General features: G+C 46.4%; 13 protein-coding genes, 1 long non-coding RNA gene and 2 pseudogenes across 14 annotated transcripts; 8 read left to right on the forward strand and 8 right to left on the reverse strand.

Moving 5' to 3' along the window:
- Window positions 1-18,783: 18,783 nt before the first annotated feature.
- Window positions 18,784-19,519, forward strand: LOC143927320 (histone H4). The gene has a single exon (XM_077451326.1). The coding sequence runs from the start codon at window positions 19,021-19,023 to the stop codon at window positions 19,330-19,332; it is 312 nt and encodes a 103-aa protein (XP_077307452.1). The 5' UTR covers window positions 18,784-19,020; the 3' UTR covers window positions 19,333-19,519.
- A 928-nt stretch (window positions 19,520-20,447) lies between these two features.
- LOC143926904 (histone H2A type 1-like) lies at window positions 20,448-20,966 on the reverse strand (annotated as a pseudogene).
- A 269-nt stretch (window positions 20,967-21,235) lies between these two features.
- On the forward strand, window positions 21,236-21,906 carry LOC143927321 (histone H2B 1.1). Its single transcript, XM_077451327.1, has one exon. It carries the CDS (start codon window positions 21,260-21,262, stop codon window positions 21,638-21,640), a length of 381 nt encoding a protein of 126 aa, XP_077307453.1. The 5' UTR covers window positions 21,236-21,259; the 3' UTR covers window positions 21,641-21,906.
- A 17,187-nt stretch (window positions 21,907-39,093) lies between these two features.
- On the forward strand, window positions 39,094-52,910 carry LOC143927326 (histone H2A type 1-like). The gene is made up of 2 exons (XM_077451331.1): window positions 39,094-39,514; window positions 52,085-52,910. The coding sequence occupies exons 1-2, from the start codon at window positions 39,126-39,128 to the stop codon at window positions 52,158-52,160; spliced, it is 465 nt and encodes a 154-aa protein (XP_077307457.1). The 5' UTR covers window positions 39,094-39,125; the 3' UTR covers window positions 52,161-52,910.
- Window positions 41,036-41,585, reverse strand: LOC143926905 (histone H4). Its single transcript, XM_077450942.1, has one exon. It carries the CDS (start codon window positions 41,437-41,439, stop codon window positions 41,128-41,130), a length of 312 nt encoding a protein of 103 aa, XP_077307068.1. The 5' UTR covers window positions 41,440-41,585; the 3' UTR covers window positions 41,036-41,127.
- On the forward strand, window positions 44,719-45,204 carry LOC143927322 (histone H3). Its single transcript, XM_077451328.1, has one exon. It carries the CDS (start codon window positions 44,732-44,734, stop codon window positions 45,140-45,142), a length of 411 nt encoding a protein of 136 aa, XP_077307454.1. The 5' UTR covers window positions 44,719-44,731; the 3' UTR covers window positions 45,143-45,204.
- LOC143927323 (histone H4) lies at window positions 46,514-46,913 on the reverse strand. Its single transcript, XM_077451329.1, has one exon. The coding sequence runs from the start codon at window positions 46,880-46,882 to the stop codon at window positions 46,571-46,573; it is 312 nt and encodes a 103-aa protein (XP_077307455.1). The 5' UTR covers window positions 46,883-46,913; the 3' UTR covers window positions 46,514-46,570.
- On the reverse strand, window positions 48,261-49,368 carry LOC143927324 (uncharacterized). The gene has a single exon (XM_077451330.1). The coding sequence runs from the start codon at window positions 49,353-49,355 to the stop codon at window positions 48,693-48,695; it is 663 nt and encodes a 220-aa protein (XP_077307456.1). The 5' UTR covers window positions 49,356-49,368; the 3' UTR covers window positions 48,261-48,692.
- A 22,461-nt stretch (window positions 52,911-75,371) lies between the features above and the next one.
- On the reverse strand, window positions 75,372-76,063 carry LOC143927328 (histone H2B 1.1). The gene has a single exon (XM_077451333.1). The coding sequence runs from the start codon at window positions 76,017-76,019 to the stop codon at window positions 75,639-75,641; it is 381 nt and encodes a 126-aa protein (XP_077307459.1). The 5' UTR covers window positions 76,020-76,063; the 3' UTR covers window positions 75,372-75,638.
- Window positions 76,064-76,327: 264 nt separating this feature from the next.
- On the forward strand, window positions 76,328-78,283 carry LOC143927327 (histone H2A type 1). The gene has a single exon (XM_077451332.1). The coding sequence runs from the start codon at window positions 76,345-76,347 to the stop codon at window positions 76,735-76,737; it is 393 nt and encodes a 130-aa protein (XP_077307458.1). The 5' UTR covers window positions 76,328-76,344; the 3' UTR covers window positions 76,738-78,283.
- Window positions 77,584-78,602, reverse strand: LOC143927329 (histone H4-like; annotated as a pseudogene).
- A 5,118-nt stretch (window positions 78,603-83,720) lies between these two features.
- LOC143927330 (histone H3) lies at window positions 83,721-84,193 on the forward strand. Its single transcript, XM_077451335.1, has one exon. The coding sequence runs from the start codon at window positions 83,721-83,723 to the stop codon at window positions 84,129-84,131; it is 411 nt and encodes a 136-aa protein (XP_077307461.1). The 3' UTR covers window positions 84,132-84,193.
- A 1,115-nt stretch (window positions 84,194-85,308) lies between these two features.
- Window positions 85,309-86,472, reverse strand: LOC143927331 (histone H4). The gene has a single exon (XM_077451336.1). The coding sequence runs from the start codon at window positions 85,898-85,900 to the stop codon at window positions 85,589-85,591; it is 312 nt and encodes a 103-aa protein (XP_077307462.1). The 5' UTR covers window positions 85,901-86,472; the 3' UTR covers window positions 85,309-85,588.
- A 2,740-nt stretch (window positions 86,473-89,212) lies between these two features.
- Window positions 89,213-90,236, reverse strand: LOC143927332 (uncharacterized). Its single transcript, XM_077451337.1, has one exon. It carries the CDS (start codon window positions 90,196-90,198, stop codon window positions 89,524-89,526), a length of 675 nt encoding a protein of 224 aa, XP_077307463.1. The 5' UTR covers window positions 90,199-90,236; the 3' UTR covers window positions 89,213-89,523.
- A 127-nt stretch (window positions 90,237-90,363) lies between these two features.
- Window positions 90,364-93,360, forward strand: LOC143926906 (uncharacterized). Its single transcript, XR_013262153.1, has 2 exons — window positions 90,364-90,886; window positions 92,476-93,360. It is a non-coding gene; the product is annotated as an uncharacterized LOC143926906 (long non-coding RNA).
- Window positions 93,361-113,176: 19,816 nt separating this feature from the next.
- LOC143927333 (histone H4) lies at window positions 113,177-113,912 on the forward strand. The gene has a single exon (XM_077451338.1). The coding sequence runs from the start codon at window positions 113,414-113,416 to the stop codon at window positions 113,723-113,725; it is 312 nt and encodes a 103-aa protein (XP_077307464.1). The 5' UTR covers window positions 113,177-113,413; the 3' UTR covers window positions 113,726-113,912.
- Window positions 113,913-114,898: the final 986 nt, after the last annotated feature.

Genomic DNA, 114,898 nt, shown 5'->3' on the forward strand with positions numbered 1-114,898 from the left:
AAACTTCACGTAAACTTTAGAACCCTATTAAAGACTTTGGGACTCGAGCATTCAAAATCTAAAGTGCTAATTTTAAAGGCTAATATTCAAGTTATTGTCCTAAAAAGTGTTTTAAAAACTGACTTTTTTTGGGAGGAGTGATTTTAATAATGCTTAAAGTGAAACAATAAAAGTGTAATATTCCTTTAAATTTCGTACCTGTGGTGTGTGTATAGTATGTCTGTGAAGGGGCGCATGTTTCCTGTGCTTAGAACTGTCCCTGCACAAAGTGTCATTTCTGCAGGGAAAAAAAGTCATTTATAATTACTCGCGGCTATAATGAATTGTTGGCTCCCCATAGTACAGAGAAGTCATTGAAGGTCATTGATTAAAAAAAAAAAAAAAAAGCGTGGGGTTCTCCCAAATTCAATTGCCAGGCCCTTCAAGTTTCACTCACCCAGGTCACCCAATGCCTGTAATAATACCGCTAACAGCACGCTGCTCCCTGCTGGCCCCTCTCCTCTTCTCGTCCATCCTAGGAGATGTCCCGTAAAGTGCAAGCACCTGCGACGGACGGGAGGGAAGGAGGGGCCAGCGGGGAGCAGCACGCCATTAGCAGTATTATTACAGCCGCTTCAAGGGGCCTCTCGTTAGGCCAGGCACGGGCCCCTAATGGCTCCGGGCCCTCGGACAGTGACCGAATGACCGATGGGTAAGTCCGCCCCTGGGTAGACACGACCTGTTGTCAGCGCTCCACAGGCCCTGCTGATTTTAGGTAGCATTACATTTGATCCATTTATCCTTCTCTTCATCAGGGGCTCAGTTCTGCAACTGAATTAAACTTTCTATATCCCACTGCTCTTGAGGAGGGGAATTTGTCCCCTCTACTTGGACGACCCCTACAGTGGGTGTGACTCCAAATGCCAGAAGGGCAGCATCCTTTGCAGTTTGGCTAAAGTATTTCCTCTGGCTGTCATGTCATTTCCCTTTGAATGTCCTTTTACCTTAAAGATGGCAACTTCTGCTGGTTTCTGAAAGGCCTCAAATAGCCACTCTATGAGTTTTACATGTCTCACTGGCTTCCCTGCACTAGTCAGAAAGTTCCATGCTTTCCAAATGGGCCCAAAATTGTGAGCTATTGATGATGTCCAGCAGCAGGAATAGAGGGGGAGGGGATCCAATCGTGGGGCTGCCAGTGCCTTCAAGGCTAGGGTAACCAGACATCCCTGGTTTCCGGGGACAGTCCCCGGATTGAGGACACTGTCCCCGGACCAAGTCTGTCCCCGGTTTGGATTTGAACAGAGGCTGGGGCAATTTTAAAGACAGTCAGTGCAAAATAAAATACAAAATCTGAATTACACACCCCTGCTCCACCGCACCTACTAGCATTGGGGGGGGGGGGGTGTATTTTTTCCATTATCTGTGCCCATTTCTGATGATCATAGCCGTCTGCCTGTTTATCTCCTTGCCTTCCCTGATGGAATGATCTTCCTCCGCTCCCCACCCAGTAGTAGTCAGGGCCAGAGAGTGAGTCCTGAGAGGCTGTGAGGCGGACAGTGGCGACGATGGGCAGAGAGAGGCAGCTGAGCTCAGCTCACGTGTGTCCAGTAGCAGGAACAGAGGGTAAGCGGATCTAATCGTGGGGCTGACAGTGCCTTCAAGGCTTCAACACAGGTGTGCTGTGAGGGGGGTCTGTGAAAAGACTACATTGCACTTTGTCTGTCTCTCTGGAATAATGGACGGTATCAGAATGCTCTGTCACAGTGTGTCACATAATATGGCTGCTGGGTGCTGATTTTGTTAACTTATTGGTCAAGTTAAGTGTCAGCATTCATGTTATGTGACACACTGTGACAGAGCCATGATTGAGTACCTGCTGCCTGGGAGTTATTATCATAATGCTGATGATGTTAACCAGTTGCCGATCGCCTGATAGCAGATTTACTGCTACAGGGCGGTCGCAATGCGCACGATCACGTATACACATAATCCTGCATTTCTGGGTATGGGAGCCAATCAGCGATGTCCAGCGGTACCCACTGATCGTTATGTACATAGGCAGAACGGTGGCCTGCCTATGTAAACAAGGCAAATTGCCGTTCTGTCAGTATGGAAGACATTGATCCTGTTTTCCTACAAAGCAGGTACAGGGATATATGCCTTTCCTTAATAAAAGCACCTCCCACACAGTAAGAAACACTTGTTAGGCACACATTTAACCCTTTTATTGCCCTAGATGTTATCCCCTTCCCAGCCAGTGTCATTAGTATAGTGACAGTGTGTATTTTTAGCACTGATCACTGTATCTGTGTCACTAATGCCACGTACACACGACCGGACTTTTCGACAGCAAAGGTCCGACGGAACGAGTCCGTCGGACAATTTGATCGTGTGTGGGCTCCATCGGACTTTTGCTTGCCAAAAATCTGGCGGACTTTAGAAATAGAACATGTTTTAAATTTTCCCACCGGAACTTCGCCGGACCGAGAAATCCATTTGTGTGTATGCTAGTCCGACGGACAAAAACGGACGCTAGGGCAGCTATTGGCTACTGGCTATGAACTTCCTTATTCTAGTCCGTACGTCATCACGTTCGAATCCGTTGGACTTTGGTGTACTTGTGTGTGGTCAAGTCCATTCTTTCGGAAAATCTGACGGAACTCCGCCGAAAGTCCGTCGGAAAGACCATCGGACCTAGTCCCTCGAAAAGTCCAGTCGTGTGTATGCGGCATTAGTGTCCAATTTGTCCACCGCAATATCACAGTCCAGTTATGAGTCGCTGATTGCCCCCATTACTAGTAAAAAATAAATAAATAATTGTCCCCGGATTTCATTTGAAAAATCTGGTCACCTTATTCAAGGCTTCCACACAGGTGTGCTTTGGGGGTGTCTGTGAATAGACTACATTGCACTGTGTCTGTCTCTCTGGCATAATGGATGGTATCAGAACTCACAGGCAGCAGCACTTATTGTTCAGAAGTTCACAAAATCAGCACCCAGCAGCCATGTTATGCGACACACTGTGACAGAGCAAGCCAGAGCCATGATAGAGCGCCCGCTGCCTGCGAGTTATCATAATGCTGATGATCTTATCCAGTTTCTGATTGCCTGATAGCATATTTACTGCTACAGGGGAGTCGCTCTGCGCAGGATCACTTATATATACGTAATCCTGCATTTCTGGTAATCAGAGCCAATCAGCGGATCCTGCGGACTCGCCTAGTGGTCTGCCTATGTAAACAAGGCAGTTCACCATTCTGTCGGTATGGAAGACATTGATCTTGTGTTCCTGCAAAGCAAGTACAGGGATCTATGTCTTCCCTTAGTAAAATCACCTCCCCCACAGTGATAAAACACTTGTTAGGCACACATTGATTGCCCTAGATGTTATCCCCTTCCCAGCCAGTGTCATTAGTACAGTGACAGTACATATTGTTAGCACTGATCACTGCATTAGTGTCACTGGTTCCTACAAAGTGTCAAAAGTGTCACTAATGCCGCATACACACGAGCGGAATGTCTGACAGAAAAAGTTAGACGGAATCTTTTCATCGGATATTCCGATTGTGTGTGTGCCTCATCTGACTTCTTTTTTTCAAAAATTCTGACGGACCTAGAAATAGAACATGTTTTAAATATTTCCGGCGGAACCAATTTCTATTGGTAAAACCAACGCATGCTCTGAAGTAAGTATGGGACGGCAGCCATTGGCTACTGGCTATTGAACTTCCTTTTTCTAGTCCCGTTGTATGTGTTGTACGTCACCACGTTCTAGACGTTTGGACTTTGGTGTGATCGTGTGTAGGTAAGGCAGTTTCAGCGGAACTCCGCCGGAAAAACTTTCGGAGTTTATTCTGATGGGAAAACCAGTCGTGTGTATGCGGCATTAGTGTCCGATTTGTCCACCGCAATATCGCAGTCCCACTATGAGTCACTGATTGCGGCCATTACTAGTAAAAAAAAAAAAAAGATGTCCCCGGAATTCATTTTAAAAATCTGGTCACCTTACTAATAGATATCTTAGTACTATGTGAAAAGGGCCTCTGGCTCTGTAGGGGTAAGAACCATAGGTCTGGAGCTCGTCTGTATAAGTACCTGGTACTCAGGTCGCGTACCCATGCAGAGATCGTGAGAAGGGACCAGCCGCCAAGCTCCAGAGTCTTCAAGCACTCCACCCCTTTGGGAACTCTCCGTGTAAGTGTCCGGACTCCCCTGGCTGGCATTTCGCCCCCCTCCCACGCTCACCCCATGGTCCGTTAGCAGCCTCAGGCTTGTGAGAACAGTCCTCTTTGACAATATATCATTTGTCAATAAGGTGGACTAGAAGGACCAATGCTTTATCACCTGCTACATGTTAGCGCAAGTACTATCTCTCCTGCTCCACTGAGGGGGGGGGGGGGGGGGGGAGTGTAGAAACCCCCTGTAGCTAAGTCAGAAGGTGGGATCAGAGTGTCCCAAAAAGTGAAATAAAGGAAAGAGAAGGAAAGGCAAGGGGAGAAGTCCAGGTTGATCCAGGATTCAAAGTTATGTGCCCGGGCACAGAGAAATGTTACGGTAAGAGGCCCAAGGCTCCCAGACAGTGTTAAATCTATTCATTCTATCACATAGTTTTGCTACAATATTTTCCTGTGCCATTATCCATGAAACTTTCCTCTTGAATCCCCTAAATGGTTACAGTAGGGGTTTTTCATGCTTTTGCGATCGTCATCTTGGCTCCTAAAGCCGCGTACACACGGGCGGACTGTCTGGCCAACTAAGTCCGTCAGACAATCCGACAGACAGTCTGTCCTACTTTTGAATGAACTGACTTGACCACACACGATGAACAGACAGTCCGCTGAAAGCGTGCGCGATGACGTGTACAGCACGTACGACGGGACTAGAAATACGACGTCCAATACACTGCAATGCAACCTTCGGCCGTGTAAATCCTTTCTGAGCATGCGCCATACTTAGTCCGTCCAACTTGCCTACTCACGAGCGGACTGTCCGCTGAAACCAAAGTTGGACGGACAATATTACGGAAATTCCGAAAGACTTAGTCCGCCAGACTGTCCGCTGAAAAAGTCCGCTGAAGCCCACACACGAGCGGACTGTCCGCTGAAACACGTTTCAGCGGACTAAGTTGGACAGACAGTCCGCCCGTGTGTACGCGGCCTAAGAGAATATAGAATGTGATATCCTGTGTTTGGGTAACTCAGAGATAGGCCGGTTTAGAAGGGCAGCGGTAGGATCCGGGGGTCATAGAGGAGTTTGTTATTCCCCTTAGAGTGTGAAAGACCTTGTTCCAAAAGGATCTAATTCGGGGACATGACCACCAAATGTGGAACATGGTGACATCCAGGTCGCACCCGCTGTAACATAAAGGCGATATCCCTGGGTAGATCATTGCTAGCCTGGAGGGGACATAGTACCACTTAGTTAGAATCTTGGGATTAGCTTCTATCAGGGAGATATTTAAAATACCTTTAAAGGAGCGTTGACTCACGCAATACCATTCTGTCGACTCCCAGGAGCAACCGGTGTCCACCTCCCAGGCTCGAGCGTACGCCGGAATATCATCCCTGCTCGCCAGAGCAGAATATATCAGGGATATTCCCCCCCTCCAATCCATGCCATAACCCACCTTATAAACCGATCATTCCACGAAGGGATTGTTCCCAGCATCCTCAAACAAGGCATCGCCTGATTATAGCTACCAGATGTAACTACCCCTTTCTGTCATTTCTTCTCACCCCCCCCCCCCCCTCATATTTATCTCTTCTTTATGTACCAATCCTGGTGAACTACCCCCGCCCCCCATGAGAATTACCATGATGACCATGTAAATGTTATGTTTCTATGCCTCCGTTTGGCCTACGGCCTTTTGTCAAACAACATTTTGGTTTTAGTAAACTGTTTATTGATCTTTCTACATGATTTGGTTATGCAGTTCACCCTTGTGCCTGCATATATGGATGCTATTCTCTGTCTTTTGTAGCCACTGTTTGTGCTATATTCTACTTTCATACCTGTCTATTGTTTACTTTAATGCTCGAATACTTTGTATTTGATTTGAAAACTAATAAAAATACAATTTAAAAAAAAAAAAAAAAAAACAAGGCATCGTCAAACCTCTACTCAAGAAACCAAACAACCGTAGGCCAATTACAAGCCTCAACACCATTTTGAAGATCATGGAGAAAGCTGTAGTACATCAGCTACAACTTCACCTGGATACTCACAAACTCCTGGACCCACTGCAATCAGGCTTCCGCCCGGGTCATGGAACAGAAACAGCTCTCCTCAAGATTTGGGATGACGTCCTTGAAGCAGCAGATGACGGAGAGCCGTGTCTCCTCGTACTGCTAGACCTAAGTGCAGCGTTTGATACAGTAGATCACAATACTCTACTCGTCCGCCTCACAGAAGTAGCCGGAGTCCAAGACATAGATCTCCAATGGTTCGCGTCCTTCCTAGGAAATCGGTCACAGACAGTGAAACTAGGAAAATTCCTCTCCAAAACTCAGGCAGTCGCCTGCGGAGTCCCTCAAGGCTCTCCGTTGTCACCCGTTCTCTTCAACATTTACATTCGCCCACTCCTTCAAATCATCAGATGCTCAGATCTCTGCTTCCACTCTTACGCTGATGACACGCAACTTTATTTCCGGATCAATGGAAAAAAAGATCACCAACAACTTGAAAACTGCCTCAAATCAATAGAGGACTGGATGACCACTAACTCCCTCCAGCTGAACGAATCAAAGACAGAGCTTCTTATCTTACACCCAAATCATAAGCCCGCAACCAAAACCTCCTGGTCTCCACCAACCGTCTTTGGGCAGACTATCTCCCCAAAGACCAAAGCGAAGAGTCTCTGGGTTATTTTAGATGCACAAATGTCAATGGATGTGCAAATAGGATCTGTAGTCAGTGGATCTCACCATCTGCTGCGCATGCTTCGCAGACTCATTCCTTTTATCCCAAAGAATGACAAAGCAGTGGTAATTGGAACAATCATTAATTCACAACTGGACTACGCAAACTCGCTTTACATAGGATTACCACAATATCAACTTGCGCGATTACAACTGATCCAAAACACGGCGGCAAGGCTGATAACAGAAAAAAAACCCTGGGAATCCATCTCCCCTTTGCTGAGGAGCTTACATTGGCTAACCGTAAAAAATCGGATCATGTTCAAGACCCTTTGCCTCACCCACAAATGCGTGCATAGAGAAGCTCCGCAATACCTAATGGAGAAAATAAATCATTACACACCAAACCGCAGTCTTCGATCAGCCAACAAAAACCTCCTCCTCGTGCCCAAAGCCCGGTATAAATCCAAGGGGGATCGGAGATTCGCTGTCCAAGGGCCTCGGCTATGGAATGCTCCACCAATCAACATCCGCCTGGAAGAAAATCACCTGGCTTTTAGGAAAAAACTCAAGACCTTCCTCTTTCAGCAGATGATCAAAGCTCGCCACAGCACCTAGAGGCGATTCAGTTTGCATTGTGCGCTATACAAGTATTTCATTCATTCATTCATGGCATTGGAGCACCACTGCTCATAAGGGGTGATGGTGTGTGGTGCCTGTCTGCTAGTGCCTAATGAGTTAAGGAAATGTGCAATGGAAGCTAAAGATTCCGCTGAAAGACTCTCCACATGGATTCTGAGGATCATACTATTGCCTCGACCTACCAAGCACATATCCAGCCTAACAGGAAGAATCAATCCATCCAGTTCTGGTTCCTACCAAGTGGCTGCACCAGTGTCGAACCTAACCCATGCCAGGTGCGCAGTCCATTTCTCCTCCCTGCACGATCCAATAATCCATGGCGACTCAATAACTGAGATCCGATACCAACCACGGCCTTGAAAATGATCTCCCTTAACACAAAGGGTCTTAATAACCCATTTAAGCGTTGTGCCCTGATAAAAGAAGCTCGTTCCCTTAAAGCAGACATCATCTTTGCTCAGGAAATGCATTTTGCCGTCAATAAATGTCCTAGACTGAACTTTCAAAATTTCCCCCATGTGTATTTGGCCAACGCCCCAAAAAAGACCTGTGGAGTTCTCATCGCCATCAGGGACTCTGTTGCCTTTCGCCACATTCATACAATAGCAGACCCTCAGGGGCATTACCTCATCCTCCTCTGTGAGATAAATTAAGCAACTTTCACATTTGTTAACCTCTACACTCCGAATGTGAAACAAAGGAGATTCCTAAATCCATTACTTACACAAGCCTTGGAAGAAAAACAAGGCACAGTACTTAGTGACGGAGACTTTAATACCATTCTTAATCCGGACATAATCCACTACCCACACGAGAATAATCGAACATTCCATAGCTCCACTTTTGTGCAAACATGAACTCTTCGACATATGGCGATGCTTTCATGGCTCGGAGAAGGACTTTACTTTCCTGTCGGCAGCCCATGCCTCTTATTCACGTATAGATTTTTTCTTAACCGATAAAATGTCCTTACAAAATGTTATCCGTGCTGACATTGGTACAATTTCTTGGTCGGACCATGCTCCAATCAGTATGGAATTTGATGATACTCTTCGTAGTACACTCTATGACTAGTGATGGACGAACTTCCGACGGGACGTTTCGCGAACGCGAAATGCGAACGGACCCAAACGTTCGCGAAACCGAACGTTCGCCGCGGGCCCCATTGACTTCAATGGGAGGCGAACTTTGCAAACCTTCATGTCGAATTTGCGGCCACGTGGTAATTATTAGGGGGTAAAACGTAGTCCCACCATCTGGACAATGACATAATACATGTATGAGGTGAATTTGGGATCGATAACTACAAGCATTTTTATTTTATTTGGGAAATTGTTCTAACAATTCAGGACTATGGAGCTAATGAAGGCAATGGAGGAGAGGGAAGGTCAGGGACCAGGGTAGGCAAAGAAGAGGGTGCAGGAGATGATCACCAGCAGCGTGACATACCGGAATGACACATGCACCGTGATAGAGGCATCTGACAGCAGCACCGTAATACAGAGCACTGACAGCAGCACCGTGACATACAGCGCTGACAGCAGCACCGTGACATACAGCGCTGACAGCAGCACCGTGACATACAGCGCTGACAGCAGCACCGTGACATACAGCGCTGACAGCAGCACCGTGACATACAGCGCTGACAGCAGCACCGTGACATACAGCGCTGACAGCAGCACCGTGACATACAGCGCTGACAGCAGCACCGTGACATACAGCGCTGACAGCAGCACCGTGACATACAGCGCTGACAGCAGCACCGTGACATACAGCGCTGACAGCAGCACCGTGACATACAGCGCTGACAGCAGCACCGTGACATACAGCGCTGACAGCAGCACCGTGACATACAGCACTGACAGCAGCACCGTAAGCAGCCCCAGGAGGAAGTCAGCACAGCACAGGGATGGTGTGATCCCCTCATAATAAGAACCCCCAGGAGGAAGTCAGCACAGCACAGGGATAGTGTGATCCCTTCATAATAAGAACCCCCAGGAGGAAGTCAGCACAGCACAGGGATATCATAAGCAGCCCCAGTAGAAATATGACACCGCTCAACCTCTTCAAAGAGGAGGGTAGGGGCATATAGTACGGTGTGCTTTTTTGGGTCAAGGAAGTGAGCCAAATGAATTAAGAAGGTCTGTGTGCTTGATTAAAAAAATAGTTTATAGACATATACATGGTCTACTGGTCACATGTGTTGAATTCCTCCGAGATCCATGCCTCATTCATTTTTAGAAATGTGAGGTAGTTAACACTGTGGTGAGCTAGGCGAGTACGCTTATCGGTCACAATCCCCCCTGCTGCGCTGAACGTCCTTTCGGACAGGACACTGGATGAGGGGCAAGCCAACAGTTCGATTGCAAATTGGGCAAGCTCTGGCCAGAGGTCAAGCCTGCCCACCCAGTAGTCTAGGGGTTCATCACTCCTCAGAGCGTCCACATCGGCCGTTAACCCAATGTAGTCGGACACCTGACGGTCTAGGCGTTCCCTGATGCTGGATCCGGATGACACCTGTCGATGGGTCGGCTGAAAGAATGACCTCATATCCGAAGTCACCAACACATCTTCAAACCGGCCTCTTCTTGCAGGCGCTGTTGGATTGGTACCCGCAAATCCTTCTCTGGGAGTGGGAATTGCTCCTCTGCCAGCGCACGCAAAAGCAGAATGCAGCATTTCTCGAAGCAAGGCCTGGAAGTGCTGCATTCTGACAGCCCTCTGCGACGGCGGTAACATTTCCGCCATTTTGTGTTTGTACCGGGGGTCTAAGTACGTTGCCACCCAGTACTGGTCCTTGACCCTCATGCTTTTTATACGGGGGTCCCTATTAAAACACTGGAGCATGAAGGCCCCCATTTGCACTAAAGTGGAAGCGGTGTGGTGGCCTGGCTCCTGCTCATCATCCAGGATAATGTCGTCCTCTTCATTCTCCTCTCCCCATCCTCGCACAACAGGGATCCCAGAAAGGTTTAAAGCATGCTCTTCTTGCTCCTGCTCATCCGCCCCGGCACCATCCTCCTCTGACTCCTCATCAGACTCCTGTTGTTGACTTGTCTCAGATAGAGTAGCCCCCCCTGGGAATTCATCCAGCATTGCGACTTCCTCATCTTCCCGCTCCTGCTCCTCCACAGCCTGATCAATGACACGACGCAATGCACGCTCCAGAAAGAAGGCATAAGGTACCATGTCACTGATGGCGCCATGGCTGCGACTGACCAGTTTGGTGATCTCCTCAAATGGCCGCAGAAGTCTGCATGTGTCGCGCATGAGCAGCCACTGGCGCGGTGAAAAAAAACCCAGCTCCCCAGAACCGTTTCTTTCGCAGAGTTCATACAGGTAGACGTTAACTGCACGTTTCTGCTGGAGCAGCCTATCAAGCATATAGAAGGTTGAGTTCCATCGCGTCGGGCAATCGCAAATAAGACGTCTGACCGGCAGATGGTGTCGCCGCTGAATGTCAGCAAGGCGAGCCATGGCCGTGTAAGATCTTCTGAAATGGGCCGAGATTTTCCTTGCCTGCCGCAAGATGTCCTGGACCCCAGGGTATTTGACAAGGAATCGCTGCACGACCAAGTTTAAGACGTGTGCCATGCACGGCACGTGCGTGATTTTGCCCTGTTTCAATGCGCTAAGCAGATTGGCACCGTTGTCACACACCACTTTACCAACTGTCAAATTGAGCGGTGTTAGCCACTCATCTGCCTGTGAACGCAAAGCTGAAAGGAGTGCCGGGCCAGTGTGGCTCTTTGCTTCCAGGCACAACAGACGCAGCACGGCATGGCAACGTCTCACCTGGCATGTGGAATAGGTTCTGGGGAGCTTGGGCGGTGCAGTGGAAGAGACGCTAGCAGCGGAAAAGGAGGAGGCAGCTGAGGAGGAGAGGGAGGAGGATGGAGTAGGAGGAGGAGAAGAAGAGTCAGGCCTGCATGCAATCCGTGGCGGTAAAACCAAATCTACACGGGTGCCACGGGTTACATGCTTGACGGCCGTCAGAAGGTTCACCCAGTGGGCAGTAAAACTGATATACCTTCCCTGCCCGTGTTTGCTAGACCACGTGTCTGTGGTCAGATGTATCTTGGCACCGACACTGTGTGCCAGAGATACATTCACTTGCCGCTGAACATGGCCATATAGCTCTGGGATGCCCTTCTCTGAGAAATACTTCCTTCCTGGGACCTTCCATTGTGGTGTTCCAATGGCCACAAATTTGCGAAAGGCCTCCGAGTCCACCAGTTTATATGGCAGTAGTTGGCGGGCTATGAGTTCTGACAAGCCAGCCGCCAACCGTTGGGCAAGAGGGTTATCCGGCATCATCATTTTTTTACGCTCAAACATTAGGCCCACGGAAGCCTGCCTTTTTGCAGAAAAATGTGAGCTTGGCGTGATGGAAGGTGGAGTGGAGGACAATTGTGAGGAGAGAGGAGAAGGAGAAGTAGAAGACGAGGCTGGACGGTGAGAGCCTGCAGTGTGGCTTTGTGTGTTCCGTTGCTCCCACTGGGCTCGGTGATGGCTGCTCATGTGCCTTCTTAAGGCGGTCGTCCCTAGGTGAGTATTGGGCTTACCGCGACTAACGCGTTGACTGCAAAGATTGCAGATGGCAACGCTATTGTCAGCAGCGGACACGTTAAAAAAAGCCCACACTGCGGAGCCATGTGCCGGTGTCCTGGGAGCGCCAGATGTGACCGTACATGGTCGATGACTCGCTCCTGATACATTTGCAGTCTGCTTTGTCCCTGCTGTGCAATGTAAGTCATTGCTGCTTCTCCTCCCTATCTGCTGGTCCATATCTCCCTCTGAACTCCCCTCCTCTTCCTCTCTTGTGGGCACCCACGTGACATCACTAGACACGTCATCATCAACGTCACCTTCCCCACCGCTATAAGTAGAGATCTCGGAGTAGGCAGCAACACCGGGGACCAACCTCCTCCTTGGGCTGATCTGGGTACTGGCGTCAGACTGCTGAGTAGCGCTTGTTGCTACCTCCTCTTCCTGATCCAATACCAAGAGTGGCTGCGCATCAGAAATGTCCTCTTGATATGGATCGGAAAATAATTCCAGTGACTCAAGCGGAAGGTATGTGGTGGTGGTGGTGGTGGTCGTGTTGTTGGTGGTAGTGTCTTTGGGGGTGCACATAGCAGAGAGTGAAGAAGAGGGTGCAGATCGAGAGGATGAGGAGGGTGCAGAAGAGTAAGGCTGAGCGAGCCACTCAACCAAGTCTGGTGCATCCTTTAAAGTAATTGAACGCACCTTCTGCAACTTCCCACTTTGGCTCAAGCCTGTTGCTCCTGCCCTACCCCTACCACCCCTGCGGAAGGGCCTGCCTCTTCCTCTGCATGTCATTTTTTAAATGACCCTGTGACAAAACTCTTAGTCCCTATACCGCTGAAGGACTGCTGCAGTATAGGTGAGCGGTCAGCAGTGGTGCACGTCAACCCTATCTATTGTGGACCTATAGCGGTCCTTACAGAACAGCAGACTGTACCGCACTCAAGCCTATGTACCGTAGCACCCTATACCAAGTTACCAGTCCTTATAAGAACTTTTGTGGACCAAGCAGGTTGTGTATTAGTGTTTAGCAGACTGTACGTCAGTCCCTATACCGCTGAAGGACTGCTGCAGTATAGGGCAGCGGTCAGCAGTGGTGCACGTCAACCCTATCTATTGTGGACCGATAGCGGTCCTTACAGAACAGCAGACTGTACCGCACTCAAGCCTATGTACCGTAGCACCCTATACCAAGTTACCAGTCCTTATAAGAACTTTTGTGGAACAAGCAGGTTGTGTGTTAGTGATTAGCAGACTGTACGTCAGTCCCTATACCGCTGAAGGACTGCTGCAGTATAGGTGAGCGGTCAGCAGTGGTGCACGTCAACCCTATCTATTGTGGACCGATAGCGGTCCTTACAGAACAGCAGACTGTACCGCACTCAAGCCTATGTACCGTAGCACCCTATACCAAGTTACCAGTCCTTATAAGAACTTTTGTGGAACAAGCAGGTTGTGTATTAGTGTTTAGCAGACTGTACGTCAGTCCCTATACCGCTGAAGGACTGCTGCAGTATAGGGCAGCGGTCAGCAGTGGTGCACGTCAACCCTATCTATTGTGGACCGATAGCGGTCCTTACAGAACAGCAGACTGTACCGCACTCAAGCCTATGTACCGTAGCACCCTATACCAAGTTACCAGTCCTTATAAGAACTTTTGTGGAACAAGCAGGTTGTGTGTTAGTGATTAGCAGACTGTACGTCAGTCCCTATACCGCTGAAGGACTGCTGCAGTATAGGGCAGCGGTCAGCAGTGGTGCACGTCAACCCTATCTATTGTGGACCGATAGCGGTCCTTACAGAACAGCAGACTGTACCGCACTCAAGCCTATGTACCGTAGCACCCTATACCAAGTTACCAGTCCTTATAAGAACTTTTGTGGAACAAGCAGGTTGTGTGTTAGTGATTAGCAGACTGTACGTCAGTCCCTATACCGCTGAAGGACTGCTGCAGTATAGGGCAGCGGTCAGCAGTGGTGCACGTCAACCCTATCTATTGTGGACCGATAGCGGTCCTTACAGAACAGCAGACTGTACCGCACTCAAGCCTATGTACCGTAGCACCCTATACCAAGTTACCAGTCCTTATAAGAACTTTTGTGGAACAAGCAGGTTGTGTGTTAGTGATTAGCAGACTGTACGTCAGTCCCTATACCGCTGAAGGACTGCTGCAGTATAGGTGAGCGGTCAGCAGTGGTGCACGTCAACCCTATCTATTGTGGACCGATAGCGGTCCTTACAGAACAGCAGACTGTACCGCACTCAAGCCTATGTACCGTAGCACCCTATACCAAGTTACCAGTCCTTATAAGAACTTTTGTGGACCAAGCAGGTTGTGTGTTAGTGTTTAGCAGACTGTACGTCAGTCCCTATACCGCTGAAGGACTGCTGCAGTATAGGGCAGCGGTCAGCAGTGGTGCACGTCAACCCTATCTATTGTGGACCGATAGCGGTCCTTACAGAACAGCAGACTGTACCGCACTCAAGCCTATGTACCGTAGCACCCTATACCAAGTTACCAGTCCTTATAAGAACTTTTGTGGAACAAGCAGGTTGTGTGTTAGTGATTAGCAGACTGTACGTCAGTCCCTATACCGCTGAAGGACTGCTGCAGTATAGGGCAGCGGTCAGCAGTGGTGCACGTCAACCCTATCTATTGTGGACCGATAGCGGTCCTTACAGAACAGCAGACTGTACCGCACTCAAGCCTATGTACCGTAGCACCCTATACCAAGTTACCAGTCCTTATAAGAACTTTTGTGGACCAAGCAGGTTGTGTGTTAGTGTTTAGCAGACTGTACGTCAGTCCCTATACCGCTGAAGGACTGCTGCAGTATAGGGCAGCGGTCAGCAGTGGTGCACGTCAACCCTATCTATTGTGGACCGATAGCGGTCCTTACAGAACAGCAGACTGTACCGCACTCAAGCCTATGTACCGTAGCACCCTATACCAAGTTACCAGTCCTTATAAGAACTTTTGTGGAACAAGCAGGTTGTGTGTTAGTGATTAGCAGACTGTACGTCAGTCCCTATACCGCTGAAGGACTGCTGCAGTATAGGGCAGCGGTCAGCAGTGGTGCACGTCAACCCTATCTATTGTGGACCGATAGCGGTCCTTACAGAACAGCAGACTGTACCGCACTCAAGCCTATGTACCGTAGCACCCTATACCAAGTTACCAGTCCTTATAAGAACTTTTGTGGAACAAGTGAGTTGTGAATGTTTAGCAGACTGCAGCAGAAGGGCAGCAGTCAAGTATAATATCCTTTCTATATTTGGAAGAAAGAATATTATACATGTACAAGCCTATTACTGTACCACTGATACCAGTCCTGAAAAGAACCTTTGTGGAACTAATAATAACAGCAAGTCTTTAAAATTACCCTCACTGCCTGACAACACTGCTTCCTTCCTGTCCCTATACAAATTGGCAAAAAAAGAGAACGATTAGTGGTTACTGGAACAGCTCTTTTGTGGACCTTGATAGTAACAGCTAATGATGATGATGATGATGATGATGATGAAAGACTAATCTGGCTGTCCCTGTAGCATACACCGTCCTTTCCCTTTCTCTAAACTAACAAAAGACACTCAGGCTGCTGCAAGAATCAGCAGCACAGCAAACCTATCAACACCTAACACCTATACCAGTCCTGAAAAGAACTTTTGTGTACCAAATAGCTAGTCGTTTATCTCTCCCTACTCCACACAGGAACCTGTCCCTATCGTAACAGAAGAAAGAATGTAAAATGGCCACCGGATCGGGTGTATTTATAGGTTAGGGGGAATGTACAAGTGTCCATGTGCTGTCATGTCTCAATTGGCTGTCCTGTATCACATGATAAACGTGTCACCAAAGGTTAAAGTTCTTGTATACATTAAACACGTAAGTCCGCCGCGGCGAACGACGGAAAAAGGCGTTCGAACGTGCGGACCGCGAATGTCGGAAATTCGCCGCGAAACGACCGCCGGGCGAACCGTTCGGCCATCACTATCTATGACCTCCGTGCTGATTAGAGCATTCCCCAACCAACTGCGGAGCTTATTAATGACTTCTTAAAGGCAGCGAAACTTCCACATCTGAATGAAGACCAATTACACTCTATCTCCCAACCACTTACAACCCAGGAGATATGCAAAGTCATTAATAAACTCCCGAACCACAAGTCTCTGGGAGATGATGGATTCTCGAATGAGTATTATAAATGCCTTGTCAATGAAATTGCCCCACATCTACAATCTGTTTTTAGCCTCGCCTCCTCCTCTGGATCCTTTCCACCTGAAATGTTAAGAGCTGTGATAGTAACCATTCCTAAACCAAACAAAGACCCCACTAGCCCATCTAACTATAGGCCCATATCGCTTCTTAACACTGATGTAAAGATATATGCCAAACTGCAAGCGCTTATACTACAACAAATCCTCCCCTTCCTAATCCACCCTGACCAAGTGGGCTTTGTTCTGAACCGTCATCCCACTGATGGAACTAGACTCCTCATCAACCTAATCACTCAGGCGAGGTCCTCTCGAATATGTGTACAAAAAGTGTTGCGCTGGAAAACATGTACAATGTCAAAGTGTACTAATAGTGACTAAATGTCTTAGGCTCGGTTCACACCAGACCTGACAAGTCGCCCCCGTTCTGTACTACGGAACCGTTCTAGTAGGAGCGACTCGAGTCGCTCCGACTTAGAAAAAAGGTTCCTGTACTACTTTTGCGGCGACCTCGGGCGACTTGCATTGACTTCTATACAGAAGTCATTTTGCAAGTCGCCGCTGAGGTCGCGGCGCGGCAAGTCGTGCCGCGTCTGGTGTGAACCGAGCCTCACCCAAATTTTGAGAAATAATAATAAACATCTGAAACAATACCTAATACAAAGTAACTATAAACAAATAAGTATAAACAGAAAAAAGTCCTTTTCTAGAAGATCAAATTTGTGCTCGCCCTTGGTGCAAACATGAAGAGATGGAAATATTCATTCAGTCCATAGAATGTTTGATCAAAAAACACCCTGGTGCTGACACCGCCACACACAGAAGAAGGATGTAAGCTTACTGACTCCAAATGATCAGCAGGTGTCACACTGGATTAAATACAGCAGGTGGTACTGTATCACACATAAATCTGTTTCATCTTCCAGTATTCCACTGTTCGTTCTTACCATTTTTCATTGTTTTACATGTTATGCAATGTTGTAACAAGATATTCTTGGCACTTCCTTTTATAAAACTGTTTTGTGGTGAATACAATACTGTTCAGGTTGTTAATAAATGTTAATTTTATGGTTAAAACAAAAAATTCGACAATTTTTTTCCAATATAAGACATACCCCAAAAGTAAGACATAGTGGGGCTTTTGGGGATAAAAAGAAAGTAAGACACTGTCTTACTTTCGGGGAAACACGGTACTATCTCATGGTCAGTGTAGAAGGGATACACGGTGATCAGAGAGCCGTTGTAGTGTCACAGTTTGCTGCCTATCACAGGATGGTGCGGAAGTGACGTTGTTGCGTACTGCGCATGCGCGATGCGTTCCAAACGCTCGCGCCGTGCGTTCCAACATAGTTTCGGCAATACAGTTCAGCGAAACCATCACATAATGTTACGGAAGTGATGTTACACACAACACAAACACGGGCCACGTTGTTGCGTACTGCGCATGCATGTTCACCGTCATTCTGCACTGGGAGGATTGTGGAGAAGTGATACAATGTATTACAAGGAATCTGTTCCGGGACTCCCGGAAATACATCACTGATGACAGGATAGTTGGAGATTAGAGATGTTGCAATACATGGGTGTAGTGGATGGCCTGAAGGAACACATTGTGGGGACTTTATATAATTGACCGGATAGAAAAGTCACCAGTGAAAGGATAAAGTGGCGGCACCCCTATTATAATGTATAACCAGGGGGAGAAATGACTGAAAGAGGGCATCAAATACAGCATGTTTTGGTCATTCATTCTTTATTTATGTATTCTATGCATGTATTGATTCATGGATTCATTAACCAAGAAACACGTTGGACATATTAATTTCAGATTGTTTTGATCTTTGATTTGACTTCAGAATACAGAATCTGCTCTGCTATAGAGATCAATGAAAAGTCTACTAAGTAAGTATTTTCTGGGAAGAAAACATAAAGAGGTCTCAGAATACATTTCTTTGTAGTCCTCAAAAGGAGATAGTATTACTGGATGATGAAGGAAACGCCCGCAGCTGTGATTGGTTCAGATTTAAAATAACCGTTTTCAAAATTTGCCCGCCAAGATCGTTACAGACAAATATTCATCCCTCTTATACCGCCAAATCCGACACCGAGGAGATCATCGGATGAGACATTTATCGGAGAAATATGATTAGTACTCTTATGTCTTTAGTCCGGAATGCTTAGGAAAGAATTCGGTTTATTACTGAACCATGAGAAAACACTTCTATATGTTCTCAGAATCCGGCATCTCTCCACTGCTACACACAGAACACGATAGAGAAATGTCTTCTATTATAGATCTCTGCAGAAAACCAACACGCTGTGACCCCGCCTCTTTCCATTAGTCTCCTATCAGGTCCGCAATAACTTAAGCCGGTGAAAAAACAAGGGGTTATCCGTGTATATTTTTCATTTTCAGAGAACTATTTTATAGATATGACATTATTATTGACAATAGTATCTGGTGATTGTGGTTTCTGTTATGAAGAGTCCAAGAAAATGATATTTTCGGTACAATCTTTGAAGAATAGCTATAAAATCAATAAGAAGGAAGAATATATTTGTCCTCTCTAGATGTATTTCTGCTGCCTTAATATTTTTCCAAACAGCAGAATGTTTAGGAGCCTAACGTGGAAAAACAAATCTATTCTGTGTAATGAATGGATGTGACTCCGCCTTTTCTCAGGGTGGTTTCCATCAGGTCCGCTCAGTCTCTATAAAAAAGAGGGCGGACAGACCTTCAGCTATTCTCCGTTTATCTTAGTAACAGGGAAGAGTCATCATGTCTGGTCGCGGTAAAGGAGGGAAGGGTCTGGGGAAAGGAGGCGCCAAGCGGCACAGGAAGGTGCTCCGGGACAACATCCAGGGCATCACCAAACCCGCCATCCGACGTTTGGCCCGCAGAGGGGGTGTCAAGCGCATCTCCGGACTCATCTATGAGGAGACCCGCGGGGTGCTCAAAGTCTTCCTGGAGAATGTCATCCGCGATGCCGTCACCTACACTGAGCACGCCAAGAGGAAGACCGTCACCGCCATGGATGTCGTCTATGCTCTCAAACGCCAGGGCCGCACTCTCTACGGATTCGGAGGCTAAACCCTCATAGACACCTACCCACTTCACCGAAACAAAGGTCCTTCTCAGGGCCACCCACCTTCTCATACAAAGGGCTATCATTATCTGTACTTTTCTGGAGTTATAACGATTTAGTATGTGGGGAAGGGAGTTTTTTAGCTAACCATACACTATACAATCCGATTGCACGATTTTCTTAATATGTAATATAACTGATCTGTATTACAATATTATCTCACTTTTGTTTTTCAGGTGGATTGTTCCGCCGATAAACACCACTTTCCATAAAAAATTAAAATCTTGATGTCTGTGGTTCTCATTTTGTCCACATGTTTCACCTGGGCAGTCGTTGGAATAAAAATAGAACATATTTAAATGATTGATTTAATAATTTGAAGTCCTTCCTGTCTGACCGAAATTTAAAATGTCGGATTTGGCGGTATAAAAGGGATGAGTTTTTGTCTGTAATCTACACATTTCTGTCGGGTACAATGTGAGATTTTGTCCCCACAGCCAGCAATGTTTTATTGGAGAGTCCAAAAAGTCTCTGCTTTCTCAGAGGAGAAAACACGTGTTCAGGAGACTTTCTAGTGATCTCCACTCTGCAGTACAAACAACACAACGGACCTTACCAATTCCCGCCTATGTATTATTGTTGGGGGATTGCACGGTGTGAAATGACAGGGGTCTAATATCGCAATTGTCGGATCAATCCATAGAACTCCGGCGGGAGGAGTGAAGATGGGGATGAGATCAGTTGGGAGAATGATTTGTGATGATCATCGGAAGAGAATGAAGAGTCCCTGTAATGAAAGCTGACCGTATAAAATCTATCGTCATTTCTTATTAGTGTCATCCTGACACATCGTCCCCAATCGGGATCTCACCTCATTGTCACAGGAAACATTTTATTTCCAACATGTAAAAAGAAAATCTTTTTTCGGTTGTCTATTTTTACAATCAGATCTCCCGATAACAATGTATGCGAGTCTTTGTATGGAGAGGTATAACGCAGCTGAATATTCCTACTGACCTGTAAGAAGTGTGAATGAATACAAAGTAAATGATTTTAGAGTGAACTTATGAATCATATTAAAAAAACAAAAAAAAACAAACATAGAAGTGAATAGTAAAGAAAGCGATGTATGCGGGGCTCTTTGTATGGGGAGGTGGGTGGCTCTGAGAAGAGCCGTTGTGTTGGGTAATAGAGGCGGCGGGCGGATTGTCGGGATTACTTGGATTTGGCGGCCTTGTGGCTCTCGGTCTTCTTGGGCAGCAGCACGGCCTGGATGTTGGGCAGGACTCCTCCCTGGGCGATGGTGACTCCGCCCAGCAGCTTGTTGAGCTCCTCGTCGTTGCGGACAGCCAGCTGGAGGTGTCGGGGGATGATGCGGGTCTTCTTGTTGTCGCGGGCGGCGTTGCCGGCCAGCTCGAGGATCTCAGCCGTCAGATACTCGAGGACGGCGGCCAGATAGACGGGAGCTCCGGCCCGACCCGCTCGGCATAGTTGCCCTTCCTCAGCAGGCGGTGAACACGACCGACTGGGAACTGCAGACCAGCCCGGGATGATCGGGTCTTGGCCTTAGCCCGAACCTTGCCTCCTTGTTTGCCGCGTCCTGACATGATATCTGGATGATCGGGTTATTCACTGGTAGAATATCACCCCACAGCCACTCCCCTTCATTTATACACTCAGTGCTCTGACATCACACGCTGTGATTGGTCACCCTTGAATCCAGCCAATAGTTTCCTGACTTATCTCTAAACCAATCTGTAAAGGAGAAAAGTAAGCATGACGTCACTCCCCATCACATGCCCGAATTCTCCAATAGAAGAGTGAGGAGGGATGAGGTTCATTTGCATAGGACGCCTATATAAGCAGCACACGGGGGGCGGCTCCAGCACATTTTTCTTTCCTAGAGCAGAGAATCTACAATTGCCCCGAATCATGCCTGAGCCAGCCAAGTCAGCCCCGGCGCCCAAGAAGGGCTCCAAGAAAGCCGTGACCAAGAGCCAGAAGAAGGACGGCAAGAAGCGGAGGAAGAGCAGGAAGGAGAGTTATGCCATCTACGTGTACAAGGTGCTCAAGCAGGTCCACCCCGACACCGGCATCTCGTCCAAGGCCATGGGCATCATGAACTCCTTCGTCAATGACATCTTCGAGCGCATCGCCGGCGAAGCTTCCCGCCTGGCTCATTACAACAAGCGCCGCACCATCACCTCCCGGGAGATCCAGACCGCCGTCCGCCTCCTCCTGCCCGGAGAGCTGGCCAAGCACGCCGTCTCCGAGGGCACCAAGGCCGTCACCAAGTACACCAGCGCCAAGTAATCCCCCATCCCCCCATCATCATCCCAACACAAGACACAAAGGCTCTTCTAAGAGCCACCCACCATTTCCATCAATGAGCTCTCATCACATCGCAATTCTCAGCCCGTTATACATGCCGAATACTCTGCACAGAATTCCATTTACTTAGACACACTGATAACATGTTGCTGGTTTCTAGTTACAAAGAGGGGACACATCTGATTCTTCAGACATGAAATATTTGTTTTATTGATTCATTGTACAAATGTCATGATTTCTACCAGTAATCTCACTATGTATTATTCTAGTTCTACTATGGGGGGGGATCTAACTGGTACATATCTGATAGAGGTCAGTCCCATCATCCTATACAGATCTAATGATGAAACGTGGAATACTTTATTTCCCATCATATAGAAAGGTAGAGATCTATGAGAGAAGTCATCTCGCTATCCTGTTCTGTATGGGGGGAGGGGGGGGGATTCTGCATTTTGAGGACTTGACATAAAAAGAACACATGGAAATGTTTTACGTTATTCGGTAACATTTAGAATCCATTTCTATTTATTCCAGACTAATCAATGCACATAAAGCATAGATGAGACATTTATCCGAGAAATATCATCTGATGATCTCGGTGTCGGATTTGGCGGTATAAAAGGGCTGGTTGTTTGTCTGTAACGTTCTTCACTATTCAGGCGGGAAGATTTGAAACCAGGAATTTGAAATCTGAGCCAATCAGAGCAGTGGGCGTTTAATAACCCTAATAATAAGACTCTTTAGATGAGGAGCAGATTGGGAGGGGAATTCATGAACCTTCCTTCTATTCCCATCCCGATTCTTCATGGATTGCGGAGATCATCTCCACATTCCTCTATTCCTCGCCTTGTACTGCACTCACACCCCGTGTTCTACCAGAAATGACCAGGGGGTGGCAGAGCTGAGTAAACACTTATGCCGCACTCACACATTGTTACAATAAAAGATCCTCCACAATCTCCCGCTTTACATTGTTACTTTATCTGAAAAGACGCATTGAGACAATCGTGGTGTTCTTAACCTAAATCACAATGGAGGAAAGAAACAAGAAAACAAAACATTGTATCTACTCAATCAGCCCAGTCAAATCTTTGTCTATTTGTATCTATTTCAATCATCAACATCAGATCAATGTACAAAGATAAATCCTGCCTGATAGGTAAATGACACAAAATATATACAAAGTATCAGCTACATAGAAATCTGATCACAATATCACCTCGGACAGCACACATTCCTTTATAGAAGGTAGAGGTGGAAAATTGTCCCTAGGGCATTAGACATATTTATCACCGTTACTAATATATACTGTAAACATTAGCAGGGTCGGGACAAGGGGTGGGCAGGAGGGACAGCTGCCCCTGGCGCAATGGTATATTGCAGGGGTAGGGGGCACCCTGAGCCTAACCCTAAGGGAAAGGGGGAGGGGGCGCCGTTTGGCATCTTTGCCCTGGGCGCTGGATGACCTTGTCCCGGCACTGGATATTAGTAAAGGTGATAAACATGCCCAGTGCCATAGGGACAATTTTAATAATAATAAATGTGACAATCTACACATTTATAGGTAGATGTTTAATTGAGTAAAACAAAAACAAGATGTGCATATTGCAATCAATGTGAATGTTTAGCCCTTTATTTTTGATTGCCATTAGGAAAGGTTACAACCTCTGTCAGGTTTTTATGACTTCAACACATTCCATATAGAGGTGCAGGGCTTCAGCTGTAAACTTGAAAACAACAATGTGTGCACCCCATACACTCTACAATCTGATTTCCTCCACTAACAATTACATAGAGCAGCTTACCAGACAGACCTGATATGTTGGGAAGTCAAACAGAGCTTTGGTCTTGATTAGGGATGAGACAAAAAAACCCCGGTTCGGTTTGCACCAGAACCTGCAAAAATGTGCGAAAAATTTAGAACCCTGTTAAAGTTTATGGAACTCGAATGTTCAAAATCAAAAGTGCTAATTATAAAGGCTAATATGCTAGTTATTATCCTAAAAAGGGCTTGGGTACCTGAGTCTTGCCCCAGGGGACATGTATCAATGGAAAAAAAAAAGAAAAAAAAAAAAAAGAAGTTAAATATTCCTTTAAATATCATACCTGGGGGTGTCTATAGTATGCCTGTAAATTCATGGGTGTTTCTCGTGCTTAGAACAGTCCCTGCACAAAATGACATTTTTAAAGGAATAAAAGTCATTTAAAACTGCTTGCGGCTTTAATGTAATGTCTGGTCCTGGCAATATAGATGACAATCAGTGAGTCAAGCGGCATAGGTAAACACCCCCCCCCAGTCCATTACTAGGCCCTTTGGTTCTTGAATGGATATTAAGGGGAACCCCGCACCCCCCTCCAAAAAAAATGAAAGGTGTGGGGCCTCCAGGCCCTATATTCTCTGAACAGCAGAATATAGGCAGTGCAAGCAAGGCAGGGACTGTGTAAGTTTGTTGTGAAGTAGAATCTGCATTTTTTTTAAGGCTTTTTGGAAAACATAGGGAAGGGTTATCACCCCTGTAACATTTTTTTTTTTTTGCTGTCTATGCACTTCTTCAGAAGATTCCACCTCCCTTTCTGTCCCAATGACATTTTTTTTTAATTTTTTTTATTTGGGGTTTCTAGTGAAACAAGGATTGGTGATAAAGCATCAGTGGAGAGGAGACACATTTTTCCCATATCAACTCTTACAGGAAAGAATTTCCCTTCCTAGGGGTCAATTGCAGGCTTAGCAGGATCAGGGAGACCATGCAGCGTAATTTAACTGAGACATTTGGTCCGGAGTCATCTGGGTTACTAAGGACGACATGATTTTCAGCAATCTCCTCCCAGCCACGTACAAGTCCATGGGTTTCTTGGGACTGTAAATGATCCCTTAAAGACTGCTGCTGATGTTGAGTGCTAGGTTCCAAATCCATGCTGACACAATCCTCCTCCTCTTCGTCCTCCTTGTCCTCTTCCTGTGTGATTGGCAGGCCAGCAGGAACAGTGTGTGGATAAGGGGGGGCCTTGAGAGTTAAGGAAGTCCTCCTCTTCCTGCCTCTGTTCTGCCTCAAGTGCCTTGTCCATTATTCCACACAGCATGTGCTCCAACAGGTGGACAAGAGGGACAGTGTCAATTTAGCCAAGCTAGCATTCAATCGCTGGGCATGTCGATGGCTGGGAGTGAACTTCTTTTTGGCGGTGCAGCAGCTGGAGCAGGCAAATTTGCCTGGTACAATCTGATGTTGGTGTACCGATATGTGTGTCACAGCCAAGTACTTGCAGACAATCTACTAATTCTACACCTTCATTCAACTCAGTGCATGTTTCAGAGAGGACTGAAGGTATAGTGGGGTTAGAGATCCCGCTGATGAGGAGCAAGGAGAGGTCTGCTTTTTTCTTTGGTGTGGGTCTTTTAGGTACGCTTGCCAACAAACTGCATGGCAGGTCGACATATGTCTGGTCAAGCATGTGGTGCCCAAGTGGCTGATGTTTTGGCCACGTGAGATACGCTTGAGACATAAGTTCCACATAGCAGTGGTGCGATCTGATGCACTCGTCTCAAAAAAGCCCACACCAAAGAACTTTTGGAATAACGTGCAGAGACAGCAGCACCCTGCACATGCGGAGCTCTGCGGTGTGATGCAGTCAGTGTGCTTACCTTGGCCCCTGGAGAGCATCCTGCCTCGTTGTAGATGTGCCTCCTTCTCCTCCTCTCTCCTATCAGGCACCCACATGGAGTCAGTGACTTTATCATCTCCTCCCTCCTCATCACTGGAGCAAACCTGGCAGTATGCTGCAGCTGAGGGAACATGACTGCCAGATGACTGTCCTTCTTGGGCACTCCCTCTCTCTGGGCTCACGTTACTGCCTTTGTCTTGCTGGGTACGATCATCAGAGCCTTCAAAATGCTGGGCATCCTCCTGGAGCATGTACCTAACACTGTGGTCAAACAGTTCGGGGGACTCCTCAGGACATGGTGGGGCTAGGGAAGGAGTGACTGATGCTATTGAGCAAAGGAAAGTACCCTGAGCCTGGATGATAGAGGATGAGGAGGATGAGGACAGCTTGGTCATCCACTCTACCAAGTCTTCGGCATGTCAACTGCCTGCCTGTAGTATTATTAGTATGAGAACACTGGCAATTTTAATTAAAGTGGAGGGCCGTTTAAAAAAAAAAAAAAAAAAAAAAAAAAAAAAAAAAGTCAGCAGCTGCAAACACTGCAGCTGCTGACTTAATAAACACACTTACCTGTCCAGGGCGCCCGCGATGTCGGCCGCCCGAGGCCGACCTGTCCCTCGGCTCTCGGGTCCCGGCGCCGCCACTCCCTCTAAGGGAAACAGGCAGTGGAGCCTTATGGCTTCACTGCCCGTTTCCTACTGCGCATGTGTGAGTCCCGCATCGCTTTCTGAATGGGACACGCTGTGTTCTGGAACACACAGTTCCCAGAACACAGCGCGACCCATTACCCAGAAGACGCCGCGACGAGGAGAGAAGACAGAAGATCTCCGCGGAGGAGGAAGAGGAAGATTAGGATTATGTGCCTAGCAACAGGCATTTCTGGTAAGTAAAAAAAAAAAAAAAAAAAAAAATAATTAAATTTTTTGTTTTTTAGATTTTTTTGTAATTTTTAATTTTTTTTTGTTTTCAGGGTGGCCCTCCACTTTAAGTAAAGCTTTGGGCGCACAGTGTGCAAAGGACACTAAAACAAAATACTGCAGCTCCTGCCTGTATTTGTATGAGAACACCAGCAATTGTATTCAGGTAAGCTTTAGGTGCACGCCATGCAAAGGACACTAAAACAAACTACTGCAGCTCCCTGCCTGCATTTATATGAGAACACCGGCAATTGTAGTCGGGTAAAGCTTTAGGTGCACACTGTGCAAAGGACACTAAAACAAAATAATGCAGCTCCCTGCCTGTATTTGTATGAGAACACCGGCAATTGTATTCAGGCAAAGCTTTAGGTGCACATTGTGCAAAGGACACAGTACACTAAGTGAAAATAGTGCAGCTCTGTGCCTGTCAGTGTATTATGAAGAGAATAAAAGGAACGGATCTAGCTAAACTGAATACAGTGCATAAATATATATACAACACACCTGGGATGCATATATATCCTCTAAACACTGTAACTGAAGCAAACTGACTCGCCTGTATATATATCTGTGGTGCGGATTGGAGACCTGCAAGTCATAGACAATTCCTGCACACTGTCTGGGATCTCCCCGGGGAGGGGGGAGGAGGGGATGAACATTTCCTCTTCTAGACCATCTTTCTACAAGGAATTCTCACAATTCAATATGGAACACAGCGACTGCATACTTCCGTGATCATTAGAAGGGAACCAATAGGGAGACAAATCATCCTCTGGACGTGTTACAATGATCAGCGACAAGATCATTGTGTTATGTGGACAATGTACTCTTTACTATAAAACTAAATATCCATTTCAGTTACAGATTTTTTTTTTTTTTATTTTTTTTTATTGAACAATAGAAATAGAAAATACAACATGACGGAACCATAGATAAGGAAAATACAGAGTTCCAGATATAGTTACAGGCAATACAAATTGCATATTACAACCATACAGTATATAACTGAACAATGTATTAGATAGGGTCTCTCAACAAAGTCCAGAATATTAGAGCACAAAGTAAGTATAGATCCACAAAAGGCCTAGTTTCTGTTAGCTATAGGGTAGCGAAAGTAAACTAGGAGAAGAAAGGAAGGCGAGGGGGAAAAGAAAAAAAAAAGGAAAAAAAGGGGAATAAAGCCCCCACACAGGAGAATCCACAAAGTCACACTAGAGTGCCAGGGTGAGGTGCGTAAAACATTGCAAATCTACCCTCCAGACAGGGAAAGGGGTAAGACAGGAGCCCCACAGATCCAAGACTAAGCCTCACCCGGTTGTCAACTGTGTATTAGACATGTGCGATTCGTTTCGTACGAATCGCAAATTCGTACGAATTTCAAAAAATTCGTACGTTCGGGAGGATCCGAAATACGAATTGCCGTACGTCTGAATTCTGTACGGAATACGAACTTTTGTTTACGAATTCCGGATTTCGGATCAGTTGTTGTCGAATCGACGACGACTTCAAGCATTTTTTGCTGTGTTTTTTTTACCGCAATTCGTGGCGTTTTTTACCGCGTTTTTCAGTCATTATGCTTATTATGACTTGCAGAAGACTTTTGTGATAGAAGTCAATGTAAGTTGCCTGAAGACATCAGTGAAGGACTTTCATCCTCTCTGGGCTGCCAAGAAAATAACAAAATGAGACAATGTTTCTTCTTCAATGGGCTGAACTCTGTGTGTAGAAGTTCTCAGTTTAACCATTTAAAGACTAAATCTTTTTTGACACGTGTTGCTTACAAGTAAAAATCCAGTATTTTCTGCTAGAAAATCACTCAGAAGCCCCAAAAATTATATATATTTTTTTAGCAGAGACCCTAGGGAATAAAATAGAGGTTGTTGCAATATTTTATGTGACGCGGTATTTGCGCAGAGGTTTTTCAAACGCAAGTTAGCCCTTTTTTTTTCGGTCGACCTCTAGGGAGCACTGACATTAGCAGCGTGACATACAGCAATGACACCTGCACCGTGATAGAGTGATCTGACACCAGCACTGTGATGGAGAGCACTGACATCAGCAGCGTGACATACAGCAATGACACCTGCACCGTGATATACAGCACTGACACCAGCAGCGTGACATACAGCAATGACACCTGCACTGTGATAGAGTGATCTGACAACAGCACCGTGATAGAGAGCACTGACACCAGCACCGCGATATACAGCACTGACACCTGCACCGTAAGCAGCCCCAAGAGGAAGTCAGCATAGCACAGGGATGGTGGGAGCCCCTCATAATAAGCAGCCCCAGGAGGAAGTCAGCACAGCACAGGGATGGTGAACTTTACAAACCTACAGGTCATATTTGCAGCCACAAAATAATTACTAGCTGTGCACACATAGTCCCACCATATGGCCAATGACATAACACATGTATGAGGTGAATCTGGGATCGACAACTACAAGCATTCTTTTTTTATATGTGAAATTCTGAAAATTCAGGAATCTTGAGATAATGGAGGCGAGGGAAGGTCAGGGTAGGCAAAGAAGAGGGTGCAGAAGATGATCACCAGCACCAGCACCGTGATATAGAGCACTGACACCTGCACCGTGATAGGGTGATCTGACACCAACACTGTGACATAACACATGTATGAGGTGAATCTGGGATCGACAACTACAAGCATTCTTTTTTTATATGTGAAATTCTGAAAATGCAGGAATCTTGAGATAATGGAGGCGAGGGAAGGTCAGGGTAGGCAAAGGAAAGGGTGCAGGAGAGGGGTGTGGCCTGGCGCGCGGAGGAAATGGTAGCCTGAGCGCTGAGCTCTGAGAGACCCGCGGCTCCTGAGCGGATTACCGGCATTCCTCGCTATCTAAAATGAGCGGATCGAGCAGGCACAACCCCGGGAAATCAACTCGCCGCTCGTTAGCCAGCACGAAGCATCCCGGAGATCTTCCGTAGCAGGCCCCGCTCCAGCCGTGAGACACCTCTCAAGATGGCGCTGGCTCATGGTGAGGAGGATGAGCTGAGTGAGGGATCCCAGTCAGCAGCAGAGGACACGGTAAGCAGAGCGGAACAGGCCAACAACCCCTTGACTCTGGGAGACATGACGACAATAGCGTCAGATATTTAAAATACTCTGTTTTCAAAAAAATTTAAAAAATTAAAAAAAAAATACTCTGTTTTCAGCTATAACTGACCTAAAAGCTGACCTCCTATCACTAAATGAAAAGATGGCTGCTCTGGAAAGGGCTGAGGGCAGGAGGGACAGGGCTGTCTGCAGACTAGAAGCTACTGCTGCCTCACATTCTGAACATCTTATTGCCATCAACAGACACCTCGAGGACCTCGACAACAGAGGACGGCGTAACAATCTCAGGGTGCGGGGGGTCCCGGAGTCTGTGAGTGCTGACCAAATACCCTCAGCCCTCAGTTCGATCTTCAATAAGTTGCTTGATAAGCCCCCAGATTCCCCCATCGAGTTTGTGCGGGCACATAGAGCTCTCCGGATGAAACCCCCAGATGATGCACCCCCGAGGGATATAATCTGCTGCTTACAGAGCTTTCCCCTAAAAGAGGACATACTAGCCCATGCCAGGAGGAATGATCAGATTTTCTTCAATGACAACATATTAGCCCTATATCAGGACCTCTCACCGATCACCCTACAAAACAGGAGAGCTCTTCGCCCCTTGCTGGAAGTGCTGAGAGGGAAGGGAATTGTGTATAAGTGGAGGTTCCCTTTTGCGCTGCAGGCGACGGTGGGTGGTAGGCAACATATCCTACGGCTACCGGATGACCTCCCTGGCTATTGCTCGAATTTACACATTCCTCTCACCGACCTTCCGGAGTGGTATGCGGAGTTCAGGGATCCCCCTATGGAGCGCAGTCTGGACAGCACTCCTCACACCACCCCCACCAAGCCACCGTCAAAGAAGAGCAAGTACGGCAAGCTGTCTAGTACCGATACGGGCCGTCCGCCACATACACCTAGACAGTCCAGGCACCGAAATCAGACCTAACTTCTCCCACCGTACTTCTGCAGTATGACCCAGGAGCAGGAAGGTTGTTTCATCGAAGGATAGCAGCGTATTTCTCTTTGATTTACTTGTGATCCCCCTTTCCAATTTGTATTTTTTATTTTTGCCTCCGACCTTTGGCTGCAAGGTCACTCAGAACTAGTGTTTCGTACTGTCCACCCCCCCCCCCCCCCCTCTTATTTTTTATTTTATTTTTTCCTTTTCCTTGTTTCTGCTGAGCTCTCTGCTCCTGAGTGACGGCCACCAATACAGGACGTATGCCTTTTTTTTTTTTTTCTTTATATATCAATGGCCGATTGCTCTTCTATACAGCCGAAATGCCAGTAATGACTGTGTTGTTTGCATTCATTTGCCTTTCACATTGTTAATTTGCACCTGTTCTGTTGCTGAAAATGGGCCCGCGGGTCTTTAGATGTCTCTAGCTGTAGCTATACTGTTTAGGTTATATTTCTATTTCATATTAGGTATTAGCGTACGCAGTTTACTTTGGTGACGCTTCCTGGGCGCGCCTCCCACGTTTCCCCAAAAGTGGGTGCTGTGCTGTTTAGTTTGGTGCAGCTAGTACTCGCAAGATAATTTTGCGTTTGCAGTCGGCAGACTGCGAGCAGAATTCTCACTCGATTTGGTCAGTGCTCCATACTAGGGGCCTTTCTCTTTTTTCTCTTACTTCCCTCTCAATCTGTTCTATTTTAACTCTTTTGTAATTTCTACCTCCCTTAAGCTCCCCTTCCTTTCCCTTTTTTTTTTTTTGTTTTTGTTTGTTTGTTTTTTCTTCCCTCCTGTGCAGGGGTACACGAAGTCCCTACGTAAGCTTGCAAGATGGCCTACTTTTCGCTGGGGCATGCCCCTACTGTGATTTCGCACAATGTGCAAGGCCTGAACATCCCGGAGAAAATGACATCCTTGCTCAGAGAACTAAACAAGGTAAAACCTCTTTTCGTTTTCCTACAGGAGACACATTTTCAAGCCAACAAAATCCCTAACTTACATCACAAAAACTTTCCCCACATTTACCACGCAAAAAATCCGGATGCAAAAACCAAAGGGGTCCCCATACTCATTAACAAATCAGCGGGCTTTGAGGTGACCCAGCAGCTAGTGGACCCGGGCGGCAGGTTCCTATTTTTGAAGGGGAAATAGGGTACCTCTCCCCTGACTTTAGCGAACGTGTATTTTCCCAATAAGACACACGTAACTTTCTGTAGATACATGATAGCTGAGCTGAAGAGTTTTGCGTCAGGGCGGGTGTTGCTGGGGGGGGACTTTAATGTCCCTCTACACCCATTACATGACACGTCCACTGGGAAATCAAGCGTTTCTTATCGCACACTTAAGCAAATTAGGAACTCCATACTCTCTCTCACTCTGATTGATACCTGGTGGCTGGCCCACCCGAGAGGCCGAGATTTTACGCATTACTCGGTTCACATAGAAAACACTCGCGTATTGACTATGTATTTTTGACCCAAAGAGATTTCTCAGACGTGGTAGATGCCTGTATTGGTATACAATCGTTTTCTTACCATGCCCCTGTTGCCCTGACTATCAAACGACAGACCCCTGGGTCTAAACCGTGTATGTGGAGGTTGAACCCTTCCCTCCTTACAGACTTAGACATTAAGACTAGACTAACGGGGTAAACAATGGCGGACGTATATTGTGAGAGCTCCACTACTCCTGCAACCTAATCCGCTGCCATCCGCACTCACAAGGACCTGCTGAGAGCCAGACACCTTCCCCAACTGACCATCTGGGTGCCCTGTGGGGTTTGGAGCCAATATTGCCTGGAGATCCTGCATTGGACGGCCTGAGAGCCCTTTCCCCTGGACAATCGCGGCCGCCATTTTGCCGCTCCGAGGCCTGCTAACACCAGCCTTCATCCTCGCATACCGGGAGGTAGGGGATCCTCATCCACCCTCATATCCCTCTCCTGCATCCTCCCTGTACCCTCCGGTGGCCCGGTTGAGCTCCGGGGACGCTCATGGAGGCCGTGGCCTGGTCCGGCCTAGTGCGGCCTAGTGGGGCCTGCGGATCCCCGGTGTATCCTGCAGCAGTCATCCCGCGGAGGTGCGACCGGCCTGGCCTTGGATCGGAGGAGCGGGCCGTCCCTCTTTGCGCCCGGAAAAGACTCCAGCCCAGGTATATACAGTGCTGGGAGGGAAGGAGGACAGATCCAGGCCTAGAGAAGCAGCCATATTGCTCCACCCGACTGCTTGTGGCTGGATAGTATAGCGGCCATCTTGGTACACCCGGGCGCGGGGCTGCCACTCGCCCATAGCCAGGTCACGCCCCCCCTCGCCTGATGGAAATGCCCAGGCTGCCACACCACTGTCTATAGTGTGGCACATCTATACCTCAGTCCCCACGGTGCCTGCAAACAGGTAACACGGCCCCTGGCCTAGCAGTGGCCATCTTGCTACACCTGGCTTCTGGCTCATTGCTGGTATAGTGGCCATCTTGCTCCACCCAGTGCTGCTATTCATGCCTAGCCATAGTCCGCCCCCCTCCTCGGCCCCAAGAGCACCCCAGACTGTCATACCACTGTCCTGCAACACCTATTCCAGCTCTCCCCTGCTCCCCCCTCCTCTTACAAACGCCTGGAAGGAGGGCTGCTCCCAGTTCCAATCTTGTGGCTATCTTGCTCCACCCGGACACTAACACTGCAACAAGAGCCCACTTCCACCGCCAACACGGACCGCATTAGCTGCTTTCCCACTTCACATATGGGTGCGTGTGGCTGTTGATGGCCGGCTGAAGATATGTACCGCTGAGCTCTGTGCTATCCCGACAACTGCAGGCTGTGTCCCCCACTATTCATACCCGACTTGCTGATGGCGGCTTCCAGCTCTCATCCTGCTGACTTTGCTGAACTACAACAAGGCTCTATCCAACGTTACCTACTTCGTACAACCTCACAAGACTCCCGTGCAGGGAAAGACAGGCTCTCGACGAGCCGAATCCTAAGCAAACTGAAGCATCCTCCACCGACTACAGCGGCTTGCCCCACCACTGGACACAACTCGGTTGTACAGCTGAATCCCCCGATGGACCCTCCGGATCCCCTGGCCGGATTTGCAATGTCCCCTTCCACAAACGTAGAAGTTGTTCCAGAAGAAATGTCTTCCTCAGCCTTGAGCAGGGCTCCGGGCTCCACATCCACTGCCCTACTTTCTGCCTTCAGGGCTGACTTTGATTCCTGGGCCTCCAAAATGGAAACTTCTCTCCAAAGTGAACTGAATGCCCTCAAACAACGGGTTTTCGGCATCGGAGACTGCAATTTCTACAATGGCCACCACCCAAGAAGACCATACGGCCCGTATAACGGCACTTGAACTTGCATCTACGGCTCACCTCTCCCGGTTGCGGCAACACCAGCTCCGAATAGAAGACAGTGAAAACCGGAGCCGCAGGAATAACATCCGGCTACAGGGTGTCCCGGAGGCAACCTCGGGTAATGACCTCAAACCTACTATTATTGCTATCCTAAATCAGGTCCTGGAGAGGGAAGTTACGTCCCCTATCGAATTGGATAGAGTGCACAGAGTTGGGGGTGGGGGGGGAGACGGCCCCCAATACGTGTATCCAAAAAAGTGCTGCTATTGCCCTCACTGGATCACCTGCCCCCTGCAGGGGTAAGCTCGCTGCCACAGTGTGAGCCCCTGTGTCGCTGCCTGGTGTCACTCTGGGGGGTCCTTAATTGGTCCATTGGGGGTGCAGTTGGTAGATGGTGAAGTCAGCGAACCCCGATCAGAGTAATCCAAAGGAGTAGTCCAAGAGGCAAGGTCGGGAACAGGCAGAGTCGGCAGCAGAAATATAATATGTTAACCACCAACAACCAGGAAATATATATGTATAGGACCTATTTCCTGGTTGTTGGTGGTTAATATATTATATTTCTGCCGCCAACTCTGCCTGTCTGAGTCTGCCTCCAGTGAAAAGATACAATGATGGCTCCCCTATTATAATGCATAACCAGGAGGAGCAATGACTGAAAGGGGAACATCAAATACAGCAACAAGTGTCAATGATGGAGGAAAACATCTCTGATAAGACTTGGTCGGCTACATCTCTGTAATGGTGAATAACTGATAAGTCTCCCGGGAGAACGGAGACAATTGTCTATTCCAGCCAGGGGTATATATGAGGTGGGAGGGAAGATAATAGGATAAAGAGTACTTTATATTTCTATACTCTGTAGGTCTTTGTGTGAACATTTCAGAGAGCCCATATCCCAGGTATTCTTCTGTAACTAAGAATTGGAAGATATTATGACTTCTTTTTTTTTTTTTTTGGGGGGGGGGGGGGGTAAATGTTTTGCCTTAAGTTCTTTTTTGTTGAATTTACATTTCCCCCAAATGTGAATGTCCCGATGTCTGAGGAAGTTTTATTAAAGACCTCTAATTGCATCATATCGGATGACATCAGAGACATGGACTCCCCCCCCCCCCCCCAGTAATGATCATCCATGGTCATCACATAGAAGTAGAAAGGCTCCTCTAATGCTTCCCATCCGCTGACATTTCTATAGCCCCTGTTCTGCCATATAGAGTCCATCCATCGAATAATGTCCGCCCCTTACTGCGCAGGCGCAGCACTTGCGCAGTGCGGAGCAGAAGGAGATTCGGAAAATCTCTGAAGATTCAAGGCGCCTGCGCCATTAGGGTGCAGTTGCTAGCCCCACCATCCAAGTGGACATAGGGCTGCAAATATTAGAAGGCCGCTCGCCACGCTTTGGGCTCGGCCTCACTGCGCTCGGCTCTTTTTATTCCAACTCTATGTCCACTTGGATGGTGGGGCTAGAACCTGGACTCACGGCGCAGGTGCCATTCATCTTCGGCTATTTTCGAAATCTAGACACTATCCGATTGGGGACACAATGTGATAGGACACCGGCAGTGATCAGTAATGAAGTCACTTCTCTGTATAGGAGATGATGGAATAATCACAGTGGAGTCCATGGACATCACACACACACCATCTCTTCTCCTTTATCATTGTTTAGTGAATAGGATCTGTCTGCTCCGCCAACACATACAGATGAGGGATTAAAGATCAGAACTTCTATTTCTATAAGATCGGTTTCTAGAACGTTCTCTACACACAGGGCGCTTTGTTCTTCCTGTTGGACTTTTCCTGATTGAAGAACAAAGAGCATCATTAGGCGGAAATTCAAAGTGAGCAATGGCTGTGAGGTCAGATGGATGGGGCGGGGCTTATGTGACCTCACAGACACACCTCTCATCCCGTTTCCGCCCCCTGCTGTATGTAAGGAGGAGGGCGGGCGACAGCTCTTCACTGTTCGTGTATCTGACGGTGGAGTAAAGAGATGTCTGGTCGCGGTAAAGGAGGGAAGGGTCTGGGGAAAGGAGGTGCCAAGCCAGGCGCCAGGCGCACAGATGCTGGATTTGGATGTCTCTTTTGGGCAAAATATAATTTCCCACTGTTAAACCTTAAAAGTACTGGAGTCTTAAAATAAACGGTTTATTTTCATATATGACATTGTAAGGGTGTTAAAATAAAAGTGCGTGCACTGAAGGACTTGGTGGGATGGCTAGAGGGTGGATTCGGTGAGACAGCCAGTGGTCAGGCACTGGGGAATGTTGGTGGTCAGGCCCGGGTGGTGCCCAGGCCTAAAATTCTCTAAGGGGCCCCATAATTTCTGATGGCTGCCCTGCTCCCCGCATCGATTGAGCCTGAGCGACTAACAAACCTTGGGTCACAGTGGTTATCTGCTGTTAAAGATTAATTTCTGACCCTGAATGCAGAGAGATTTTATCCAAGGCACAGGGGTGGCCCCTCCAGGCAATCAAAAAAAAAAAAAATATATATATATATATATATATATATATATATATATATATATATATATATATATATATATATATATATATATATATAAAGCTGGCCCTTAAAAAAAAATTAAAATAAAACAAAATCCTTAAATGCACTGTGTTTGGACGCCGGACACATTGCACCTATGGGAAGCGACATGTCTATGCAATCACGAGATTGCAGACGTGGCACTTCATTTGTGGGCGTTTAACCTGCCTTGTGGCAGTTTTTGAAGCGCTGAGTAGCTTTTGGCCGTTCATAGTATATATTACTATGGCCGGGCGGTTTGATTGACATCTGAGATGATGTCACTTCCTGTTTTCTCTCTCCAATCATGCCCGGGAGAGAGGAACCAGGAAGTATGAGGAGACATCGCTGGAGAGGACAACACAGTGCAATGTAAGTACAACTTGGTGACACATGCTGCTCTAACTTAACTTGGTGACACATGCTGCTGCAACTTGGTGACACATGCTGCTGCAACTTGGTGACACATGCAGCTCTAACTTGGTGACACATGCTGCTCTAACTTGGTGACACATGCTGCTCTAACTTGGTGACACATTTTGCTGCAACTTGGTGACACATGCTGCTCTAACTTGGTGACACATTCTGCTCTAACTTAGTGACACATTTTGCTTCCATTTGGTGACACATGCTGCTGCAACTTGGGGACAGATTCTACTGCAACTTGGTGGGAAACATGCTGCTGCAACTTTGTGACACATGCTGCTGCAACTTGGTGTGACACATGCTGCTGCAACTTGGTGACACATGCTGCTGCAACTTGGTGACACATTCTGTCCCAACTTAGTGACACATTCTGCTGCAACTTGGTGACACATGCTGCTGCAACTTGGGGACAGATTCTACTGCAACTTGGTGGGACACATGCTGCTGCAACTTGGTGGGATGCATGCTGCTGCAACTTGGTGGGACGCATGCTGCTGCAATTGGTGGTGACACATGCTGCTGCAATTTGATGGCGACACATGCTGCTGCAATTTGGTGATCACATATACTGCTGCAATTGATGGTGACACGGGCTGCATTTGGTGGGACAAAGACTGCATTAAGGAGGGACTCCTTTGGGGACGTCCGATGGCATTTGGTGACAGGCGACGTGGCTAGTGACACGCTCAGGGCTCCCACTGATTCTGCATTATGGTGAGTTAAATGATTTCATTTTATATTACAATGTTATAATATAAATAATGTGCTTCTATCATTCTGACACCATAGCAACCATGGTGCCAGGATGATTGAAGTGCTAACACCCGGTGTTTGAAATATCTTTCTATTGCTGTGTAGGATCTGTCCCTGCTGTCCCTCCATCCCTCTCTCCCTCCGTCACTCATTCAAGACACTAACCACACCACCTTAGAGCCACGCCCACTATTTTGCTGAAACCACACCCATTTTCACCAAATAAGAGGGGTCAAAAAGGAAGGGCGGGGTCTTGAGCCCCCCCCCCCCATCCTAAAACTTCATCAGCCGCCACTGTCCAAGGGAAAAAATATATCATGTGCATAATGGCACAATTCAATATTAGTGACCCAGATGACTCCAGACCAAATGCCTTAGTTAAATTACGCTGCATGGCCTCCCTGTTCCTGCAAAGCCTGCAAAAGGATCCTCTTATTTGTCCCTAGGGACAATTTTCCACCTCTACCTTCTATAAAGGAATGTGTGCTGTCCGAGGTGATATTGTGATCAGATTTCTATGTAGCTGACACTTTGTATATATTTTGTGTCATTTACCTATCAGGCAGGATTTATCTTTGTACATTGATCTGATGTTGATGATTGAAATAGATACAAATAGACAAAGATTTGACTGGGCTGATTGAGTAGATACAATGTTTTCTTTTCTTGCTTCTTTCCTCCATTGTGCTGTGGATTAAGAACACCACGATTGTCTCAATGTGTCTTTTCAGATAAAGTAACAATGTAAGGCGGGAGATTGTGGAGGATCTTTTATTGTAACAATGTGTGAGTGCGGCATAAGTGTTTACTCAGCTCTGCCACCCCCTGGTCATTTCTGGTAGAACACGGGGTGTGAGTGCAGTACAAGGCGAGGAATAGAGGAATGTGGAGATGATCTCCGCAATCCATGAAGAATCGGGATGGGAATAGAAGGAAGGTTCATTAATTCCCCTCCCAATCTGCTCCTCATCTAAAGAGTCTTATTATTAGGGTTATTAAACGCCAACTGCTCTGATTGGCTCAGATTTCAAATTCATGGTTTCAAATTTTCCCGCCTGAATAGTGAAGAACGTTACAGACAAACAACCAGCCCTTTTATACCGCCAAATCCGACACCGAGATCATCAGATGATATTTCTCGGATAAATGTCTCATCTATGCTTCATGTGCATTGATTAGTCTGGAATGAATAGAAATTGATTCTGAAGATTACTGAATAATGTAAAACATTTCCATGTGTTCTTTTTAGGTCAAGTCCTCAGAATGCAGAATCCCCCCCCCCCCCCCATACAGAACAGGATAGCGAGATGACTTCTCTCATAGATCTCTACCTTTCTATATGATGGGAAATAAAGTATTCCACGTTTCATCATTAGATCTGTATAGGATGATGGGACTGACCTCTATCAGATATGTACCAGTTACAGATCCCCCCCCCATAGTAGAACTAGAATAATACATAGTGAGATATTACTGGTAGAAATCATGACATTTGTACAATGAATCAATAAAACAAATATTTCATGTCTGAAGAATCAGATGTGTCCCCTCTTTGTAACTAGAAACCAGCAACATGTTATCAGTGTGTCTAAGTAAATGGAATTCTGTGCAGAGTATTCAGCATGTATAACGGGCTAAGAATTGCGATGGAGAGTGACGTCATGCTTCCTTTACAGATTGGTTTAGAGACAAGTCAGGACACTATTGGCTGGATTCAAAGGCGACCAATCGCAGCGTGTGACGTCAGAGCACTGAGTGTATAAATGAAGGGGAGTGGCTGTGGGGTGATATTCTACCAGTGAATAACCCGATCATCCAGATATCATGTCAGGACGCGGCAAACAAGGAGGCAAGGTTCGGGCTAAGGCCAAGACCCGATCATCCCGGGCTGGTCTGCAGTTCCCAGTCGGTCGTGTTCACCGCCTGCTGAGGAAGGGCAACTATGCCGAGCGGGTCGGGGCCGGAGCTCCCGTCTATCTGGCCGCCGTCCTCGAGTATCTGACGGCTGAGATCCTCGAGCTGGCCGGCAACGCCGCCCGCGACAACAAGAAGACCCGCATCATCCCCCGACACCTCCAGCTGGCTGTCCGCAACGACGAGGAGCTCAACAAGCTGCTGGGCGGAGTCACCATCGCCCAGGGAGGAGTCCTGCCCAACATCCAGGCCGTGCTGCTGCCCAAGAAGACCGAGAGCCACAAGGCCGCCAAATCCAAGTAATCCCGACAATCCGCCCGCCTCTAATACCCAACACAACGGCTCTTCTCAGAGCCACCCACCTCCCCATACAAAGAGCCCCGCATACATCGCTTCCTTTACCATTCACTTCTATGTTTTTGTTTTAAATGTGATTGTTATGTCATTCACACTTACAGGTCAGTAGGAAGATTCAGCCGCATTATACCTCTCCATACAAAGAGACACATACATTGTTATCGGGAGATCTGATTGTAAAAATAGACTGCAGAAAAGGATTTTCTTTTGCATGTTGAAAATAAAATGTTTCCTGTGACAATGAGGTGAGATCCCGATGGTTATGTGTTATAATGACACTTGTCACTAACGAGAAATGGCGATAGATTTTATACGGGCAGCTTTCATTCTATAAGTACCAAACAATCATTCTCCCAACTGGAAAGGAGCCCACTGATCTCATCCCCGCCTTCACATCTCCCACAAGGGAAGATAAGTTTTACCATCTCAAGGAATCTCCCGCCGGAATTTTATGGATTTCTCGCATCTACTGATCGGGCGATCGCGATATTAGAACCCCTTCATACATAGTGTATTCCCCCAACAATAATACATAGGCGGGAATTGGTAAGGTCTGTTGTATGGTTTGTACTGCACAGTGGAGATCACTAGAAAGTCTCCTGAACACGTGTTTTCTCCTCCGAGAAAGCAGACTTTCTTTCAATAAAACATTGCTGGCTGTACGGCCAAAATGTCACATTGTGCCCGACAGAATTGTGTAGATTAGACAATCCATCCCTTTTATATCGCCAAATCCGACATTTTAATTTCGGTCAGACAGGAATGACTTCTAATTATTACTAAATCAGACATTTATCATTTTTATTTTATTCCAAGGACTCGGAATCCACTACTACATACAGACACGGTAGTGACATGACGTCGATCTTCCTTTATGACGGAAAATAAAGCATTGATCACATAGAAATCTGATGACAGGTCACTGACCGATATTTATTCTTCTCTTACATGTAGCGGTGACAGATTGTCCTCATCTCACACCCCGAATATGTATATAAAGAAATGTGGGGTGACCGGCAGTAATCAGGACACGGCCAGATAAATATGTACAATCATTTCACTAAACACATTTTCATGTCTGATAAATCAGGGCGGGTTCCTTATTAGGTTCCAATATGTGAAATTCTCTGCAGAATACATTGTCGTGGCCCCGCCCCCTCAGCCTTTTGTAGACGCGAGGATGTTTCCAATAACAACTCCGGGGACTCCCCAGATGACAGAAATGTAGTAAAGGCGAGAAACCACAAACTTCACCAATCCATTTGTATTGATGAAGGAAAGTGATGTTCATTGGTGGAACAACCTACCTATAAAATAAAAGTGAGGGGACGATATTGTACGTGTATCTATAAATGTATCGATCTGCTGTATTACATATAAAGAAAACCCTGCAATTGGATTGCATAGACTATGTTTCGCTAAAAGAAACTTCCTTTTCCACATTGCAAAACGTCAGAATTACAGAAAAAATATATAGAGAGCCCTTTGTATGAGAAGGTGGGTGGCCCTGAGAAGGACCTTTGTTTGGGTGAAGTGGGTAGGTGTCTATGAGGGTTTAGCCTCCGAATCCGTAGAGAGTGCGGCCCTGGCGTTTGAGAGCATAGACGACATCCATGGCGGTGACGGTCTTCCTCTTGGCGTGCTCGGTGTAGGTGACGGCATCGCGGATGACATTCTCCAGGAAGACTTTAAGCACCCCGCGGGTCTCCTCATAGATGAGTCCGGAGATGCGCTTGACACCCCCTCTGCGGGCCAAACGTCGGATGGCGGGTTTGGTGATGCCCTGGATGTTGTCCCGGAGCACCTTCCTGTGCCGCTTGGCGCCTCCTTTCCCCAGACCCTTCCCTCCTTTACCGCGACCAGACATGATAACTCTTCCCTGTTACCAAGATACACTGAGAATAGCTGAAGGTCTGTCCGCCCTCTTTTTTATAGAGACTGTGCGGACCTGATGGAAACCACCCTGAGAAAAGGCGGAGTCACACCCATTCGATACAGAGAATAGATTTGTTTTTCCACGTTAGGCTTCTAAGCAATTTGCTGTTTGGAAAAATATTAAGGCAACAGAACTACATCTAGAGAGGACAAATATATTCTTCCTTCTTAATGGTTTTCTAGGTATTCTTCGAAGATTGTACCGAAAATATAATTTTGTGGAATCTCCATAACAGAAACCACAATCACCAGATACTATTGTCAATAATAATGTAATTGTTATAGAATAGCACTCTGAAAAATGAAACATATCTACAAATCAGCCCTTGTTTTTCCCGTGCGAAGTCTAAGCGGACCTGATAGGAGACTAATGGAAAGGGGCGGAGTCAAAGCGTGTTGGTTTTCTGCAGAGAATTTCACATTCTTAGAACCTTGTAAATATTTGGCAGATTGCGTGTTACAGAGGGGGAAACCGATCTTCAGACAATATTTCTTTTACTTTATTCGTTCACTGTACATATGTATCTGTGTCATGGTTACTACCATTAATTTCACATTTATGTTTATACATATTCTGGTTGTGATATGAGGACAATCTTAACTGATAAATGTTCGAAGGAGACATTGATTATATATATATATATATATATATATATATATATATATATATATATATATATATATATATATATATATCAGTCAGTGACATGAACTTTTCATGATCAGATCTGTATGTGATTGTGACTTAATTTCCCCATCATATAGAAAAGTAGAGATCTATAATAGAAGACATTTCTCTATCGTGTTCTGTGTGTAGCAGTGGAGAGATGCCGGATTCTGAGAACATATAGAAGTGTTTTCTCATGGTTCAGTAACAAACAGAATTCTTTCCTAAGCATTCCGGACTAAAGACATAAGAGTACTAATCATATTTCTCCGATAAATGTCTCATCCGATGACCTCCTCGGTGTCGGATTTGGCGGTATAAGAGGGATGAATATTTGTCTGTAACGATCTTGGCGGGCAAATTTTGAAAACAGCTATTTTAAATCTGAACCAATCACAGCTGTGGGCGTTTCCTTCATCATCCAGTAATACTATCTTCTTTTGAGGAGTACAAAGAAATGTATTCTGAGATGTCTTTATGTTTTCATCCCAGAAAATACTTGCTTAGTAGACTTTCCATTGATCTCTATAGCAGAGCAGATTCTGAAGTCAAATCAAAGACCAAAACAATCTGAAATATTTTTTTCCAACGTATTTGTTCTTGGTTAATGAATCCATGAATTAATACATAGATTGAATACATAAATAAAGACTTAATGACCCAAAATGCTGTATTTGATGCCCCCTTTCAGTCACTTCTCCTCCTGGTTATACATTTAAATGGGGGTGCCGCCACTATATCCTTTCACTGGTGACTTTTCTATCCGGTCAACAATGTAAAGTCCCCACAATGTGTTCCTTCAGGCCATCCACTACACCCATGTATTGCAAAATCTCTAATCTCCAACTATCCTGTCATCAGTGATGTATCTCCGGGAGTCCCGGAACAGATTCCTTGTAATACATTGTATCACTTCTCCACAATCCTCCCAGTGTAGAATGACGGCTCTCTGATCACCGTGTATTCCTTCTACACTGACCATGAGATAGTAGCAGGCACAGCCGCCGCATGTTATCATAGGGGCACAAAGTCCTTCAGTCAGTGGACAGGCACACAAGGATCTCATGTCATCACTTGAACTGTATCCATTTTCGAACGCAATTTCTTGGGGAAAAAAAAATGCACTTTGATTAATTAAAAAAATGTATTTATTTTATTTTTATTTTTTTTCTTCTCAATATTTTTCATTAATGATGTTACGCACAGTAAATTAGGAAGTGGAATCAGGAAGGCAAACGTTACGATCACATTGAAACTCTTCCCAGATCTCCGTACAGAAGCGATGTGTCAGTGTTATACCTTCATGTGGAATAGTTTGATCATTTGGGGAAAGTTTTCATTCCTTTTTTATTGAAGATTGTCAATGATAATAGTAAGTCTCTAGAGGGCCACTTCCAGGCAGTGAGGTCTTTGGTATAAAACGACTTATTAGAGGGTTTACAAACACATCTAAATGGATCATGTATGGTGTTTGTATGCAGTAAGTATGGAAAAATGAACAACCTCTCCAGTCCTCGAAAGTGGGGGAGGGGACCCCAGTAGGATAGGAAGTTCACAGCAACATGAACACATGAGGAAGAATAAGCCGTGATTAGAGTATATGAATCAACATGGTCGCAAATCAGTCTTATTGTATCCAGATAGTTATTGCGGATACACACGGAATCTCTAGATCTACCTAGGTGCGTTCTAAGCATTACCTATAGATATTTTAGCTGCCCATGTAGGATACTGTGCATGTTTGGAATTGCTGACAGCCGGTTTGTAAATTAGGAGAGTTATTTGAGCTTTTTAGGGAATTGTATCCATTGTAACCGAGTACATTACGGTGTGCACTCTCACCCAAAAGTCTTCCAGGTGAGAAACAATTTCGGCCACAGCCTCAAAAGCACATGTGGGGACACCTCAGGGTACTCCTCCATCCACTTGTATTGTGTCATTGAGTCACCATAAGATAGAGAGGATTTCAGTGACAGTCATCCTATGGGCTCTATAGTGGAGATGGCCACAGAGGACAGTAAAGGCGGAGATGGACCCGGAATGACCTCTAGGTGGCGGAGTGGAACAATAGATGTGATGGAGTCCTGAGACCAGAGAGCCTCACCCCCCACAATCCCCCTGATCCCCATTATAGGGGACATGAAAAGTCTTCTTTATAAGTCAGATGTATACCGTGATCGGTGACCTATAGGAAGTGAGCATGGACGGATCGCACTGTGTATTTGGCGGAACACACAACAGCTGCTCAGTGTGGAATCCCCGCTCATACTTTCTATCCTGTATAACAATCCACACTGAAGGAGTTCGGCGATCTCCGAGCATTGTGCGATGTGCGGACACTTCACTCTGGATTTGGGAAAACAAAATAGCGATCTATTCCAATAATAGAACGTGCAGATCTAGGCGGGCAATTTGAAAATGAAGGCGCTATTCAAGTGAACCAATGAGGAGGAGGAGCGTGCTCTCATTGTCCAATCAGAGAGCTGGAATGTGTATAAATAGCGCTGTAGAGCGTTATGAACTCATATTCTTTGTATCGGCGAAGCATTGATCAGTGATGGCGAGAACAAAGCAGACCGCACGTAAGTCCACCGGAGGGAAAGCTCCCCGCAAGCAGCTGGCCACCAAAGCCGCCCGCAAGAGCGCCCCGGCCACCGGCGGAGTGAAGAAGCCTCACCGCTACAGGCCTGGCACCGTGGCTCTCCGAGAAATCCGCCGCTACCAGAAGTCCACCGAGCTGCTCATCCGCAAGCTGCCCTTCCAGCGCCTCGTCCGAGAGATCGCCCAGGACTTCAAGACCGACCTGCGCTTCCAGAGCTCCGCCGTCATGGCTCTGCAGGAGGCCTCTGAGGCTTACCTCGTCGGACTCTTCGAGGACACCAACCTCTGCGCCATCCACGCCAAGAGGGTCACCATCATGCCCAAAGACATCCAGCTGGCACGCCGCATCCGCGGGGAGAGGGCATAGAGACACTCCTAGCTACTACTCCCTCCATCATCCCAACACAAAGGCTCTTTTCAGAGCCACCACATCCTCCTATAGAAAGAGCTCCATATACTGCATCCTCACACCGACTATATGACTGCAATTCCCGCTACCAGATTTCTGCACATTCCCCGGAAATATCTTTTGTATTTCCTTTTCTAGACCTTCGGCAGCAAAGCTGAGCCGTAACATTGTTTCCAAGAACAGTAACACTTCACATTTCTGATGCAGTAGGAAATGTTTTAGTATTTTGCAGATCTCTTTCCAACTTCATATACAATGTAACAATATATAGCCGACTAACACAGACCTGACATTCTCACACACAAGACTAACTGAATTTTCTGCATATTTAACAATTTCTCATTCCAAGCTCCAGGAAAATCGTTCTTTGCCAAGTTTTTAGAAATATGGGGTGAGGATCGACCAGCAGGTTAGACAAAGACTCGCATACATTGTTATCGGGAGATGTGATTGTAAAAATAGACAACCGAAAAAAGATTTTTTTACATGTTGGAAATAAAATGTTTCCTGTGACAATGAGGTGAGATCCCGATGGGGACAATGTGTCAGGATGACACGTGTTACTAATAAGAAATGGCGATAGATTTTATACTGGCAGCTTTCATTACAGGGACTCTTATTTCCCCTCCACTTCTGATGATCATCACAAATCATTCTCATTCCCATCTTCACTCCCCCGCCGGAGTTCTATGGATTGATCCGACAATTGCGATATTAGACCCCTGTCATTTCACACCGTGTTATCCCCCAACAATAATACATAGGCGGGAATTGGTAAGGTCCGTTGTATGGTTTGTACTGCAGAGTGGAGATCACTAGAAAGTCTCCTGAACACGTGTTTTCTCCTCCGAGAAAGCAGAGACTTTTTGGACTCTCCAATAAAACATTGCTGGCTGTGGGGCCAAAATTTCACATTGTAATCTACACATTTCTGTCGGGTACAGACAAAAACTCATCCCTTTTATACCGCCAAATCCGACATTTTAAATTTCGGTCAGACAGGAAGGACTTCATATTATTAAATCAAACATTTAAATATGTTCTATTTTTATTCCAACGACTCCCCAGGTGAAAAATGTGGACAAAATGAGAACCACAGACAGATTTTAATTTTCTATGGAAAGTGGTGTTTATCGGTGGAACAATCTACCTGAAAAACAAAAGTGAGATAACAATATTGTAATACAGATCAGTTATATGACATCTAAAGAAAATCATGCAATCTGATTGTATAGTGTATGTTTAGCTAAAAAGAACTCCCTTCCCCACATACTAAATCGTTATAACTCCAGAAATGTACAGATAATGATAGCTCTTTGTATGAGAAGGTGGGTGGCCCTGAGAAGGACCTTTATTTCGGTGAAATGGATAGGTGTCTATGAGGGTTTAGCCTCCGAATCCGTAGAGAGTGCGGCCCTGGCGTTTGAGAGCATAGACGACATCCATGGCGGTGACGGTCTTCCTCTTGGCGTGCTCGGTGTAGGTGACGGCATCGCGGATGACATTCTCCAGGAAGACTTTAAGCACCCCGCGGGTCTCCTCATAGATGAGTCCGGAGATGCGCTTGACACCCCCTCTGCGGGCCAAACGTCGGATGGCGGGTTTGGTGATGCCCTGGATGTTGTCCCGGAGCACCTTCCTGTGCCGCTTGGCGCCTCCTTTCCCCAGACCCTTCCCTCCTTTACCGCGACCAGACATGATAACTCTTCCCTGTTACTAAGAGAAACTGAGAATAGCGGAAGGTCTGTCCGCCCTCTTCTTTATAGAGACTGTGCGGACCTGATGGAAAACACCCTGAGAAAAGGCGGAGTCACACCCATTCATTACACAGAATAGATTTCTTTTTCCACGTTAGGCTCCTAAACATTCTGCTGTTTGGAAAAATATTAAGGCAACAGAAATACATCTAGAGAAGACAAATATATTCTTCCTTCTTATTGATTTTATAGCTATTCTTCGAAGATTGTACCGAAAATATAATTTTCTTGGACTCTTCATAACAGAAACCACAATCACCAGATACTATTGTCAATAATAATGTCATATCTATAAAATAGTTCTCTGAAAATGAAAAATATTATACGGATAACCCCTTGTTTTTTCACAGGCTTAAGAATTTAGCGGACCTGATAGGAGACTAATGGAAAGGGGCGGGGTCACAGCGTGTTGGTTTTCTGCAGAGAATTTCACATTCTTAGAACCTTGTAAATATTTAGCAAATTGCATGTTACAGAGGGGGAAACCGATCATCAGACAATATATATATATATATATATATATTTTTTTTTTTTTTTTTCACTTATTCCTTCACTGTACATATGTATCTGTGTCATGGTTACTACTATTTATTTCACATTTCTTTTTATACATATTCTGGTTGTGATATGAGGACGATCTTAACTGATACATGTCTGAAAGAGAACAATATATATATATATATATATATATATATATATATATATATATATATACACACATATCTATCAGTCAGTGACATGAACTTTTCATGATCAGATCTGTATGTGATCGTGACTTTATTTCCCCATCATATAGAAAGTAGAGATCTATAATAGAAGACATTTCTCTATCGTGTTCTGTGTGTAGCAGTGGTGAGATGCCGGATTCTGAGAACATATAGAAGTGTTTTCTCATGGTTCAGCAAGTTTTTGCCAAGTTTTTAGAAATATGGGGTGAGGATCGACCAGCAGGTTAGACTATTTGATGAAGGGGGGTACACAGTCCACATGGAGATGGCGTTATGGGATGTACTATACTACCGCCAGGGCGGCACACATTACAGGGAAGAATAGATTCGGGGTTGGAGAGGAAAATCCAGACAGATGGATTGTGAACTCCCCGAAAACCTTTTGTTTCATGATCGTCCATCTGGGGAATCGACTATTGATTCTAATATTTTGGCTGAGAATGGACTGTTTTTATCTGTCGGCCAATAGGAGTGTCTGGAGGATCAGACAGACACGGGGGATCAATTGTTTACTCAAAGTAGAATCGGGGGTGACATATGTAATATATATATATATATATTTTTTTTTTTTGAGAGAATTTAAATCTAATGTTTAGAACAAAATATTCCTTTATTCTCATAACACTCAATTTGGGTTGTTTATCATTCCAACAATGAATCTCCTTAGAACACACAGCGGCCGCACTAAATAATGAAAGGAGTGAATGGTCGTATAAAATCGTCCGTTCCGAAGCCAATTGGCGCTCATATCCGATTTATAAATCATTTTAGTAGAAGAGATGACATGGGAAGCACTGTGTGCTATTAGCGATGGCAGTGTTATGTATGTAGGAGGCGCCCCTGATCTGTGTATGGATGTCTCTGTGAGGAGGGGGTAGGTGGCTCTGATGACCTGTAAGTAGACGGTAGGTAGGAGGTATAATGGTGCCCCTGGTCGGGGGTATGTAGAGCTCTGTGAGGAGGAGGTGGGTGGCTCTGAGAAGAGCCTTTGGGGGTGTAGATGAAAGGAGGTCTCCGGTGGGATTATTTCTTCTTCGGAGCGGCCTTCTTGGGCTTGGCTGCTGTCTTGGGTTTAGCCGCCTTCTTAGCCGGACTCTTGGCGGCTTTTTTCGGCTTGGCTGCAGCTTTGGGCTTCTTGGGGCTCTTTGGCACCTTCTTGGCTTTGGCAGCTGCGGGCTTTTTTGCGGGTTTCTTGGGGCTCTTGGCTGCGCTGGGGGCTTTGGTGGTCGCCTTCTTCTTGGGGGACTTGGCTGGCTTCTTGGCGGCCGGTTTCTTGGGGGACTTGGCCGCAGCCGATGGCTTCTTGGCGCTTTTCTTAGCGCTCGCCGCCTTGTCGTCCTGCTGCTTCTTGTTGATCTTGAAGGATCCGGAGGCGCCGTGTCCTTTGACCTGGACGAGGCTCCCCTTAGTCACCAGCCCCCTGATGGCGACCTTGAGGCGGCTGTTGTTCTTGTCCACATCGTATCCTCCGGCGGCCAGGACCTTCTTGAGGGCGGCCAGGGAGACCCCGCTGCGCTCTTTGGAAGCGGCCACGGCTTTGACGAGGAGCTCGGACACGCTGGGACCGGACGGCTTCTTGCTGCCTTTCTTGGCTCCTCCGGCTGCCGCCTTCTTAGCCGGCTTCTTCTTGGCAGCGGCGGGCTCCGCTGGAGGAGCGGCGGCTGGGGCGCTCTCAGTCTCCGTCATGATTCTTCACAAAGGTTTACAAAACGTTCATAACTCGATCATCCCAACACTCTGCCTTTATACAGTACGATCGTCATTTCTATTGGTTGGTAGCAGCACGCTGTCTGCACTGCTATTGGTTACACATTAGACCCGCCCACCCACTCTTACTTCAGTAATGGGGAATCTTCTCCCTCTTGTTGTGTTTCCCGGGCAGAGAGAAAAACGATTTTATACTGAAATAGAACGATGTCCGATCGTCATCGGGGACCCGATCTGCTCACTGGACTGTCACTTATCGGGGGTCACTCACAGCTGTCAGGAGCTGCTGAGGAGGCTGAACACAGAGGCTGCAAACACAACCATCCTCCTGAGTGTGGCTCCCATTCTTCCTTCTGTCTTCTTTTCTACACAAATTCTACACAGAAAACAATCTTCTCACATCTCGCACTAGAATGATCTTCACATTAGATGAGTGAAGAGTGACCATCAGGAAACATTTCCCTCTAATACAGAACTCTGCTCATCTATAGCTGAGTAGAAGGAGCCTGGAACAAAAACATCAGCCGGTGACATGAGATCCTTGTGTGATGTGATGGCAGAAATTGTTATAACATACAAATGTCTCAGCTGATTGCACAATGTCATGTGTTATGTGCTATGTATCATTATCCGGTCATCATGATACATCGATTGATATCCAGATATTTTGAGGACGTTTATCGATCTGTTTTACTACACAGCTATACATCCTACGCAGGTATAATGTTTGCTTTGAATCCTTCTATAGCTGTGTAGTAAAAGAGATCGATAAACGTCCTCAAAGTATCTGGATAACAATCTATGTATCGTGTTGACCAGATAATGATACATAACACATAAAATATGACATTGTGTAAATAGTTTATTGTTTTAGTAATTAAAGAGCCAATCCATCAACATTGGATCCCCCAAGAGATCATTTCAGTAACAAGAACTTTACTGAAAACCCTAATATAGTGTAGCTTGAGGTGAATCTGGATAGTAAATATTGGCTATTTGTAGGTTAGTGAGGGTTGGATTTATTTCTAGGCTACTAAAAATAAAAAAAATCTAATAAATAAAAAAATACATACTGACCAGGGAACTTATTTTATTTGTGTTAACATTTTCCATTACAAGCTTTCAGGGTGTTCCCTTCCTCTCAGATCCAAGAAGAACTAAAAGTATAAGGAATTCACCAAAAGTTTGAACCCGAGGATTTTAATATTAGACCCCCTTTAACCCATTATCATCTCCCCTCTGTATCCCAGTTAGGTCCGCTCCTCCTTTCCCTAGATAGCATCTCCTCTCTGTATCCTCAATATCTCCTCTCCTCTGTATCCCCAGAGCACCGATCTACTAGTGTGGATGAATCCCGGCTAATCCTGAAAATATACAGCGCCAAAAATGTCACTGATCCAATGATCCCAATAACATGGAAAGTACATGTATCTCATAATACAATAAATCACCAGATACACAGATATTAATTCTAAATAACTACTAGATCACTGTGAAGAAAGGAAAAAGGATAGATAGATAGATAGATAGATAGATAGATAGATAGATAGATAGATAGATAGATAGATAAATCCCCAGAAACTCCACACATGATGTCCGCCTCCTCCCCCAACTTTATTCTGATTTATACTCAATATATAGCACACCGCTCCTTCCTATCATTAATAGCACCGCTCCACCGTATGTACAAAGCATCGCTCCTCTATATCCCGAATAGCACGTCTCCGCTGTATCCTAATTATCACGACTCCACCAATATCTCCATAAAGAGGACATGTTACCTGACCAATACTATCACATATGGGGGAGGGGAGACATTGGGGCTGAAAAGACCACCGATATCTCCATAAGGAGGACCTCCCCATCTAACTGGGGCACCATCCAGTTTGTGGACTGGAGGAGTTGCTCTATTTTCCATACTTGCGGTATACAAATACCACACATGAACCATGTTGATGTTATGTAAGTCCTGCAAGTTGATTTATATCAGGGAGTTACCTGGAAGTGACCCTCTGGAGATTTACTCTGATCACTGATAATATTCAATAAAAAGGTATAAAAAAAAAATGATCCCACTCTATTCCAAATGAAGGTGCAACACTGACACCTGGCGGTGAACATGATACATGGCATCTGTACTGGGATCTGCGAAGAGATACAATGTGATTCATTGTAATGTTTCCCTTCCTAATTCCCAAGTTGTGTTTACAATGTAGACTTTGGTAGCTGAACCAGAACAATGTCTGGGGATCTAGCGAATTGGAAACACAAGCGGCCATCTAAATACTCGATGTGTGTGTTTTTTGTTTGTTTTGTTTTTTCTTTTGATTTTTTTTTTTCTTTTTGGGAAATATAGATGTACCTGGCTAGCAAAGCCCATCGAATAATCCAGAATCATTTTGTACATGGTTAGAATAAACTCTTATGTGTAGTATGTGGGTGGCTCATTTCCACTATACAACACAAAGACACCGCCTCCCCATACAAAGAGCCCCACATACATTTTTTATCGGGAGATTTGATTGTAAATACAGATAATGGAAAGTTTCATCCCCATGGTGGAACAATGTGATAATGATGACCACACACCTCTCCATACCAACACATGTTACCAGAATAAAGCTTTCAGTTTATAGAACAATGTGATCTCATTACAGGGACTCCTCTTCCTTCTCCTCCATCTTTTATTTCTGATTCATTTCTTTCAGAAACCATTCAAACGATTCCAATCATCCTCCCCACTGGAAAGGAACCCAGATCGTCTCTCTTTCCTCAGAGGAATAAAACAAATAATATCAGAGAGAAACACCCCTGACTGTGATTGGCTCAACTTTCAAACTGAATTCCATGGAACGTTCCAGGCAATCCGCCCTCCAACTGCCAAATCCGATAGGAAGCTTTCCATACTTTCCGGAGAACATTTTATTTCAGACAAGAATCAATTTTACAATCAAATGAAATCTGCCCTTTGAGTTTATTTCAGAATCCGCTCTGCTATAGGATTTTTGCTATAGAGATCAATGAAAAGTCTACTGAACAAGTATGGGGAGATCTCTCTTTCTGGAAACCTCAAAAGAAAGATATAATTGGTTGATGAATGGAACGCCCATAACTGTGATTGGTTCAGATTTCAAATTGAATTTCACATTTTCCCACCGGAATCATATAGATTAGTGTGCATTTAATCCCCGGATCTCCATCATGTCACTGAGCGATGTGTATTTGTCACTCTTTCACAAATGCTGCAGTTACAGATGTTGCCCTTATCCCAACCAGAACATTCCTAAAAAGAAATGTGTAAAGACATGGGGAAGTACATTATGTAGCAATTATGACACTGCCAGATAAATCTATACAAGGAATGATTAAAGCCTCATTCACACTATCAGATTTTCTGCAGACTTTTTTTTTTCCTTCAGATTTACCAAAACCATGTAGTGCAAGGGCCTGCCTGATTGCATACAAATTGTAACTCCTAAAGTCTGACCTCATATTATATGTTTTTGGTAAATCTAAAGGGGGAAAAAAAAAAAAGGAAAAAAATCTGATAGCGTGTATGGGGCTTAACACAAAGAACCAAATCAATTTCTTCTTTGTAACTAAAATCCAGCAAAATGTTTACAAGGCTCTGAATAGAAGTCATTGTCTGCACAGGACAGAATAGTTGTGACCACGCCCCCTTCCACCAGTCTCCAATCAGGTACGCTTATAAACATGAGATCAAGGTGTTGGATGGATTGTTGTTGCCTCAATATAATGAACGTCTACATTTCTCCTGTAACAAACACTATACAGTCTGATTCTACAATTTGTCTAGATCTAATACAACAGATCTAAATGTCTGTCTAAATATATATATTATCTCTAGAATCCTACAATTTACTAATACATTTTCTTTATTAGGCCTTTACTCCAGGAGTGTTTTTAAGCTTTTCATTTCTTTTGCGAGTTGTTTTGTTTTTATTTTTTCCTAATCACATTTTTTTTTCTTTTTTTTTTTTTAGCTTGGGGTATTTATTGATTTACAATGGGCCATGTTATACCTGTATTTGACTACAGGATGGAGCCAGAGAGTGGAATGATTTCACTCTCTGGCTCCATCCTGTGGTCAAGTTTGGGTTCTAGCAGGACTTCATTTTTCTGACAAAAGTTCCACTTTAATGATATCATGGTTAAAGTGGAACTAAACCTCTTTTACATCCAAGGAAGCTGCCATCTTGGTCTCTGTTTAATCTGCAGTTGCCATGGTACTGCACAAAATAGAGTATCCAGGTATGGCACATATGACAAGTGCCATGGGCACCATATGAAGGTGGTGCTTGTGAATGGCTGGGCAGCAAGTAGTGTTGCCTGTCGTGGCTGCCCGTATTTTTGGCAATTTCCGGAGCGGTCCCATGTGATCCTGTATTCGGCCAGCGAGTGGGGCCACCCAGCCCCGAGGGCAAGCTTGACAGAGGATGGGTTGGCTACTACTGGTGGCAAGGCGAGTGATGTCATGGCGCATCCCACCAGGTGCGTCATAATTTAAAAAATAGTCACCAGGAGCAGGAGGCGAGCTGTGCAGGTGGAACGGAGGAGCCCTCATAGTGGTCTGAGTATCCTGGCGATCCAGAGAGTCGGGGACAGAGTGACAGTGTGAGTGTGAAAGCCCAGCCCAGGCATCCACAGTATTAGGGATGAGCTTGACTCAAACATCGGCTGTTCGCACGTTCAGCGAATACCAAACGTTATGGGCCATTCGAGCCAAATGTGTGTGGCTCTCACGGCCCACAATACACTGCACCATCGCAGTGCATTGCTGGCTCATGATTGGCCAAGCATGCACTGTGACCCCGCATGCTTGGCCAATCACATCGCCGGCAGCGAAGAGAGCCATAATTGGCCACAGGCAGGATGCCTGTGGCCAATTATAGCTCAGGGGGTTTAGTGCACACCCCACACTATATGAGGCCGCCAGCACGGCGGCCTTGTGTAGTGTGTTCCGTTGTGCAGGGAAAGAGCTAGATAGGCAGGGGCAGTGTGTTCTTTTCTCAGGCATCTGCAGGAGTTAAAGTGAGTGTTGTGTGCCTCCAGCACAGTATATACCTGTATCTACCCTTTATTGCTGGTGTTCTCTAATACAGGCATCTGCAGAAGTTAGTGGGTGTTGTGTGCCTCCAGCACAGCACAATATACACATGTATCTACCCTTTATTGCTGGTGTTCTCTAATACAGGCATCTGCAGGAGTTAGTGGGTGTTGTCATGGCTCGAGTCCTGCGGGAACGCATGGGAACGGCGTTCCTGCACTTTTTTTTCACAGTAGGAACGACGTTAGCTTTGCAGGGCTAGAGCTGCCCGAGCCGATCCTTCACTAAGCGCCGATGCCCAGCATCGCCACATAGTGAAGGACAGAAGGACACAGTGAAGGAAGGAAGTCAGCAGCCGCATCTGCCCATGCCCAGTCTGTAGTTCCGGCCACTGCTGCCCACAGCTACTGAGGTGTCTGAGCAGTGCCGGAGTGATCTCCAGCCTTGTGTGCTGCGCCGGAGTCTGCGAGGGGGGACCTATCTGACAAGGGGAAATTCTTCCCACTGCCCAACCATGCAGTGTGACATGCCGTCCAGACTCTGGGGCAGTCTGGGGCCGGACACTATTGTAAGGGGAGAGTGGGGAGGAGTGTATGGGGGTGAAAGGCTGTGCGATCTCCTCATGCTGTGTTTGGAGGACTGGTGACAGCCCGCTCTGCTGGGACTTGTAGTGCCCTCCGTTGTGGGCTGAGATATGGCAGCCTCCTATGTTGGGACTTGTAGTGCCCTAGACTGTGGGGGGACTGAGGAATCCTCAGTCCCCCACAAGTCCCAGCCGAGTAGGCTGCCATTCTTCAGTCCTCTATAATCTAGGGCACTACAAGTCCCAGCATATCAGGCTGCTCTTACAGAACAGTAGAAGGAGCTTGGAGGGGGATTTGTACTGGAAGGGGAGAGAAGGAGGCACAGGTTTGGGTGGGGGAGGATTTGTGATGAGAGGGGGTATTTTTGCTGGGAGGAGGAGATGGGGGAGGTTTTATTTTTTTTCTAAGAGGGGGAATATATGCTGGAATTGGGAGATGGGGGAGGATTTGTGCTGGGAGGGAAGAGAAGGAGGCACAGGTTTGAGATGGGGGAGGGGTTTGCTGAAGGGGGAGAGGGGGGATGTTTTTTGCTAAGAGGGGGGATTTATGCTGGAAGGGGGAGATGAGAGAGGATTTGTGATGAGAGAGAGAATTCATGCCGAGAGGGGGAGATGAGAGGATTTGTGATGAAAGGGAGAATTAATGCTGGGGTGGGGAGATGGGGGAGGATTTGTGCTTGGAGGGAGAGATAGGGAAGGATGTGTGCTAGGAAAGAAGGCAAAGGCAAGGGTTTGTGCTGAGAAGGGGGGTTACTACTGGAAGGGTTTATATGAGGGTGAGGATTTGTGCAGAAAGGTGGGATTTTTGCTGCTAGGGGGAGATGGGGGTTCAGGGGTCTGTGCTGAGAGGGGGGATTGGGGGTTTGTGGATTTATGTTGTAGGGGGGATGTGGGGAGTGAGGATTTGTGCTGAGGGGGGTATGTGTGATAGAAGGAGTCATATGGGGGTGAGGAGTGAGCACTGGATGATCTTGTCCCAGCATTGGCGCACTCTACAAATTGCAAGGACAGAACTGTGAAGAGAGAGCCAGATGCCAATGTGAGGACTGGATTGGAAGTTGTTCCAGCCTGTACTGATGCGGTGGCGACTATGGCAGCCAGGAACGGCAGACTCGTGAGTACCTGGTGGCCCTTCTGAGTGGAGGGACACACACACGTGTTTCTTTGGTAAGATAGCCAACACAGCTAGCTTAGGTGTATAGAGTGGCAGTGGGAAGAATAGTGTCCCATTTGTTTTTTTTGTTTTTTTTGGTGAGGGAGTGGATCTTGGGTGGGAGTTCCCACACTTTTTCTTCCCCAGGACTTGACCCCTGGGTGTTGTGTGCCTCCAGCACAGCACAGTATACACCTGTATCTACCCTTTATTGCTGGTGTTCTCTAATACAGACATCTGCAGGAGTTAGTGGGTGTTGTGTGCCTCCAGCACAGCACAGTATACACCTGTATCTACCCTTTATTGCTGGTGTTCACTATTACAGACATCTGCAGGAGTTAGTAGGTGTTGTGTGCCTCCAGAACAGCATAGTCACTCCTTCCCTAGACCCATCATGTTCTCCTGAGGACTCCCTCGAACTGTTTGAGCACAGTGTTGGGTACATGCTCCAGGAGAATGCCCAGCGTTTTGTAGGCTCTGATGATAATACCCAGCTAGAGGAAGGCAGTAACGTGAGCACAGAGAGAGGGGATGTTCAAGAAGGACAGCAATCTGGCCGTCATGTTCCTCCAGCTGCAGCATACTGCCAGGTGTACTCCAGTGATGAAGAGGTAGGGGGTGATGAGGTCACTGACTCCACGTGGGTGCCTGATAGAAGAGAGGAGGAGGCGGCACATCTCCAACGAGGCAGGATGCCCTCCGTGGGCCAGCTTAGGGGCAGCATACCGACTGCATCACACTGCAGAGCTCCGCCTATGCAGGGCGCTGCCTCTGCGCATTATTCCAAAAGTTCTTTGATGTGGCCCTTTTTTGAGAGGATTGCATCAGATCTCACCTCTTCTATTTGCAACATATGTCTCAAGCTTATATTGCGTGGCCAAAACATCAGCCGCTTGGGCACCACATGCTTGACCAGACATATGTTGACTTGCCATGCAGCTCGTTGGCAAGCATACCTTAAAGACCCACACCAAAGAACAAAGCGGATCTCTCCTTGCTCCTCATTAGGGATGAGCCGAACACCCCCCGGTTCGGTTCGTACCAGAACTTTTGAATGAACCTAAAATGTGTGCGAACTTTAGAACCCCATTGAAGTCTATGGGACTCGAACATTTGGGAACCCGGCTCCTGCCCCAGGGGACATGGGTCAATGCCTAAAATGTTTTTTAAAAACGGCCGTTTTTTCGGGAGCACTGATTTTAATGACAATTAAAGTGAAATAAAAAAAAGTGAAATATTCCTTTAAATATCGTGCCTGGGGCGTGTCTATAGTATGCCTGTGAAGTGCCACGTGTTTCCCATGTTTAGAACAGTCCCTGCACAAAATGACATTTAACTGAAAAAAAGTCATTTAAAACTGCTTGGGGGTTTAATGTAATATCTGGTTCCAGCAATATGGATGAAAACCATTGAGAAAAATGGCATGGGTAGCCCCCCCCCCCCCTGCCCATTACAAGCCCCTTTGGGTCTTGAACGGATATTAAGGGGAATGGTTATCACTCCTGTATAATTTTTTTGTCCGTCCGTCTTTTTTCATCTCACTTCCTGTTGTCTCCTTCCGTTTGCAAGTAGGAGACGTCTGTAAGTTGGATGTTTGAAAGTAGGGGCCTGCCCTATATGCTCTGCAGAAATTTGCGCCTAAGGTGTTGGTGTTGCCACAACACTGTAAGCCCTCAAAGTGACTCTTGGTGGGTGCTGGAGAGCCCTGCTGTGAACAATTATATCAAGAATCGTAATTAGGGATGGCCGAACTGTTCGCCCGGCGGTCGGTTCGCGGCAAATTTCGGCTGTTCGCGATTCACCCGATCGGCAGACTATTGCCGCTGTTCGCCCGGCGGACCCACGTGTTTACTGTGTAAAAGAACTTTGACCTATGATGACATATCCATCATGTGGTACAGGACAGCCAATTGAGACATTACAGCACCTGGACACTTGGACATTCCCCCTAACTTATAAATAGACCCGATCCAGCGGCCATTTTACATTCTTTCTACTGTCACTATAGGGAGAGGTTGCTGTGTGGAGCAGGGAGAGACTGCAGTGACACAAATCGCTAGCTATTAGGTCCACAAAAGTTCTTTTAAGGACTGGTATGGTATAGGTGTAGTTCAGGATAAAGGTTTGAGGCACTGCTATTCAAGTCATTGTTGCAGCAGATTGTCTTTTCTCAGTGCAGATAGGGACAGGATGCTGTGTGCTGCAGGGACAGTCAGTTTAATCATTAGCTGTTACTATTAGGTCCACAAAGGTCCTTTTCAGGACTGGTATGGTGTAGTAGTACAGGATATAGTTTTGAGTGCAGTGCTATTCAAGTTATTGTTGCAGCAGCCTGTGTTTTATCAGTTTAAATAGGGACAGACAGGAAGCTGTGTGTAGCAGTGAGGGACAGTCAGTTTAATCATTAGCTGTTACTATTAGGTCCACAGAGGTCCTTTTCAGGACTGGTATGGTAATAGGGTTGTACACGTATAATATTCTTGCTTCCAAATATAGAAAGAATATTATACTTGACTGCTGCCCTTCTGCTGCAGTAGTCCTTTATGAGTATAGGGACTGAGGTACAGTCTGCTAATCACAACCCACTAGTTCCACAAAGGTCCTTATAAGGACTGGTAAGGTATAGTGTACTACAGTATATAGGGTTGAGTGAGGTACAGTCTGCTAATCCTTAAGGACTGGTATAGGTCCACAATATATAGGGTTGAGGTGCACTACTGCTGACTGCTGCCCTTCTGCTGCAGTAGTCCTTTATGAGTATAGGGACTGAGGTACAGTCTGCTAATCACAACCCACTAGTTCCACAAAGGTCCCTCTAAGGACTGGTAAGGTATAGCTTACTACAGTATATAGGGTTGAGTGAGGTACAGTCTGCTAATCCTTAAGGACTGGTATAGGTCCACAATATATAGGGTTGAGGTGCACTACTGCTGACTTCTGCCCTTCTGCTGCAGTAGTCCTTTATGAGTATAGGGACTGAGGTACAGTCTGCTAATCACAACCTACTAGTTCCACAAAGGTCCTTCTAAGGACTGGTAAGGTATAGTGTACTACAGTATATAAGGTTGAGTGAGGTACAGTCTGCTAATCCTTAAGGACTGGTATAGGTCCACAATATATAGGGTTGAGGTGCACTACTGCTGACTGCTGCCCTTCTGCTGCAGTAGTCCTTTATGAGTATAGGGACTGAGGTACAGTCTGCTAATCACAACCTACTAGTTCCACAAAGGTCCTTCTAAGGACTGGTAAGGTATAGTGTACTACAGTATATAGGGTTGAGTGAGGTACAGCCTGCTAATCACAACCTTCTAATTCCACAAAGGTCCTTCTAAGGACTGGTAAGGTATAGCATACTACAGTATATAGGGTTGAGTGAGGTACAGTCTGCTAATCACAACCTACTAGTTCCACAAAGGTCCTTAAGGACTGGTATAGGTGTACTATTTGGTGTGCAGTACCTAGTATAGTGCGTTTCCACTGTCCGGCATTGTGACTGCTGAGCGGTTCTGCAGCGATACTACAAAGAGTGACAAACGCAATCCAAAAAAAGTATTGTAACTGGTGTGATAGGCCTGTGACCCCCAAAAACAATAGATTGAAGCGGGATGTTATATACCTTCTTCCACATACATACTGCACTTGTCTAGAGAGTTTTGTCACAGGGTCATTTAAAAAATGACAGGCAGAGGAAGAGGCCGGCTTTTCCGCAAGGGTGGTGGGGGTAGGGCAGGAGCAACAGGCTTGAGCCAAAGTGGGAAATTGCAGAAGGTGCGTGCGATTACGTCAAAGGAAGCACCAGAATTGGTTGAGTGGCTCACTCAGCCTTACTCTTCTGCACCCTCTGCTGTGCATATTATGAGGGGCTCCCACCATCCCTGTGCTATGCTCATTATGAGAGTCTCCCACCATCCCTGTGCTATGGTATGCTACTTCCTCATGAGGCTGCTTACGGTGCAGGTGTCATTGCTGTATATCACGGTGCTGGTGCTGGTGATCATCTCCTGTACCCTCTTCTTTGTCTACCCTGACCTTCCCTCGCCTCCATTGTCTCAAGAGTCCTGAATTGTCAGAATTTCACATATAAAAAAAGAATGCTTGTAGTTGTCGATCCCAGATTCACCTCATACATGTGTTATGTCATTGGCCATGTGGTGGGACTATGTGTGCACAGCTAGTAATTATTTTGTGGCTGCAAATATGACCTGTAGGTTTGTAAAGTTCACCAACCCTGGGCTGTGATGACTTCCTCCTGGGGCTGCTTATTATGAGGGGCTCCCACCATCCCTGTGCTATGCTCATTATGAGGGACTCCCACCATCCCTGTGCTATGCTGACTTCCTCCTGGGGCTGCTTACGGTGCAGGTGTCAGTGCTGTATATCACGGTGCTGGTGCTGGTGATCATCTCCTGCACCCTCTTCTTTGCCTACCCTGACCTTCCCTCGCCTCCATTGTCTCAAGAGTCCTGAATTGTCAGAATTTCACATATAAAAAAAGAATGCTTGTAGTTGTCGATCCCAGATTCACTTCATACATGTGTTATGTCATTGGCCATGTGGTGGGACTATGTGTGCACAGCTAGTAATTATTTTGTGGCTGCAAATATGACCTGTAGGTTTGTAAAGTTCACCATCCCTGTGCTGTGTTGACTTCCTCCTGGGGCTGCTTATTATGAGGGTCTCCCACCATCCCTGTGCTGTGCTGACTTCCTCCTGGGGCTGCTTAAGGTGCAGGTGTCAGTGCTGTATATCACGGTGCTTGTGTCAGTGCTTTATGTCACGCTGCTGATGTCAGTGCTCACTATCACGGTGCTGGTGTCAGATCACTTTATCACGGTGCAGGTGTCAGTGCTCTATATCACGGTGCTGGTGCTGGTGATCATCTCCTGCACCCTCTTCTTTGCCTACCCTGACCTTCCCTCGCCTCCATTATCTCAAGATTCCTGCATTTTCAGAATTTCACATATAAAAAAAGAATGCTTGTAGTTGTCGATCCCAGATTCACCTCATACATGTGTTATGTCATTGGCCATGTGGTGGGACTATGTGTGCACAGCTAGTAATTATTTTGTGGCTGCAAATATGACCTGTAGGTTTGTAAAGTTCACCATCCCTGTGCTGTGCTGACTTCCTCCTGGGGCTGCTTATTATGAGGGGCTCCCACCATCCCTGTGCTATGCTGACTTCCTCCTGGGGCTGCTTACGGTGCAGGTGTCAGTGCTGTATATCACGGTGCTGGTGTCAGTGCTTTATGTCACGCTGCTGATGTCAGTGCTCTCTATCACGGTGCTGTTGTCAGATCACTCTATCAAGGTGCAGGTGTCATTGCTGTATGTCACGCTGCTGGTGTCAGTGCTGTATATCACGGTGCAGGTGTCATTGCTGTATGTCACGCTGCTGATGTCAGTGCTCTCTATCACGGTGCTGGTGTCAGTGCTGTATATCACGGTGTATGTGTCATTGCTGTATGTCACGCTGCTGATGTCAGTGCTCTCTATCACGGTGCTGGTGTCAGATCACTCTATCACGGTGCAGGTGTCAGTGCTGTATATCACGGTGCAGGTGTCATTGCTGTATGTCACGCTGCTGATGTCAGTGCTCTCTATCACGGTGCTGGTGTCAGATCACTCTATCACGGTGCAGGTGTCATTGCTGTATGTCACGCTGCTAATGTCAGTGCTCCCTAGAGGTCGACCGAAAAAAAAGGGCTAACTTGCGTTTGAAAGACCTCTGGGCAAATACCGCGTCACATAAAATATTGCAACAACCGCTATTTGATTCCCTAGGGTCTCTGCTAAAAAAATATATATACTTTTTGGGGCTTCTGAGTGATTTTCTAGTAGAAAATACTGGATTTTTACTTGTAAGCAACAAGTGTCAAAAAAGATTTAGTCTTTAAATGGTTAAACTGAGAACTTCTACACATGGAGTTCAGCCCATTGAAGAAGAAACATTGTATCATTTTGTTATTTTCTTGGCAGCCTGCCCAGAGAGGATGAAAGTCCTTCACTGATGTCTTCAGGCAACTTACATTGACTTTCACAAAAGTCTTCTGCAAGTCATAATAAGCATAACGACTGAAAAACGCGGTAAAAAACGCAGAGAATCGCGGTAAAAAACGCCGCAAAAAACGCTTGAAGTCGTCGTCGATTCGACGACAACTGATCCGAAATCCGGAATTCGTAAACAAAAGTTCGTATTCCGTACAGAATTTGGACGCACAGCAATTCGTATTTCGGATCCTCCCGAACGTACGAATTTTTAGAAATTCGTACGCATTTGAGATTCTTACAAAACAAATCGCACATGTCTAATACACAGTTGACAACCGGGTGAGGCTTAGTCTTGGACCTGTGGGGCTCCTGTCTTACCCCTTTCCCTGTCTGGAGGGTAGATTTGCAATGTTTTACGCACCTCACCCTGGCACTGTAGTGTGACTTTGTGGATTCTCCTGTGTAGGGGCTTAATTCCCCTTTTTTCCTTTTTTTTTTCTTTTCCCCCTCGCCTTCCTTTCTTCTCCTAGTTTACTTTCGCTACCCTATAGCTAACAGAAACTAGGCCTTTTGTGGATCTATACTTACTTTGTGCTCTAATATTCTGGACTTTGTTGAGAGACCCTATCTAATACATTGTTCAGTTATATACTGTATGGTTGTAATATGCAATTTGTATTGCCTGTTACTATATCTGGAACTCTGTATTATCCTTATCTATGGTTCTGTCATGTTGTATTTTCTATTTCTATTGTTCAATAAAAAAAATTCTATTGTAAAACAAAATAAAAAAAATAAAAAAATCTGTAACTGAAATGGATATTTAGTATAGTAAAGAGTACATTGTCCACATAACACAATGATCTTGTCGCTGATCATTGTAACACGTTCAGAGGATGATTTGTCTCCCTACTGGTTCCCTTCTAATGATCACGGAAGTATCTGCAGTCGCTGCGTTCCATATTGAATTGTGAGAATTCCTTGTAGAAAGATGGTCTAGAAGAGGAAATGTTCATCCCCTCCTCCCCCCTCCCCGGGGAGATCCCAGACAGTGTGCAGGAATTGTCTATGACTTGCAGGTCTCCAATCCGCACCACAGATATATATACAGGCGAGTCAGTTTGCTTCAGTTACAGTGTTTAGAGGATATATATGCATCCCAGGTGTGTTGTATATATATTTATGCACTGTATTCAGTTTAGCTAGATCCGTTCCTTTTATTCTCTTCATAATACACTGACAGGCACAGAGCTGCACTATTTTCACTTAGTGTACTGTGTCCTTTGCACAATGTGCACCTAAAGCTTTGCCTGAATACAATTGCCGGTGTTCTCATACAAATACAGGCAGGGAGCTGCATTATTTTGTTTTAGTGTCCTTTGCACAGTGTGCACCTAAAGCTTTACCCGACTACAATTGCCGGTGTTCTCATATAAATGCAGGCAGGGAGCTGCAGTAGTTTGTTTTAGTGTCCTTTGCATGGCGTGCACCTAAAGCTTACCTGAATACAATTGCTGGTGTTCTCATACAAATACAGGCAGGAGCTGCAGTACCGTATATACTCGAGTATAGGCCGACCCGAATATAAGCCGAGGCCCCCAATTTACCCCCAAAAAAACTGGCAAACTTATTGACTCGTGTATAAGCCGAGGGTAAGACATGCCTGTCCATCCCTGTGTGTGTGTCCGTCCATCCCTGTGTGTCCGTCCATCCCTGTGTGTCCGTCCATCCATCCCTGTGTGTGTGTGTGTCCATCCATCCATCCATCCCTGTGTGTGTGTGTCTCCATCCATCCATCCATCCATCCCTGTGTGTGTGTGTCTCCATCCATCCATCCATCCATCCCTGTGTGTGTGTGTGTGTGTGTGTGTGTGTGTGTGTGTGTGTGTGTGTGTGTGTGTGTGTGTGTGTGTGTGTGTGTGTCCAGCCTACCTGTGTCCCGAGCCTTTGTCCCGTGCCTTGCCTCCTTGCCTCCGTGCCTCGCCGCCGTGCCTTGCCTCCGTCCCGTCCCGTCCCGTCCCGTGCCGTGCCGTGCCTTGCCTTGCCTCCGTCCCGTGCCCTCTTCGTCGGCGCCTCGGCGGCCATTGTAAAATTCAAAAGCTGCGCCGCCGCCTTCGCCTGTGATAGGCGGAACACTGAATTTCCCAGCAGCCTGTGTTCCGCCTATCACGTACATCGTATCATCCTCGTCCGTAGTACGAGGATGATACGATGTCCGTGATAGGCGGAACACAGGCTGCTGGGAAATTCAGTGTTCCGCCTATCACAGGCGAAGGCGGAGCCGGAGGCGCGGCTTTTGAATTATAGAATGGCCGCTGTCTGTCTGCTCGACACGCTGATCGAGCGGGCAGACAGCGATGACTCGAGTATAAGCCGAGGGGGGCACTTTCAGCCTCAAAAAAGAGGCTGAAAATCTCGGCTTATACTCGAGTATATACGGTATTTTGTTTTAGTGTCCTTTGCACACTGTGCGCCCAAAGCTTTACTTAATTAAAATTGCCAGTGTTCTCATACTAATAATACTACAAGCAGGCAGTTGACATGCCGAAGACTTGGTAGAGTGTAGGGATGAGCCGAACACCCCCCGGTTCGGTTCGCACCAGAACTTGCGAACGACCCCCGCGTTCGGTACGAACGTTAGAACCCCATTGAAGGCTACGTTCGAATTGGAAAGTGCTAATTTTAACGGCTAATATGCAAGATAGTGTCCTAAAAAGGGTTTGGCGACCTGCCTCCTGCCTCAGGGGACATGGGTCACTGCAAAAAAAAGTTTTAAAAACTACCGTTTTGGTGGGAGTACTGATTTTAATGACGATTAAAGTGAAAAAAAAAAAGTGAAATATTCCTTTAAATATGGTGCCTGGTGGGTGTCTGTAGTATGCCTGTGAAGTGCCACGTGTTTCCCGTGTTTAGAACAGTCCCTGCACAAAATGACATTAAGCGGAAATAACACCATTTAAAACTGCTTGCGGTTTTAATGTTATATCTGGTTCCTGCAATATGGTTGAAAATCATTCAGAAAAATGGCATGGGTAGCCCTCCCTGCCCATTACCAGCCTATTTGGGTCTTGTACGCATATTAAGGGGAACCCTGTACCCATATTAAAAAAAGGAAATGCGTGTCGCCCAGGCCCTATATACTCAGAACAGCAGTATACAGGCGGTGCAAACAAGACTGGGACTGTGTAGGTTTGTTGTGTTAAGTTGAATCTGTTTGTAATTTTCAACTGGTACATTGTTAAAGTGTAGCTCCAGTCAAAAAAAATATTTTTAAGCTTTTTGGAAAACATAGGGAAGGGTTATCACCCCTGTATAATTTGTTTTGTCGTCCATCTTTTTTCATCTCACTTGCTGTTGTCTCCTTCCGTTTGCAAGTAGGAGATGTTTGTAAGTTGGATGTTTGAAAGTAGGGGCCTGCCCTATATGCTCTGCAGAAATGGTGGAACAAGGTGTTGGTTTTGCAACAACATTGTAAGCCCTCAAAGTGACTCTTGGTGGGCGCTGGAGCGCCCTGCTGTGAACGATTATATCAAGAATTGTAATTACATGCCATTGTGAACAGTGGTAGAAAAATTGACCTTTGGTGGTTGTGGTGCTGGTGCCACAACACTATAAGTCCTCACAGTTACTCTGGGTGGGCACAGGAAGGGGCCCTCCTGTGAAATATTATATCAAGAATTGTAATTACATGTCCCTGTTAAACAGGGGCAGAAAAATTGGGCCTTAGGCACTGGTGCCATCACACTGCAACCTCTGCCATACACTCTAGTTTTATTGCAGGAATTAGCCCTGCTGCAAAGCATTGCATCAAAAATTGTACTTAAACGCCCCTGTTAAACAGGGGCAGAAAAATTGGGCCTTAGGCACTGGTGCCATCACACTGCAACCTCTGCCATACACTCTAGTTTTATTGCAGGAATTAGCCCTGCTGCAAAGCATTGCATCAAAAATTGTACTTAAACGTCCCTGTTAAACAGGGGCAGAAAAATTGGGCCTTAGGCACTGGTGCCATCACACTGCAACCTCTGCCATACACTCTAGTTTTATTGCAGGAATTAGCCCTGCTGCAAAGCATTGCATCAAAAATTGTACTTAAACGCCCCTGTTAAACAGGGGCAGAAAAATTGGGCCTTAGGCACTGGTGCTGGTGCCACCACACTGCAACCTCTGCCATATACTCTAGTTTTATTGCAGGAATTAGCCCTGCTGCAAAGCATTGCATCAAAAATTGTAATTAAACGCCCCTGTTAAACAGGGGCAGAAAAATTGGGCTGCTGGCATCACCCAGAACCAAAAATGTTCTTCCAACATATCAGCGGAGGAGGAAGAGGATAGACAATCAACATAACAGGACAGTCACTCAGCATCAGCATAGGCAGTCTTGAAGGGATGTGGTATTTCAAAAAAAATTATTCGGTTACATCAGCTTCAGGTGCTTGGTAGCTGTGGGTGATCCAAGACTGATTCATCTTGATGAAGGTCAGTCGATCAACTGATTCGGTGGACAGGCGCACCCTGTGATCGGTAACGAAGCCACCAGCAGCACTGAAGGTGCGTTCCGAAAGAACGCTGGATGCAGGACAGGCCAGTAGCTCAATTGCATACTGTGCAAGCTCTGGCCAGTGATCCATCCTCAAGACCCAGTAAGCCAGAGGATTTTCAGTGGGAAAGGTGTCCAAGTCTGACCTTGCCCCTAGGTATTCCTGCACCATGTAAATTAGACGCTGGCGATGGGTGCTGGAACCAATCATACCTTGGGGCTGCGGACTAAAAAATTGTCTGAAAGCATCAGTCAGACGGCCACCTTCTCCACCGCTCCTTCTGACTGATGCCTCAGCAACACGTTGTCCAGGACCAGGAGTTTGTGACCTCCCAGTCTCTGGGAACGCGTTGCACAGAGCTTTCTGCAAGGCCTCCCGGAGATGTCTCATCCTCTGCTCCCTCTGCGATGGCAAGATAAGGTCGGCAACCTTACCCTTGTACCGTGGATCAAGGAGAGTGGCCAGCCAGTAATGGTCCCTCTCCTTGATCCGAAGAATACGAGGATCCTTCCGCAGGCTTTGCAGGATCAGGGAGGCCATGCAGCGTAGGTTAGCTGAGGCATTCGGTCCGGAGTCCTCTGGGTCACTAAGGACAACATGATCCGCAGCTACCTCCTCCCAGCCACGTACAAGTCCACGTGTTTCTTGGGACTGTAAATCATCCCTATAAGACTGCTGCTGCTGATGCTGAGTGCCAGCCTCCACCTCCATGCTGACACAATCATCCTCCTCCTCCTCTTCCTCCTCCTCACCCTCTTCCTGTGTGATGGGTGGCACAGCAGGAACACTGTCTGGATAAAGGGGGCCTTGAGAGGCAAGGAAGTCCTCCTCTTCCTGCCTCTGTTCTGCCTCAAGTGCCCTGTCCATTATTCCACGCAGCGTATGCTCCAAGAGGTGGACAAGAGGTATAGTGTCACTGATGCATGCACTGTCACTGCTCACCATCCTTGTGGCCTCCTCAAACGGTGACAGGACAGTGCATGCATCCCTGATCATGCCCCACTGGCGTGGTGAGAAAAAACCAAGCTCCCCTGACCCTGTCCTGGTGCCGTAGTCGCACAGGTACTCATTGATGGCCCTCTGCTGCGTGTGCAGCCGCTGCAGCATGGCCAACGTGGAGTTCCACCTGGTGGGCATGTCACATATAAGGCGGTTCTTGGGCAGGTTCAACTCCTTTTGGAGCTCAGCCAGCCGAGCACAGGCATTAAATGATCGGCGGAAATGCACACAGACTCTCCTGGCCTGTTTCAGGACATCCTGTAAGCCGGGGTACCTGCCCAAGAACCGCTGCACCACCAGGTTAAGGACGTGAGCTACACAGGGCACATGGGTCAGTTGTCCCTGTCGGAGGGCGGAGAGGAGGTTGGTGCCATTGTCGCAAACCACCATTCCTGGCTTAAGCTGGCGTGGTGTCAACCACCTCTCGGCCTGCCCCTGCAGAGCTGACAAAACATCCGCCCCAGTGTGGCTCCTGTCCCCCAAACAAACCAGCGCAAGCACGGCATGGCATCGTTTTGCCTGCGTACTTGCGTAGCCCCTGCAACGCCTACGGAGCACCGCTGGTTCTGAGGACAGAGCACTGGAAGAGGCCATGGAGGAAGAAGAAGAGGAGGGGGTGGAGGAGAGAGGTGTGTCACAACCAATAGTAGCATTTTGGAGGCGTGGTGGCGGAACAACCTCCAATACTACTGCACCTTGTCCTGCATCCTTCCCAGCAGCCAGAAGAGTGACCCAATGGGCCGTGAAAGACAGGTAACGTCCCTGTCCATGCCTGCTGGACCATGAGTCAGCGGTAATATGCACCTTACCGCTGACCGCCCTGTCCAGCGAGGCAAGGACATTGCCTTCCACATGCCGGTAGAGAGCCGGAATTGCCTTCCGTGAGAAAAAGTGGCGTTTGGGGACCTGCCACTGAGGAACCGCACATTGTACAAACTCACGGAAGGGGGCCGAGTCTACCAACTGAAAAGGCAGCAGTTGAAGTGCTAGCAATTTAGCCAAGCTAGCATTCAACCGCTGGGCATGTGGATGGCTGGGAGTAAATTTCTTCCGCCGGTCCAGCAGCTGGGGCAGGGACATTTGTCTGCTATAATCGGACGTGGATGTACCACTAGCAGAGTTCCCGGAAGCACTTGGCTGTGACACACCTAATTCTACACCTTCATTCCTCTCAGAGCAGGTTTCAGAGAGGACTGAAGGTCTAGTGGGGTTGGAGATGCCAGCTGATGAGGAGCAAGGAGAGGTCCGCTTTGTTCTTTGGTGTGGGTCTTTGAGGTATGCTTGCCAACGAGCTGCATGGCAGGTCAACATATGTCTGGTCAAGCATGTGGTGCCCAAGCGGCTGATGTTTTGGCCACGTGAGATACGCTTGAGACATATGTTGCAAATAGCAGCGGTGCGATCTGATGCACTCGTCTCAAAAAAGGCCCACACCAAAGAACTTTTAGAATAACGCGCAGAGGAAGCGCTCTGCGCAGAGGAAGCGCTCTGCGCAGGCGGAGCTCTGCGGTGTGATTCAGTCGGTGTGCTGCCCCTAAGCTGGCCCCCGGAGGGCATCCTGCCTCGTTGGACATGTGCCTCCTCCTCCTCCTCCTCCTCCTCCTCCTCCTCCTCCCTCCTTCCAGGCACCCACGTGGAGTCAGTGCCCTCATCATCCCCTCCCTCTTCATCGCTGTAGCAAACCTGGCAGTATGCTGCAGCTTGTGGAACATGACTGCCAGATTGCTGTCCTTCTTGAGCATCCCCTCTCTCTGTGCTCACGCTACTGCCTTCCTCTAGCTGAGTGTCATCATCAGAGCCCACCAAACACTGGGCATCCTCCTGGAGCATGTACCCAACACTGTGCTCAAAGAGTTCAGGAGACTCCTCAGGAGGACGTGGTGGGTCTAGGGAAGGAGTCACTGATGATGACATTGAGAGGAGGGACGACGATGTGTTGGCAGCTGCTTTTCTACTACCCTGAGACTGGGTGAGAGAGGATGAGGAGGATGAAGAGGGCTTGGTCATCCACTCTACCAAGTCGTTGGCATGTTGCGGTTCAACATGTCCAGCTGCAGAAAAGAAGGACAAGCATGTCCCATGGCCACGTGCTGATGACAATGCACCGCGTCCACGACCAGCACTGTTGTCTCTAGACACAGAGCCTGCTTGCCCTCTTTTATCGGCTCGCGCCTGTCTGCCTCTCCTTGCTGGCCTTCCAGACATGGTAATGGCCTGAAGGGAGTTGGGTAAAACAGTAGTTGGGTAGTTTATATTGTGCTGGAGGCACACAACACCCACTAACTCCTGCAGATGCCTTTTTTATAGAACAGCAGAGTTAAAGGGGTATATACAGATGTATACTGTGCTGTGCTGGAAGCACACACAACTTCCAATAACTCCAGCAGATGTCAATCGGGCCCAAATAGAGAACAGCTATGTAGGTGGATAATAGCGGTATGTACTGGGTACAGAGCAGGCACACAGCACGCACTATCTCCTGAGTGACACTACTGACTGCAAGCTCTATTGTTAAAGATGGACCACTAGCTATATAGGTGAGGTGAATATCACGGTGTATACTGCGGTCAGGGCACGCAGACAATAACCAGAAAACAGCAGAGTTAAAGGGGTATATACAGATGTATACTGTGCTGTGCTGGAAGCACACACAACTTCCAATAACTCCAGCAGATGTCAATCGGGCCCAAATAGAGAACAGCTATGTAGGTGGATAATAGCGGTATGTACTGGGTACAGAGCAGGCACACAGCACGCACTATCTCCTGAGTGACACTGCTGACTGCAAGCTCTATTGTTAAAGATGGACCACTAGCTATATAGGTGAGGTGAATATCACGGTGTATACTGCGGTCAGGGCACGCAGACAATAACAAGAAAACAGCAGAGTTAAAGGGGTATATACAGATGTATACTGTGCTGTGCTGGAAGCACACACAACTTCCAATAACTCCAGCAGATGTCAATCGGGCCCAAATAGAGAACAGCTATGTAGGTGGATAATAGCGGTATGTACTGGGTACAGAGCAGGCACACAGCACGCACTATCTCCTGAGTGACACTACTGACTGCAAGCTCTATTGTTAAAGATGGACCACTAGCTATATAGGTGAGGTGAATATCACGGTGTATACTGCGGTCAGGGCACGCAGACAATAACAAGAAAACAGCAGAGTTAAAGGAGTATATACAGATGCATACTGTGCTGTGCTGGAGGCACACACAACTTCCAATAACTCCAGCAAATGACAATCGGGCTCAAATAGAGAACAGCTTTGTAGGTGTATATAGTGGTATGTACTGGGTACAGAGCACGCAGACAGCACGCACTAACACTACTGACTGCAAGCTCTATTATTAAAGCTAGATCACTAGCTATATAGGTGAGGTGAATATAGTGGTGTATACTGCGGTCAGGGCACAGACAGTAACCACTACACAAGAGCAAAATAGTAAATCAGCCAAAAACGATTGGTGTGTAACAGTGTTGAAGGTACACAGAACACCCACTGCTTCAGATGCTAACAAACACTACACGAGGCCGCCTGAAAGGCAGCTTTATATAGTGTGGGGCGTGCACTACACAGTCTGAGCTATGATTGGCCACAGGCAGGATGCCTGTGGCCAACCATTGCTCTCCTCGCTACTGGCGCTGCGATTGGCCAAGCATGCGGGGTCACAGTGCATGCTTGGCCAATCGTGAGACAGCAATGCATTGCGCCATCGCAGTGCATTGTGGGCCACACGAATTTTGCCGCGAACGGCCCAAACGTTCGGAATTCGGCGAACGCACGAACGACCGATGTTCGAGTCGAACATGCGTTCGACTCGAACACGAAGCTCATCCCTAGTAGAGTGGATGACCAAGCTGTCCTCATCCCCCTCATCCTCTATCATCCAGGCTCAGGGTACTTTATCTAGCAAAGCAGCTGCAAATGCGGCCTATTTCCTTGGCTCAATAGCATCAGTCACTCCTTCCCTAGCCCCACCATGTCCTGAGGAGTCCCCCGAACTGTTTGACCACAGTGTTAGGTACATGCTCCAGGAGGATGCCCAGCATTTTGAAGGCTCTGATGATCGTACCCAGCAAGACAAAGGCAGTAACGTGAGCCCAGAGAGAGGGAGTGCCCAAGAAGGACAGTCATCTGGCAGTCATGTTCCCCCAGCTGCAGCATACTGCCAGGTTTGCTCCAGTGATGAGGAGGGAGGAGATGATAAAGTCACTGACTCCATGTGGGTGCCTGATAGGAGAGAGGAGGAGAAGGAGGCACATCTACAACGAGGTAGGATGCTCTCCAGGGGCCAAGGGAAGCACACTGACTGCATCACACCGCAGAGCTCCGCATGTGCAGGGTGCTGCTGTCTCTGCACGTTATTCCAAAAGTTCTTTGGTGTGGGCTTTTTTGAGACGAGTTCATCAGCCACTTGGGCACCACATGCTTGACCAGACATATGTCAACCTGCCATGCAGTTTGTTGGCAAGCATACCTAAAAGACCCACACCAAAGAAAAAAGCAGACCTCTCCTTGCTCCTCATCAGCGGGATCTCTAACCCCACTATACCTTCAGTCCTCTCTGAAACATGCACTGAGTTGAATGAAGGTGTAGAATTAGTAGATTGTCTGCAAGTACTTGGCTGTGACACACATATCGGTACACCAACATCAGATTGTACCAGGCAAATTTGCCTGCTCCAGCTGCTGCACCGCCAAAAAGAAGTTCACTCCCAGCCATCGACATGCCCAGCGATTGAATGCTAGCTTGGCTAAATTGACACTGTCCCTCTTGTCCACCTGTTGGAGCACATGCTGTGTGGAATAATGGACAGGGCACTTGAGGCAGAACAGAGGCAGGAAGAGGAGGACTTCCTTAACTCTCAAGGCCCCCCCTTATCCAGACACTGTTCCTGCTGGCCTGCCAATTACACAGGAAGAGGACAAGGAGAACGAAGAGGAGGAGGATTGTGTCAGCATGGATTTGGAACCTAGCACTCAACATCAGCAGCAGTCTTTAAGGGATCATTTACAGTCCCAAGAAACCCATGGACTTGTACGTGGCTGGGAGGAGATTGCTGCGAATCATGTCGTCCTTAGTAACCCAGATGACTCCGGACCAAATGTCTCAGTTAAATTACGCTGCATGGCCTCCCTGATCCTGCTAAGCCTGCAATCGACCCCTAGGAAGGGAAATTCTTTCCTGTAAGAGTTGATATGGGAAAAATGTGTCTCCTCTCCACTGATGCTTTATCACCAATCCTTGTTTCACTAGAAACCCCAAATTAAAAAAATAAATGTCATTGGGACAGAAAGGGAGGTGGAATCTTCTGAAGAAGTGCATAGACAGCAAAAAAAAAAAAAAAAATGTTACAGGGGTGATAACCCTTTCCATGTTTTCCAAAAAGCTTTAAAAAAATGCAGATTCTACTTCACAACAAACCTACACAGTCCCTGCCTTGCTTTCACCGCCTATATTCTGCTGTTCAGAGAATATAGGGCCTGGAGGCCCCACACCTTTCATTATTTTTTTGGGGGGGTGTGCGGGGTTGACCTTAATATCCATTCAAGACCCAAAGGGCCTGGTAATGGACTGGGGGGGGGGGTGTTTACCTATGCCGCTTGACTCACTGATTGTCATCTATATTGCCAGGACCAGACATTACATTAAAGCCGCAAGCAGTTTTAAATGACTTTTATTCCTTTAAAAATTTCATTTTGTGCAGGGACTGTTCTAAGCACGAGAAACACCCACGACTTTACAGGCATACTATAGACACCCCCAGGTATGATATTTAAAGGAATATTTAACTTCTTTCTTTTTTTTTTTTTTTTTTTTTTTTTTTGCATTGATACATGTCCCCTGGGGCAAGACTCGGGTACCCAAGCCCTTTTTAGAATAATAACTAGCATATTAGCCTTTATAATTAGCACTTTTGATTTTGAACATTCGAGTCCCATAAACTTTAACAGGGTTCTCAATTTTTCGCACATTTTTGCAGGTTCTGGTGCAAACCGAACCGGGTTTTTTTTTGTCTCATCCCTAATCAAGACCAAAGCTCTGTTTGACTTCCCAACATATCAGGTCTGTCTGGTAAGCTGCTCTATGTAATTGTTAGTGGAGGAAATCAGATTGTAGAGTGTATGGGGTGCACACATTGTTGTTTTCAAGTTTACAGCTGAAGCCCTGCACCTCTATATGGAATGTGTTGAAGTCGTAAAAACCTGACAGAGGTTGTAACCTTTCCTAATGGCAATCAAAAATAAATAAAGGGCTAAACATTAACATTGATTGCAATATGCACATCTTGTTTTTGTTTTACTCAATTGAACCTCTACCTATAAATGTGTAGATTGTCACATTTATTATTATTATTATTATTAAAATTGTCCCTATGGCACTGGGCATGTTTATCACCTTTACTAATATCCAGTGCCGGGACAAGGTCATCCAGCGCCCAGGGCAAAGATGCCAAACAGCCCCCCCCCCCTTTCCCTTAGGGTTAGGCTCAGGGTGCCCCCTACCCCTGCAATATACCATTGCGCCAGGGGCAGCTGTCCCTCCTGCCCACCCCTTGTCCCGACCCTGCTAATATTTACAGTATATATTAGTGACGGTGATAAATATGTCTAATGCCCTAGGGACAATTTTCCACCTCTACCTTCTATAAAGGAATGTGTGCTGTCCGAGGTGATATTGTGATCAGATTTCTATGTAGCTGATACTTTGTATATATTTTGTGTCATTTACCTATCAGGCAGGATTTATCTTTGTACATTGATCTGATGTTGATGATTGAAATAGATACAAATAGACAAAGATTTGACTGGGCTGATTGAGTAGATACAATGTTTTGTTTTCTTGTTTCTTTCCTCCATTGTGATTTAGGTTAAGAACACCACGATTGCCTCAATGTGTCTTTTCAGATAAAGTAACAATGTAAGGCGGGAGATTGTGGAGGATCTTTTATTGTAACAATGTGTGAGTGCGGCATAAGTGTTTACTCAGCTCTGCCACCCCCTGGTCATTTCTGGTAGAACACGGGGTGTGAGTGCAGTACAAGGCGAGGAATAGAGGAATGTGGAGATGATCTCCGCAATCCATGAAGAATCGGGATGGGAATAGAATGAAGGTTCATGAATTCCCCTCCCAATCTGCTCCTCATCTAAAGAGCCTTATTGTTAGGGTTATTAAACGCCCACTGCTCTGATTGGCTCAGATTTCAAATTCCTGGTTTCAAATTTTCCCGCCTGAATAGTGAAGAACGTTACAGACAAACAACCAGCCCTTTTATACCGCCAAATCCGACACGGAGATCATCAGATGATATTTCTCGGATAAATGTCTCATCTATGCTTCATGTGCATTTAGTCTGGAATAAATAGAAATGGATTCTAAATGTTACCGAATAACATAAAACATTTCCATGTGTTCTTTTTATGTCAAGTCCTCAAAATGCAGAATCCCCCCCCCCCCCCCCCCCCCATACAGAACAGGATAGCGAGATGACTTCTTTCATAGATCTCTATCTTTCTATATGATGGGAAATAAAGTATTCCACGTTTCATCATTAGATCTGTATAGGATGATGGGACTGACCTCTATCAGATATGTACCAGTTACAGATTTCCCCCCCCATAGTAGAACTAGAATAATACATAGTGAGATTACTGGTAGAAATCATGACATTTGTACAATGAATCAATAAAACAAATATTTCATGTCTGAAGAATCAGATGTGTCCCCTCTTTGTAACTAGAAACCAGCAACATGTTATCAGTGTGTCTAAGTAAATGGAATTCTGTGCAGAGTATTCGGCATGTATAACGGGCTGAGAATTGCGATGTGATGACAGCTCATTGATGGAAATGGTGGGCGGCTCTTAGAAGAGCCTTTGTGTCTTGTGTTGGGATGATGATGGGGGGATGGGGGGATTACTTGGCGCTGGTGTACTTGGTGACGGCCTTGGTGCCCTCGGAGACGGCGTGCTTGGCCAGCTCTCCGGGCAGGAGGAGGCGTACGGCGGTCTGGATCTCCCGGGAGGTGATGGTGCGGCGCTTGTTGTAATGAGCCAGGCGGGAAGCTTCGCCGGCGATGCGCTCGAAGATGTCATTGACGAAGGAGTTCATGATGCCCATGGCCTTGGACGAGATGCCGGTGTCGGGGTGGACCTGCTTGAGCACCTTGTACACGTAGATGGCATAACTCTCCTTCCTGCTCTTCCTCCGCTTCTTGCCGTCCTTCTTCTGGCTCTTGGTCACGGCTTTCTTGGAGCCCTTCTTGGGCGCCGGGGCTGACTTGGCTGGCTCAGGCATGATTCGGGGCAATTGTAGATTCTCTGCTCTAGGAAAGAAAAATGTGCTGGAGCCGCCCCCGTGTGCTGCTTATATAGACGTCCTATGCAAATGAACCTCATCCCTCCTCACTCTTCTATTGGAGAATTCGGGCATGTGATGGGGGAGTGACGTCATGCTTACTCTTCTCCTTTACAGATTGGTTTAGAGACAAGTCAGGACACTATTGGCTGGATTCAAAGGTGACCAATCACAGCGTGTGATGTCAGAGCACTGAGTGTATAAATGAAGGGGAGTGGCTGTGGGGTGATATTCTACCAGTGAATAACCCGATCATCCAGTTATCATGTCAGGACGCGGCAAACAAGGAGGCAAGGTTCGGGCTAAGGCCAAGACCCGATCATCCCGGGCTGGTCTGCAGTTCCCAGTCGGTCGTGTTCACCGCCTGCTGAGGAAGGGCAACTATGCGGAGCGGGTCGGGGCCGGAGCTCCCGTCTATCTGGCCGCCGTCCTCGAGTATCTGACGGCTGAGATCCTCGAGTTGGCCGGCAACGCCGCCCGCGACAACAAGAAGACCCGCATCATCCCCCGACACCTCCAGCTGGCTGTCCGCAACGACGAGGAGCTCAACAAGCTGCTGGGCGGAGTCACCATCGCCCAGGGAGGAGTCCTGCCCAACATCCAGGCCGTGCTGCTGCCCAAGAAGACCGAGAGCCACAAGGCCGCCAAATCCAAGTAATCCCGACAATCCGCCCGCCGCCTCTATTACCCAACACAACGGCTCTTCTCAGAGCCACCCACCTCCCCATACAAAGAGCCCCGCATACATCGCTTTCTTTACCATTCACTTCTATGTTTTTTTGTTTTTTTTATATGATTCATAAGTTCACTCTAAAATCACTTTGTATTCATTCACACTGCTTACAGGTCAGTAGGAATATTCAGCTGCGTTATACCTCTCCGTACAAAGACTCGCATACATTGTTATCGGGAGATCTGATTGTAAAAATAGACAACCGAAAAAAGATTTTCTTTTACATGTTGGAAATAAAATGTTTCCTGTGACAATGAGGTGAGATCCCGATGGGGGACGATGTGTCAGGATGACACGTGTCACTAATAAGAAATGACGATAGATTTTATACTGGCAGCTTTCATTACAGGGACTCTTATTTCCCCTCCACTTCTGATGATCGTCAAATCATTCTCATCTCCCGCCGGAGTTCTATGGATTGATCCGACAATTGCGATATTGGACCCCTGTCATTTCACACCGTGCAATCCCCCAACAATAATATATAGGCGGGAATTGGTAAGGTCCGTTGTATGGTTTTTACTGCAGAGTGGAGATCACTAGAAAGTCTCCTGAACACGTGTTTTCTCCTCCGAGAAAGCAGAGACTTTCTTTGGACTCTCCAATAAAACATTGCTGGCTGTGGGGACAAAAATCTCACATTGTACCCGACAGAAATGTGTGGTTTAGACAAAAACTCATCCCTTTTATACCTCCAAATCCGACATTTTAAATTTCGGTCAGACAGGAAGGACTTCAAATTATTAAATCAAACATTTAAATATGTTCTAATTTATTCCAACGACTGCCCAGGTGAAACATGTGGACAAAATGAGAACCACAGACATCAAGATTTTAATTTTCTATGGAAAGTGGTGTTTATCGGCGGAACAATCCACCTGAAAAACAAGTGAGATAACAATATTGTAATACAGATCAGTTATATTACATCTAAAGAAAATCGTGCAATCTGATTGTATAGTGTATGTTTAGTTAAAAAGAACTCCCTTCCCCACATACTAAAACGTTAACTCCAGAAATGTACAGATAATGATAGCCCTTTGTATGAGAAGGTGGGTGGCCCTGAGAAGGACCTTTGTTTCGGTGAAGTGGGTAGGTGTTTATGAGGGTTTAGCCTCCGAAACCGTAAAGAGTGCGGCCCTGGCGTTTGAGAGCATAGACGACATCCATGGCGGTGACGGTCTTCCTCTTGGCGTGCTCGGTGTAGGTGACGGCATCGCGGATGACATTCTCCAGGAAGACTTTGAGCACCCCGCGGGTCTCCTCATAGATGAGGCCGGAGATGCGCTTGACACCCCCTCTGCGGGCCAAACGTCGGATGGCGGGTTTGGTGATGCCCTGGATGTTGTCCCGGAGCACCTTCCTGTGCCGCTTGGCGCCTCCTTTCCCCAGACCCTTCCCTCATTTACCGCGACCAGACATGATAACTCTTCCCTGTTACTAAGAGAAACTGAGAATAGCTGAAGGTCTGTCCGCCCTCTTTTTTATAGAGACTTTGCGGACCTGATGGAAACCACCCTGAGAAAAGGCGGAGTCACACCCATTCGATACAGAGAATAGATTTGTTTTTCCACGTTAGGCTTCTAAACATTCTGCTGTTTGGAAAAATATTAAGGCAGCAGAAATACATCTAGAGAAGACAAATAGATTCTTCCTCCTTTTTGATTTTATAGCTATTCTTCGAAGATTGTACCGAAAATATCATTTTCTTGGACTCTTCATAACAGAAACCACAATCACCAGATACTATTGTCAATAATAATGTCATATCTATAAAATAGTTCTCTGAAAATGAAAAATATTATACGGATAACCCCTTGTTTTTTCACCGACTTAAGTTATTGCGGACCTGATAGGAGACTAATGGAAAGGGGCGGGGTCACAGCGTGTTGGTTTTCTGTAGAGATCTATAATAGAAGACATTTCTCTATCGTGTTCTGTGTGTAGCAGTGGTGAGATGCTGGATTCTGAGAACATATAGAAGTGTTTTCTCATGGTTCAGTAACAAACACAATTCTTTCCTAATCATTCCGGACTGAAGACATAGAGTACTAATCATATTCCCCGATAAATGTCTCTTCCTTCATCATCCAGTAATACTATCTTCTTTTGAGGACTACAAAGAAATGTATTCTGAGATCTCTTTATGTTTTCATTCCAGAAAATACTTGTTCAGTAGATTTTCCATTGATCTATATAGCAGAGCGGATTCTGTATTCTGAAGTCAAAGCAAAGACCAAAAAAAATCTGAAATTAAAATATCAAACGCATTTATTGGTTAATGAATCCATGAAATAATACAAGCATCGAATAAATAAATAAATAAAGAATTAATGACAAAAAATGCTGAATTTGATGTCCCCCTTTCAGTCATTTCTCCTCCTGGTTATACATTATAATAGGGGTGCCGCCACTGTATCCTTTCACTGGTGACTTTTCTATCCGGTCAATTATATAAAGTCCCCACAATGTGTTCCTTCAGGCCATCCACTACACCCATGTATTGCAACATCTCTAATCTCCAACTATCCTGTCATCAGTGATGTATCTCCGGGAGTCCCGGAACAGATTCCTTGTAATACATTGTATCACTTCTCCACAATCCTCCCAGTGCAGAATGACGGCTCTCTGATCACCGTGTATCCCTTCTACACTGACCATGAGATAGTAGCAGGCACAGCTGCTGCATGTTATCATAGGGGCACAAAGTCCTTCAGTCAGTGGACAGGCACACAAGGATCTCATGTCATCATATGCTTTGATTAATTTATTTGTTTTTGTTTTGTTTTCAATATTTTTCATTAATGATGTTACGCACAGTAAATTAGGAAATGGAATCAGGAAGACAAACGTTACGATCACATTGAAACTCTTCCCAGATCTCCGTACAGAAGTGATGTGTCAGTGTTATACCTTCATGTGGAATAGTTTGATCATTTGGGGAAAGTTTTCATCCCTTTTTTTATTGAAGCTTGTCAATGATAATAGTAAATCTCTAGAGGGCCACTTGCAGGCAGTGAGGTCTTTGGTATAAAATGACTTATTAGAGGGTTTACAAACACATCTAAATGGATCATGTATGGTGTTTGTATACAGCAAGTATGGAAAATGAGCAACCTCTCCAGTCCTCGAAAGTGGGGGGGGGGCCCCAGTAGGATAGGAAGTTCACAGCAACATGAACACATGAGGAGGAATAAGCCGTGATTAGAGTATAGGAATCAACATGGTCGCAAATCAATTGTATTGTATCCAGATAGTTATTGCGGATACACACGGAATCTCTAGATCTACCTAGGTCGCTTCCAAGCATTACCTATAGATATTTTAGCTGCCCATTTAGGATACTATGCATGTTTGGAATTGCTGACAGCCGGTTTGTAAATTAGGAGAGTTATTTGAGCTTTTTTAGGGAATAGTATCCATTGTAACCGAGTACATTAAGGTGTGCACTCTCACCCAAAGTCTTCCAGGTGAGAAACAATCTCGGCCACAGCCTCAAAAGCACATGTGGGGACACCTCAGGGTACTCCTCCATCCACTTGTATTGTGTCATTGAGTCACCATTACATAGAGAGGATTCCAGTGACAGTCATCCTATGGGCTCTATAGTGGAGATGTCCACAGAGGACAGTGAAGGCGGAGATGTTCCCGGAATGACCTCTAGGTGGCAGAGTGGAACAATAGATGTGATGGAGTCCTGAGACCAGAGAGCCTCACCCCCCACAATCCCCCTGATCCCCATTATAGGGGACATGAAAAGTCTTCTTTATAAGTCGGATATATACCGTGATCGGTGACCTATAGGGAGTGAGCATGGACGGATCGCACTGTGTATTTGGCGGAACACACAACAGCTGCTCAGTGTGGAATCCCCGCTCATACTTTCTATCCTGTATAACAATCCACACTGAAGGAGTTCGGCGATCTCCGAGCATTGTGCGATGTGCGGACACTTCACTCTGGATTTGGGAAAACAAAATAGCGATCTATTCCAATAATAGAACGTGCAGATCTAGGCGGGCAATTTGAAAATTAAGGCGCTATTCGAGTGAACCAATAAGGAGGAGGAGGAGGGGCGTGCTCTCATTGTCCAATCAGAGGGCTGCAATGTGTATAAATAGCGCTGTAGAGCGGTCTGAACTCATATTCCTTGTATCGGCGAAACACTGAACAGTGATGGCGAGCAGGGCCGCTGATAGGGCAGTACAAGCAGCCCTGTTGTACCGGGCCCAGCCAGCAGGGGGGGCCCGAGCAGATTTCTAGCTAAAAAAAACGAATTTGCTAAATAACTTTATTAACCTGCTCCCACTTGATTGGCAAGGTATATTGTACCTTCCTGGGCCCCATCAGGTTAATAGAGGGGCCCAGGAGGTGAGAGAAGAGGGACTTTTTCTCCATTTTCGGGTGGAGGCATACAATCCCTGCTCTGCATCTGTGTACCTTGTGCTCACTGTATGCTTTCCTGGGCGGATGGATTCAATTGTAATGCGGCTCCCTTCCCTCAATAAGTGCCGTGCTGCTGCAGCCTGATGGAGAGACTGAACGAGAGAGTAATCCATATGCTGGTCCCACAGGCAAGCAATTCCCTTACACACATCACACACACTGACACACATCACACAGGCTGAGGCTTAGTCCCCTGACTCCCCATTGTGTGCTCATGGTCATTATGATGATCAAAGCACAGCAGGTTCTCTATGGCTCTGTCAGTGTAACATGACTGTGTGGTTGTGATTTTCTTAATATATGGCTGTGCTGTGTGTTACAGACTATAACTCAGCACAGCCATAAGAAAGTCAGCAACACACAGCATGTTACACTGACAGAGCCATAGAGAACCTGCTGTGCCCTGATCATCATAGTGACCATAAGCACATAGTGAGATGCTACTTTACACATGTGATGGGGGAAGGGACAGTAAAAACACACAGCCAAGATGCATTTGTACCACCCCCAAATCACTCCCCTTTAAGAATTTTTCACCCAAGCCTTGCAATCAGGTCCGCCTGTCAGTTTTTCCTGTGGACCAGTGGGTGCAGTAGCTGTGTATGATGGGCACAGTGGCTGCGTTTGATGGCACAGTAGCTAAGTTTGATGGGCACAGTGGCGGCAATTGATGGCACAGTAGCTATGTTTGATGGCACAGTGGCGGAAATTGATGGGTACAGTAGCTACGTATGATGGCACAGTGGCGGCAATTGATGGCACAGTGGCAGCAATTGATGGGTACAGTAGCTGCGTATGATGGCACAGTAGCGGAAATTGATGGCACAGTGGCGGCAATTGATGGCACAGTGGCAGCAATTGATGGGTACAGTAGCTGCGTATGATGGCACAGTAGCGGAAATTGATGGCACAGTGGCGGCAATTGATGGGTACAGTAGCTGCATATGATGTTCATATGATTTTCAGTTTGTTTGCGTCCCCCTCATAAATTTTGAGCATCGCCTGCCACTGATGTGGACCGATTGAAAGCCCCATGTAGGTCTACAGGAGTCCAGATATGAATTGACTTGTGTCCATTCAGGTAAAAAAATAAAATAATAGAATAATAATGGTTATTAAAGCGGAGTTCCACCCAAAAGTGGAACTTCTGCTCATCTTCTTCCTCCCCCCCTCCGGTGCCACAATTGGCACCTTTTGAGGGGGAAATGGGGGGGGGGTATAGGGTATCAGCTATCCTTTTCCACTTTCAGGATTCCCTGCCACAGAGCTGTGATGTCACCGCGGGGCTCCCTCCTCCTCCTCTGGCCCCTGGGCCAAACGGGGAGAGAAGCGGGGCCTCGTGCATGTGCAGTAGGGTTTCCGGCGTGAAGCTGAAAGGCTACACTGCCGGGTTCCCTTACCCATAATGGTGGTGGAGCACCCAACAGCTGATGGAAACATCCGCTGCGGGTGTCGAGATCGTTGGACTCCAGGACAGGTAAGTGTCCATTTATTAAAAGCCAGCAGCTGCAGTATGTGTAGCTTCTGGCTTTTAATGTTTATTTTTTTGGGGGTGTAACACCACTTTAAAGGTTCACCTTTTGGAACATCTTACATGTTTCAGCTCCTGCCACCTTTCCCCCAGATTTTGTGACAGTATGGGGTCAAGGGCGGAGCCAGGGGTGGGGTTGTGGGCGGGACCAAGGGGCCCTGTCAGGTATGCTCTATGCGGCCCCATGATTTCTAACAGCGGCCCTGGAGGTGTGTATTCTTGATCTTGAGGCATAAAAGATGACACAAAACTGGACTGACCTGCTTTTGTGTCATACTTAATGATTACATTTTAAAAATCGTAAGCAATTTTGTACTTTTGAAACATAATTTTAATAATTGCACTTTAATGAATTCTAGCACATGTAAACACAAAAGAATACCCATTTTTTTTTAGGCTGGGTTCACACTGGAGCGGCTGCAGTGCAAATCACATGCGATCTCTGTGCGATGCGAGTTCAGCCATACAGATAGTATGGCTGAATTTGCATCGCACCCGGCCCCAAACTCGCACAGGACCCTGCAAACTCAGACAGGAATCGGATCGCATGGTGTGAACCCCCATGCGATCCGATTCTGCTGTGGACCAAAAAAAGGGTCCCGTGCGAGTTTGGGCCGGGATGCGATGCGAATTCAGCCATACTATCTGTATACTATCTGTATGGCTGAACTCGCATCGCACAGAGATCGCATGTGATTTGCACTGCAGTGCGGTGCGAATCACATCCGGTTCTCGTAGCCGCAGCAGTGTGAACCCGGCCTAAAGATGTTGAACTAACATTACATTTCACTATGTATGGTCTGGGGAGGGGCAATGGGTGGGGCCAGGGGTGGGGCTGGAGGAGGGACTAGGGGCGCGGCCAGGGTGGAGCTGAAGGGGGGCCCCGTCAGGTAGGCTGTACGGGGCCCCGTGATTTCTATCAGCGGCCCTGATGGCGAGAACAAAGCAGACCGCACGTAAGTCCACCGGAGGGAAAGCTCCCCGCAAGCAGCTGGCCACCAAAGCCGCCCGCAAGAGCGCCCCGGCCACCGGCGGAGTGAAGAAGCCTCACCGCTACAGGCCCGGCACCGTGGCTCTCCGAGAAATCCGCCGCTACCAGAAATCCACCGAGCTGCTTATCCGCAAGCTGCCCTTCCAGCGCCTCGTCCGAGAGATCGCCCAGGACTTCAAGACCGACCTGCGCTTCCAGAGCTCCGCCGTCATGGCTCTGCAGGAGGCCTCTGAGGCTTACCTCGTCGGACTCTTCGAGGACACCAACCTCTGCGCCATCCACGCCAAGAGGGTCACCATCATGCCCAAAGACATCCAGCTGGCACGCCGCATCCGCGGGGAGAGGGCATAGAGACACTCCTAGCTACTACTCCCTCCATCATCCCAACACAAAGGCTCTTTTCAGAGCCACCACATCCTCCTATAGAAAGAGCTCCATATACTGCATCCTCACACCGACTATATGACTGCAATTCCCGCTACCAGATTTCTGCACATTCCCCGGAAATATCTTTGTATTTCCTTTTCTAGACCTTCGGCAGCAAAGCTGAGCCGTAACATTGTTTCCAAGAATAGTAACACTTCACATTTCTGATGCAGTAGGAAATGTTTTAGTATTTTGCCGATCTCTTTCCAACTTCATATACAATGTAACAATATATAGCCGACTAACACAAACCTGACATTCTCACACACAAGACTAACTGAATTTTCTGCATATTTAACAATTTCTCATTCCAAGCTCCAGGAAAATCGATCTTTGACAAGTTTTTAGAAATATGGGGTGAGGATCGAGCAGCAGGTTAGACAAAGACTCGCATACATTGTTATCGGGAGATGTGATTGTAAAAATAGACAACCGAAAAAAGATTTTTTTACATGTTGGAAATAAAATGTTTCCTGTGACAATGAGGTGAGATCCCGATGGGGGACAATGTGTCAGGATGACACGTGTTACTAATAAGAAATGGCGATAGATTTTATACTGGCAGCTTTCATTACAGGCACTCTTCTTTCTCCTTCACTTCTGATCATCACAAATTCTCCCAACTGGAAAGGAGCGCACTGATCTCATCCCCATCTTCACACCCCCCGCCGGAGTTCTATGGATTGATCCGACAATTGCGATATTAGACCCCTGTCATTTCACACCGTGCAATCCCCCAACAATAATACATAGGCGGGAATTGGTAAGGTCCGTTGTATTGTTTGTAGTGCAGAGTGGAGATCACTAGAAAGTCTCCTGAACACGTGTTTTCTCCTCTGAGAAAGCAGAGACTTTTTGGACTCTCCAATAAAACATTGCTGGCTGTGGGGCCAAAATTTCACATTGTAATCTACACATTTCTGTCGGGTACAGACAAAAACTCATCCCTTTTATACCGCCAAATCCGACATTTTAAATTTCGGTCAGACAGGAAGGACTTCATATTATTAAATCAAACATTTAAATATGTTCTATTTTTATTCCAACGACTCCCCAGGTGAAACATGTGGACAAAATGAGAACCACAGACAACATCAACAGATTTTAATTTTCAATGGAAAGTGGTGTTTATTGGCGGAACAATCTACCTGAAAAACAAGTGAGATAACAATATTGTAATACAGATCAGTTATATTACATCTAAAGAAAATCATGCAATCTGATTGTATAGTGTATGTTTAGCTAAAAAGAACTCCCTTCCCCCCATACTAAAACGTTATAATTCCAGAAATGTACAGATAATGATAGCCCTTTGTATGAGAAGGTGGGTGGCCCTGAGAAGGACCTTTGTTTCGGTGAAGTGGGTAGGTGTCTATGAGGGTTTAGCCTCCGAATCCGTAGAGAGTGCGGCCCTGGCGTTTGAGAGCATAGACGACATCCATGGCGGTGACGGTCTTCCTCTTGGCGTGCTCGGTGTAGGTGACGGCATCGCGGATGACATTCTCCAGGAAGACTTTGAGCACCCCGCGGGTCTCCTCATAGATGAGTCCGGAGATGCGCTTGACACCCCCTCTGCGGGCCAAACGTCGGATGGCGGGTTTGGTGATGCCCTGGATGTTGTCCCGGAGCACCTTCCTGTGCCGCTTGGCGCCTCCTTTCCCCAGACCCTTCCCTCCTTTACCGCGACCAGACATGATAACTCTTCCCTGTTACTAAGAGAAACTGAGAATAGCTGAAGGTCTGTCCGCCCTCTTTTTTATAGAGACTTTGCGGACCTGATGGAAACCACCCTGAGAAAAGGCGGAGTCACACCCATTCATGACACAGAATAGATTTGTTTTTCCACGTTAGGCTCCTAAACATTCTGCTGTTTGGAAAAATATTAAGGCAACAGAAATACATCTAGAGAAGACAAATAGATTCTTCCTTCTTATTGATTTTATAGCTATTCTTCGAAGATTGTACCGAAAATTAATTTTTTTTGGACTCTTCATAACAGAAACCACAATCACCAGATACTATTGTCAATAATAATGTTATATCTATAAAATAGTTCTCTGAAAATGAAAAATATATACGGATAACCCCTTGTTTTTTCATCGGCTTAAGAATTTAGCGGACCTGATAGGAGACTAATGGAAAGGGGCGGGGTCACAGCGTGTTGGTTTTCTGCAGAGAATTTCACATTCTTAGAACCTTGTAAATATTTAGCAAATTGCATGTTACAGAGGGGGAAACCGATCTTCAGACAATATATATATATATATATATATATATATATTTTTTTTTTTTTTTCACTTATTCCTTCACTGTACATACGTATCTGTGTCATGGTTACTACTATTTATTTCACATTTCTTTTTATACATATTCTGGTTGTGATATGAGGACGATCTTAACTGATACATGTCTGAAAGAGAACAATATATATATATATATATATATATATATATATCAGTCACTAGTGATGGACGAACGTTTCGCCCGGCGGTCGTTTCGCGGCGAATTTCCGACATTCGCGGTCCGCACGTTCGAACGCCTTTTTCCGTCGTTCGCCGCGGCGGACTTACGTGTTTAATGTATACAAGAACTTTAACCTTTGGTGACACGTTTATCATGTGATACAGGACAGCCAATTGAGACATGACAGCACATGGACACTTGGACATTCCCCCTAACCTATAAATACACCCGATCCGGTGGCCATTTTACATTCTTTCTTCTGTTACGATAGGGACAGGTTCCTGTGTGGAGTAGGGAGAGATAAACCACTAGCTATTTGGTACACAAAAGTTCTTTTCAGGACTGGTATAGGTGTTAGGTGTTGATAGGTTTGCTGTGCTGCTGATTCTTGCAGCAGCCTGAGTGTCTTTTGTTAGTTTAGAGAAAGGGAAAGGACGGTGTATGCTACAGGGACAGCCAGATTAGTCTTTCATCATCATCATCATCATCATCATCATTAGCTGTTACTATCAAGGTCCACAAAAGAGCTGTTCCAGTAACCACTAATCGTTCTCTTTTTTTGCCAATTTGTATAGGGACAGGAAGGAAGCAGTGTTGTCAGGCAGTGAGGGTAATTTTAAAGACTTGCTGTTATTATTAGTTCCACAAAGGTTCTTTTCAGGACTGGTATCAGTGGTACAGTAATAGGCTTGTACATGTATAATATTCTTTCTTCCAAATATAGAAAGGATATTATACTTGACTGCTGCCCTTCTGCTGCAGTCTGCTAAACATTCACAACTCACTTGTTCCACAAAAGTTCTTATAAGGACTGGTAACTTGGTATAGGGTGCTACGGTACATAGGCTTGAGTGCGGTACAGTCTGCTGTTCTGTAAGGACCGCTATCGGTCCACAATAGATAGGGTTGACGTGCACCACTGCTGACCGCTGCCCTATACTGCAGCAGTCCTTCAGCGGTATAGGGACTGACGTACAGTCTGCTCACTTCCTTGACCCAAAAAAGCACACCGTACTATATGCCCCTACCCTTCTCTTTGAAGAGGTTGAGCGGTGTCATATTTCTACTGGGGCTGCTTATGATATCCCTGTGCTGTGCTGACTTCCTCCTGGGGGTTCTTATTATGAAGGGATCACACTATCCCTGTGCTGTGCTGACTTCCTCCTGGGGGTTCTTATTATGAGGGGATCACACCATCCCTGTGCTGTGCTGACTTCCTCCTGGGGCTGCTTACGGTGCTGCTGTCAGTGCTGTATGTCACGGTGCTGCTGTCAGCGCTGTATGTCACGGTGCTGCTGTCAGCGCTGTATGTCACGGTGCTGCTGTCAGCGCTGTATGTCACGGTGCTGCTGTCAGCGCTGTATGTCACGGTGCTGCTGTCAGTGCTCTGTATTACGGTGCTGCTGTCAGATGCCTCTATCACGGTGCATGTGTCATTCCGGTATGTCACGCTGCTGGTGATCATCTCCTGCACCCTCTTCTTTGCCTACCCTGGTCCCTGACCTTCCCTCTCCTCCATTGCCTTCATTAGCTCCATAGTCCTGAATTGTTAGAACAATTTCCCAAATAAAATAAAAATGCTTGTAGTTATCGATCCCAAATTCACCTCATACATGTATTATGTCATTGTCCAGATGGTGGGACTACGTTTTACCCCCTAATAATTACCACGTGGCCGCAAATTCGACATGAAGGTTTGCAAAGTTCGCCTCCCATTGAAGTCAATGGGGCCCGCGGCGAACGTTCGGTTTCGCGAACGTTTGGGTCCGTTCGCATTTCGCTTTCGCGAAACGTCCCGTCGGAAGTTCGTCCATCACTATCAGTCACCAGTGACATGAACTTTTCATGATCAGATCTGTATGTGATTGTGACTTTATTTCCCCATCATATAGAAAGTAGAGATCTATAATAGAAGACATTTCTCTATCGTGTTCTGTGTGTAGCAGTGGTGAGATGCTGGATTCTGAGAACATATAGAAGTGTTTTCTCATGGTTCAGCAAGTTTTTGCCAAGTTTTTAGAAATATGGGGTGAGGATCGACCAGCAGGTTAGACTATTTGATGAAGGGCGGTACACTGTCCACATGGAGATGGCGTTATGGGATGTACTATACTACCGCCAGGGCGGCACACATTACAGGGAAGAATAGATTCGGGGTTGGAGAGGAAAATCCAGACAGATGGATTGTCAACTCCCCGAAAACCTTTTGTGTTTCATGATCGTCCATCTGGGGAATCGACTATTGATTCCAATATTTTGGCTCAGAATGGACTGTTTTTATCTGTCGGCCAATAGGAGTGTCTGGAGGATCAGACAGACACGGGGATCAATTGTTTAGTCAAAGTAGAATCGGGGGTGACATATGTATATATATATATATATATATTTTTTTTTTTTTTGAGAGAGAATTTAAATCTAATGTCTAGAAAAAAATATTCCTTTATCCTCATAACACTCAACTTGGGTTGTTTATCATTCCAACAATGAATCTCCTTAGAACACACAGCGGCCGCACTAAATAATGAAAGGAGTGAATGGTCGTATAAAATTATCCGTTCCGAAGCCAATTGGCGCTCATATCTGATTTATTAATCATTTTAGTAGAAGAGATGACATGGGAAGCACTGTGTGCCATTAGCGATGTCAGTGTTATGTATGTAGGAGGCGCCCCTGATCTGTGTATGTAGGTCTCTGTGAGGAGGGGGTAGGTGGCTCTGATGACCTGTAAGTAGACGGTAGGTAGGAGGTATAATGGTGCCCCTGGTCGGGGTATGTAGAGCTCTGTGAGGAGGAGGTGGGTGGCTCTGAGAAGAGCCTTTGGGGGGGTGTAGATGAAAGGAGGTCTCCGGTGGGATTATTTCTTCTTCGGAGCGGCCTTCTTGGGCTTGGCTGCTGTCTTGGGTTTAGCCGCCTTCTTAGCCGGACTCTTGGCGGCTTTTTTCGGCTTGGCTGCAGCTTTGGGCTTCTTGGGGCTCTTTGCCACCTTCTTGGCTTTGGCAGCTGCGGGCTTTTTTGCTGGTTTCTTGGCGGCCTTCTTGGGGCTCTTGGCTGCGCTGGGGGCTTTGGTGGTCGCCTTCTTCTTGGGGGACTTGGCTGGCTTCTTGGCGGCCGGTTTCTTGGGGGACTTGGCCGCAGCCGATGGCTTCTTGGCGCTTTTCTTAGCGCTTGCCGCCTTGTCGTCCTGCTGCTTCTTGTTGATCTTGAAGGATCCGGAGGCGCCGTGTCCTTTGACCTGGACGAGGCTCCCCTTAGTCACCAGCCCCCTGATGGCGACCTTGAGGCGGCTGTTGTTCTTGTCCACATCGTATCCTCCGGCGGCCAGGACCTTCTTGAGGGCGGCCAGGGAGACCCCGCTGCGCTCTTTGGAAGCGGCCACGGCTTTGACGAGGAGCTCGGACACGCTGGGACCGGACGGCTTCTTGCTGCCTTTCTTGGCTCCTCCGGCTGCCGCCTTCTTAGCCGGCTTCTTCTTGGCGGCGGCGGGCTCCGCTGGAGGAGCGGCGGCTGGGGCGCTCTCAGTCTCCGTCATGATTCTTCACAAAGGTTTACAAAACGTTCATAACTCGATCATCCCAACACTCTGCCTTTATACAGTACGATCGTCATTTCTATTGGTTGGTAGCAGCACGCTGTCTGCACTGCTATTGGTTACACATTAGACCCACCCACCCACTCTTACTTCAGTAATGGGGAATCTTCTCCCTCTTGTTGTGTTTCCCGGGCAGAGAGAAAAACGATTTTATACTGAAATAGAACGATGTCCGATCGTCATCGGGGACCCGATCTGCTCACTGGACTGTCACTTATCGGGGGTCACTTACAGCTGTCAGGAGCTGCTGAGGAGTCTGAACACAGAGGCTGCAAACACAACCATCCTCCTGAGTGTGGCTCCCATTCTTCCTTCTGTCTTCTTTTCTACACAAATTCTACACAGAAAACAATCTTCTCACATCTCGCACTAGAATGATCTTCACATTAGATGAGTGAAGAGTGACCATCAGGAAACATTTCCCTCTAATACAGAACTCTGCTCATCTATAGCTGAGTAGAAGGAGCCTGGAACAAAAACATCAGCCGGTGACATGAGATCCTTGTGTGATGTGATGGCAGATATTGTTATAACATACAAATGTCTCAGCACATTAAACATGACATTGTGTAATCAACTATGTATCATTATCCGGTCATCATGATACATTGATTGTTATCCAGATACTGTAAGTTTATAGATCTTTTTACTACACAGCTACATATCCTACACAGGTTTGCTTTGAATCCTTCTATCTAGAATATAAGTTTATTGTTTTGGTGATCAAAGAGCCAATCCATCAACAATGGATCCCCCAAGAGATCAAAGAGATCATTTCAGTAACAAGAATTTTACTGAAAATCCTAATATAGTGTAGCTTGAGGTGAATCTTATAGTAAATATTGGCTATTTGTAGGTTAGTGAGGGGTGAATTTATTTCTAAGCTACTTAAAAAAAAAAGAAAAAGAAAAAAGCATTCTGACCAGGAAACTTATTCTATTTCCCAGGACAAGCTTTCATGGTGTTCCCTTCCTCTCAGATCCAAAATAACAAAAAGGAATTCACCTCACCAAAAGTTTGAACCTAGAGATTTAAATATTAGACCCCCTTTACCTCATTATCATCTCCCCTCTGTATCCCAGTTAGTTCCGCTCCTCCTTTCCCTAGATAGCATCTCCTCTCTGTATCCTCAATATCTCCTCTCCTCTGTATCCCCAAAGCACCGATCTACTAGTGTGGATGAATCCCGGCTTATTGTGAAGAAAGGAAACAAGATAGATAGATAGATCCCTCCTCCCCCAACTTTATTCTGATTTATACTCAATATATAGCACACCGCTCCTTCCTATCATTAATAGCAGCGCTCCACCTTATGTACAAAGCATCGCTCCTCTATATCCCGAATAGCACTTATGTATCTCCATAAGGAGGACCTCCCCATCCAACTGGGGCACCCTCCAGTTCGTGGAATGGAGGAGTTGCTCTATTTTCCATACTTGCGGTATACAAATACCACACATGAACCATGTTGATGTTATGTAAGTCCTGCAAGTTGTTTTATATCAGGGAGTTACCTGGAAGTGACCCTCTGGAGATTTACTCTGATCACTGATAATATTCAATACAAAGGAATAAAACAACTGATTCCACTCTATTCCAAATGAAGGTGCAACACTGACACCTGGCGGTGAACAGGATGCATGGCATCTGTACTGAGATCTGCGAAGAGATACAATGTGATTCATTGTAATGTTTTCCTTCCTAATTCCCAAGTTGTGTTTACAATGTAAACTTTGGTAGCTGAACAAGAACAATGTCTGGGGATCTAGTGAATTGGAAACACAAGCGGGCATCTACATACTTGATGTGGTGATTTTTTTTGTTTGTTTTTCTTTTTGGGAAAGATAGATGTACCTGGCTAGCAAAGCCCATCGAATAATCCACAATAATTGTGTACATGGTTAGAATGAAGTCACAGCTCTTATGTTTACTATGTGAGTGGCTCATTTCCACTATACAACTCAAAGACTCCCACCTCCCCATACAAAGAGCCCCACATACATTATTATTGGGAGATCTGATTGTAAATAGAGATCATGGATGTTATATCCCCATGGGAGAACAATGTGATAATGACCACACACCTCTCCATACCAACACATGTTACCAGAATAGATTATATTGAATAAAGCTTTCAGTTTATAGAACAATGTGATCTCATTAATGGGACTCCTCTTCATTCTCCTCCATCTTTTATTTCTGATTAATTTCTTTCAGAGATCATTCAATAGATTCCAATCATCCTCCCCACTTTAAAGGAACACAGATCTCCTCTCCTTCCTCAAAGGATTTAAAAAATAATATCAGAGAGAAACACCCCTGACTGTGATTGGCTCAACTTTCAAACTGAATTCCATGGAACGTTCCAGACAATCCGCCCTCCAACCGCCAAATCCGATAGGAAGCTTTCCATACTTTCCGGAGAACATTGCTCCGGACCCTTTCATTTCCGACACTTCAAGAATCGTTATTTATATCAAATTCATTACGTCTTTGATGTTATTTTGAAATTTCAGAATCTGCCCTGCTATATGATGTTTGCTATAGAGATCAATGAAAAGTCTACAGAACAAGTATGAAGAGAGATATTTTTTTTCTGGAAACCTCAAAAGATATGACTGATTGATGAATGAAACGCCCATAACTGTGATTGGTTATGGCTTCAAATTGAATTTCAAATTTTCCCAACGGAATTATATAGAGCGTTACAGACAAATAATCACCCCTATTATTATCCGACTCTGAGATCCGAGGAGATCATCAGATGAGAGATGTATCCTAGAAATATCATCAACACTTTAATTTCAAGCAGATAATCTGATTAGTCAGGAATGACAGCCAATGGATTTTGATTTTTACTAAAACATGTAAAATACTTCTACACCTTCTCTTTATTCCACGTCCTCAGAATCCAGGATAATCCCTCTGCTGTGTATAGAACATGATAGAGAAGTGACTGCTATTCTAGATCTCTACCTTTCTATGGGAATAATGTAGTGTGCATTTAATCACCGGATCTCCATCATGTCACTGAGCGATGTGTATTTGTCACTCTTTCACAAATGCTGCAGTATTAAAAATAAATAATACATTTGTTCCCTATATTATGGATCACAATGTTATGAAATTTATAAAAATAGGTTATGATCTAAAGGAGTTAATATCCCATTCCACATTCATCCCTTGTGGGTGGTGGGTCTGTAACTCATATATCCAGAAGGTTTCCAATCTGGATACTCCTCTGGTATTGGCTGTGAGAAAAGACCATTTGAAATTGTCTTCACTATCTTGTTGGGGTTTATCTGCCAGCAGTAAAGCTTGGTCGGTGTTCAGAAAATTAAGAAGGTCATTGTCAGCTTCAACCTGAATGTATCCTTTATCAAGAATTCTAATGATATTGGTTTGGGTCTGAAAAGTATCCATCTCAGTACAATTCCTGCCAAGTCGCAAGAATTGGCTATTTGGAACCAACCTCAGCCACGACTTGTGTTGGCAGCTGTCCGTCGGTATAAACCTGTTCATGTCGGTAGGTTTGAAGTGAGTGCTGAACTTAGAAAAGTCGGAACAACAATTTATCTGTAGATCCAAAAAGTTTATTTTAGACTGGCTAAATTAATATGTCAGAGCAATTCCTCTATCATCGTCATTAAGCACTGAGAAGAAATTCTCCAACGCTTCAGAGGTGCCATAGGAGGAGGATATCGTCTATATACCTGGCCCACAGATTTAACTGTGGGTTATCCAAGGCTTAGATGACATCTTCCTCCCACTTATCCATATATAGATTATGTTCTTTGCAAAATCTGAACATATTCTAACATACTAGAGTGAGAAGCCTGCAAATGTTGGGGAAAATATAGCCCATAGCGGGGCAGCCCATATGGTTGTATCTTTTTTATTTTTGACCATCTGTACCGTCTCCTCTAAAGGAGAGGCCCAGCAACTGAAGAAACCCCAGGGGAGGACTCTTCAGGAGAAGGCCGTGCGCAAGGCTGGCTTCTCTGAAGGAGCCTGGAGGCTTAGTTGAAGGACACTACATGGATCTACACTCATACAGTATCGCCAGATCGGCTGAGAGATACTGGTACCGTATGATAGCTCTCAAATAAGGATGAGCCGAACAACCCCCTGGTTCAGTTTGCACCAGAACCTGCGACCAGACCTAAACTTCACGTAAACTTTAGAACCCTATTAAAGACTTTGGGACTCGAGCATTCAAAATCTAAAGTGCTAATTTTAAAGGCTAATATTCAAGTTATTGTCCTAAAAAGTGTTTTAAAAACTGACTTTTTTTGGGAGGAGTGATTTTAATAATGCTTAAAGTGAAACAATAAAAGTGTAATATTCCTTTAAATTTCGTACCTGTGGTGTGTGTATAGTATGTCTGTGAAGGGGCGCATGTTTCCTGTGCTTAGAACTGTCCCTGCACAAAGTGTCATTTCTGCAGGGAAAAAAAGTCATTTATAATTACTCGCGGCTATAATGAATTGTTGGCTCCCCATAGTACAGAGAAGTCATTGAAGGTCATTGATTAAAAAAAAAAAAAAAAAGCGTGGGGTTCTCCCAAATTCAATTGCCAGGCCCTTCAAGTTTCACTCACCCAGGTCACCCAATGCCTGTAATAATACCGCTAACAGCACGCTGCTCCCTGCTGGCCCCTCTCCTCTTCTCGTCCATCCTAGGAGATGTCCCGTAAAGTGCAAGCACCTGCGACGGACGGGAGGGAAGGAGGGGCCAGCGGGGAGCAGCACGCCATTAGCAGTATTATTACAGCCACTTCAAGGGGCCTCTCGTTAGGCCAGGCACGGGCCCCTAATGGCTCCGGGCCCTCGGACAGTGACCGAATGACCGATGGGTAAGTCCGCCCCTGGGTAGACACGACCTGTTGTCAGCGCTCCACAGGCCCTGCTGATTTTAGGTAGCATTACATTTGATCCATTTATCCTTCTCTTCATCAGGGGCTCAGTTCTGCAACTGAATTAAACTTTCTATATCCCACTGCTCTTGAGGAGGGGAATTTGTCCCCTCTACTTGGACGACCCCTACAGTGGGTGTGACTCCAAATGCCAGAAGGGCAGCATCCTTTGCAGTTTGGCTAAAGTATTTCCTCTGGCTGTCATGTCATTTCCCTTTGAATGTCCTTTTACCTTAAAGATGGCAACTTCTGCTGGTTTCTGAAAGGCCTCAAATAGCCACTCTATGAGTTTTACATGTCTCACTGGCTTCCCTGCACTAGTCAGAAAGTTCCATGCTTTCCAAATGGGCCCAAAATTGTGAGCTATTGATGATGTCCAGCAGCAGGAATAGAGGGGGAGGGGATCCAATCGTGGGGCTGCCAGTGCCTTCAAGGCTAGGGTAACCAGACATCCCTGGTTTCCGGGGACAGTCCCCGGATTGAGGACACTGTCCCCGGACCAAGTCTGTCCCCGGTTTGGATTTGAACAGAGGCTGGGGCAATTTTAAAGACAGTCAGTGCAAAATAAAATACAAAATCTGAATTACACACCCCTGCTCCACCGCACCTACTAGCATTGGGGGGGGGGGGGGTGTATTTTTTCCATTATCTGTGCCCATTTCTGATGATCATAGCCGTCTGCCTGTTTATCTCCTTGCCTTCCCTGATGGAATGATCTTCCTCCGCTCCCCACCCAGTAGTAGTCAGGGCCAGAGAGTGAGTCCTGAGAGGCTGTGAGGCGGACAGTGGCGACGATGGGCAGAGAGAGGCAGCTGAGCTCAGCTCACGTGTGTCCAGTAGCAGGAACAGAGGGTAAGCGGATCTAATCGTGGGGCTGACAGTGCCTTCAAGGCTTCAACACAGGTGTGCTGTGAGGGGGGTCTGTGAAAAGACTACATTGCACTTTGTCTGTCTCTCTGGAATAATGGACGGTATCAGAATGCTCTGTCACAGTGTGTCACATAATATGGCTGTTGGGTGCTGATTTTGTTAACTTATTGGTCAAGTTAAGTGTCAGCATTCATGTTATGTGACACACTGTGACAGAGCCATGATTGAGTACCTGCTGCCTGGGAGTTATTATCATAATGCTGATGATGTTAACCAGTTGCCGATCGCCTGATAGCAGATTTACTGCTACAGGGCGGTCGCAATGCGCACGATCACGTATACACATAATCCTGCATTTCTGGGTATGGGAGCCAATCAGCGATGTCCAGCGGTACCCACTGATCGTTATGTACATAGGCAGAACGGTGGCCTGCCTATGTAAACAAGGCAAATTGCCGTTCTGTCAGTATGGAAGACATTGATCCTGTTTTCCTACAAAGCAGGTACAGGGATATATGCCTTTCCTTAATAAAAGCACCTCCCACACAGTAAGAAACACTTGTTAGGCACACATTTAACCCTTTTATTGCCCTAGATGTTATCCCCTTCCCAGCCAGTGTCATTAGTATAGTGACAGTGTGTATTTTTAGCACTGATCACTGTATCTGTGTCACTAATGCCACGTACACACGACCGGACTTTTCGACAGCAAAGGTCCGACGGAACGAGTCCGTCGGACAATTTGACGTGTGTGGGCTCCATCGGACTTTTGCTTGCCAAAAATCTGGCGGACTTTAGAAATAGAACATGTTTTAAATTTTCCCACCGGAACTTCGCCGGACCGAGAAATCCATTTGTGTGTATGCTAGTCCGACGGACAAAAACGGACGCTAGGGCAGCTATTGGCTACTGGCTATGAACTTCCTTATTCTAGTCCGTACGTCATCACGTTCGAATCCGTTGGACTTTGGTGTACTTGTGTGTGGTCAAGTCCATTCTTTCGGAAAATCTGACGGAACTCCGCCGAAAGTCCGTCGGAAAGACCATCGGACCTAGTCCCTCGAAAAGTCCAGTCGTGTGTATGCGGCATTAGTGTCCAATTTGTCCACCGCAATATCACAGTCCAGTTATGAGTCGCTGATTGCCCCCATTACTAGTAAAAAATAAATAAATAATTGTCCCCGGATTTCATTTGAAAAATCTGGTCACCTTATTCAAGGCTTCCACACAGGTGTGCTTTGGGGGTGTCTGTGAATAGACTACATTGCACTGTGTCTGTCTCTCTGGCATAATGGATGGTATCAGAACTCACAGGCAGCAGCACTTATTGTTCAGAAGTTCACAAAATCAGCACCCAGCAGCCATGTTATGCGACACACTGTGACAGAGCAAGCCAGAGCCATGATAGAGCGCCCGCTGCCTGCGAGTTATCATAATGCTGATGATCTTATCCAGTTTCTGATTGCCTGATAGCATATTTACTGCTACAGGGGAGTCGCTCTGCGCAGGATCACTTATATATACGTAATCCTGCATTTCTGGTAATCAGAGCCAATCAGCGGATCCTGCGGACTCGCCTAGTGGTCTGCCTATGTAAACAAGGCAGTTCACCATTCTGTCGGTATGGAAGACATTGATCTTGTGTTCCTGCAAAGCAAGTACAGGGATCTATGTCTTCCCTTAGTAAAATCACCTCCCCCACAGTGATAAAACACTTGTTAGGCACACATTGATTGCCCTAGATGTTATCCCCTTCCCAGCCAGTGTCATTAGTACAGTGACAGTACATATTGTTAGCACTGATCACTGCATTAGTGTCACTGGTTCCTACAAAGTGTCAAAAGTGTCACTAATGCCGCATACACACGAGCGGAATGTCTGACAGAAAAAGTTAGACGGAATCTTTTCATCGGATATTCCGATTGTGTGTGTGCCTCATCTGACTTCTTTTTTTCAAAAATTCTGACGGACCTAGAAATAGAACATGTTTTAAATATTTCCGGCGGAACCAATTTCTATTGGTAAAACCAACGCATGCTCTGAAGTAAGTATGGGACGGCAGCCATTGGCTACTGGCTATTGAACTTCCTTTTTCTAGTCCCGTTGTATGTGTTGTACGTCACCACGTTCTAGACGTTTGGACTTTGGTGTGATCGTGTGTAGGTAAGGCAGTTTCAGCGGAACTCCGCCGGAAAAACTTTCGGAGTTTATTCTGATGGGAAAACCAGTCGTGTGTATGCGGCATTAGTGTCCGATTTGTCCACCGCAATATCGCAGTCCCACTATGAGTCACTGATTGCGGCCATTACTAGTAAAAAAAAAAAAAAGATGTCCCCGGAATTCATTTTAAAAATCTGGTCACCTTACTAATAGATATCTTAGTACTATGTGAAAAGGGCCTCTGGCTCTGTAGGGGTAAGAACCATAGGTCTGGAGCTCGTCTGTATAAGTACCTGGTACTCAGGTCGCGTACCCATGCAGAGATCGTGAGAAGGGACCAGCCGCCAAGCTCCAGAGTCTTCAAGCACTCCACCCCTTTGGGAACTCTCCGTGTAAGTGTCCGGACTCCCCTGGCTGGCATTTCGCCCCCCTCCCACGCTCACCCCATGGTCCGTTAGCAGCCTCAGGCTTGTGAGAACAGTCCTCTTTGACAATATATCATTTGTCAATAAGGTGGACTAGAAGGACCAATGCTTTATCACCTGCTACATGTTAGCGCAAGTACTATCTCTCCTGCTCCACTGAGGGGGGGGGGGGGGGGGGGAGTGTAGAAACCCCCTGTAGCTAAGTCAGAAGGTGGGATCAGAGTGTCCCAAAAAGTGAAATAAAGGAAAGAGAAGGAAAGGCAAGGGGAGAAGTCCAGGTTGATCCAGGATTCAAAGTTATGTGCCCGGGCACAGAGAAATGTTACGGTAAGAGGCCCAAGGCTCCCAGACAGTGTTAAATCTATTCATTCTATCACATAGTTTTGCTACAATATTTTCCTGTGCCATTATCCATGAAACTTTCCTCTTGAATCCCCTAAATGGTTACAGTAGGGGTTTTTCATGCTTTTGCGATCGTCATCTTGGCTCCTAAAGCCGCGTACACACGGGCGGACTGTCTGGCCAACTAAGTCCGTCAGACAATCCGACAGACAGTCTGTCCTACTTTTGAATGAACTGACTTGACCACACACGATGAACAGACAGTCCGCTGAAAGCGTGCGCGATGACGTGTACAGCACGTACGACGGGACTAGAAATACGACGTCCAATACACTGCAATGCAACCTTCGGCCGTGTAAATCCTTTCTGAGCATGCGCCATACTTAGTCCGTCCAACTTGCCTACTCACGAGCGGACTGTCCGCTGAAACCAAAGTTGGACGGACAATATTACGGAAATTCCGAAAGACTTAGTCCGCCAGACTGTCCGCTGAAAAAGTCCGCTGAAGCCCACACACGAGCGGACTGTCCGCTGAAACACGTTTCAGCGGACTAAGTTGGACAGACAGTCCGCCCGTGTGTACGCGGCCTAAGAGAATATAGAATGTGATATCCTGTGTTTGGGTAACTCAGAGATAGGCCGGTTTAGAAGGGCAGCGGTAGGATCCGGGGGTCATAGAGGAGTTTGTTATTCCCCTTAGAGTGTGAAAGACCTTGTTCCAAAAGGATCTAATTCGGGGACATGACCACCAAATGTGGAACATGGTGACATCCAGGTCGCACCCGCTGTAACATAAAGGCGATATCCCTGGGTAGATCATTGCTAGCCTGGAGGGGACATAGTACCACTTAGTTAGAATCTTGGGATTAGCTTCTATCAGGGAGATATTTAAAATACCTTTAAAGGAGCGTTGACTCACGCAATACCATTCTGTCGACTCCCAGGAGCAACCGGTGTCCACCTCCCAGGCTCGAGCGTACGCCGGAATATCATCCCTGCTCGCCAGAGCAGAATATATCAGGGATATTCCCCCCCTCCAATCCATGCCATAACCCACCTTATAAACCGATCATTCCACGAAGGGATTGTTCCCAGCATCCTCAAACAAGGCATCGCCTGATTATAGCTACCAGATGTAACTACCCCTTTCTGTCATTTCTTCTCACCCCCCCCCCCCCCTCATATTTATCTCTTCTTTATGTACCAATCCTGGTGAACTACCCCCGCCCCCCATGAGAATTACCATGATGACCATGTAAATGTTATGTTTCTATGCCTCCGTTTGGCCTACGGCCTTTTGTCAAACAACATTTTGGTTTTAGTAAACTGTTTATTGATCTTTCTACATGATTTGGTTATGCAGTTCACCCTTGTGCCTGCATATATGGATGCTATTCTCTGTCTTTTGTAGCCACTGTTTGTGCTATATTCTACTTTCATACCTGTCTATTGTTTACTTTAATGCTCGAATACTTTGTATTTGATTTGAAAACTAATAAAAATACAATTTAAAAAAAAAAAAAAAAAAACAAGGCATCGTCAAACCTCTACTCAAGAAACCAAACAACCGTAGGCCAATTACAAGCCTCAACACCATTTTGAAGATCATGGAGAAAGCTGTAGTACATCAGCTACAACTTCACCTGGATACTCACAAACTCCTGGACCCACTGCAATCAGGCTTCCGCCCGGGTCATGGAACAGAAACAGCTCTCCTCAAGATTTGGGATGACGTCCTTGAAGCAGCAGATGACGGAGAGCCGTGTCTCCTCGTACTGCTAGACCTAAGTGCAGCGTTTGATACAGTAGATCACAATACTCTACTCGTCCGCCTCACAGAAGTAGCCGGAGTCCAAGACATAGATCTCCAATGGTTCGCGTCCTTCCTAGGAAATCGGTCACAGACAGTGAAACTAGGAAAATTCCTCTCCAAAACTCAGGCAGTCGCCTGCGGAGTCCCTCAAGGCTCTCCGTTGTCACCCGTTCTCTTCAACATTTACATTCGCCCACTCCTTCAAATCATCAGATGCTCAGATCTCTGCTTCCACTCTTACGCTGATGACACGCAACTTTATTTCCGGATCAATGGAAAAAAAGATCACCAACAACTTGAAAACTGCCTCAAATCAATAGAGGACTGGATGACCACTAACTCCCTCCAGCTGAACGAATCAAAGACAGAGCTTCTTATCTTACACCCAAATCATAAGCCCGCAACCAAAACCTCCTGGTCTCCACCAACCGTCTTTGGGCAGACTATCTCCCCAAAGACCAAAGCGAAGAGTCTCTGGGTTATTTTAGATGCACAAATGTCAATGGATGTGCAAATAGGATCTGTAGTCAGTGGATCTCACCATCTGCTGCGCATGCTTCGCAGACTCATTCCTTTTATCCCAAAGAATGACAAAGCAGTGGTAATTGGAACAATCATTAATTCACAACTGGACTACGCAAACTCGCTTTACATAGGATTACCACAATATCAACTTGCGCGATTACAACTGATCCAAAACACGGCGGCAAGGCTGATAACAGAAAAAAAACCCTGGGAATCCATCTCCCCTTTGCTGAGGAGCTTACATTGGCTAACCGTAAAAAATCGGATCATGTTCAAGACCCTTTGCCTCACCCACAAATGCGTGCATAGAGAAGCTCCGCAATACCTAATGGAGAAAATAAATCATTACACACCAAACCGCAGTCTTCGATCAGCCAACAAAAACCTCCTCCTCGTGCCCAAAGCCCGGTATAAATCCAAGGGGGATCGGAGATTCGCTGTCCAAGGGCCTCGGCTATGGAATGCTCCACCAATCAACATCCGCCTGGAAGAAAATCACCTGGCTTTTAGGAAAAAACTCAAGACCTTCCTCTTTCAGCAGATGATCAAAGCTCGCCACAGCACCTAGAGGCGATTCAGTTTGCATTGTGCGCTATACAAGTATTTCATTCATTCATTCATGGCATTGGAGCACCACTGCTCATAAGGGGTGATGGTGTGTGGTGCCTGTCTGCTAGTGCCTAATGAGTTAAGGAAATGTGCAATGGAAGCTAAAGATTCCGCTGAAAGACTCTCCACATGGATTCTGAGGATCATACTATTGCCTCGACCTACCAAGCACATATCCAGCCTAACAGGAAGAATCAATCCATCCAGTTCTGGTTCCTACCAAGTGGCTGCACCAGTGTCGAACCTAACCCATGCCAGGTGCGCAGTCCATTTCTCCTCCCTGCACGATCCAATAATCCATGGCGACTCAATAACTGAGATCCGATACCAACCACGGCCTTGAAAATGATCTCCCTTAACACAAAGGGTCTTAATAACCCATTTAAGCGTTGTGCCCTGATAAAAGAAGCTCGTTCCCTTAAAGCAGACATCATCTTTGCTCAGGAAATGCATTTTGCCGTCAATAAATGTCCTAGACTGAACTTTCAAAATTTCCCCCATGTGTATTTGGCCAACGCCCCAAAAAAGACCTGTGGAGTTCTCATCGCCATCAGGGACTCTGTTGCCTTTCGCCACATTCATACAATAGCAGACCCTCAGGGGCATTACCTCATCCTCCTCTGTGAGATAAATTAAGCAACTTTCACATTTGTTAACCTCTACACTCCGAATGTGAAACAAAGGAGATTCCTAAATCCATTACTTACACAAGCCTTGGAAGAAAAACAAGGCACAGTACTTAGTGACGGAGACTTTAATACCATTCTTAATCCGGACATAATCCACTACCCACACGAGAATAATCGAACATTCCATAGCTCCACTTTTGTGCAAACATGAACTCTTCGACATATGGCGATGCTTTCATGGCTCGGAGAAGGACTTTACTTTCCTGTCGGCAGCCCATGCCTCTTATTCACGTATAGATTTTTTCTTAACCGATAAAATGTCCTTACAAAATGTTATCCGTGCTGACATTGGTACAATTTCTTGGTCGGACCATGCTCCAATCAGTATGGAATTTGATGATACTCTTCGTAGTACACTCTATGACTAGTGATGGACGAACTTCCGACGGGACGTTTCGCGAACGCGAAATGCGAACGGACCCAAACGTTCGCGAAACCGAACGTTCGCCGCGGGCCCCATTGACTTCAATGGGAGGCGAACTTTGCAAACCTTCATGTCGAATTTGCGGCCACGTGGTAATTATTAGGGGGTAAAACGTAGTCCCACCATCTGGACAATGACATAATACATGTATGAGGTGAATTTGGGATCGATAACTACAAGCATTTTTATTTTATTTGGGAAATTGTTCTAACAATTCAGGACTATGGAGCTAATGAAGGCAATGGAGGAGAGGGAAGGTCAGGGACCAGGGTAGGCAAAGAAGAGGGTGCAGGAGATGATCACCAGCAGCGTGACATACCGGAATGACACATGCACCGTGATAGAGGCATCTGACAGCAGCACCGTAATACAGAGCTGACAGCAGCACCGTGACATACAGCGCTGACAGCAGCACCGTGACATACAGCGCTGACAGCAGCACCGTGACATACAGCGCTGACAGCAGCACCGTGACATACAGCGCTGACAGCAGCACCGTGACATACAGCGCTGACAGCAGCACCGTGACATACAGCGCTGACAGCAGCACCGTGACATACAGCGCTGACAGCAGCACCGTGACATACAGCGCTGACAGCAGCACCGTGACATACAGCGCTGACAGCAGCACCGTGACATACAGCGCTGACAGCAGCACCGTGACATACAGCGCTGACAGCAGCACCGTGACATACAGCACTGACAGCAGCACCGTAAGCAGCCCCAGGAGGAAGTCAGCACAGCACAGGGATGGTGTGATCCCCTCATAATAAGAACCCCCAGGAGGAAGTCAGCACAGCACAGGGATAGTGTGATCCCTTCATAATAAGAACCCCCAGGAGGAAGTCAGCACAGCACAGGGATATCATAAGCAGCCCCAGTAGAAATATGACACCGCTCAACCTCTTCAAAGAGGAGGGTAGGGGCATATAGTACGGTGTGCTTTTTTGGGTCAAGGAAGTGAGCCAAATGAATTAAGAAGGTCTGTGTGCTTGATTAAAAAAATAGTTTATAGACATATACATGGTCTACTGGTCACATGTGTTGAATTCCTCCGAGATCCATGCCTCATTCATTTTTAGAAATGTGAGGTAGTTAACACTGTGGTGAGCTAGGCGAGTACGCTTATCGGTCACAATCCCCCCTGCTGCGCTGAACGTCCTTTCGGACAGGACACTGGATGAGGGGCAAGCCAACAGTTCGATTGCAAATTGGGCAAGCTCTGGCCAGAGGTCAAGCCTGCCCACCCAGTAGTCTAGGGGTTCATCACTCCTCAGAGCGTCCACATCGGCCGTTAACCCAATGTAGTCGGACACCTGACGGTCTAGGCGTTCCCTGATGCTGGATCCGGATGACACCTGTCGATGGGTCGGCTGAAAGAATGACCTCATATCCGAAGTCACCAACACATCTTCAAACCGGCCTCTTCTTGCAGGCGCTGTTGGATTGGTACCCGCAAATCCTTCTCTGGGAGTGGGAATTGCTCCTCTGCCAGCGCACGCAAAAGCAGAATGCAGCATTTCTCGAAGCAAGGCCTGGAAGTGCTGCATTCTGACAGCCCTCTGCGACGGCGGTAACATTTCCGCCATTTTGTGTTTGTACCGGGGGTCTAAGTACGTTGCCACCCAGTACTGGTCCTTGACCCTCATGCTTTTTATACGGGGGTCCCTATTAAAACACTGGAGCATGAAGGCCCCCATTTGCACTAAAGTGGAAGCGGTGTGGTGGCCTGGCTCCTGCTCATCATCCAGGATAATGTCGTCCTCTTCATTCTCCTCTCCCCATCCTCGCACAACAGGGATCCCAGAAAGGTTTAAAGCATGCTCTTCTTGCTCCTGCTCATCCGCCCCGGCACCATCCTCCTCTGACTCCTCATCAGACTCCTGTTGTTGACTTGTCTCAGATAGAGTAGCCCCCCCTGGGAATTCATCCAGCATTGCGACTTCCTCATCTTCCCGCTCCTGCTCCTCCACAGCCTGATCAATGACACGACGCAATGCACGCTCCAGAAAGAAGGCATAAGGTACCATGTCACTGATGGCGCCATGGCTGCGACTGACCAGTTTGGTGATCTCCTCAAATGGCCGCAGAAGTCTGCATGTGTCGCGCATGAGCAGCCACTGGCGCGGTGAAAAAAAACCCAGCTCCCCAGAACCGTTTCTTTCGCAGAGTTCATACAGGTAGACGTTAACTGCACGTTTCTGCTGGAGCAGCCTATCAAGCATATAGAAGGTTGAGTTCCATCGCGTCGGGCAATCGCAAATAAGACGTCTGACCGGCAGATGGTGTCGCCGCTGAATGTCAGCAAGGCGAGCCATGGCCGTGTAAGATCTTCTGAAATGGGCCGAGATTTTCCTTGCCTGCCGCAAGATGTCCTGGACCCCAGGGTATTTGACAAGGAATCGCTGCACGACCAAGTTTAAGACGTGTGCCATGCACGGCACGTGCGTGATTTTGCCCTGTTTCAATGCGCTAAGCAGATTGGCACCGTTGTCACACACCACTTTACCAACTGTCAAATTGAGCGGTGTTAGCCACTCATCTGCCTGTGAACGCAAAGCTGAAAGGAGTGCCGGGCCAGTGTGGCTCTTTGCTTCCAGGCACAACAGACGCAGCACGGCATGGCAACGTCTCACCTGGCATGTGGAATAGGTTCTGGGGAGCTTGGGCGGTGCAGTGGAAGAGACGCTAGCAGCGGAAAAGGAGGAGGCAGCTGAGGAGGAGAGGGAGGAGGATGGAGTAGGAGGAGGAGAAGAAGAGTCAGGCCTGCATGCAATCCGTGGCGGTAAAACCAAATCTACACGGGTGCCACGGGTTACATGCTTGACGGCCGTCAGAAGGTTCACCCAGTGGGCAGTAAAACTGATATACCTTCCCTGCCCGTGTTTGCTAGACCACGTGTCTGTGGTCAGATGTATCTTGGCACCGACACTGTGTGCCAGAGATACATTCACTTGCCGCTGAACATGGCCATATAGCTCTGGGATGCCCTTCTCTGAGAAATACTTCCTTCCTGGGACCTTCCATTGTGGTGTTCCAATGGCCACAAATTTGCGAAAGGCCTCCGAGTCCACCAGTTTATATGGCAGTAGTTGGCGGGCTATGAGTTCTGACAAGCCAGCCGCCAACCGTTGGGCAAGAGGGTTATCCGGCATCATCATTTTTTTACGCTCAAACATTAGGCCCACGGAAGCCTGCCTTTTTGCAGAAAAATGTGAGCTTGGCGTGATGGAAGGTGGAGTGGAGGACAATTGTGAGGAGAGAGGAGAAGGAGAAGTAGAAGACGAGGCTGGACGGTGAGAGCCTGCAGTGTGGCTTTGTGTGTTCCGTTGCTCCCACTGGGCTCGGTGATGGCTGCTCATGTGCCTTCTTAAGGCGGTCGTCCCTAGGTGAGTATTGGGCTTACCGCGACTAACGCGTTGACTGCAAAGATTGCAGATGGCAACGCTATTGTCAGCAGCGGACACGTTAAAAAAAGCCCACACTGCGGAGCCATGTGCCGGTGTCCTGGGAGCGCCAGATGTGACCGTACATGGTCGATGACTCGCTCCTGATACATTTGCAGTCTGCTTTGTCCCTGCTGTGCAATGTAAGTCATTGCTGCTTCTCCTCCCTATCTGCTGGTCCATATCTCCCTCTGAACTCCCCTCCTCTTCCTCTCTTGTGGGCACCCACGTGACATCACTAGACACGTCATCATCAACGTCACCTTCCCCACCGCTATAAGTAGAGATCTCGGAGTAGGCAGCAACACCGGGGACCAACCTCCTCCTTGGGCTGATCTGGGTACTGGCGTCAGACTGCTGAGTAGCGCTTGTTGCTACCTCCTCTTCCTGATCCAATACCAAGAGTGGCTGCGCATCAGAAATGTCCTCTTGATATGGATCGGAAAATAATTCCAGTGACTCAAGCGGAAGGTATGTGGTGGTGGTGGTGGTGGTCGTGTTGTTGGTGGTAGTGTCTTTGGGGGTGCACATAGCAGAGAGTGAAGAAGAGGGTGCAGATCGAGAGGATGAGGAGGGTGCAGAAGAGTAAGGCTGAGCGAGCCACTCAACCAAGTCTGGTGCATCCTTTAAAGTAATTGAACGCACCTTCTGCAACTTCCCACTTTGGCTCAAGCCTGTTGCTCCTGCCCTACCCCTACCACCCCTGCGGAAGGGCCTGCCTCTTCCTCTGCATGTCATTTTTTAAATGACCCTGTGACAAAACTCTTAGTCCCTATACCGCTGAAGGACTGCTGCAGTATAGGTGAGCGGTCAGCAGTGGTGCACGTCAACCCTATCTATTGTGGACCTATAGCGGTCCTTACAGAACAGCAGACTGTACCGCACTCAAGCCTATGTACCGTAGCACCCTATACCAAGTTACCAGTCCTTATAAGAACTTTTGTGGACCAAGCAGGTTGTGTATTAGTGTTTAGCAGACTGTACGTCAGTCCCTATACCGCTGAAGGACTGCTGCAGTATAGGGCAGCGGTCAGCAGTGGTGCACGTCAACCCTATCTATTGTGGACCGATAGCGGTCCTTACAGAACAGCAGACTGTACCGCACTCAAGCCTATGTACCGTAGCACCCTATACCAAGTTACCAGTCCTTATAAGAACTTTTGTGGAACAAGCAGGTTGTGTGTTAGTGATTAGCAGACTGTACGTCAGTCCCTATACCGCTGAAGGACTGCTGCAGTATAGGTGAGCGGTCAGCAGTGGTGCACGTCAACCCTATCTATTGTGGACCGATAGCGGTCCTTACAGAACAGCAGACTGTACCGCACTCAAGCCTATGTACCGTAGCACCCTATACCAAGTTACCAGTCCTTATAAGAACTTTTGTGGAACAAGCAGGTTGTGTATTAGTGTTTAGCAGACTGTACGTCAGTCCCTATACCGCTGAAGGACTGCTGCAGTATAGGGCAGCGGTCAGCAGTGGTGCACGTCAACCCTATCTATTGTGGACCGATAGCGGTCCTTACAGAACAGCAGACTGTACCGCACTCAAGCCTATGTACCGTAGCACCCTATACCAAGTTACCAGTCCTTATAAGAACTTTTGTGGAACAAGCAGGTTGTGTGTTAGTGATTAGCAGACTGTACGTCAGTCCCTATACCGCTGAAGGACTGCTGCAGTATAGGGCAGCGGTCAGCAGTGGTGCACGTCAACCCTATCTATTGTGGACCGATAGCGGTCCTTACAGAACAGCAGACTGTACCGCACTCAAGCCTATGTACCGTAGCACCCTATACCAAGTTACCAGTCCTTATAAGAACTTTTGTGGAACAAGCAGGTTGTGTGTTAGTGATTAGCAGACTGTACGTCAGTCCCTATACCGCTGAAGGACTGCTGCAGTATAGGGCAGCGGTCAGCAGTGGTGCACGTCAACCCTATCTATTGTGGACCGATAGCGGTCCTTACAGAACAGCAGACTGTACCGCACTCAAGCCTATGTACCGTAGCACCCTATACCAAGTTACCAGTCCTTATAAGAACTTTTGTGGAACAAGCAGGTTGTGTGTTAGTGATTAGCAGACTGTACGTCAGTCCCTATACCGCTGAAGGACTGCTGCAGTATAGGTGAGCGGTCAGCAGTGGTGCACGTCAACCCTATCTATTGTGGACCGATAGCGGTCCTTACAGAACAGCAGACTGTACCGCACTCAAGCCTATGTACCGTAGCACCCTATACCAAGTTACCAGTCCTTATAAGAACTTTTGTGGACCAAGCAGGTTGTGTGTTAGTGTTTAGCAGACTGTACGTCAGTCCCTATACCGCTGAAGGACTGCTGCAGTATAGGGCAGCGGTCAGCAGTGGTGCACGTCAACCCTATCTATTGTGGACCGATAGCGGTCCTTACAGAACAGCAGACTGTACCGCACTCAAGCCTATGTACCGTAGCACCCTATACCAAGTTACCAGTCCTTATAAGAACTTTTGTGGAACAAGCAGGTTGTGTGTTAGTGATTAGCAGACTGTACGTCAGTCCCTATACCGCTGAAGGACTGCTGCAGTATAGGGCAGCGGTCAGCAGTGGTGCACGTCAACCCTATCTATTGTGGACCGATAGCGGTCCTTACAGAACAGCAGACTGTACCGCACTCAAGCCTATGTACCGTAGCACCCTATACCAAGTTACCAGTCCTTATAAGAACTTTTGTGGACCAAGCAGGTTGTGTGTTAGTGTTTAGCAGACTGTACGTCAGTCCCTATACCGCTGAAGGACTGCTGCAGTATAGGGCAGCGGTCAGCAGTGGTGCACGTCAACCCTATCTATTGTGGACCGATAGCGGTCCTTACAGAACAGCAGACTGTACCGCACTCAAGCCTATGTACCGTAGCACCCTATACCAAGTTACCAGTCCTTATAAGAACTTTTGTGGAACAAGCAGGTTGTGTGTTAGTGATTAGCAGACTGTACGTCAGTCCCTATACCGCTGAAGGACTGCTGCAGTATAGGGCAGCGGTCAGCAGTGGTGCACGTCAACCCTATCTATTGTGGACCGATAGCGGTCCTTACAGAACAGCAGACTGTACCGCACTCAAGCCTATGTACCGTAGCACCCTATACCAAGTTACCAGTCCTTATAAGAACTTTTGTGGAACAAGTGAGTTGTGAATGTTTAGCAGACTGCAGCAGAAGGGCAGCAGTCAAGTATAATATCCTTTCTATATTTGGAAGAAAGAATATTATACATGTACAAGCCTATTACTGTACCACTGATACCAGTCCTGAAAAGAACCTTTGTGGAACTAATAATAACAGCAAGTCTTTAAAATTACCCTCACTGCCTGACAACACTGCTTCCTTCCTGTCCCTATACAAATTGGCAAAAAAAGAGAACGATTAGTGGTTACTGGAACAGCTCTTTTGTGGACCTTGATAGTAACAGCTAATGATGATGATGATGATGATGATGATGAAAGACTAATCTGGCTGTCCCTGTAGCATACACCGTCCTTTCCCTTTCTCTAAACTAACAAAAGACACTCAGGCTGCTGCAAGAATCAGCAGCACAGCAAACCTATCAACACCTAACACCTATACCAGTCCTGAAAAGAACTTTTGTGTACCAAATAGCTAGTCGTTTATCTCTCCCTACTCCACACAGGAACCTGTCCCTATCGTAACAGAAGAAAGAATGTAAAATGGCCACCGGATCGGGTGTATTTATAGGTTAGGGGGAATGTACAAGTGTCCATGTGCTGTCATGTCTCAATTGGCTGTCCTGTATCACATGATAAACGTGTCACCAAAGGTTAAAGTTCTTGTATACATTAAACACGTAAGTCCGCCGCGGCGAACGACGGAAAAAGGCGTTCGAACGTGCGGACCGCGAATGTCGGAAATTCGCCGCGAAACGACCGCCGGGCGAACCGTTCGGCCATCACTATCTATGACCTCCGTGCTGATTAGAGCATTCCCCAACCAACTGCGGAGCTTATTAATGACTTCTTAAAGGCAGCGAAACTTCCACATCTGAATGAAGACCAATTACACTCTATCTCCCAACCACTTACAACCCAGGAGATATGCAAAGTCATTAATAAACTCCCGAACCACAAGTCTCTGGGAGATGATGGATTCTCGAATGAGTATTATAAATGCCTTGTCAATGAAATTGCCCCACATCTACAATCTGTTTTTAGCCTCGCCTCCTCCTCTGGATCCTTTCCACCTGAAATGTTAAGAGCTGTGATAGTAACCATTCCTAAACCAAACAAAGACCCCACTAGCCCATCTAACTATAGGCCCATATCGCTTCTTAACACTGATGTAAAGATATATGCCAAACTGCAAGCGCTTATACTACAACAAATCCTCCCCTTCCTAATCCACCCTGACCAAGTGGGCTTTGTTCTGAACCGTCATCCCACTGATGGAACTAGACTCCTCATCAACCTAATCACTCAGGCGAGGTCCTCTCGAATATGTGTACAAAAAGTGTTGCGCTGGAAAACATGTACAATGTCAAAGTGTACTAATAGTGACTAAATGTCTTAGGCTCGGTTCACACCAGACCTGACAAGTCGCCCCCGTTCTGTACTACGGAACCGTTCTAGTAGGAGCGACTCGAGTCGCTCCGACTTAGAAAAAAGGTTCCTGTACTACTTTTGCGGCGACCTCGGGCGACTTGCATTGACTTCTATACAGAAGTCATTTTGCAAGTCGCCGCTGAGGTCGCGGCGCGGCAAGTCGTGCCGCGTCTGGTGTGAACCGAGCCTCACCCAAATTTTGAGAAATAATAATAAACATCTGAAACAATACCTAATACAAAGTAACTATAAACAAATAAGTATAAACAGAAAAAAGTCCTTTTCTAGAAGATCAAATTTGTGCTCGCCCTTGGTGCAAACATGAAGAGATGGAAATATTCATTCAGTCCATAGAATGTTTGATCAAAAAACACCCTGGTGCTGACACCGCCACACACAGAAGAAGGATGTAAGCTTACTGACTCCAAATGATCAGCAGGTGTCACACTGGATTAAATACAGCAGGTGGTACTGTATCACACATAAATCTGTTTCATCTTCCAGTATTCCACTGTTCGTTCTTACCATTTTTCATTGTTTTACATGTTATGCAATGTTGTAACAAGATATTCTTGGCACTTCCTTTTATAAAACTGTTTTGTGGTGAATACAATACTGTTCAGGTTGTTAATAAATGTTAATTTTATGGTTAAAACAAAAAATTCGACAATTTTTTTCCAATATAAGACATACCCCAAAAGTAAGACATAGTGGGGCTTTTGGGGATAAAAAGAAAGTAAGACACTGTCTTACTTTCGGGGAAACACGGTACTATCTCATGGTCAGTGTAGAAGGGATACACGGTGATCAGAGAGCCGTTGTAGTGTCACAGTTTGCTGCCTATCACAGGATGGTGCGGAAGTGACGTTGTTGCGTACTGCGCATGCGCGATGCGTTCCAAACGCTCGCGCCGTGCGTTCCAACATAGTTTCGGCAATACAGTTCAGCGAAACCATCACATAATGTTACGGAAGTGATGTTACACACAACACAAACACGGGCCACGTTGTTGCGTACTGCGCATGCATGTTCACCGTCATTCTGCACTGGGAGGATTGTGGAGAAGTGATACAATGTATTACAAGGAATCTGTTCCGGGACTCCCGGAAATACATCACTGATGACAGGATAGTTGGAGATTAGAGATGTTGCAATACATGGGTGTAGTGGATGGCCTGAAGGAACACATTGTGGGGACTTTATATAATTGACCGGATAGAAAAGTCACCAGTGAAAGGATAAAGTGGCGGCACCCCTATTATAATGTATAACCAGGGGGAGAAATGACTGAAAGAGGGCATCAAATACAGCATGTTTTGGTCATTCATTCTTTATTTATGTATTCTATGCATGTATTGATTCATGGATTCATTAACCAAGAAACACGTTGGACATATTAATTTCAGATTGTTTTGATCTTTGATTTGACTTCAGAATACAGAATCTGCTCTGCTATAGAGATCAATGAAAAGTCTACTAAGTAAGTATTTTCTGGGAAGAAAACATAAAGAGGTCTCAGAATACATTTCTTTGTAGTCCTCAAAAGGAGATAGTATTACTGGATGATGAAGGAAACGCCCGCAGCTGTGATTGGTTCAGATTTAAAATAACCGTTTTCAAAATTTGCCCGCCAAGATCGTTACAGACAAATATTCATCCCTCTTATACCGCCAAATCCGACACCGAGGAGATCATCGGATGAGACATTTATCGGAGAAATATGATTAGTACTCTTATGTCTTTAGTCCGGAATGCTTAGGAAAGAATTCGGTTTATTACTGAACCATGAGAAAACACTTCTATATGTTCTCAGAATCCGGCATCTCTCCACTGCTACACACAGAACACGATAGAGAAATGTCTTCTATTATAGATCTCTGCAGAAAACCAACACGCTGTGACCCCGCCTCTTTCCATTAGTCTCCTATCAGGTCCGCAATAACTTAAGCCGGTGAAAAAACAAGGGGTTATCCGTGTATATTTTTCATTTTCAGAGAACTATTTTATAGATATGACATTATTATTGACAATAGTATCTGGTGATTGTGGTTTCTGTTATGAAGAGTCCAAGAAAATGATATTTTCGGTACAATCTTTGAAGAATAGCTATAAAATCAATAAGAAGGAAGAATATATTTGTCCTCTCTAGATGTATTTCTGCTGCCTTAATATTTTTCCAAACAGCAGAATGTTTAGGAGCCTAACGTGGAAAAACAAATCTATTCTGTGTAATGAATGGATGTGACTCCGCCTTTTCTCAGGGTGGTTTCCATCAGGTCCGCTCAGTCTCTATAAAAAAGAGGGCGGACAGACCTTCAGCTATTCTCCGTTTATCTTAGTAACAGGGAAGAGTCATCATGTCTGGTCGCGGTAAAGGAGGGAAGGGTCTGGGGAAAGGAGGCGCCAAGCGGCACAGGAAGGTGCTCCGGGACAACATCCAGGGCATCACCAAACCCGCCATCCGACGTTTGGCCCGCAGAGGGGGTGTCAAGCGCATCTCCGGACTCATCTATGAGGAGACCCGCGGGGTGCTCAAAGTCTTCCTGGAGAATGTCATCCGCGATGCCGTCACCTACACTGAGCACGCCAAGAGGAAGACCGTCACCGCCATGGATGTCGTCTATGCTCTCAAACGCCAGGGCCGCACTCTCTACGGATTCGGAGGCTAAACCCTCATAGACACCTACCCACTTCACCGAAACAAAGGTCCTTCTCAGGGCCACCCACCTTCTCATACAAAGGGCTATCATTATCTGTACTTTTCTGGAGTTATAACGATTTAGTATGTGGGGAAGGGAGTTTTTTAGCTAACCATACACTATACAATCCGATTGCACGATTTTCTTAATATGTAATATAACTGATCTGTATTACAATATTATCTCACTTTTGTTTTTCAGGTGGATTGTTCCGCCGATAAACACCACTTTCCATAAAAAATTAAAATCTTGATGTCTGTGGTTCTCATTTTGTCCACATGTTTCACCTGGGCAGTCGTTGGAATAAAAATAGAACATATTTAAATGATTGATTTAATAATTTGAAGTCCTTCCTGTCTGACCGAAATTTAAAATGTCGGATTTGGCGGTATAAAAGGGATGAGTTTTTGTCTGTAATCTACACATTTCTGTCGGGTACAATGTGAGATTTTGTCCCCACAGCCAGCAATGTTTTATTGGAGAGTCCAAAAAGTCTCTGCTTTCTCAGAGGAGAAAACACGTGTTCAGGAGACTTTCTAGTGATCTCCACTCTGCAGTACAAACAACACAACGGACCTTACCAATTCCCGCCTATGTATTATTGTTGGGGGATTGCACGGTGTGAAATGACAGGGGTCTAATATCGCAATTGTCGGATCAATCCATAGAACTCCGGCGGGAGGAGTGAAGATGGGGATGAGATCAGTTGGGAGAATGATTTGTGATGATCATCGGAAGAGAATGAAGAGTCCCTGTAATGAAAGCTGACCGTATAAAATCTATCGTCATTTCTTATTAGTGTCATCCTGACACATCGTCCCCAATCGGGATCTCACCTCATTGTCACAGGAAACATTTTATTTCCAACATGTAAAAAGAAAATCTTTTTTCGGTTGTCTATTTTTACAATCAGATCTCCCGATAACAATGTATGCGAGTCTTTGTATGGAGAGGTATAACGCAGCTGAATATTCCTACTGACCTGTAAGAAGTGTGAATGAATACAAAGTAAATGATTTTAGAGTGAACTTATGAATCATATTAAAAAAACAAAAAAAAACAAACATAGAAGTGAATAGTAAAGAAAGCGATGTATGCGGGGCTCTTTGTATGGGGAGGTGGGTGGCTCTGAGAAGAGCCGTT

This window comes from Lithobates pipiens, unplaced genomic scaffold (genome assembly GCF_037356315.1).
Source record: "Lithobates pipiens isolate NorthernLeopardFrog02 unplaced genomic scaffold, aLitPip1_a1.2 Scaffold_23, whole genome shotgun sequence".
In the NCBI taxonomy this organism is placed as follows: Eukaryota; Metazoa; Chordata; class Amphibia; order Anura; family Ranidae; genus Lithobates; species Lithobates pipiens.

Coding starts and splice junctions, on each gene's coding strand:
- LOC143927324 (XM_077451330.1), bottom strand. CDS start 49,355: ATGACGGAGACTGAGAGCGCCCCAGCCGCCGCTCCTCCAGCGGAGCCC.
- LOC143927333 (XM_077451338.1), top strand. CDS start 113,414: ATGTCTGGTCGCGGTAAAGGAGGGAAGGGTCTGGGGAAAGGAGGCGCC.
- LOC143927320 (XM_077451326.1), top strand. CDS start 19,021: ATGTCTGGTCGCGGTAAAGGAGGGAAGGGTCTGGGGAAAGGAGGCGCC.
- LOC143927326 (XM_077451331.1), top strand. CDS start 39,126: ATGTCAGGACGCGGCAAACAAGGAGGCAAGGTTCGGGCTAAGGCCAAG. Junction 39,515..52,084: donor CACAAGGCCGCCAAATCCAA/GTAATCCCGACA, acceptor CATTTCTTTCAG/AAACCATTCAAACGATTCCA.
- LOC143927321 (XM_077451327.1), top strand. CDS start 21,260: ATGCCTGAGCCAGCCAAGTCAGCCCCGGCGCCCAAGAAGGGCTCCAAG.
- LOC143926905 (XM_077450942.1), bottom strand. CDS start 41,439: ATGTCTGGTCGCGGTAAAGGAGGGAAGGGTCTGGGGAAAGGAGGCGCC.
- LOC143927328 (XM_077451333.1), bottom strand. CDS start 76,019: ATGCCTGAGCCAGCCAAGTCAGCCCCGGCGCCCAAGAAGGGCTCCAAG.
- LOC143927323 (XM_077451329.1), bottom strand. CDS start 46,882: ATGTCTGGTCGCGGTAAAGGAGGGAAGGGTCTGGGGAAAGGAGGCGCC.
- LOC143927322 (XM_077451328.1), top strand. CDS start 44,732: ATGGCGAGAACAAAGCAGACCGCACGTAAGTCCACCGGAGGGAAAGCT.
- LOC143927331 (XM_077451336.1), bottom strand. CDS start 85,900: ATGTCTGGTCGCGGTAAAGGAGGGAAGGGTCTGGGGAAAGGAGGCGCC.
- LOC143927332 (XM_077451337.1), bottom strand. CDS start 90,198: ATGACGGAGACTGAGAGCGCCCCAGCCGCCGCTCCTCCAGCGGAGCCC.
- LOC143927330 (XM_077451335.1), top strand. CDS start 83,721: ATGGCGAGAACAAAGCAGACCGCACGTAAGTCCACCGGAGGGAAAGCT.
- LOC143927327 (XM_077451332.1), top strand. CDS start 76,345: ATGTCAGGACGCGGCAAACAAGGAGGCAAGGTTCGGGCTAAGGCCAAG.